At 37.3% G+C, this 112,500-nt stretch overlaps 2 protein-coding genes and 1 long non-coding RNA gene across 12 annotated transcripts; 1 reads left to right on the forward strand and 2 right to left on the reverse strand.

The window, feature by feature from the left end:
* Window positions 1-3,338: 3,338 nt before the first annotated feature.
* LOC106868871 (uncharacterized) lies at window positions 3,339-21,876 on the forward strand. The gene is made up of 3 exons (XR_001409344.3): window positions 3,339-4,909; window positions 19,925-20,075; window positions 21,610-21,876. It is a non-coding gene; the product is annotated as an uncharacterized LOC106868871 (long non-coding RNA).
* On the reverse strand, window positions 9,981-63,403 carry LOC106868872 (uncharacterized). Of its 10 annotated transcripts, XM_089357213.1 has the most exons (9): window positions 62,881-63,009; window positions 39,382-39,507; window positions 33,800-33,976; window positions 23,396-23,463; window positions 21,477-21,582; window positions 19,087-19,281; window positions 17,537-17,738; window positions 15,772-15,914; window positions 9,981-14,400 (listed from the first exon to the last, which is right to left on the reverse strand). In XM_089357213.1, the coding sequence occupies exons 5-9, from the start codon at window positions 21,571-21,573 to the stop codon at window positions 10,517-10,519; spliced, it is 4,521 nt and encodes a 1,506-aa protein (XP_089213339.1). In that variant the 5' UTR covers window positions 21,574-21,582; window positions 23,396-23,463; window positions 33,800-33,976; window positions 39,382-39,507; window positions 62,881-63,009; the 3' UTR covers window positions 9,981-10,516. The 10 variants fall into 10 exon arrangements, with proteins under 10 accessions (XP_089213339.1, XP_052826411.1, XP_052826415.1 ...); XM_052970451.2 differs by lacking the exon at window positions 23,396-23,463 and having other exon boundaries at window positions 15,772-15,917; window positions 62,881-63,403; XM_052970455.2 differs by lacking the exon at window positions 23,396-23,463.
* Window positions 63,404-80,915: 17,512 nt separating this feature from the next.
* LOC106868869 (uncharacterized) lies at window positions 80,916-111,753 on the reverse strand. Its single transcript, XM_014914320.3, has 5 exons — window positions 111,569-111,753; window positions 94,681-94,878; window positions 90,905-91,131; window positions 85,341-89,267; window positions 80,916-81,155 (listed from the first exon to the last, which is right to left on the reverse strand). Exons 1-5 carry the CDS (start codon window positions 111,618-111,620, stop codon window positions 80,934-80,936), a joined length of 4,626 nt encoding a protein of 1,541 aa, XP_014769806.1. The 5' UTR covers window positions 111,621-111,753; the 3' UTR covers window positions 80,916-80,933.
* Window positions 111,754-112,500: the final 747 nt, after the last annotated feature.

Below are 112,500 nucleotides of genomic sequence, written 5' to 3' on the forward strand. Positions count from 1 at the left end.
CCAAACAGTTCTACTAATCTCTCCCCTCTTTCTCTCTCCAATAGCACGCCCTTCTTACCTTCAGAGTTTGCCAAGCGGCACGCTGTGTTCTTGAACATGACACTTTATTTCACGTTGTACCGGTCCACTCAGCCGGAAAAAAATGAGTTGTACTTATAACTCAAAGGTCCAGTCTTGTCACATTCGGTGTGTCACACTGAATCTCTATGAGAACTACGTTAAGGGTATGCGTGTTAGTGGAATGCTCAGCCACGTGCATGTTAATTTCAGGAGCAGGCTGTTCTGTTGATCCGATCAACTGGAACCTTCATCGTAACCGACGGCGTGCCAGCTTCTTCAGACAAGTTATTTCAAATATAGGGTTAGTAAAGATGAAGGTGGGTTTTTACTCGGCTAATCCTATCGCCTGCTGTTCAGGTTAAAAATAAACTTGGCTTCTCATTATTTATTTATAAAATACATTACTGTGGTAGAATACCTGTTATTGCATAGCCCTTGAGCAGTATTGATCGAACAGAAGCAGATCAATGGTCAAAGGAATTATAGCCGTTTTCATTCTTTCTTTTTGTTGTTTGCAGAGAAATCCTTTATCTGTTGGATGAAGGGTCTCTGGTTTCCATGCACACAAAAAAAACCCCGGAAAGATAAGATTTAATGGAGATTTGATCGTTATTTCTAGCAAGGTGAATGACCACGTAAAAGCTTTCACGTTTGTTCATGGTAGGATATTTATAGGGCAAAGTATAGTGGTAGTAGTAGTAGTAGTAGTAGTAATAGTAGTAGTAGTAGTAGTAGTAGTAGTAGTAGTAGTAGTAGTAGTAGTAGTGGCGGTGGTGGCGGCGCCGGTGGTGGCGATAGTCGTAGTTAGTGGTGGTGGCGGAGGCGAGGGCGGCGGTGGTGATAGTAGTAGTAGTAGTTGTTGGCACTCCGTCGCTTACGACGTCCAGGGTTCCAGTCGATCCGATCAACGGAACAGCCTGCTCGTGAAATTAACGTGCAAGTGGCTGAGCACTCCACAGACACGTGTACCCTTAACGTAGTTCCCGGGGGATATTCAGCGTGACAAGGCTGGCCCTTTGAATTACAGGCACAACAGAAGCAGGAAGTAAGAGTGAGAGAAAGTTATGGTGAAAGAGTACAGCAGGGTTCGCCACCATCCTCTGCCGGAGCCTCGTGGAGCTTTAGGTGTTTTCGCTCAATGAACACTCACAACGCCCGGTCTGGGAATCGAAACCGCGATCCTATGATCGCGAGTCCACTGCCCTAACCACTGGGCCATTGCGTCTCCACCAGTAGTAGTAGTAGTAAGCTTAACAGCATCAGCATCAAAATAAATTGTCTTTGTTATAAGCAAGAGAGAAAAAAAATTCAGCAAAGGTTATGAGTTGGTTTCTTCGAAAGGAAAATAGCGCTCAGGAGCGACCGACCTCAAATCACGTTTCAAATCGTCTGCTGTAATTTCTGGAACAACGACAAACTTGTCTTTGTGAAGTGTCAACATTGAAATTGGAAGAGGTCGAGGATGTGAATAAGGACAGATGAAATGAATAAAAATGAATACAAAGAGACATTAGTAGAAGCAGGAAATTTTGTGAAAAACCTTTAATGAGTAATCGTTATATTGACAGGAAGTAAAGATATGTTAAACGAAGCTTTGTAGGTCTGTTATTTCAGAGAGAGAGAGAGAGAGAGAGAGAGAGAGAGAGAGAGAGAGAGGGGGGTGAATAAGAGTGAAGAGGGGGAGAAAGAGAGTGAGAGAGAGAGAAAGTGGGAGAAGAGACTTAGGAGAGTGGGAAGGAGTGAACGACAAAAAGAGAGCTGAAGGGCGTATGCTGGCACCATTGAAAATAGGTCGTTTCAAATGAGTAACATTTAAAAGTATATATGGAAGAGGCTTGAATAGACACACGCACACACACATACACACACACGCAAATATATATGTATGTATGTGTGTGTGTGTGTGTGTGTGTGCTTGTGCATATATATATATATATATATATATATTTATATACAAATACATATATATATATATTTAAGCATATATGTTTTACCTTTTACTTGTTTCAGTCATTGGACTACGGTCATACTGGGGTACCACCTTGAAGGATTTAGTCGTGCAAATCAACCCCTGCACTTATTTTTTGAATGAGTGATACTTACTCTATCGGACTCTTCTGGCGAACCGCTAAGTTATCGACACATAAACAAACCGATATCGTTGGTGAAGTGGTTGTGGGAGACAAACACATAAATAGGGCGGCCCAAAAGTCACTGTGGCGTTGTAATCTTTGATAATTCTTTTATTTTTTTACCTTTTCTTTTTTCTTTTCAGAGATTTTATGGACTAGGTCCCGGAAATTAATTACGGAAAAATATGGCACTGCACAACGCATCCAAGTGGTGAAATCGTTCTATCAAAATTAAGGGTCAATTATTCAATCAAAATTAAGGGTTAATTATTCAAATCCAGAGAGCACCAAAGTGAACAGCATCCATACAGTGTACAGTATGGTGTGCAATTACGGTGGATAACATAATCGGGCCTTATTTCTTTGAGGTCAATGATGGGAATGTGACTGGTGAGCAGTACAGGTCCATGATCGAGAACTTTTTGCGCCCCGCCATTCAAAATAGGCCCGACATGTGGTTCCAGGTAACTGTTCATACTACAAGAGAGACAATACAGTTGCTGAGGCAATATTTTGGAGAAAGAATCATCTACTGCGATGTCACCTGGTCATCGTGTTCCCTAGACTTGACTAGCCCTGACATGTGGGGGTACCTCAAGGGGACGGTTTATGTCAACAAACAGAAACCCTGGATTAATTGAAGCTACAACAGTTTTTCTAGTTTCACAAAAATGGATTTTCGTCACTTTTATAATTGGTTATTTAAATAAAGAAATGAACTAAACATGGTGAATGATAGTTGAATATTAAATATTGATTTTGTAGGCGGGTATTTATAATTAATTTGGAATCGTGTATGGAAAACGTGTATGTAAACAGAATTAAGAGAAGATAAATTTGTATGTAAACTGAGCAGAAAAACAAGCTCAGGACTGTGGGTTTTATTAAAAAGCCGTGCGTGTTAAAGCACATCCTAAACTAAATGAAAATTTAATTTAGAGTTACAGCAATTGTAAATTGTGCATGCACGTTAAATATTGATATTTGTCGTCGGGCGTGGACGCACTTATACATACGTGTGGATACATAATGCTTAAACATATCTTCACAGACATTTATATTTGTGTGTATGTGTGCGTGCGTATGCCTGTACAGGGAACGCGCGCGCGCTCTCATATATATTCACACAAAATTTTTTAAAAAGGTACTGAAACAGTAAAAGAATTCAGGAACAGAACGAAGAACGACAGGACAAGTATCTTGAAAGAGAAAGAATCGTATGGTCAATTCATACAACAAACCGAACAAGCTGGGAGTAGAGAACGCTGGCTGTGACTGATAAATTGGAATCTGAAACGAGAAATTGAATCGCTAATTATAGCCTCTCAGGAACAAACCATTAAAATGAAGTTGATGAAGACAAAAATTGATAAAACTCAGTGAGAGAGAGAGGAAACGCAGAATGTGTGGAAAAGGAGACGAATGTATGAACCACGACTTAAAAGAATGCAGTTAGTACAGAAATTGGCACATCGTGAATACAAAAGGCAACAATACAATGTGGCAAGAATGATCCATTGAGAGCCTTGTGGCAATTATGCCATAGAAAGATCAAAGACGTGATATGACCAAATCCTAAAAGGAGTTACTGACAGTGTGGATTTTAAAATTCTGTGAAATGCAATTATTCAGTTTGACCATCATATTAAACATTGAAAACCTGACATTATTGTAGTGAACGGAAATGTGCCTGATAATTGACAAAGCATGTCCTGGTGACAACAGGTTTGAAGTCAAAGAAGAAGAAAAAGTGAACAACTACGATGAACGCAGGTTATGAGCCATGAAGAGAGTGGACGTGTACCTATAGTAACTGATGCAAATGGAAGTACCAGTACCCAACTACCAACGTGGATCAAAATGACTGGAATAAATGTAAAGATAGAACACCTACAAACATCATCATTGTTTGGAACTGCAAGAGTATTCTGCTGGGTTCTTGATGCATGATCAGCAAACGATTTCCATCATACCCAGCAAAATAAGCTGAGATCCATCATACCCAGCAAAATAAGCTGAGATTTTTTAGGATATAATTATAATAGTTGTTCTGGGAAGAATCGTTAAAGCGTCGGGCAAAGTGCCCAGCGAAATCTCTACAGATACTTCACGTTCTGAATTCAAATCTCCTGAATTCAAATGTCTTTCCTCCCAATCAAGTACTGGGTGCCGATGATATCAATCTTGTCCCCTCAAAACTGCCGTCCAGAATCACTTGAGCGTCGAAAAAAATTCCTTCCGGCATTTGTTCCGGCTATTTACTGGCTGGGTTCAAGCTCCATCTAGGTTAGCTTTCATCCTTTCAAGGCTGATAAAGTTAAGTTCCAGTCAAATAGTAGGATCGATCGATGGTATTAACAGATGCCTTCCTCTCAAAACTGCCGGCCTTGTGCCGAAATCGAAACCATTATGATTGCTGCTGTTGCTTTCGTTAGTTGGAACCTTAGAACAGCGTTAACTTATTAGGGAGATACTATTCTCAGTTGCAACTATTTTATTCCTTAACTGGAATATATGAAAGCAATCCTAACGCAGGAGGTCACAAGAGAAAATCTGACGTCACTATTGTTACTATGTCAAAAACATAAACCATCTTATCCATAAGTTTACTGTTGATGATTTTTATGTTTCAAATACTACGACAAATTTCTAACCTTGAACAAAGTCAACTGATTTTCTTTTTAAGCAACTTTATTGCACGTAAGAACTTATATTTGGTATGTATTAAAAAAATTAACGCCATTTGGATAACATATACACTCATATCATATAATTCATTATATTATGAATGCATGTATGTATGTATGTTATCAATCAGTTTCATTTCTGTATTTCTTGTCCATAGAGAAAGAGCCGGATTCTAACATAAATTCAAGGCTCCTTCATTGGAACTTTTATCAACATCATCTAGGTATTTGTGCATATGTGTGTGTGTGTGTACAGTATTTGGTGTTAGTGTATGCGCAGATTTGTATGTTTGTTTTATGGATGCGTTTTTATGTATATATTTTCATGTCTAGATGCATGCATATGTATTTATGTGCTAAATTTTTGGAAAGTTTTACATATCTTTACAGCTCCATTGATGGCTTGAATCTGTAGTCTTCTAATCAGCCTTTTTCTTTCAGGTCTTGAGAACCCTAATTTTTCCAGGTTTTTGTTGAGGCAGTTCGTATGTATGTATGTATGTATGTATGTATGTATGTATGTGTGTAAGAATATATACTTATTTTACCATACCACTTACTCTTAAAACAAGCTGAGAAAAACCAGTTATTTTCTATTCCAAACATTGCTATTTTGCCGTATCTATTCTTATATTTAATCGAAACTTATCCATACATTTTTCACTTCATTCAAGAATCAAGCGCTCTTAGTTCTTATGCATTCATGCGCGCGCACACACACACACACACACACACACACACACACACACACACACACACACACACACACACACACACACACACACACAGCTGTGCGCGTATGTGGATACTAGGCAGTGGGTGAGAAAAAGGTAGCACAAGCGTTGAATAGATTAGCACCGAAATAATGCTCGTATTGATGAGATTCTCAAATTCCAACATCTTAATCGGGATAAAGTAGTCCAACAGAACAAGTGGTTGCTATAACCAGTGCATGGCTCAAGCAAATCTTAAAGACATGCACAAATAATTGTAGGTAGTAGTAATACATTTGTATGAGGGATTACATGTACTTATTCATATAATTATCTTCATCTTGCTAGGTGAATATGCATTTGTGACATCCATATAAATGAATTCAGCTCCTCTATAACTGGTTGTCCGTCTTTTGTTTCTTATGTATGTATGTATGTATGTATGTATGTATGTATGTATGTATGTATCTATGTAGGCGTGCGTATATGCATGTATGTATATATGTATATATGTATGTATGTATGTATGTATGTATGTATGTATGTATCTATATATCTCTATATTATTTTATACGTACATATTCATATGTACGTATATATGCGCATATATGCGCATATATATGTATACACACATACATGACTGAAGCAAGTAAAATATTATATATATATATATATATATATATATATATATATATATATATATATATAATAATAATAATAATAATAATAATAATAATAATAATAATAATAATAATAAGGAAAGAGAGAGAAAGAGAGAGAAAGAGAGGGATAGAGAGGGATGGAGAGGGAGAGAGAGAAGGGAATGAGAGAGAGAGAGAGAGAGAGGGGGAGAGAGAAAGAGAGAAACATGTGTATGTACCACAATGGCGTGAAATTGTATAAACGTGCCTCATAATCCATATTCTGTGAATATGGAATGCACTGTTACCGGTTCACGTACTAAACAATGATATTATTTACGATAGAAATAGAACACCAGGAACAAGCCAAGACCAGGTTAATTCGTAGAAACATGAGCAGGCTGGAATGTTCAACTAGGTGATGGTGTAGTGAATATCCTTTATCTTTTCTTCATTTCAATTCTTGAGTTGCAGGCATGCTGGGATACTGCCTTGAAAGATTTCTAGTGGAACAAATCGACCGCAGTAGTTATTTTCAGAATCCGGTAGTTAGTTTCTTTTGCTTCCTCTGACGGGAAAATAAATAAACCAACACCAGCTGGTGGGGGACAGACACAAAAACGCGCGGACACATATACATACATACGTACATACATACATACATACATACATACATACATACATACACACATCTATATCTTTTATCTTTTATTTGCAAACCAAATCCGAAAACGCAGGAGTGGCTGTCTGGTAAGTAGCTTGCTTACCGACCGCATGGTTCCGGGTTCATTCCCACTGCGTGGCACCTTGGGCAAGTGTCTTCTACTATAGCCTCGGGCCGACCAATGCCTTGTGAGTGGATTTGGTAGTCGGAAATTGAAGGAAGTCCGTCGTATATATGTATTTATATATATGTATGTGTGTCTATATGTTTGTGTGTCTGTGTTTGTCTCCCGCCATCGCTTGACAACCGATGGTGGTGTGTTTACGTCCCCGTAACTTAGCGGTTTGGCAAAAGAGACCGATCGAATAAGTACTAGGCTTACAAAGAATAAGTCCTGGGGTCGATTTGCTCGACTAAAGGCGGTGCTCCAGCATGGCCACAGTCAAATGATTGAAACAAGTAAAAGAGAGTAAAGAGTATACACACACACACACACACACACACACACACACACACACACACATATATATATATATATATATACTCTTTACTCTCTTTTACTTGTTTCTGCCCAACTCTTCGAAACGCCGGTGTTAAAACGGGGGTAGCTGATGAAGGAAAATGTTCTGTATGTGGCTTGTGTGTTTTCTGTACTCTGGTTATTATTATGTCTTGTCTACGTTTTGTTTGCAATTTCCTGTACCCAGATATGCACCTATATATACAGGTAGACGTAGGTATGCACACACCTGTACGTATATATGCATATACTCATTTATTATTTGTTTATATATATATATATATATATATATATATATATATATATATATATATATATATATATATATATATATATATATATATACTAACTGGTGTACCCAGTAATTCCCAGGTGTAAAAATGTTCTATTGAAACGCCCTTTCAAGCAATTTCGTTATAACTACCACAAAAGTTTAAGTATTAAAATACATACATACATTCTTTGATAATAATAATGAGAATATGTCTAAAATACTAAATACTTAAACTGTTTTTAACATTTTCTTATTATTATCAGAGAATGTAAATACGTATTTTAATACTTTTGTGACAAGTCCTTAACACTACAAAGCTTATACAAAGCTTTACATTTTAAACATATCCTCATTATTATTATCAAAGAATGTATATATATATTTCAATACTTAAACTGTTTATTAAACATTTTCTATTATTATCAAAGAAAATATATATATGTATTTTTATATATGTATTTTAATACTTAAACTGTTTTAAACATTCTCTTGTTATTATCAGAGAATGTATATATGTATTTTAATACTTTTGTGACAACCTGTACTTAACACCACAAAGCTTATATAAAGCTTTATATTTTACTTTTGACAATCTTTTTCTAAAAAAAGTGAAACCGGTAAAGTGAATAAACATCTTAAAAATTGCATTCTCAAACCTTCTTTCATATATATATATATATATATATATATATATATATATATATACTACGATCGATCTAATTCACTCACAAGGTTTTGGTCGGCTCGGGGCTATTGTAGAAAACACGTGCCAAGGTGTCACAGAGTGGGACTGAACTCGGAACCACACTGAGACGTCATATATACATATATATATAGACAATAGGCAAGAGTTAGAGATGCTCAGTATAGAAAACAGATAGTCGTACTCAAACGAATTTGAACTTGGACTCCGAATTCCTTATCCAGGTCTATGTCCTTGGCATCAAGAGTGGCTATAAGAGAAATCCAAGGCGAGCTGATATGGAGGAAGTGATGCAGATAAACACAATTAGGCTTGATACATGCGCGCGCACACACACGCATATGCACACACATATCTACATGTATTCAGAATTATAAACACACACACACGATTATATTTTTATAGACCATAAAAGATACAAAACACTCAACAGCTGTTTCAGGAAGCTCAGATTTACGTAATGATCGCAATGTTAATAATTTGCAGATGGAATGTGCAGAAGGTCTTGGGTATGCAACTATTAAACAATGACATAGAAATATTACAATAAATCCGGTTTCCTTCAAGAGAAATTTGGCAAAAATAGGCTGTGACATTACACGCGCGCGCACATATACACATTACACACACAGAGACACAGACACACACGCATATGTACTCACACATACGCGTATACACACGAACATACATCAAACACACACATATACTAATTAAGGTGATTTACTTCATACTACGGGCACAAGCATGGATATTCAATTCTGAATCATCATGATTAACATCATCATCATCATCATCATCATCATCATCCCTCCCCCATCATCACCACTGCGAAGTGACAGGATAGCTACTGCGCCGGGGAAAATGCTTAGAGGCATTTCTTCCGACTTTACGTCCACTTCGTCTTCTATTCTTTCGAGAACGATGGTACAAGTACTAGTTGGACATTAGGGTGTAAGTAAGTGACTTGTCACCTTCCCCGAAATTACTAGCCTTTTGTCAAAATTTGAAATCAACACTTGGTTACTACAGCCTGTGATGTTGGCTTTGCCGTTCAAATTTTTGGTACCGACAAAATAAAATGCAAGCCAAATATTCTTTTCTACTGTAGGCACGAGGCCCGAAATTTTGTGGGAGAGGACTAGGCGATTAGATCGACCCCAGTACAAAACTGGTACTTAATTTATCGACCCCGAAAGGATAAAATGCAAAGTCAACCTCAGCGGAATTTGAACTCAGAACGTATATAGCCAGAACAAATACCGCAGGTTTTTTTTTTCGGACGCTCTAACGATTCTACTAATACATCAGTTAATAATAACTTCTGACTTGGGTACCAGACTGCTAGCTGCATCGGGAAAGTTGCTGTCGAGTGACTTAAACTACTACAGTATTTGTACCAATTCATAGACACCGTAAGAGTGTCGACAGAAGAATATCTTCAACTGGATTTCGAATCATAACGTATAAGTTATTTGGAACGACTCTCTAACATTTCTGTCTCTCTACCACCCTTCTGCTATTTAACCACCTAGAGTCACTACGAACAACAATATAAAAAAAAGAAGAAGAAGAAGAACAACAACCAATAAATTAACATTTTTTTTAAAAACAGGAAATAACAGGTCAATTATTCATAACGTATGGCAAGACACTTTCATTGAAAATCAGTTTTGAAGCTGACATATTTTCTACTGGATTTTGTATTACGTCATATTTGAGTTAAGTCATACATGAAAGTATTGGACGTCATCTTCTCTTGTCCATCATAATCGCGTTTCCCTTTTCTTTCATTCTCTTTGGGAACTTTACTATTTCTGACCAATACAATGTTTCTAAATTAGTCTATGGATGGATAAGGCAAGGATTTCACAAAATTTATCACCAATGTTTTTATATTTATGAATCAACATATTCTTTTTCATTTTTTTAATGTATTCAATGTTGTTGTGAAAATTACAAATGACCGCATAAGGAAATGTTTTCTCACGTAAAAATACATGTTCAAGTATTTTGGTTCTACTCCGAATATACAAATTCCGTTCTTTTATTTTTCAACTTTTACGATTCCCAGCAAAATGATGATAATATCTTGATATAGTGTCAGTAACTCACTCCTTCTTCCTCAGCCAATATTTTTATCATCACTACTAGACCCTCCATTCTCTACTGCATTATTGACATCATTAACCTCTTTAGTGTTCTGCTTAACTTCCTCCGCGCTGACGTTAGTTTCGCCGTCTCCATTATTTCTCTCTGTAATTATCGGTGGGACAAGGTTAACGTCCTCATCCTTTGTAGTACTGTTCGTATTCTCTGCTGGTTTATCATTATCACTCTTGTGCTCAGTATTACTCTCTGCCCCTCGTTTGTCAACATACGCACCATCACTATCTACATTATGACTGTCTGTAACTTTCATTACACCATTGTTCACATTTTCATCTCCAGGAGTAGTTTTTGTAACCTCTGAAGCAAAAAGGCTAGTGTCACCATCAACAGGATTACTCTCTGTAACTTCTGATGTAGCATTGGTATCCTCTTCATCGACAGTAACTCCGAGTTCAGTCTTGTTGACAGTATTGTCAGTAGTAACACTACCTATAATTCCTACTGAAGCAGTGTTAATGCTATCGTTATCAGCAGCCTTTCCTGTAACATCCGATTCACCATTGCTAACATTATCTTCAGTAGCATTCTTCTCTATGACTGCATCTATGTTAACATCACCAACTAATGTAGTACTTCCTGTAACTTTATTAACATCTCCATCTTCATCAATACTCATGGAAACTTCCCGTGAGACATTATTGCCACCACCATCTCTACTGTCACGCCTTTTTACTGTGTTATCATCAGTATTTGCAGCAGTAGTCTCTGCAGCATTTACAGTACTTCCGTTAGCCTCACCATGTTCGGTTGCACTCTGTGGCGGAGTTGGACTACCGTTACTATACATGCCATCTTTAATCGCACTCTCTGAGTCTGTTCTTGTATTCTGCACATCTCCGTCGTTACTCAGTTTAACTTCTACACTGCCACCAACGTCAGGTTCCGTAGAACCGTCCTCTGCGACATTTACACCATCATTCGTTTCATTATAGTCTCTAGTTAAACTAATAGTTTCTCTACTTCTCTCAATAACATCACCCCCTTTACCATTGCCATCATCAACAGCATCACCATCCCTTCTGTTACCATCACCATCCCTTCTGTTACCATCACCATCCCTTCTGTTACCATCACCATCCCTTCTGTTACCATCACCAGCCCTTCTGTTACCATCACCATCTCCATCTCCATAACCATCCTTATTATCATTATTATCACGCTCTTCTACACAAGAAGAGCTATGTTGGTCTTTAGTTTTGCTATCTGCAGCAACGAAGCCTTCACAGTCAGAGGTCATGTTATCAAGCTCAGTTTTCTTGGTCCCAGTAACGTTTTTCTCGCGAGGGGATGTTTCATTTTCATTTATGTTCTGAATATTGTCTTCTGTATCAGCGATTCTCAAAATGTCATTGCTATTATCAAGCACGTCAGGAGTTCCAGATTTATCTCGAGCAGAATCAGATAAAACTTCGATTCCGCCAACATTCTCGTTCTGAAAGTTCTCATTTTTACTATATGTAACATCATCGTTTTCGGTATTTTCCACAACTGCGTTTAAAATGTTATCACTTTCATCCATTTTGCTATTTTCATCAGATTTTCTGTCGTTATTTTCGACGAAACTCGTCATCGCTGGCAAATTATCTTCAAGTCTGTTTCCATTGATAACAGAACGGTTCAACGTTCCATCTCTATCATCTGTAAAGTTATCAACACTTTCTCCATTAGAAATATTTTTCTGTTCTTTAGACTGGTTATTTTGACCATTATTTGCATTTATTAATGTGTTGTCATCATGGCCAGCCTCAGCTTGTGTGCTATCCACGCTTTCTTTAAAGTTGTTAGGGATATTGACAGCAGAAATATCACTGGTCTCTTTATTGCTGTCAGTAATAAGGTTTTGGGGTGCATTATTTGGTATTTCATTAGAGGAGTCTTCATTATATTCATCATTTCTCGTGTTTCTGGAATCATCATTAAAGTTCTTTTCTTTGTCATTTGTTTCATTTTCTACTCCATCTTCACTGTTAAAGTGAGATGGGACATCATTTCCTTCAAGGGAATCTCGTCTTGCCTTGTTTGAATTCACTTTACTACGGACTAAGCTTACACTGTCAGGTGTGACGTCTCCCAAATCATTGGAGCGTTGAATATCACCTGCTACAGCAGTATTAATATTATCATCTCCAATAACAATCTTAGTGTCTTCAGATATATCAGTGACTAAATCTCTATCAGTTTGGTGGGAAATATTCCCGTCATCAACGACTTTCGTATCGACCCCTTCATCAACTACAGCATTTGTGTAATTATTTATAGTGTCAGTATCGCTGACAGCATTATCATCTGAATGTTTAGATGCATTATTATCAATATTTACATCTCTAGAAACATTTGAATCACTGTCGATAACTTCAGCTGCTGTACATGTCTCTTCTGCATTAGTTATCACATTCTCACTCCTAGAATCCTTTACAATTATCTTATCGGGTAAATTGTCGTCCGAACGTCCATTTTCATTATCAGTTTTTGCAGCATAAGTTACATCAATGTCATCTGTGAGATTTTCAGCTGTGAGTTCCATTTCATTTTTATCAGTATCACCACCTGCATCCTTGGTTTTTGTCTCTTTGTCTCTTTCCTGAACATCATTGATATCTTCCTTTTGGTAAGCAGCAAGGCTATTCACATCATCATCATCATCATCTACGGAAGTGTTATGGAGTGATGGAGAATTATTATCCAAAGTCTCACCGTTTTGTGTATCAGTTTCTGTATACTTCTTAGGAGTATTTCCATCTAATATGGAATCAGATTTCCTCTCTACAGAGTCAGGTTCATTGTCATCTCTTGGCAGAAGTTGTTCCTGTTCCTTCTCTTGATGAATATTGATATTTTCATTGGACTCTCTGGTTTTTAGCTTTGGAGTTTGCTTTAAGTCCACAGTAGATGATTCTGAGACGTCATCTACATTTTCATTAGATTTTTGCGGACTAAATCTATCATTATTGTGCGTAGCATTAACATTGTCTCGAGGTGTTTCAGATTTCATATCTTCGTTGTCAGATGTATGCTTTTCTTCTTCACTCGTTTTAACATTCTCTTGGTCTGTTTTATTTACGTCAGCTGAAGTAGTATCTATATTTGGGTCATTTGTAACCTCTGATTTACTTTCCTCCTTTTTAGTTTTATTTGAAAAATTGTCGGCATTTCCAGTATCATCCTTGCTCTCAGCGTTTCTCTCATTTACAGAAACTTCTTGACTTTGTTTATTTACATTTACATCAACTGGTGAATGTCTTACCGTAGAATCGTTATTTTTCTCTTCATTACTATTGGAATGATTATCAACGGTTTCTTCATTGTTTATATCGTTCTGACCAGTTTGACTATTTTTCATATCTGGATCAACGTCATCGTTTTGTTTAGAATATTCGGGTAACTGGGAATCAACAACAGCCTTGCTACTTTGTCTTAGAACTTCAGAATTTTTATTCGATTTCTTTTTTAATTTTTCCTTCCTTTTAGCCTGTTTGATATTTTCATGTGTGTTTACATCTTTTTTCCCTGCGGTTTTATCTTTCACATTTACTTTCGAATCATCTCTCGATTGATGTTTTTCTTCTTCAACATCTACAGTGACCGTCAAATTTGTAGAATTTGTTTCATCTTTGGCTGTTCGTTTACGACTTTTATTCTTGTAAGTGTTTCGTTCAGAAATCCCACGTGGGAAGTCTGTTCTGTTACTAGTTTTTTCTACAGATTGGTTGGAATTGGAAATATTATCTTCTCCCTTTCCTGTCGTTTGACCCGCCATCTCTTCTTTTTCTGATGCTTGTTCCTTTTCAGTCTGACTTTTCTCTCTGTCAAAGTTTCCGCGACCTTTCCGACGTCTCCCTGAAAAAACAAACCAATAGACTTTCGTCTAATAAATGAACAATCAATTATCACATGAATACACATACATAATTATACATAACTCAAGCGTTCATTTAAATATATAACCATTTATTCGTTTATGCATCTGTCTCATGAATTCCCTCCTCTCTAAATTAATGCACTTTCATAAATTCTCTCATACGCATTCCACACACGGACACTCCACGTACATAAGCACACAAGGTTGTCAGAGGCGTTGGACAACATGCTTTGCGTTATTTCTTTTCACTTTACGTTTTATCGAGGTCAGTTTTGCCTTTCAGCCTTTCTGCATCTATAAAATAAAATACTTGGATTAGTGAAACTGTTAGAATTCCGGACAAATTGCCTTGTGGTATTTGTTCCGACTGTGAGTTCTGATTATTTTGGGTGGTAGACTAAATCCATCACCGACTAGTTGAACATCACCATCTGGTCCTTGAGTGCCTTTCGCGGTTTTCAATCAGCTCCAAGCATTTGAGTCAGGTCTTTGATTTAAGGATGAGTGCGTCTTGCATGTCTCGTGAGTGGAGGCATTGAAAGATAACCAAAGGGATATAGACAGTTTCTCTCGGTAACTAAATTATACATGTATATACACTCTGACGATCAAATTCTGGCGGGAATGCCCATATAAGCATGAGCAGCAATCCAATATAGGCAGAAACCCAAACCGCTCTACATTCGGAGAACAAGGCGGAGATAGCCTGTAAACATTCATAAAGGTAACTATTGCTCCAAACGAGCAATAAGGGTTTGATTCGTAGATACGAGTAAACCTTAACGAAAAAGATTAAATTAGAACGTAGTCTTGTTTTCAATGCAACATCTCAAAAAGAAAAGCAGTTCTCCATATGTTCATATGTGTAAATATACATACATATACACACATATACACACGTGCACACAAACATATATATATATATATATATATATATATATATATATATATATATATATATATATATGATAAAATAAATTATGACCATCACTCGCAAGCGATTACACTTTGTTGGCTCACATCATGACTTCGCTAATTGCTTAAGTGCCTATACAGGGTGTGGTAGCTATTTGAGGATATATGTGTGGTAATTTTATAATACAACTCTAATCTAACAAAAGACCAAATATATTTTAATAAAAAAAACACAAATAAAAAGCTAATTTATGTATGGTATGAAGAAATGCATAAACTAAAATATATTTGGGTCTTTAGAATGATTGAAGCAAATAGAAACCAGATAGACAGACAGAGACACACACACACACACACACTTATATGCATACATTCATTCACATACACATACGCGTGTGCACATTTGTATGGAACAATGTTACGGAAGTTCATACCTGTAGTGCCCTTTTCTGGAGGAGGACAATTTTCAAGTGGCTTAGGTTTCAAAACATTCGTTTCTGAATTCCCTTTTCCTGTATGTTGTTGGTTAATTCGTGGAATCTGTCTCCTGGCATTAGTTCGCACGATACTAGAATTCCTGCTTGAAAAATAAGTGTCAAAATTTTACACATACATACGGAACGTTTGTACGTATGCATATATGTGAACAGATCAGGGTATATGCAAATAACTATGTATATATATATGATTCTGTACGTACACGTATGAGTGCATATGTAGATATATGGTGACAGGAGAACAACTGTTAGTTACGCAGTGGAGTATCCTTTTCTGCCCAAGGTGGCCTTTTACTTCTATGTGGAGAGACATCTATCAATGGGGACACAGAAACCTCTTCTTCATCACAACAACGAGGACTCAATCATAACACTATACATATCATGGCAACGGTTTTGTACTCTCTAGTCATGAAAAATTGTAGTTAATACTGCTGTTTCAAATGGTAGGAATCCAAATCTCTGATTGATCCAATATAATGACCTCCATACATTTAATATTACGGAGACCTAAACCTATACTTCAGTCTGTTTCGTTGCTGATCTTTACAAAGAGATTGGAGTGCTGTTCTGGGGACGTGCTACTGTTGCTACTGTAGCATACATTAAAAAGTATTCTAGAACCCCCCCCCCCCCAAAAAAAAAAAACAGTCTAGCTAATCAGCAAAGGTTCAAATTATTCAAGTAAAACTTTTATAGATACATTTTAAAATGGAAACAAATATGTGTTTATATACAGCATAAATTATCTCGAGGTAAGTGGTTGACAATACATGTAGCTATCAATGAACCATGCTGTTATGAGAAATCCCGATACCAAAAATACTAAATTGATATCTAAAAGTCAACATAAAAATACACAATGATTCTACTAGAAGAATACGTGAGAGACTACTAATTGCATACTATTCTACGGCAGTTTATAAACAAAACTTTTAAACTATGGATAGCGCCGTAGTTATTCTTCAAGGTGAAATCTAATGCAAAAGGATGAGTTAGGGTTAGGGTTAGGTGCAGAGAATGACAATAGTGCAAGGATAGAATTATATAATCTACACTTAAACCACTGAAGTAGTACCTTAAACTTTAGACAAGTACGGCTTGGTACTACGCCCCTCCAATTTACTTTGCTTTTGAAAATCATACATACGTACATACATACATACATACATATATACATACACACATACATAATACATACATACGTACGTACATACATACATACATACGTACATACATACATACATACATACATACATACATACATACATACATACATAAAAGCATGCATGTCTATGAGAGAATGTGGGTGTTTGAGAGGCGATCTGCCAAAAATAGCATCCCAGTCGCTTCACATCAATTCCGACAAAGGATCCTTTATGCAGTCACCAGTCACTCGATCTCTTGTAATTGGCAACTCGAGCTCCCTCAAATCACTCAACTGTTTTGAATAATGAATACGGAAACAAACAAACAAACAAACAGGATAGTCACGACTGGAACACTTTTGGTCAAGGATTTGCTTGGGTTTATTAATAAGCAACAGCCTTGAACAAATTAGATTCTGTTGTGCTAAATGCATTATATCTGTATAAAAGACAATGTAGTCATAGATAGAACACATTTGATCATAGACTTAGTGACCCTAACCTGGGTCAAAGTATAAACGAGAAGAAAACCAAAGACAAATATCGATACGTACTGTGATGAGTTTAACTTAGAATAATTATTATTGTCTGAAGTAGCACCACCTTCTGTATCCGTAGAATGAGATTTCGATTTTCTCTTGAATAAAATATCGAATTTGTCTGGAGTTTTACTCTGTTCGATCATTCTTGAATCTTTATAAAGAGCGGCGGATATAGAACCTGCATAGGCTTGGATAGTGTGTTGAGAATGGAAACCTAGAAGACAGTGGAAAAAATGAGTTTTAATTACTCTTATTCTTTTGGTAACAGACAGAATTCTCCATATCAATACTGTATAAGGGAGTATTGTAATTTGTTTGAGGTATTGTAATGTGTAAATGATATAAATATTAACAAGAAAACCTTTTGAGCTATACAAGTGTAAGCAAAATATGTAAGGCGATATCCATTAGTAAAAACAAAGACAAGATACTGTATTAGTTTACATAGGTTGTTTAATGCTTCAATTATATTTCGGGAAACTTTCCTCTTATCAAATATAAGAAAGAAAGTAATTCGAAAGTTCGGAGAAAAGGTGTTGTTTTCAGTAGGCCATTCTGACGTGTCAATATAGTAAAAAGTTTCAGGTCGAAATATAAATAGTTCATATACAATCATCGTCACTAATTTTGTGTCTCAGGCTATGACAATTGATTTTAAGTTACATAGGTTGCAGTTGTAAAGTAATATTAAATGATAGGAGACATATAGCTTTAAGAAGCAGAAGTATAGCAAAATTGACGTGTTTCAGCTACCTTACTGTTTCAACTTCTCTACTTTGTTGGGGGAATGAGTTCCAATAGGCTAAGTAGAGTCGAAGCTCTAGTAATGGCCTTAACGTCCGACTAAAGGATGAGTGTACTCCACATTTTGCATGATGATGATGATGATGATGATGATGATGATGATGAACATTGTATTGTAAAGCTTCGGCGAACTCACTTTCAAGACAGAAGATTGTAGCCATTACGTAACGTCTTACTGAGTATGGCATAGACATTACGTACTCTAATGTCTACACTCCACTCTACGTACATAACTTTGTTATGCATAAATACATTTTGTTTTATTAGTACAATTTAAAATGGTGATTATTAAATGGGGAATTTTAAAATTAATATTACTGATTTTTATTTTCTATTTCCAGTAAGCTGAAATTCAGGGGAGGGACAAATGTATTTGAGCTTGGCAAATATAGTACTTCGAAACAGACTCTGTTTTTAAATTTCTACCCCAGGTCTTTTAGAGGTGGTGCAATCGTCTTTAATGTTATGATATTTAGAAAACATTTCCGCCGAGGTCGACTTTGCCTTTCATCCTTTCGGGGTCGATTAAATAAGTACCAGTTACGCACTGGGGACGATGTAATCGACTTAATCCCTTTGTCTGCCCTTGTTTGTCCCCTCTATGTTTAGGCCCTTGTGGGCAATAAAGAAATAAATATTTAGAAGAAATTATGAGAAACATCAACTTTTAAATCAACTAAAATAAGAGTTGCAATGAATTCTGTTTGATAGTTTTGCCATGATATTTCCTTACCGTCTTTTTGTCCACAGAGTCTTACCTTTACTGCCTTCACGTAGTAAAATATCCATGTAACGATTACGAATGCATCTCCTCATGTTTTTTACACTGTACGTACGAGCTAGCGTCCACATGTAAGAGTCGGGTAAGCATTTCCACTCATATCGTTCTTGTCCCTTATGTGTAATAGGGGGCAGTATTGGTCGTGGCATCTTTTGTTTAGAAGACGCACTCTCTGAAAAATGAGGGAAAATGTTGCCGTAGAAAGTGTATTGTAAGACAGCAGGGTGAACGTTTTTAACTTTAAAGAATGATGCAGTGAAGGGTGGCATAACGGAGATTGACAGAGTTAAGAATGAACTATTGGGGAGAATGACAGTGAAGAATGACTCAAAAGACGAAGTTCCCAATAAGGAAAGTTTCAGATGAAGAGTGACCCTCTGAAGTTTGCTTCTATGGCATTTCTCAAAGATTGACTCAATAAAGAATGACTTAAGAGAGATCGAATGAAGAATGACCTAATAATAACCCAGTGAGAAAGACACGATGGGAAGTAATCTGTGGGGAATGACAGAATGGGGAATGATTCGATAAAGAATGATCTAATGCACAGCCACGCAATGAGGAATAACACGATAAAAAACCTTACGTTAGAGATTATAACAGCAACAGCAGCAGCAACAACAACAACACCATCAGTAGCGATGACAACGACGACGACGACAACAACAGTAACATCAATCAACATTTTTCTAGAGCAATATTAGAACATTCTCGCTCTGTACCATGTGCAGTATCATCTAAAATTTTAAAACAATAACTTTCTGGATTTCTTTTCCTTCTTTGCTACTTTCACTTTGCGTCCTTATCTTTTATAGGCGTATGTTATGTATAAATGGAGTTAATTCAGACAGAGAAGATGGCAGAAAATAACGGAAGTTTGACACATTACATTGGAATTTCAAATCAGAATTTTCTCGCGGCGTTACTTCACCTGCTTTTGTAATTAAAAAAGTGAAGGAAAGACAGGTGAGTACAAGATATTGTTGTACGTGGAACTAAATACATTACAGCATTTAGTTACACCTTCTACATTCTGTGTTGAAATACTACATGAGTTTAAATGTCAATTTTTCTTTGCGCCCTCTTGGGTCCTAAAATAAGTACTAATTCAACCCCGAAGTTTGTTAAATCGAATAAATCCTACTGTACAGCCTAACATCAATCAATGACTGATAACAATGTAATATACTCACCTTGGTCAACTACAAATTACAATATGAGACAATGGAGGAGCCTTTACGTGATCATTCTGCATGATCGAAATTGTGGCCATATATCCCTCATATCACAATGTCTTAGATTAAGAAAACATATATTGGATGAAATAATCTTAGACACATCCCTGGAACGACTTTTTTTTTATCAAGGTTGAGATGCCTTTGATCTTGGGTCTCCTCGGCCAGTTTTGACCTACAGCTAAACAACAACAGATTAGAATAGCTAAGTTTAATGACAATATAAGCTAATTAGAAATAAATATGCCGTAAGGAAAGGCTGTTAGTACAAATGAGAAAACGTATCGGTGAAGGATCTTTCACAATCATTCGACCTGCTGAAAATGGTAACTAAGTCTCACTCAAAACACATACATTCTTACTGCATGAGAAAAGGAAAGGTACGTTGAAAAATGCGGTTCTAGATGCTATGTATCAAAGCAAAAAGATTGGATGATCATTACTGGAAGACCTTTAGCCATATAACTGTTCAATCAAGGCTGATTTGGATAAACATCAAATTTAACAAAAACAAAACACAAAAAGAACAAAACAATACATAAATCTTAGATTAGATTAATGGGCTATAATCATTCTGTGCCATCATTGTTACATTTATTGACAGAGCTGATCTATAGATATATATGATCGATCAGGAAGTTTCAAACATATTTTACTTGGTCTGGTCGTTATAGTATAGAGCAAAATGTTTCATATTTATGATAACTTCCTATGCTCCAAGTTCAAATTCCGCTGAGGTCAACTTGCTTGTTTGCCCTTTCGGAGTCGATAAAATAAAGTACCAGTCCAGCGGCGATGAACTAATGGAATTATGAGAGTATCGGACGAGGCGCCTTCTGATATTTGTTCTGTTTGTTTGTGATCTCAGTTCTCGAAATGGAAAGATAGACATAATTCCAGGCCTTGTATCTGAGCGTTTCTAGAGGAGTTCACTCAGTTGTTAGCAATCGAGCCTGGTCTCTAGTTTGAGCATATTTACCTCCCTTTCGTCTACCAATCTTGGAAGCCCTGAAAAAATAAACAGTTATAGAAGCGTTATGGGTATTACACTTCTTGATTAAACGGCACAAAAAAAAGAGAAAGAAATACTGTTGATAGTAGAAGATATATTAGGGTCGTTGTTGTTTCTCACCTTGAGGTTTTCTTGTATAAATGTTGTTCGTTGGTATCTGTTGGAATGACTGGAGATGTTGCTTCAATGAAGATTCCTTGCTCGTGGAGTTGGTCATTTTCACTTACTGGCAAATATAAAAAATTTATTTCAGGTTCATCAGGATTATGAAGAAAATGAGAATGGAGGTGAAGACGATGATGTTGCTTATGATGATGTTGATGATGATGATGACGATGATGATGATGACCACGATGACGACGGCGACGGCGACGACGACGACGAAGGCGACGACAGCAATGATGATGATGTTGAAGATGACGACGATGACGTTGGTAATGGTGATAACAATGGTGCAGTGTGTGGTAGTGACAGTACTTATATGATGCTATACGAATTAAAGATCACATAAAATCATGAACTCGCAGTGTTGAAATCATGTCTTCCTCTAAGCTTCGTCCGTGACAGAAGGTCGAAAATCGCAGTCCCTCCTAACACAACCGGAACCGGCGCCTCCAGCAACAATACTACGGTCGCCGCTATGTATAACGATCCCATCGCGGGGTGTCATTTTAATCATTTACACAGGAAAACTTTTAAATGCGCCGTTCACTGTTCGTTTATTTATTAATGTTCTATTATGACGTTCGAAAAGGTTTCGTCGCACTTCTACCACCTAGCCATGGGCATAAAATTCCATTGCAATTCTTTTATCAACGATCCGGGTAGAATCCAGAAGTACGAAGAACAAAAACGTTTTTGACATTTAATAATAGACATTGCTATGTAGAAATACATTGAAGTTGTATATAACAGTAAATGAGTGACTTGAAATGCTTAAAATAACAGTTCGATGATGTAATTGTTTCACAACACACGGTTTCTGAATAAGTCACTTGCAAAATAAGAACAGCTCCTTTCATCCCTCCCCCGTCACCCCCACACATATATGATGGCTTAACTGGCCGAAACTTCGAAGCCACTGTCAATAATATCTTAAGAATAATAAATTTGGACTCAACAAAAATATTGAGTAACCCATAAGATTTGTTTTAATTATAACTGAATGTGAAAAACAACCACGCACGCACACACACACACACACACACACACACACACACACACACATACATACGTGTATACATATGTATGCATATATATACATATATACATATATATGCGCACACACACACACACACACACACACACATACATACACAAACGCATATATACGGTAGAACCTCGCAATACGAGTGCACCATTGTACGAGTAATTTGCTGTACAAGCCGAGGCTCGTGCGAATTTTTGTCTTGAAGTACGAGCGAAAAATCCGTAAGAATTCTATTATTACGCGAATATAAACATGTTTACACGCAGGTGTATAATAAGACAAATAATTAATTATGGGTAAAAAAACGTACTAAAACTTGTGTAAAATTTATATATATAAGAATATATAAGAACTTAAAACATTTATAAGGACTTATGAATCTATATATTAGTGCTAAAATATTATGTATTATATATTCACACTTAAGTTCAAATAAGGTTCAATGAAGATAGAATAGAATACTAAACAAATACGGTAATGAATAAATAGATAAATAAATAGAAATATATATTTAGTATATAGGCGTAGGAGTGGCTGCGTGGTAAGTAGCTTCCTTACCAACCACATGGTTCCGGGTTCAGTCCCAGTGCGTGGCACCTTGGGCAAGTGTCTTCCACTATGGCCTCGGGCTGACCAAAGCCTTGTGAGTGGATTTGGTAGACGGAAACTGAAAGAAGCCTGTCGTATATATGTATATATATATGTATGTGTGTTTGTGTGTCTGTGTTTGTCCCCCCACCGTCGCTTGACAACCGATGCTGGTGTGTTTACGTCCCCGTAACTTAGCGGTTCGGCAAAAAGAGACCGATAGAATAAGTACTAGGCTTACAAAGAATAAGTCCTGGGGTCGATTTTCTCGACTAAAGACGGTACTCCAGCATGGCCGCAGTTAAATAACTGAAACAAGTAAAAAAGAAAAAAAGAGTATACATACATTTTGTAATAAAGAAGAGACTATCACCTCTAAAATTTATATTGTGTGTGTGTGTGTGTGTGTGTGTGTGTGTGTGTGTGTGTGTGTGTGTGTACGTACATAAATGCGAAAACACATACATGTATACGAAAGGCTAACTACTAACTAGAAAAGGCTCTGAATGAAAGGACTCAAAACTAGTTTACCCGTTCTGAATAATGATATGCATAGCATGAAGATAAATGTGATTCGTTACAGATGATCTCATGTTTCGCTCTTCAAACGAGGTTTTCAAACGAATGAAATATTTGGCTTGATTGATGGAGTTTATAGAGATTTATCACAAAACTGATAAAGAAGAGAATTTAACTGTACAAGTTGCATTCAGGCTAATATATATATATACATAAAATTAACGAAGAGGAGATAGGCAGTTTAATGGGAGGAACTTAATTTTTTGTAAAAGACAGAAAACAATGTTATTTGTAAAGAATGCGGGCAGGAAAAATATATAGAAATATTAAAGTTTTAAAGGATGTACTTTTCCTTCATCGAAAAGAATAGTAAAGAAAGAGAGATAGATAAAAGATATAACAAAGACAAAATAGAGATGAGTTAATTCACGTGCGTTTACGTGAAGACCATTTTTTTGGTGGTGAGACGGGAAAGAAAGTGGAGGGTAAAATGTTGACTGTAAGTGCCAGCTGTTATATGCGCATCTATTGCTTTCAAAAGTTTGTGTTTTTAATTTGTGTATGTGTACATATAATTTATCTATCTATTTACCTGTCTATCTCCTCTGTGTTGAGCCCTGTGTGGCTAATAAAGAAACCTATCTATCTATCTATCTATCTATCTATCTATCTATCTATCTATCTATCTATCTATCTACTTATCTACTTATCTATCTATCTATCTATCTATCTATCTATCTATCTATCTACCTATCTATCTATCTATCTATCTATCTATCTATCTATCTATCTATCTATCTATCTATCTATTGTGTGTGTGTGTGCGTGTGCGTGCGTGTTTTTTTGGCGTGTGACAGTGTACTTGTGTCAATAGTGGATACGCATTTGTGTTTGTTGAGGTGTCATGCTTTATGTATAGTGTGTCACAGAAAATAGCAGGGGTCTGCGCGTTTGTGTGTTTGTGTGTTTGTGCGTATGGGTTTGCCGTATGTATTTAACATTTGCGTATTCTTGTGCCAATAACAGATGCGTATGTATGTGTATGTGAATGTTAATTGCGTTACATGGCCGTTGTTTTGTGTGGTCGTGTATGTGAGCGCGTTTTCAGAAGTGTATGTGCTTGTGTCATTGGTAAACCTGTATTTTGTTTTATTGTACTGATGTTTATGTACTGTGTGTGTATTAGAAAAATAACAGGCGAATGCATGTGTATGTTTGTTTATTTGTGTTTATTTTAGACGTGTGTGTAACTGAGGGTGCATGAATGTTGAAATGAAATAGCTTAATGTGTGTATATTTGAAAACATGGCAAAAGAATTGTAAAAGAAGTCAGGAGTTCAAGCCACGTGGTTGTAATGTTCCAAGAAGGAATGTAAGTTCCCGTTCTCTTTGCTCGGGCGCAAATTTGGAGATCCGCAATATAAGACTAAAACAAAGAGGCGTTCTGTGGAATGGTGTGCTAAAATAACGGGCAATAATTAATACATTACCGAATCGGATGTCTCAAAAATGCTTGGTGAATCTGTCGACTAAATTCCTGCAGTTTTTCCTGTGTAGACCTACCACATAACAAGGAATATGTAAGGGGTCTTAAAAGCACAGGTATGAGTAATTATTTAAACCAAATGGTGTAGTATTGTTGGCGAGGAAAGCGTGTGATAACGGGGGCCAGGCGGAGGGAAAGTTGGGTTGGTAGTGCAGTATAGGTAGGTGCTGCAGATTACTACGTCACGCAGTTTGTGGACACGCTTAAAGGAAGAGAGGAATGAATTACAGACGAGTTGCAAAATGATGAAGTCGAACTGGGGGAATCGGAATTGTCGAGCGATGGTGAGGAGAAGAGGTAAGTTGGAAATGGTAAGAGAGGAGTAAGGGACGACCATGAGTCCAACACCCTAACCACTAAGCCACGCATCTCCACCATGGCTTATAAATTACTGAGATTACAGCGACCCCAGCACTTGACCGGTACTTAAATATGTCGTCCTTGAAGGGATGAAGGGCAAAGTTGACTTCGGTGGGATTTGAACTCATAACATAAAGTACTGGAAGAACTGGTTCTAAGCATTTCTCCAATGTGCTAAAGACTCTGATAGCACACTACTTTCTTCAATATCATAAGAGGTTGTGACATTCATGCGTTTCTAAAGATATATAGGTAATATTTCTTAAACTGCAACACAAAGGTTATACTTCCGCTTTAAGACCAAGAAATACTTTGATCCTGATCGCCTACAAAGCCTCTACAAAATTAAATACACATTAGCTTCCTGCAGACATATCTGAGATGGCACTGTTACCCGCAAACCACATCGCAGGGAGAGCTAATTAATGGATTGGCTGACATTCAACCCACTACAACTCTTGGCTCACAGATATCCAGTTTTATCTCCCTGCTTCTGTCGCAAATACAACGATATCTACTCTCTGTAAAAAAATGAACAGCACTTCCATTCAAGCTCACCAAAGTTTCACTCCACAGATTCTACACCCAATTCTCTGAAAAGTGCCGAGCTGGCAGAATCATTAGCATACCGGGCAAAATGCTTTGCTTGCGGCATTTCATTTGTGTTTACGTCCTGAGTTCAAATCCGCCGAGGTCCACTTTGCCTTTCATCATTTCGGGGTCGATAAAAAAAGTACGAGTTGTGCACTGGGGTCGATATAATCGACTTACTACTCTCCCGAACTTGCTGGCCTCGTGCTAATATTTGAAACCAATATTTTCTTAATTTCCTCTTTTCTCCCAAACTGCTATTCTTTTCAACCTTTCAGCAACAATTTCTTTTCTCCAACAGAATTTCAAACTGAACATCAATCATATCAACCTCACCTGCCTGGGAGGTCTTGTAAATATTATGAGCGCCGAGTGTTGTCGTTTGATTAGCATAAGAAAAGAAAAAAATCTTTACCGAAGTAAGTTAATTGATAGATTTAAAACTGTAAAGAAAAGCCAGTTTGCGGTCGAAACCAAGGTAAGAGAATTATCGTACAAACAAGAACAATGGTAACAAAAGACAACACCTAACTGTTTATTATAAAAGGCATGAATAACGTTATTGAAGAAGAGAGGGAGAGAGGGAATGAGACAGAGACAGAGACAGAGAGAGGGAGAGAGAGAATGAGACAGAGAGAGAGAGAGAATGATTGATATAAAGAGACAGAGAACAATTGATATAAGGAGAGATAGAGAGAAAGAGACAAAGAGACAAAGAGAGAGATATAGAGAGACAAAGGGAGACAAAGAGAGATAGAGATAGATGAGTAGAGAGAAGAGAGAGAGAGAGAGAGAGAGAGAGAGAGAGAGAGAAAGACAAAGGCAGAGACGAAGAAAGATAAAAGTAGAGATAAACAGAGAGAAAGAGACTGAGAGAGAGAAGAGAGAGAGACAAAAGCAGAGATGAAGAAAGATAGAAGGAGAGACAAAGAAAGAGAGGGAGAGAGAGATAGAGAGAGAGAGAGAGAGAGAGAGAGAGAGAGAGAGAGAGAAAGAGAGAGAGCTAAGGATGTTGGTAGTTGATACGAACAGACTGAAAGCTAATTCACCTTATTCAAACAGATCTGAAGCCAATGTTTTCACAACGCTCAACTAAGTCCATCATTGTAGTAAGGAGAAAGCCAATTATTACAAAAAACCAAAACATCGTTTCTTCTATTCTGACAAACAAGTAAAAAACAAACAAACACACCAGGGCAAACACACCAGTACGAAACGTGACTGTTTTAAACAACAAATATGATAGGAGTAAATATTTCATCAAGATCTATCTATCTATCTATCTATCTATCTATCTATCTATCTATCTATCTATCTATCTATCCGCCTGTCTGTCTGTCTGTCTGCCTACCTGCCTGCCTGTCTGTCTGTCTGTCTGTCTGTCTATCTGTCTGTCTGTCTGTCTGTCTGTCTTTCTGTCTAGCTGTCCGTCTGTCTATCTATCCGTCTGTCTGTCCGCCTGTTCGTCTATCTATCTATCTATCTATCTATCTATCTATCTATCTATCTATCTATCTATCTATCTATCTATCTATCTGTCTGCCTGCCTGCTTGCCTGCCTGCCTGCCTGTCTGTCTGTCCGCCTGTCTGTCTGCCTGTCTGTCTGCCTGCCTGTCTCTCTGTTTGTCCGTCTTTCTGTCTGTCCGTCTGTCTATTTGTCCGTCTGTCTATCTGTCCGTCTGTCTGTCTATCTGTCCGTCTGTCTGTCTGCCTGTTCGTCCGTCCGTCTGTCCATTTGTTTGTATATCTATCTATCTATCTATCTATCTATCTATCTATCTATCTATCTATCAACCTAGCTAGCTAGTTAGCCATATGTACTCGTATCTGTATTCGTTTGTGCGAATGTATATGTATGTGAATTTTTATGTTTGTGTGTGATTACATACACGTGTGTGTGAATGTATGTGTGTGTGTGTGTGTGTGTGTGTGTGTGTGTGTGTGCGTGCAAACGCTTTTCCTTCTATCGCCCTTCTTGTTTTACACACAGCAGGAAAGTACCACACGAACAAGGTTAATATTTATACGCAGTTTCTGTTTGTATTATTGTAATTAACAGGTCGACTGGAGCTGTCAAATTAAATTCTTTGTGTTCATGCTCACACACTCTTCCATCCATCCATCCATCCATTGGTCCATCCATTAATCCATCCATCTATCGACGTGTTTATGCGCTCCTTGCCATTTTAATTTCCCTGTAGAGGCTGATAAACTTGGTTTGATTGCCTGTGTAATGTCATGAAAGATAAAAACCTTTCTAATGAAAGATTCTTTCGATTTTTCTCTTGTCTAACATTAACATTCTTATGGTAAGGTCGGGGTTAATATAACTAGTATGCCTGCCTGTCCAAGATAATTAATTAAAATCAAACGTGAGATCTTTGATCTTTTACTTGTTTCAATCATTGGACTGTGGCCATGCTGGTGCACAGCTTTGAAGGGTTTTTGTCGAAGAAATCGACCCCTTCCAGAACTTATTTTCTAAATCTGGTACATATTTCTATCGGTCTCTTTTGATGAGCTGCTAAGTCACGAGGACATAAACAAACCAATATCGGTTATCAAGCAGTGGTGGTGGTGGTAAAATACAATATAAACACATAGGTTGTTGGCACTCCGTTGCTTACGACGTCGAGGGTTCCAGTTGATCCGATCAACGGAACAACTTGCTCGTGAAATTAACGTGCAAGTGGTTGAGCACTCCACAGACACGTGTACCCTTAATGTAGTTCTCGGGGATATTCAGCGTGACACAGTGTGACAAGGCTGACCCTTTGAATTACAGGCACGACAGAAACAGGAAGTAAGAGTGAGAGACAGTTGTGGTGAAGGAGTACAACAGGGTTCGCCACCATCCCCTGCCGGAGCCACGTGGAGCTTTAGGTGTTTTCGCTCAATAAACACTCACAACGCCCGGTCTGGGATCCTATGACCGCAAGTCCGCTGCCCTAACCACTGGGCCATTGCGCCTCCGCAAACACATAGGTACATAAACACAAAGGCACACACACACATGCACACACACATGACGGTCTTCTTTTAGTTTCTGTCTTCCAAATCCTCTCACAAGGCTTTGGACGGGCTAGGGCTAAAGTAAAAGACAGTTACCCGAGGTGACACGAAGTAGGAATGAACCCAGAACTATGTGGTTATGAAGCAAACTTCTTACCATACAACCTGCGCATATATGACGAGAAAGTTTCTTTAACTTCATGATTAACTTTAGCCAAAAACGACACCTGACAGGCTTGAAATTTTAATTAAAATGTATTTCAACAAAAATCTAAGTAATGGCGTATGATTGAACTAACTGCATTGTGACATCTCCGCATATATTTTATAGATTTCATCCGATTAACTTTTGTGAACAATTTAAGTCGAGATGCAAGGGGTTAAGAAACCAGCATTGGCAATTGCACATTAAGAAGATTAGTAAACATAAAAAAATTGTGGCTATCGACTTCCTGTTAATTATTTTCTCTTCTTGACATACACACACGCACACATACACATACATACATATACATACACAGTTTTAAATATATATATATATATATATATATATATATATATATATATATATATATATATATATATTCTTTTACTCTTTTACTCTTTTACTTGTTTCAGTCATTTGACTGCGGCCATGCTGGAGCACCGCCTTTAGTCGAGCAAATCGACCCCAGGACTTATTCTTTGTAAGCCTAGTACTTATTCTATCGGTCTCTTTTTGCCGAACCGCTAAGTTACGGGGACGTAAACACACCAGCATCGGTTGTCAAGCGATGGTGAGGGGGACAAACACAGAAACACAAACATACACACACACATACATACATATATATATATATACATATATACGACGGGCTTCTTTCAGTTTCCGTCTACCAAATCCACTCACAAGGCTTTGGTCGGCCCGAGGCTATAGTAGAAGACACTTGCCCAAGCTGCCATGCAGTGGGACTGAACCCAGAACCATGTACTTGGTAGGCAAGCTACTTACCACACAGCCACTCCTATACACAGCCATATAGAATGTAAGGATAAAAATCACGTTAATGATTTTGATCAGGTAGTCAGCATGCTATATATATATATATATATTAGATAATAAAACGAATGGTTTATACCTGGTAACTTACCGGTAAAACACGGTCACTTTCACAGTGCCCGTTATGTATATGGTAAATGAAAGACGAAAGATGGAATATACGAGAATTTTTATTAATCACTACAATTGTTTCGACACATCTAGCATCGATCCCTCACGAGTGGGATACTTGACAGCTAGTTCAGGAGCATCCGACGGTGCAGATGTGTTTCTTCAGGTGATAAATAGGATGGAACAATACACGTGCGCGCGCACACACACACACACACACAAGCACACGCATATATAAACCTGTTTTTCAGAGACTTAGTTAAGAGGGAGTTGACAGCAGCCGATGGTGGTTAGCCCTGGATAGGTTATTAGATTAGAATTGATTCGGTTTAGTAAGAAAATAGTGATAGATATTCTAGAGTAGAAGAAGAGCTAGTTAGTAACGTAAAAGTACTTGGAAAATGCATCGCAACTGACGTGCTAGCAGCAAGATTGGCTCTTGGTGGATTCTTATTTCTTTGTTGCCCACAGGGGCTAAACATAGAGGGGACAAACAAGGACAGACAAAGGGGTTAAGTCGATTACATCGACCCCAGTGCGTAACTGGTACTTAATTTACCGACCCCAAAAGGATAAAAGGCAAAGTCGACCTCGGCGGAATTTGAACTCAGACCGTAACGGCAGACGAAATACCGCTTAGTATTTCGCCCGGCGTGCTAACGATTCTGCCAGGTCCTTGGAGGATTCTTAGATATTAAGTACGAAGGTTGCGTTGCTAAAGCATGAGAGAACGAAAACTGTTCGATGGGCCCGGGTGGCAGGGGCATAACGTGGCAATAAAACCACAATTCAGTCCTTGGTGGATCATGAATGGTACATGCCACTCGATTCCAAGTAGATAACTATGCTTATTAGCGGCGCTTCGCTAAAAAGTGGATGGTGGACTGAAAACGGAGATGGGTTTTACCGCCTACCTCGAAGATTTGTCACAGTCCTTGTCTGGGGATGCAGCGTTCTACAAATGACTGATAACGGCTAACGAAATACAGAGGCGATGGGCAGCCAAATGAGGGAGAATTCACGGGGCTGGATGGTCTGCCCTACAAGTTTATAGTCATATGCCAGAACTTTTCAGGGACCTCTTGATAGATGTCAACTTCAACTTGCAGTGGAATGGAAGAATTCCCAGTCCTGCAAAAATGAGGCATGGTGGTGATGCTGAGAATGGATCCGAACAAGGGGAATGATTTTAACAACTTCAGTCTGATAACTTTGCAGTGTTGAATATTTTGGACAAAGGTTTCAGCTAAGTGGTTAGCGCTTGTCCTCAATACTCTGGTAGGTGAAGCACAGACATGTGCCAAACCAAACATATTTATCCACGACAACCTCACCTCACGTGGTATATTATAAAAGGGCTGTGTAAAGAGCTTGGCATTGGTGAGACCCTAATCAAATTAGATCTGTCGAAAGCTTTCGACAGGGTCGAATGTTATTAATACTTTGCGGGTGTGCTGAAGGCGGCTACACTTAGGCCTATCTTTAGAAGCTGGATCGCTGGAATGTCTAACGACGTTTGTTCTGTGGTCATAGTAAATGGCCACCTGTAGGTCAGTCCGCCAACGGTGCCTCCCCCTCCCATTATGTCTATCATCTATTACTACCTGATCGTCGATCCTTGCCTCATTTCACATCCGAACAGACTGGAGCGTCTGCGATTTTTGTGGAAGAGACGCATTACATTCGTCAGACGCTCCATTTGCCGTCAACATCCGTTGAGTGAAGGACTGGGCACGCCGTAGCTAATGATGCACAGACATGTGCTGAGGCTGCGGTACTTCCAACATTTCCTTGATGGTGAAAGAGTGTGATCGCCATCTGTTAGAGTTCTGGGTGTTGACTAATATCAATTGGATGGTTTTTTTTCCAGAGGACTCTCGACCAAGGACTTATAGATGATTTTCAAAATTCCCGGTCATGTAGTGCTACTGGGGCGGAGAGGGGGCATCGCCAGTTCTAGATAAACTCTAGAGCCACTACGGTACTGGTAGCCGGCCCTGTCCGAGATGCGTGGAGAACGATGAAGCCATTCTGCAGGCACTCGTCCAATGCTCCAGTATTGCCGTTATGAGTTTACGCCGAACAACTACTGTCACGTATAGAACAGATCTCGCTATTAACTGAGTCCATTGTGAAGACTGCTTCACTGCCTACCTTTGACCCGGGAGGGCAGGCTGTCTTTATCTGTTTGGTGGCTATGGCAAAGGGGTTATATTGTGGACGAGATTGAAAGAACTGAAGAAGTAGTTTCTTTTTTGGCCAAGTTCTTATCAACTGCTTCAGGTTTCACTTGAAAAGAAAACTGATGGTGGAAAGAGAAATGCTGCCTTCCAGCAAATTTCATTGAAAGGTGGATGGTAGTGATGGGCATGGTTCGATTGAATGGGCTTGCTCTGAGCATATACTTTTATACTGGAGGAGGATTGAATGGAGATGACGTTTGCCCAAGCCCTCTGCGAGTGAGAGGCAGTAACCGCTTCAAAAGACCAAAGCTTAGAAAAATCGGACATTGGGAGTGTTAAGCTCATGATTGTAAGGATGTGGATTTTATTCAGAATCTACATCTTTACGAACATGAGCATAACACTCCTAATTACTCGACCCTGCACCTTACCGATTGGAGAAGTAGAAAATAGAATTATATTAATATTTAAGCATTTTGGAAAAGACAAAAGCAGATAAATAGTCACTAATGCACATAATTTTTTAATAATAAATCATAGTAGATGCAATCTAGCAATATTTGAGGAAACAATAAAGCAAGAAAAATAATAAATAATTTAATACCTCCTAAAGCCGTAAAGATGCTCGGCATCTATTACAAATGCATTAAGCTACTGAGTTTCGTTTCTTTCGTTTCACAAAAAACTTTTGGAGATCGAATAAGCAAAATTGCTCCTCAGTCGGTAAATTAGCCACTCAGATCGACTCAGTTCAATTCTTTTACAAGAATTGGCCCAACTATCTGGTAAAACACCTCAATGTTAGACACTCCTTACTGTAACATAGACGATAACAATGTGTTTTTTTTCCATCAAACAAGTCGAAATGTTTGCTAGTATAAAATGAATACAGGCAAATGTTTATTTGTATGAGGAAGGTGAAAAAAAAAACTAGCCGTCATTCAGTAGCATTCACCATGCTTTCGCTTTAGGTGCCTCATCTCGGATCTCCTATCCTTAAACAGTAGAACATCGAGGATGTGACAATTGAAGGGGAAGAGGGCTGCACCAACACTGGAGCAGTACTCATTTCAGATGATTAAGACTAAGCAACGTGAAATGAAATATCTTGCTCAAAGACATAACACATCGCTCAGTGCAGGATCATGATCCCAACACAACGTCAATCGCAAGCGTATAGATTACAGTCGATTAGAATTGCATCAAATCCTCTGAGCCATTAAAAATTAATAGTACAATGCAAATGAGAAAATTATTGTGATTATAAATGTTAGCAAAACTCACCTTAAGGTCTATATTTCATTCAATGCGAAGCGGTTACTGTTTGCTTTTCCTTCAAGTAACAACAGACATAATTCTATCGTTGGATTTCGTAAATTGTCGGCTTCCAGCTCGAGGTTCTTTTTCAGTGTTTCACCTAAAGCCTTCCAGATTTCTTGATAATATCACTTCACTTTACAACTTTTTGTTTTTGGTAATTTCAGAACAAAGAAACGAAACGAAAGAATTATTTGAATATGTCAAAGAAATGAACGATAATAGCAAGAACAATATTAGCAACAACGACAGGAAAACGAACTGGATGACAAAAACAAGTTTCAATGGTCAACATATTCCATTTTATTTTATATCGTATTTGGTGAACTATAACACCGTTGTTTGCAGGTTACAAACAAGTGAGACAGGTTCAAAGCATCATTGACGACAAGAGTGACAGGTGAATATCTCTCTCAATGCAGAAAAAAATATTTCAGTGAATTTCGTTTGTAAAGCATCGATTTTGGAGCTATGATCAATAATCTGTTCATACATACATACATACATACATACATGCATATATATATATATATATATATATATATATATATATATATATATATATATATATATATATATATATGTGTGTGTGTGTGTGTGTGTGTGTGTGTGTGTGTGTGTGTGTGTGTGCGCACACATATACAGCAGGCTTACGCACAGTTTCCGTCTCCCAAATTTCACTCCTGAGGTAACGGTCAACACGAGAATAGAGCACGGGTTATTTGCTCAAAATGCTGTGCAGTGAAATGGAACCAGAACCATGTGCACGCAAATGGAACTTCTTATAACAATGTCCCCGAATGTACGATAATTAGCAGCCAAATCATAAAACTGAAGTTTTGACTAATAAATATGTAATATACTAATCAGTAGGAACCGAAGTTGTCAGTAGAACGCTTACAGAATGTGGGATTTTACGTGTTGTGTGGCAGTTCTTGATTATGACACTCGAATAAGTGTTTACTTAGACAAACTGCTCATGAAGGAGCGTTGCATCTCGTAATCGACAGAATGCAAATACTTAATATCGTTACTTATAGCAGTTAATAAGTATAATGAGGAAGTACAATTTCAGATGGATAAAGTACTGGTGACGAATTGTAATTGTATTACTGGTCTAATATATTGTAGCTTATGAGACATTCACTATTAATGATGTATAGATTTTGAGATAGATTCCTATGTTAGAAAACTATAGATGAATAATTTAACTAACGAATGAATGACTGAACAACATAAACGAATAAATAATTGCAACAACTTAATGATTACGATGGCAACCAAGTAAATGATATCAATTTCATACTACCGGGTTGTTTATACATAATCGGAAAATCTTAAATGCCCCAAGTTTTGTTAATATCGTGTTTTGTTGAAATGATCGTTGAGTTAATGGTATTGCGTTTGGTCTCAGTAAACCGCCATAGAAATATAAGGTGATTATAAGTAATCAACATCAGGCTTGACAGCCTTCTCGTTCCATATCAACTCACTATAGCAGCAGAGGCGATTCCGGCGTCAGGTGAAATTAATGGCTACAATTCAGCTATTTCTCAACATCCGGTCATTAAATCGCTCTTATAACGAATTGCCCCAAACCCAGGACATTATTTTTGTCACTAGTGAGTGCAACATTTAAAAATGAGTAAAAGCCTTAGTTTCAACGAGAGTGTACTCAAACTCCATCGATCTTGACAAGTCACTATTATGCCGTTCAGTTATTTGAAATTCTTTAACTCATATTTAAACTAATTCCAAGAGTATCCGCTTATGTTGTCCCGGTAACAGACTCCTCGGTTGTTAACACTTGTGTTGTTGTTCGCTACTGCAGAGTATACTGCAGAATTATATTGCTCCAAACTTGCTTGATTCGAGAATAGTGAACAGTCATTCATGCAAAAAGTTTCTCCCAACAGAATAACGTCTTGACAAAAAATAAGGTATCTTTATTCTATATTCATTCAACGATAAGTAAAACAAAACTAAATACCTTATGTATACGATTGATAAATGTAAATATTTTGAGCACATTTTCATTTAGTTTTCTCCAAAGGAAGCCGATGAAAGCTTTGGATCAGTTTAATATTCACTTGTAAATGTTGAGGATGAGATAGTGGACTGAGCAAGGCATTAAACAACCAGTTGCAGCGCAGTAGTTTAATATTGTCTCTAAGTAGAATACTTAACATTATCAACAATTGCAATTTACGCAGTTGTTGAAAATAATTACCAAATATGGAATTTAAAAAAAATATCTATGCCAGTGAGGAGAATGCGATAGGAAAGAGTCCAGAATATAATGTAAAGGATCAGGAATAAGTTTTGATGCGATGACGTTACGACGAACTTGACTCCTCATCTGCGTGCGGGGCTAGCTTGAAAGAAATTACCTGTGAACAAGAGGAAGTTAGCTATCAACTTCTAACATCGATAACAAATCTGTATTATTGATACACAAACACCCATACCCACACACATTCGTGCGTGCAGACGTACGTACGTACGTACGTATGTATGTATGTATGTATGTATGTATGGTATGTATGTACGTACATTTATATGTATATATGTTCATATATATATATATATATATATATATATATATGTGTATGAATATATATATGCATGTATGTGTATGCATGTGTGAAAGTATGTGTGTGAGTGTGCGTGTGTGTGCGTTTTTAGTGAAGATTAAGGCAAACAAAATTCTGTCGTCAGCGTTAATAATACAAATCTTTTTAGCCGAAGATTTCTTAACAGTTTTCTAATTATATTTACTATATACATATAAATCGCTTAATATGGAACTTCGTACATTGAAACGGGAAAAAAGTCTTAACAAGAGCGATACTAAGAGCAACAATAACATTTACGAAAAGCAATTTCATTAAAACCAACAGAAACTAAAATAGGACAAATTGGTTTGCTTTGTTTGGTAAGATATGATAAGACAATTTTCTTCAGTATACGAATTGTCTTTCCAAAGACAAAAGCAACGAAGGGATTACTGCGCGCAGATTAATCTATTGTTGCTACTGTACGTTAGTCTATTGAAACTTAGAGATATTATTAATCTTGTTAATTATCTATGTGAAATGCCTATAATTTGCTTATCTACTGGGGAGCAATAAGAAATATAATAGCTGATTAGAATACATAGCAACAATAGAAATTGAAAAAGCATCTCCGAAAAACAATACAATATCTAATCTGAGACTTTAGTTTGTTTTGGAATATGGAAATGTGCATTCATAATATACAGGTGATTGTCATTTAAGATATGGCATTGCCACTCAATGTTTACCTCTATCACTCTTGTAAAGAATGCAGACCAAATATCTAAGCTGACTTCTCACTGGTAGGACAGGAATAATCACTCGAAAAGCACCAATACAGGATTCATAATCAATGTCTTGTCTGCCGGTAGTTTTATAAACGATTCTTCAAGATATTATCCAACAAACTAATTACACAAACACAAGCGCGCGCACGCACACACACACACACACACACACACACACACACACACACACACACACACACACACACACACACACACACACACACACACACATACCTCGATTAGAACTTGGAGATTGGTAAGAGGCTTAGCGTCTCAAGTTGAATATTTTCTGAACTTTTTTGATTGATAAGAGGCTCAGCGCCTCAATTTGTAATTATTGTAAGAAGTTCAACACCTCATTTGTGCTTTTTTAAAAAAAGAGAACAATGTTATCGGGAAGTAAAAATCGGTGGGCGTTGGCTGCTTCCCTCACCAACCATCTCTTTTTTCATTCCATCATCATCATTGTGTCTGTGTCCAGCCTGCAGTTGCTTCCATCTATGTAATGTCTTTATTGCAAATTTGATGAAATAAAGAAGCTAGCTTCCCAATGACATGCATTTTTTCATACACACACACACACACACACACACACACACACACACACACACACACACACACACACACACACACACACACACACACACACACACGCACGCACACACACACACACATACACACTGTCTGTCTGTCTGTCTGTCTGTATCTGTCTGTATCTGTCTGTCTGTATCTGTCTGTCTATCTGTCTGTCTGTCTCTCTCTGTCTCTCTCTTTCTCTCTCTTTCTCTCTCTCTCTCTCTCTCTCTCTCTCTCTCTCTCTCTCTCAAAGCAATGCCTACCACATCAATAGCCCCAGTGTCTTCCCTTAAAAAATTCAACAAAAAACAAAAACAAAAAGAACTGCTTAAATAGATGCCATGAGCGATAATAGCAGAGAAACAGCAACTGCTGCATTCTAACTGACTTCAAGTATCCGTCCTCACCGTGGCCACCACAAAAATAGACAGGCGTGCAAGAATAAACTGAGTACTAGCGAAATTGCAATGTGTCCGTATTGTCAAACAGGCATCTTCTACGCACCATCAGTTCATGTTAGACTATTCAAGCTGGTCCTTGGGTGACCGAGACATAGAATAGCTGAGAAGATAGATCTGTGGGTCGCTTTTCATTGTTTAACCGATTGGATCTGTTTGGCCATCTGTGGGATATATAACATCTGTGGGATATATAACATCTGTGGGATATATAACAAAACCAACACCAACAACAATAACAATAACATTAACACCATAGAACTAGTCAAACCTCAGATATTGTACATAACCACGACCCGATACTGTAACATGTAACACAACTCCCGCAACACATTGGAAACACAATCGTTTCTCAATAATATAATTTACATCGCAACAGAAGAAAGACGAATCATCAAAGTGTTACTAGAGGTAGCAATACAAACTCTACAACAAAACAGAACAAACGTAGCATATCATGAAGACCATCAGGCAATGCTGTACACGCCTCAGCAACAAAGTGGTGTAACTGGTTGTGTAGTAGAAAACTTTAAGAAAAAATAGCTAGGAAAATTGACAAACTATATAACAACAAGGCAGACTGAACTAAAGAGAGGAACATAATAGAGAAAAATAACACAAAACAATAACAGTAGGAATACAAATCCACGAAGGCAGAAAGACCTCACAACTGATGAAATCTACTAGTTAGCAACATGGATATTTAATCGAAGTAACGTCTCTGATGTATCAACAAAGAGGAATGAACATGGTCCCTTGACCTGTTTAAAATAGCAGTAACCAATCTCTCTGGAATTACTCCCGGTCGTCTAAAAAACAAAAGAGATCATATTATGTTCTCCTAGCTATGCAGTACCAGAATAAACGGTAGGTTTTTATTTTACAACAGGAACACCTCTTAACATAGATTAAAATTGAACTGGAGGTAAGCAAAAACAATAACAAGCAATGGTTAATTCGATAACACCAAATAAAAATCTGTTCAACGTTTCTGGTTGAAACAATTAACAGTATCCCTGTCTATGTACTTAGGCAAGTGATGGATGATATATATAAATATATATGATATATATAAATATATAAATGAATGATATATAAATTGTAATGTATGATACTTATAAGGAAAATGCATTAATATAATCAGCCACCGATGTTACAGATGAATCACTTACCTGCCTACCTTGTACAAAGTTTTCACGTCATGTTTCAATAAAGGAATATATGAAATTCTTGAAATAACAATGTTCTTCCTAGAGAACATGACTTTCTTTTCAAGTATGGATGTGAAAGTAGTTGTACTAAAAAGAAAAACGAAAAATCATATACTTAATGAATCAATTCTTGATCAATATAACACTGGCATAACATGCGTCAAAATAGAAAAAGCATTTGTTTATATATCGATTATTGTAAAACATTCGATATTGTTCTTCATAGTTTTCTGCTGAAGGCGACCATGTCGTAAGGCAACGGCTAAAATACGAGAAGCTCCCTTGAGATACTTTAAGAGTATGGTTATGTACAGTCATGTTTAACATGTTAGAGTACATTCGAGTATGGAAAGACAATACGCTGCAGAGAAGAAATTCGAGAGAAAAATTCTCAGTATAATTTCATCAATTGATGAAGCATAACGACACAGAAACGTACGTCCTACGGGGTGACGTCATTCATGGCCTCCCGCTGTATTTACACACATTGTCTTAAAGGAGAATTTCTTCTCTCGAGAAAACTTGTATAGCGTATTGTTTTTCCATGTCTGAAAGCACACCAACATGTTAAATAAGACTTTGCATAAGAGTATTTCATTCAACGCTGTTTTGTGCGCCTTTAATTAATTTCTCCCAGCTTGACAAAGCTTTTCACACATCAGCAAATATACCATTTACTCTTCTTATATACGAGCGACCAGCTGTCAGAGATCGTAAACGACGACTCGTTGCTGATAAATCGCAACGACGTAGAAATGCATGTGTGTATGTGTATCTGGTAGAACGTATATGCGTATGTTATGTGCGTGCTTTTATGTGTGTTTTTGCTCTTCGTTGTTTTAGCGTACTGTGATTTAAATTTTGTTAACTTTCTTAATTTTCTTTTCCTTCCTTTACTTGCTGCTCTAGATAAACGGTATTTTATTGTAATTTTTCATATTGACGTTCTCCAGGATATTTTACCACATGCTCAGTGCTTTTTAATCTAGCCATTAGTTGTGTGATCATTGACGATTTGAGAAATCGTTAAACTGTACTTTAGTATTAATTATCCTTCTTGTTTATAAATTCAAACGTACATACGCAAGCTTGCATGCACGCACACGCACACACACACACACGCGAACACATATGTACACATATACGCATACATGCACGCACACATACATGCGCAAACATATACACGTATATACTCGTGTCCAAGCATGTGTGTATATATTATATGTATATGTAATTAAATGTTAGGTACCGATCTGGAGAAGTGCTCAACAAAATGGCGATTGCAGTAATATATTCATTTAGGTCAATGCAAAATCACTGCACTGGTCTAAATAAGCTACACACACACGCATAATTACACATACACACATACATATAACGTAAGTACATATTTACATATCCTTATTTTTGTCTGTGTTTGTATACACACACACACACACACACACACACACACACACACACACATATATATATATATATATATATATATATATATATATATATGTATGTATGTATCACTTTCAGTTTATTTCTCTCTGAGGAAACTCAACGCGTGGAAGCTCCACTCCAGAATAACATTCCACATGACCAACTGACATAAAATATACGTACTTACATACATATATACACAAATACCAACACATCAATATTGGCCGAACATTCCCATCATAACATCTGTCAAGTGTTAAACGTAACAGGCCGTATATTGTATGTACCGTCATAGAGATCATCTGATGTGTATATCTCTTTGAAAATCAAAGAGAACGGGGATAAATATGAACAACTGCTTCGAAATCGCCAGCTTCTATATCCAGATTATAAATTCACATTTATACCAATGATAATTGGTTTTGTGAATAAATGCTCAACTGAGTTAAGGTTTTGTGAGTAAATACCTAAACGACAATCTAGATAAGCTAGAAATCAACCAGTTGACTCGCATATCACAAATACAATCTGTGAGGAGAGCAGTAAAGATATGCAAGACTTTTCTCAGTATGCTAAAAGTTAAAATGTGACATTGCTTTTGTTATCTACTTTCCAGCAATGGAGACTTCTATCTTTGTTAGGAACTAACTTCTTCTTTACGTGAAGGATTTAAATAATGAAAAAACAAAACAGAAGAGAACATACATACATACATGCATACACACACACGCAAACATACATACACACACATATATATCTCTCTATATATATATGTATGCATGTATGTATATGTATGTATGTATGTATGTATGTGTGCATGCACATATATGCAGATAGAAAGAAAGAGTGAGAGAGAAAAATTCTCAGTTATAAAACTATATGTTCATGAGTGAATGTGGGAAATAGATGTTACACATTCCTACGAACACACGTATAAACACTCACTCACTCACTCACTCACTCACTCACTCACTCACTCACTCACCCACTCACCCATTCACTCACTCACCCACTCACTCACACACTCACTCACTCACTCACTCACTCACTCACTCACTCACTCACTCACTCACTCACTCACCCACTCACCCATTCACTCACCCATTCACTCACTCACCCACTCACTCACACACTCACTCACTCACACACTCACTCCCTCACTCACTCACTCACTCACTCACTCACTCACTCATCCACTCACCCACTCACTCACTCACCCATTCACTCACTCACTCACTCACTCACTCACTCACTCACACACTCACTCACTCACTCACTCACTCATCCACTCACCCACTCACTCACTCACCCATTCACTCACTCACTCACTCACTCACTCACTCACTCACACACTCACTCACTCACTCACTCACTCACCCACTCACTCACCCACTCGCTCACACACTCACTCCCTCACTCACTCACTCACCCACTCACTCACTTACCCATTCACTCACTCACCCACTCACTCACTCACTCACTCACTCACTCACTTACTCACTCACTCACTCCCTCCCTCCCTTCCTCCCTCAGTCACTCATTCACTCACTCACTCGGTCACACCCACATCTGCACACACGTGCAAACACACACATAGCATGCAACCAAATTGTTTACTTGTCTGCACTCATCAACGCAGTGATGCGAACAAGGTTGTTTGCATGAAATCGTTAGATATGGTCTTATAATCGTTTGTATCTTCGACACATACAACAGGCTTGACATACTTTTTAACAGAGAATTTATTGATTTTTTTTCTTGCTTTTGTATGATAAATTAAATATAATACATCTATCTGACTGTATACCTAAACAGGCAACTATCTGTGTATGTATCTATGTGTCTCTTCAATTTTTTAACTATTATAAATCTTCCACTCAGGAAGGAACCGGTTTCCAACAAAGATACAAGGCTCTATCTTTCGGATGTTGTTAACACAGACAAATACCCATTTGGAACTTGAGAAGAGTCTTGCATATTTTTACTCTCCCACTTACAGATTGGACTTATAACGTATGAATCAGCCGGTCAATTTCTCTTTCTGAAAATCCCAGTTTATCCAATATTTGCGCCACTAATGAACAACCCAACTTTAGAATTTTTCCCTTCTATAAATTCAGGAATCATGCAACCTATAATCAGCGCATTAGCAAAGAAGCATATTTTATCGCAAAATATAAACCTATTTTGAATGCTTCCACCACAGATGAAACTTACTACAAGAATTTAGAATAATTCCAACTACTACTACTACGACCACAACAGGACACTTTTAGGTCATTTGACCATTAAAGAAGATTCCGCGAACAGTCTACTGTGTCACACCACTCCTGTATTTTATTTTCTTTCTCTTTCTTCCTCTTCTTTCTCTACTTCTACTTCTCTTCCTTCTTCATCTTCTCCCCCTCCTTCTCCATCTTTCTCTTCTTCTTCTTCTTCTTCTTCTTCTTCTTCTTCTTCTTCTTCTTCTTCTTCTTCTTCTTCTTCTTCTTCTTCTTCTTCTTCTTCTTCTTCTTCTTCTTCTTCTTCTTCTTCTTCTTCTTCTTCTTCTCCCTCAGCTGCTCCTGCTTAAACCATCAATTCTCTGTACTCTTAAAACTATTCCTTCAGATTTACTACCTACCTACCTACCTACCTACCTACCTACCTACCTACCTACCGAGCATTCACAAAGGAAGAGAGCGAAAGACAGATAGGCTATTTGGAGACTATGGAAATATTTACCTATTTGAAAACTATGGAAATATTTACAAAATATTTCACTTAATTTTGATTCTGTCGACTACACAGTATAGTAGGGTCAGTTAGGTACCGTGTGTGAGAAAAACAGCACCATGACGCAATTCACCCTGTCAGAAATTTGGAAATGACATGCTGTATTGCTTGGCATTCGCGCCGGAAGCTCCAATACGAGCATCTCAGAATGTCTGGGTGTCAATGTGAAAACAGTGCAATCTGAGGACATGTACCGAGAGTGATAAAAATCAAACATCCAGGCAACATCATAGTGTTTGTAGTGATCACTAGTGATGGCGACATTATGACTCCGTTCATCTTCCCACAGGCCACAGACTCAACACGGAAGCCCACATCAAGGATCTGGAGGAGGTAGTGTTGCCCTGGGTCAAGCAGGTGGCTGTTGGAAGACCCTATGTCTGACAACAGGACTCTACACCATGCCACACAAGCAGAAAAACCCAGTCATGGCTGTCAGACAATTTCTGCGACCACATCATCTCTAGCATCTGGCCACCTAACTCATCAGACTGCAACTCCCTTGATTATTATGTGTGGGGCGCAGTTGAGCGAGAGACCAAAACACTCCTTGTAACACCAAAGATGAACTGAAGGTAAGGATTATGACAGCATCCACCAACTTAAACAAGGAGACCATCCAGAAGAGTTGCAACAGATTCCGAAGTTGTCTGGAGGCCGTGGTTGAAACCAATGACAATTTTATTGAATAAATGTACTCTTTAGTATTTAAAGATGTTTTTATGTAATTTGGATAAATATATCTGTTAAAATAAGATATCAAGTGTTATTTTCACTATTGCGTAATTTGGACGACAGCTTATTCACCGCACTCTGTATGTATATATTATAGAAAGATAGATCTACATACCTATAGCTTGTGCTCGTGCACACACAAAAACACACACATACACACGCACACGTATATATATACATACTCATATACCCCACCCCACGTATATATGAATAATAATCATACAATAATCGTTAACGACAGCTTAGCTTATCTCGGTCAAACACCTCGTCTTCGTATAGAGTTAAGATAAGTTAACCGAGATGGAGTGGACAGCCTCCCCCCCACCAGACAACTGACTACGCCGGAAATCCCAGTTACGGAAAGTAAATGAACTGAAATTGCTAGACCATTATTCATAATCAATAATATTATAAATAATATTAGTAATAATAATTCATTTTATGGGCATAATGCTTGCAAATTTGAGGGTAGAAGCCAATCGATAACATCGTTCTGAGTACTTGACTGGTGCTTTCTTATCGACCCCGAATGGATGAAAGTCAAAGTCAACCTCTGGGTAATTTGAACTCAGAATATAGAGCGGGACAAAATACCGTAAGGCAATTTTTCCGATGTTCTAGCAACTCAACCAGCTCGCCAGCTTAACAACAAAATACAACTATAATAATTCTTTCTGCGATAGGCAGGGGGACAGAAATTTTGGGGCAGGAGCAAGTCGATTACATAGACCCCAATGCTCAACTAGTACTTAGTTCATCAACACCGAAACTGATGAAAGGCAAAGTCGACCTCGGCGGAATTTGAACTCAAAATATAAAGACGGAGAAATGCCGCGAAGCATTTTGTCCGATGCTCTAGCAATTTTACAAGCTCGCCGTCTTAACAAAAACAACATTAATGACTTCTTTGTGGACTACTAAAAGTTTGCATAATGGTTGACGACGGTACAGGACGATACTATAACAATATGGTATGGGGTTACATGAAGGAGTGTAAGCAGTAAAATAGCAAAAACAACGAAACAAAAAAGGTCCCAAAAACCAGTCACCCTGACCATTAGGGAAAATACTCTCTCCTTTTAGAGTAGGTCCGTTCACTTAGACCATCCGTGCCATTCTCATTCACGTTTCAACAAATTTGCCAGAAGAGAGCGCTTCCATTTCTACCTTCATATATATGTATGTATGTATGTATGTATGTATGTATGTATGTATGTATGTATGTATGTATGTATGTATGTGTGTGTATATATATATATATATATATATATATATATATACATGATGGGGTACTGAAAAGTCCCTGACTGGTATCGAGAAAGGTTTGGCTGGAGGCTCAACCTTCCGAGTTGTTTTACAGGGCTTAGAAAAACTAAAGGACCGCTGCAATAAGTGTGTGAATGTGAGAAGGGAATATATTGAATAAAATCATAATTAACTGATCTTCCTGTATTTACGTTTACCCAAATCCAGAAACTTTTCAGCAGCCCTCATATATATGTGTGTGTATGTGTGTGTGTGTGAGTGTGTGTGCATATACATACATACATTCATGCATACATACACACACACATATATATACATAAAGAGAGAGAGAGAGAGAGCGAGAGAGAGAGAGAGACAGAGAGAGAGAGAGAGTTGGAGACAGACAGATAGATAGATAGATAGATAGATAGATAGATAGATAGATAGATGAATTAACTCAAATTGTTGATAGTTTACTCTGAGTTTTGTCTTTATCTTTTCCCGACTCTATCAAAGTTGTGAGCAGTTAAGGATGAAACCCAAAGTAGCTTATCATCTTATATATCAATATATTTAATAACTTAACCTGTTTAGAAAAAAACAAAAGCAAAAACAAAAACAAAAAAAAAACATTAAATATTAATGGGATACAAGATGGTGGGTTAAACCGATGGCAAGAAAAGTCTCTACATGGTGAATCCCTGAAAAAACGAGGGTAAAAGAAAATGAACTGAATGAGGGTAGCACTGGATGAGGAACACAAGGCTCAAAGCTGAGACCGGAATATTCTTGTTTGCTCGAAGCTCAAGGTTTTCTTAGAATACCTACACCGCAAAGCATATACGAAAGCAGAATATTGTAAATAAATATATAGACTATGTGAATGTTGGGTAGTAATTATTCCCAGCGTCCCTGGCTGACCATTCTTATCCAAGAAATGATGCATCTACAGGTGTGGCAGCTTTTTAAAACTATTATTCCCTAAGTATGGAAGAACAGACTGTATCCATAGCTTTTGCTGGTCTCCCAAACCGATGTAATTGAAACTACTGACCATAAACAGCAACAAGTCAACGATTGCATGAATGACATGTGCAAATACGGAACACCAGAGTGTCGACGTTCTGGTGTTGGTGTGTGAGAGAGAGACGAAGTTAGCTCGTTGTTGTTAGTGTGCAGACTGGGTGCCAAAAGGTAGAGAGACGAGTTATTGGGGAGTAATCTGAGAAAAATTGGCTCGAGACCAGCCAGCTTCCGGGGGTAGATGTTATTGTAGTATTGCTTGGATAGGCGCAGGAGTGGTTGTGTGGTAAGTAGCTTGCTTACCAACCACATGGTTCCGGGTTCAGTCCCACTGCGTGGCACCTTGGGCAAGTGTCTTCTACTATAGCCTCGGGCCGACCAAAGCCTTGTGAGTGGATTTGGTAGACGGAAACTGAAGGAAGCCCGTCGTATATATGTATATGCATATATATATATATATATATATATGTGTGTTTGTGTGTCTCTGTTTGTTTCCCCAACATCGCTTGACAACCGATGCTGGTGCATTTACGTCCCCGTAACTTAGTGGTTCGGCAAAAGAGACCGATAGAATAAGTACTAGGCTTACAGAGAATAAGTCCTGGGGTCGATTTGCTCGACTAAAGACGGTGCTCCAGCATGGCCGCAGTCAAATGACTGAAACAAGTAAAGAGTATAGACCGAGAGACAGCACGTCTGAAGCTTAGAAGCTGAATGTATCTATAGCTATACTAACTAGACCAGTGGCCTTTCTCTAGATGCCATTGTACGGTGTCTGTGTGTGTTGGTTCAGCAATGCTCTTGATGTAGGAGTAGCATTTCATTGTGGATCTTATCTGAGTTTCGTAGTGTTTTAGAAATTGTTGGGAACTGAAGCATGCTCTGCCGAAAATAGCAATAAATAACAATAACGATAAGAATAAGAAACAATCTGTAATATGGAAACAATGTTAAAGGATGAATCGATGTATCCTTACACTAAAATTTAGATTATCTCGACATTCCAAAGGCAAATTCCTTTTGATATTTGCTGCTAATTTGTATTTAGAGTAGACTCATTTAGTCTCACCAACTTCATCGATCTCATAAATTTTTTTATCAAATTGACTGTATGACAGTTTCTCCTTCTCCTTCCTCTTTAACTTCCTCTTCGTGAAAGAGTTAATGAGGGTTTGACCTGAGAAACAAAACTCCGGCCACAGACATTTCTCCTTCAGCACAAACAAACGTGCTTTACCATAACAACCGAGTGGAGAAAGACTAATCGCTTGACCGGTCGATCTCTCGTTACAAATTCGCCTGAGAGCCAGATCTGTCTCGCTCGATAATGATAATAATAATAATAATAATAATAATAATAATAATAATAATAATAATAATAATAATAATAATAAGGAAAAAATGCTTTCTAATTGATGTATCAATACCAGCAGATGACAACGTTTCCCTAAAAGAAATAGAGAAACTTTCAAAATATAAAGACCTGGAAATAGAGGTAACTTGAATGTGGAATCTAAAAACAGAAACAATTCCTATCATAGTAGGTGCCTTAGGTATAATAAAAAAATATTCAGACAAATACATAACAAAAACACCAGGACTTACAAATATATATAACATACAGAAAATTGCACTACTGGGCACTGAACACATCCTACGCAAAACACTTTCAATACAGTAACCATAAGAGCATCACAGCAAACCACAGCACATACCCAAGGCGCACAAAGCTGCGCTCGGTAGTGAAGTGAAAGCACGTTACAAAAATAAAACTACTGAATAATAATAATAATAATAGTAATACTGATAGATTGAGAAACGTGATATCTATTGGAAGTTTCCAGATACCCGTGAGTATGAAACAGACTTCTCTCTGTAGCATGTTTCTTGACGCCAGCAACGTTTATTGATGTCAGCAGACAGTAAGATTCCATGCCATACAATAAGTAACTTTTAGGTTCCTGACTTTGCATCGGACGCGATACTGACGCATCGCATATCTCATTAATTATAGTCTGTGTGTAGCAGCGTTCCATCGTCATGTTTTTTTTTATAAGTAAATATAATTCTGGGCTGCGTTTTCACAAATTTGACAGCAATCGATTGTAATTATTATTAATTATATTTATAATTAGTCTTGATCAAGCAGATCTGGCAAAAAGGCATTTCAGTCATAAAAGCTACGCCCTTATTATTATTATTATTATTATTATTATTATTATTATTATTATTATTATTATTATTGAGTGAGAGAGCAGTGAATGCCATCAAGGTGACACTGGGGTAAAATATACGAAGCTCATTATATCCATCATGACTGCCCGTCTGATAAGGGTACACCAGGCACATGCATCACAACCACATGTACGCGACACGGTGATCTCATATCAAGATAAATAGCGCATGACCTCGCAGGTGGGGCCCAGTTGGAATTTTCTTTAGGTCGAGTAGCCCATACCACTCAAAAGGTCCCTGAATAAGGTTTGTTTAAGGATGTTGAGCAAAACACCAATGTTTCCAAAGGTGAATTATTCATACCCTAAAGAATTCCCCTCAACACATGGCTATGATGCTCCCCCACTACTTCTGCTCATGATCAGAGCTGTACATAATTCTCAGCCACCAAGAGACATGCTCAACTGGTTAAGGTCAAACAACTGACAAGCAAATCTGTGGTATTAAGCAGAATATTTGCTGTAGCCCATTTTTTATACCAAGACAAAACAATGTACATGATAACACTTCCAATCAATTAAGATCAGAATCCACGAGAGCCACTGCCTGGTACTGCATCCGGGCATTTTATTATTATTATTATTATTATTATTATTATTATTATTATTATTATTATTATTATTATTATTATTATTAGTATTATTATTATCTAGGTGATGAGCAGGCAGAATCGTTCCATTTCGGGTAAAATGCTTAGTGGCATTTCGTCCGTCTTTACGTTCTGAGTTCAAATTCCGCCGAGGTCGACATTACCTTTCATTCTTTCGAAGTTGATAAAATAAGTTGAGTACTAGGGTCGATATAATCGACTATCTCCTTCCCCAAAATTTCAGGCCTTGTGCCTAAAGTAGAAAGGATTAGTACTATCATCGTCATTTGAGCCGGCACAATCGTTAGCACGCCGGGTAAAATGCTTAGAGGCATTTAGTCTGTCTTTACGCTCTGAGTTCAAATTCCACCGAGGTCGACTTTGCCTTTCATTCTTTCGGGGTCCATGAAATAAGTACCAGTTGAGCACTGGGGTCGATGTACTTGACTAGCCCCTTACTCCAAAATTTCAAGCCTTGTATCTATAGTATTTTATTGTCGCTAAGGCGGCGAGTTGGCAGAATCGTTAGCACACTGGGGAAAATGCTTAACGGCATTTCGTCCGTCTTTATGTTCTGAGCTCAAATTTCGCCGAGGTCAATTTTGCCTTTCACCCTTTTGGGGTCGATAAATTAAGGACCGGTGAAACACTGAGATCGACGTAATCGACTAGACCTTATCACCCCAAATTTCTGGCTTTGACCTATAATAGAAAGGATTATTATTATTATTGTTGTCGTTGATGATGATGATGATGATGATGATGATGTTGTTAATAATAATTATGGATTCTTCTGTCGAAGATGACGTGTGTTCAGCTGTTTGCTGAATGACCTGCGCAAATGATTTGTTTATACAGATACATTAAATGTATGTGCTGTACATTAGATCAAGGCCTCCATGAAACCGACGTCGCCTGGACAGGTGCACGGTGTACCACGTATCTGGTGTCGAAATGATTGCAGAGCAACGTGAGATGGTGTTTTGCTCAATAACACAACGCACCACCCGGCTCAGGAATTGAACCACGAGCTCGCGACGGTGAGCGCAACACCCTAACCACTAGGTCATGATAATAATAATAATGATGATGATGATGATGATGATAATAATGATAATAATAATAATAATAATAATAATAATAATAATAATAATAATAATAATAATCTTTTTTACTATAGGCACAAGGCCTGAAATTTCGAGGGAAGGAAGAAGTCGATTACATCGACCCCAGTGCGTAACTGATACTTATTTCATCGACCCCGAAAGGATGAAAGGCAAAATCGACTTCGGCGGAATTTGAACTAAGAATGTAAAGACGGACGAAACGATGCTAAGCATTTGACCCGACTTGCTAACGGCTCAACGCCTTAATAATAATGCCAGCTCACCGCCTTTAATAATAATAATAATAATAATAATAATAATAATAATAATAATAATAATAATAATAATAATAATAATAATAATAATCAGGAAAGTATTAGATGTTATGTTCAGATCCGGTGCTAGAACATAACAGACCGGACCTAGTGGTGGCGGACAAGGTGCACCACGTATGCTATATAGTTGACGTTGCATGCTCCTTTGATCCACGAATAGTCAAAAAGGAAGGCGTAAAGATAAATACAACGCTCTTAAGTACGAAATAGCCCGGTAATGGAAAATGAAGGTGACGATAGTGACAATTATTGTTGGGTCCTTGGGAACAGTATCAGAGGAATATAAAGGAAATTGAAATAGAGTGCCCAGTAGAACTGTTTCAAAGGGTTTGCCTCCTTGGTACAGCCAGAATAATCAAGAGAGTATTAGATAGCTGAAAAGAACGAATAGCATGGTACAGTAGGCTGCAGGTAGTAAGCCCGCTGCAGGTATTAAGCCGTAAGACTCCAGGAGCTCCAACAAAACTTGTGATAAAGTGAAAATAACAATAATAATAATAATCCTTTTTACTAAAGGCACAAGGCCCGACATTTTTTGGGGCAGGGACTAGTCGATTATATCGACCCCAGTGTTCCACTGGTACCTATTTTATCGACCCCGAAAGCAACGACAATGGTCACAACAATAACAATTTTTAATTGGTACACACTCTATATAAATGTTTCTTCTTTACTTGTAATAAGGACGTATTACTAGAATGTGAAACCTCTTTCGTGAAGATATTTTTTACTGCTGCGGTTTGGTGTTTTAATTTGTTAATGGATTGTAGCAATCGCTCCTGAAACGGCCGTAGACCTGAATTTCTTCTTGCACTTTACGATGGATATTATTCTGGATTTCTGACTTGAATTCCTTTTGGCATTTTACGTTGGACATTATTCTGGATTCCTTATACCTTTATTAGTTTAACTATCTTATTTTTTAAGTTGTTAGTCGGCTTGCTATATATACATTCATATTTTCTTCATGTATATTCTTCATACGCTTTCATACACATCATTCTTTACAGGTTTTTACAGGTTTTTACACGCTTTTATATATGTATATACGTATATTCTTATACGTTCGGGTTTTGTGCACTGAACGCCCTGGTATTTTAATATGCATTTGTTTATGCTCAACAGTGTGAATATATGGGGATGATATAAAGTTGTTTGCCCAATTCTGATGTTTATTTTTTAACCACTGAGTTTGTCTTTTGCCTCAGTTTTTTACTCGAACGCTTCTATTTGCAGCCCCATATGTATTTTATTTTTCGACTCCTATAAGGAGAAACGAAATTTAAAAATTACATATCTTGTTGCTTATATATATATATATATATATATATATATATATATATATATATATATATATATATATATATATATATATATATATACAGGGTGTTTCAAAAAATTTGATATCATAGTCAAAACAAATGAAACAGGTTTAATGTTGAACAACATAAGATTTATTCCTCCAAATTTGAATGAGAAATTCAAAAGTATGTGGATTCCATGAACGATTTCACAAATGTTCAATATGCTCACTGCCTGAGGCATGACAGACGTCAAATCGCTAGTCCAGCTCCTCTCAAACACGCAGCATGTCTTGGGTAACAGTCTCCAATGCAGTAGTGATTCTCTGTTCGAGTTCCTCTAGGTTTGCAGGAAGAGGTGGGACATAGACCAGGTCCTTCACATAGCCTTAGAGAAAAAAAATCGCATGGTGTCAGGTCAGGTGAACGTGGCGGTCATTTCAGCAGCACATTGCTTTCATCACCAGCACGCCCGATCTATCTTCCTCGCAGATTGTCATTGAGATAAGCCCGCACAGTGAGCTTCCAGTCAGTTGGAGCCCCCGTCAAAGAAAAACGAGCCATGAAGATGCTTCTTGGATATGGCACAAAACACATTCACATTTGGTAAGCCCCTCTCGTGCTCAACTGTGGAATGGGGATTTTCTTCGTCCCAAATGCGAATATTAGGCTTATTGACTTTGCCATTCGTATGAAATATGGCCTCATCACTGAAAACAAGACGTTCCTTGAACTTGGCTTCTTCAAGTTTCTCTTGGATATCAACACAGAATTGTTTGCGGTTTCGCCGTTATGGCCTGAACAAGCTGCAGCTTGTAGGGTTTCATTAGCAAGCGTTTCCTCAGGACGCGCAAAACTGTTATTGGAGGAATATAGTTTTCAGACTTGTTCTTCTTATGGACTTCTTGGGGCTTCGCAAAATTTTTGGCGAACCCGATGTTGGTGGTCGTCCAGATCCTTTTGCCCTGCACAGACAACCGCCCTCTTTGAATGTGTTGCGCCATGTCCAAATCTGCAATGGTGTTGGTGACTTTTTAGAGAACTCTCTCACAAATGCACGCTGCACAGTCTTGTTCGACTGTGTTCGAGCATGCTCCAACACACAAAACGCCTTTTCTCTTCCAGTGAATGCCATTTCTATACCTGTAAAGATAAACATATCAAACATTAAACATAAGAGTTTGACCTGTTTCATCACATGCTGTTAAAATTTGACGTCATTTGAGCAAGAACTGGGAAAGTTATTAGATTGCGAAATGATATCAAATTTTTTGAAACACCTTGTGTATATATCGGGCTGGACGTCGTATCTCTTGCTTCCCGACATCTTTTTTTATCTTCTACTATATACTTCTCTTCTATTTATTACATTTCCTTTAGGAATTTCTCCCAGGCGTTATCCATTACAATTCTTCTTGGCCTAACGGCCCTTAATTTTTTGTCTTCGTCGATTGTTTACTTTGTACGTCCACTCTGTTGTTTGTTCGTTCGAAGCCCTAATTCTCGACAAATTTTATATTTTAAAAATTTCTGGATGCTGCTGTCTTACGAAGTTCTCCTGCCATGTCGTTAAAAGCAAGAAATGTGTCAGTAAAACAGCCAACTGATGAGCGAGTTATTTTCTTTTGGTATTTTGTCCAGTACTTATATTTCGTGTGTTTGCGTATTTTTCACCCGTTGGTGATACCCTGTACTTAGTATGTATTACATATATATATATATATATATATATATATATATATATATATATATATATAACACAGAAAGCGATAGTTTTGGGAATACATCTCTTTCAAGAGATCTACCTTTATTCTAACTTATTTTTTTAAAACTTACTTTCCAGATAAATATTGTCAGACATCAGGTTGACTCAGCAAATGAAATGTTATCAGAAATGAATAAGAGACCGTTGATGAAGCTTCAACAAAATTAGTCTAGTCGATCTCTTTCTCCTGGTCAAAGAAAGAAAAACCTGCATCTTAACCACAGCGTCTTTTAAAATTTTTTTTATCACATCTCAAGCCTCCTTGTATGAGCTTTATATACGTACATGGGATTTTCTAATATATGCTAGTGAATTGACATCGGATTGGCAGTATGTATCAGTAGATTGATTTAGAACATAAAGGGCTGTAACAAAACAACTTATTGTACTTATTTACAATCCTTTATGCTCTGAGTTCAAATGTCGCTTTTGCTTTTCCTTTCATGTCACTGTATTTGACAATCCGCTTCTCCCCGTAGTTGTGGCCTTGTATTAATAATCAATATTCTGTCTCAGTACATGTTTTCGTGTATGCGTGTATCCACTATTACCTTGCTTTTATATTGAACGTATTTGTTTAGTTGAGTGTAAGGGTGTAAATGCGTGAGTTGTGATTCTTTTCTACATAAATAAGGGGACGAGCACACCTGTATGATTAACAAGTTTGCTTCAGACTACATGGTTCCGGATTGTGGAATTTACCCTCTAAGGAAAGGTAATTCTCTTAAATGGACCGTAACGTAAGGTAGGTACAACAACATGATAAACAGAATGCGATGAAATGATTACTAGAATCGATATAATTGACTAAAACTTTCGAAGGCGTGCTGAAATAGGGACGTAATCTAATGACTAAAACCAGTAAACGAATTAAACTATAGACAACAGTGTGATTGATATTTAATGTTCTATATTAATCAAGTTTTTTTTCCCCGAACTGGCTACTTGTTTTCAGCTCAACAACTTTGTCTCGGTTATTAATTCCAGTTGGTATCAATCTTCTGTTTGAGGAGAACTCTTATCTTACTCATTTGGCTGTGTCACTTCATAACTAATTCATATGAATAATAGCTTGTTGATTACTGGTAGGAGGTATAGTCTTTTGGAGGCTTCACCTTTCTCGATACTATGTATATATAATTTTGATATATATCTAATACTCCTTTGTTTCTGGAGCGTTGTAGATGAACCATTTAGGTCTCGCGAAAAGGACTCTTAAAGTGACTATTAATTTTGTAGCATTCTTTTGTATATTGCAAAAATCATCTAAATATTCGATCTTTCAAAAGGTTTGGCCTCTAAATTAGGCCACCTTATTCGTCAAACTCTTGACGGGTACGACATTTCTTCCACCACTAAAAAAGAAAATTTCTTTTTATTCAAAGAGTGCATTTTGCCTTTGTGAGCTCTATTGCCATTGAAGTCTTTCTGAAGGATCACACAAACAATGTTTTCTCTTCTCTGTCAATAGTTTCAAGTTAATGCTATTTTAATTCATTAGTTCAGATTACTTGAAGGGACATGTAAGCACATAGATTTTCTATATTGAATGGTAATTGTTACCAATTAAACAAACCACCCTTGCAATATCGTAGTATTCTCATTATTATCCATAGTTTTAAATATTTAAGAGAGATCAGAAACGATTTGTGTATAATTTCACTATAGAAGACATGTTATTTATAAAGACAATTAACAAGGTCGTGTTTAATACATAACGTTATAGGAAGCTATTCCTTACTTCCAATAACGAAAAGTAATTATCGCCAACGCAAAACTTCTGCTTTCTTCAAACAAGGAAGTTATTGCTACAACTGAAATATTTCTTCATGCTTTTGAAGCTTTAAAAAATGATCTGGAATAGTAGCAATTATTAAGGTCCAAATTATAGGTTAAATAGCTTGTGAATCACTGAGGGTGATTCGCGCCAGGACTCTCATCTAGAAGGTAAACTCGTACTAAAATCCTGAAGTCCAGTAGGTTTCTTGTCTCAACCTCGGTTTTACCACTTTTTTATTGCTGATTGTCCTAAAAAGTGAATTCAGTGCTGTGAAACACTTACCACTCAAAAGAAATTCACACACATGAACTTCTTGGACTCTCGGAACATTTGCACGGACTTACTGAGTTTAAGATGTGGTCGTACTAGGTCACGAGTTGAATTCCACCATTCTTACATGTATGTATGCATATATGTATGTATGTATGTATGTATGTATGTATGTATGTATGTATGTATGTATGCATGCATGCATGTATGTATGTATGTATGTATGTATGTGTGGAGGCGCAATGGCCCAGTGGTTAGGGCAGCGGACTCGCGGTCATAGGATCGCGGTTTCGATTCCCAGACCGGGCATTGTGAGTGTTTATTGAGCGAAAACACCTAAAGCTCTACGAGGTTCTGGCAGGGGATGGTGGCGAACCCTGCTGTACTCTTTCACCACAACTTTCTCTCAAATTTTACTTCCTGTTTCTGTTGTGCCTGTAATTCAAAGGGTCAGCCTTGTCACACTGTGTCACGCTGAATATCCCCGAGAACTACGTTAAGGGTACACGTGTCTGTGGAGTGCTCCGCCACTTGCATGTTAATTTCACGAGCAGGCTGTTCGGTTGATCGGATCAACTGGAACCCTCGACGTCGTAAGCGACGGAGTGCCAACAACATGTATGTATGTATGTGTGTGTGTGTGTGTGTGTGTGTTTGTGTGTGTGTGAGTGTGTGTGTGTGTGTGTATGTTTTTATTTTTGACCCCTACCACTGTTTAATAAGATAGACACCGACAGCATAAGGACCAAGTTTTAAAAAAGTACTAGGATCTATTTGTTCAATAGATTGAAACAAATAAACGATAAAGGATATCCGCTAAGAATCGAGTATCGAAGTGTATCTAGGCACAGTAGACTAAACATAATGATCTGAGATAGAGCGAAGAAAATATGTACAATAGTAAATTGTCGTTACCCACATGTTACTATTAAAGGTCAAAGAAAAAGAAAAGAATATTGCTGAACGAATGAGAAATCTGCAAATAAGTAAATATTGTAACTTCAGATATATATAAGTGGCTACTGGTGTACTTGAGTATGTAACTAATCCAGCACCAATGATAAAAGACATTTTCACATTCACCGTTGAGTAGGAAATTACGAACGATTAATGGAACTGTAAAAATTTGCAAATTATTACAAGAATTTAGGTTGTGACATATACATAAACACATATAGACATAAAAACATCTATCTATCTATCTATCTATCTATCTATCTATCTATCTATCTATCTATCTATCTATCTATCTATCTATCTATCACCTACCTAACTATGTCTCTCTGTCTTTCTTCCCCCCCTCTCTCTCTATATATAGATATAAACAGGTAAACACCCTCTATCGTCATGAATGCCCATGGGATTGCGCCTAAGAAGTTCTCCGAGGCACAAGCCCGGGCAAGGTTGTTTAGGGGAGACCAACAGTCGCCCATTGCATACGAGCCTCCCCTAACCACACTACCATAGAGTGTCATCGAGCAACTCCATTTCCTTTTCATAATTTCTGAATTAATGGAAGTTTAGTTCGTTCTATCCCACAGATTTCTGTTTAAAATGTCCGACCACCAGATCTCGAGGATGCAGCACAGACATTTGTTGACGAAGGTCTGCGGCTACGCTTTATGACTTTGGTGACCTCCAATATCATACGTTAATTCATGCATGCATACGTATATACATACATACGTACGTACGTACATAAATGCATACATACATATATTTCTGTATATATAAGTGTCTATAGATAAACATATACACATCTATCTATCTATCTATCTATCTATCTATCTATCTATCTATCTATCTATCTATCTATCTATCTATCTGTCTATCTATCTCTACACACACGCGCATATACATACATACATACATACATACATATATATATATATATATATATATATATATATATATATATATATATATATATATATATATATATATACAATTAAACCTTGGGAGAGGCATTATGCCGGTAATAAACACACGCACTGGTTCAGTCCTTTATTAATTTATATAGTTTTTTGTTAAATTATTTCATTGCATTCTTGCAATCTCTTCAGTAACTTGTCTCTCCACTTCCATTTATATATATATATATACACATACATACATATATATACACATATATATAAATATAAACATATATATGTACACAAACAAACAAATTTATACATACACACATATACACATAGTTATATATATACATATACCTATAAGAACGTACACACACACACAAATATATACAATATACATATACATTTATATATATATTAACATGTATACATGTATGTGCTTGTGCGGAATTTGTGTATATTCGTCTGTTTATACATACATACATACATAAATAAATATATACATACGTACATATATATATATGTGAATACATAGATTGATATTGATATATATACACACACACTACATTCATCTATGTATGTATGGGTGTATAATCATATGTAGGTATATATTTTTGTGTTTGTATGTATTGGTGTGCGCGTGTTGGCAGATACGCACGCCTATTGTTCTGACTATATTTCCAAGCAAGACACTGTTGTCACTTTCTTAGCAACTTATATTGATTTCTAGCATAGTTACAAGGCCATACATCGCAAGAGCATTCATATCCGATTACAATAACCTTTACTTGACTGTGCAATGGAAAAGTTTTAAAACATTAACTCTCTTTGTCTCTCTCTTTCTCTTGTACCCACGCACATATCTTTTATTTTTTATTTGTTACAGTTATTGGACTGCAGCCATGTTGGAGTACTGCCTTGAAGTGTTTAGTCGAACCAATCGATACCAGTACTTTTTTTTAAAAGACTGTACTTACTCTGTTGGTCTTTTTAAAAAAATTGTTGCTAAACTGTTATGTTATGGAGACATAAACAAACCAACACCAGCTGTCAAGCGGTGGAAGGACAGACATAAAACAAAGGTGCACACAAATGCGTATACACATATGAAAAATAAATACGCCCTTTTAAAGCCTAGCCAGGCTCATGGGTCGGGTTTCCCGATTTCAATGGCGTATGTGTTCCCCAGCTGGACGGGACGCCAGTCCATCGCAACGTTACTCATTTTTGCCAGCTGAGTGAACTGGGACAACGTGAAATGAAGTGTTTTGCTCAAGAACACAACGCGTCGCCCGGTCCAGGAATCGAAACCACAATCTTACGATCATGGTGCTGACACCCTAACCACTAGGCCACGCGCCTCCACTATACACATATAGACACATACATATATATACAATCGGCTTCTTCAGTTTTCATACACGAAATTCATTCACAAGGCTTGGTGATGTAGTAGAAGACACTTGGCCAAAGTATCACGAAGTGGGACTGAGCTTGAAATCATGTGGTTGTGCAGGCAATCTTTTTACCACACACACACAGAGATCCATGTCTGAGGCTATATGTTCTGATTTTATATTTCCAATTCTTCTCGAATGGAGAGAGAGCTTGGCCCTAATATGTATGTATACATGTATGTATATATGTATGTATTTATGCATGCATGCATGTATGTATGTATGTATGTATGTATGTATGTATGTATGTATGTATGTATGTCTCTACTATTTTTTAATTATTATAAATCTTCCACTAAGGAGGGAACCGGTTTCCATCAAAGATACAAGGCTCCATCTTTGGGATGTAGTTAACACAGATAAATTCACATTTGGAACTCGAGAAAAGTCTTGCATATTTTTACTGTTCCACTCACAGATTGTACCTGTAATGTACGAATTAGCCGACCGATTTCTCTTTCTGAAAATCCCAGTTTATCCAGATTTTTCTTTAGGCATTTAGTAACAAAACCTCGTCCTCCAATTGTTATTGGTATGAATATGAATGGATATAGAAGCTGGAGGTTTCGAAGCAGTTGTCTATAGATATCCTCTTTTCCTTTGATTTTCAGAGAGATATTTATATCTGTAGAGCAAGTATGTATGTATGTATGTATGTATGTATGTATGTATGTATGTATGTATGTATGTATGTGCAGATTTGTATGTTTTATGTATATATTCTCATGCATATAGTTACATATCTAGACATGCTCATATATATTTAAATGATAAATTTCTGGAAAGTTTTACAGATTTTTACAGTTCCAGTGATGGATTGGATCTGTAGTCTTCGAATGAACTTTCTCCTTTCTGGTTTTGAGAAGCCTAATTTCTCAAGATTGTTATTTGGGCAGTGTATTACATATCCCAGGGCCCCAATAATTACAGGTATAAGCCTGAACTTGTAATCTGGATAGAGTAACTGCAGATTTCTCAATAGTTCAGCATAGGTGTTCTCTTTTTCCCTGATCTCCAGCTTTGTTAACATCTGCTCGTCAGTTAATTTTCACAACTGTGTGAAGTTTCTCTTCTGTATCCCAAATCATTATATGTATGTATGTATGTATGTATGTATGTATGTAACTATGCATGCAGTAATGAGCTGAGTAATCAATATCTTAACAATGATTTCTCTAAGCTACCAACAGTTTAACCACGTGTTCTGTATAAAAAAATAATCCAATACTGTCAATAGAATATCAGTTTAACACGAGCATCTGAAAAAATATAATATAGACATAGGAAAAACATTGGTATCAGTGAAAATTGATGATTGTCTGTGTCAGCGAAAACTAACCAATATCGTTTTAGAAAAGAGTAAGGATTAATTGCCGCGAAAATAGCAAAATACAACGTTTCTTTTCCTATGAATATAAGGAAGCCAGGTAAAAAATGAAAGTTGGAGATCGATTTTGTGCAGAGAGGAATAGCCAAAGACGAGAAGCGATATGATTGGATTAGAAACCGAGGAGGCAATGAACAAAAGAGAAGTCACAAAAAGTTGCAAAGTTGAAGAATCCTTTCTACTGAGGCACAAAGGCTGGATTTTTGGCGAGGGGGACAGTCAATCACATCAATTCCTGTACTCAATTGATACTTAATTTATCGATTCCGAAAGGATGAAAGGCAAAGTCAACCTCGGCGGTATTAGATCTCAGAACGTAGCGGCAAATGAAATGCCGCTAAGCATCTCGCTTGGCGTGCTAACGGTTCTGCCAGCTCGCAAATTTGAAGAATAAAGGTATGTTTATAAATCACCAAACACACGGAAAGAGTTACATTTGAAAGGATGTGTTCGAGTATGGTACGAACTATAAAGGGGTCAGGACGATGGATAATAGCTACAATACAACAAATACGTACATACTGAGCTATTAAGACAGTGCTTCATATTACCCCAGAGAGTCCACATAGGGTTTTTTTTGTGGTGGTGGTGGGGGCTATACGCAAGCAAAATAGTAAATTGGAGATCCACAGTAGTATTTTAAGGGTCCTACTCTTAGTCTTTTACTTGTTTCAGTTATTTGACTGCAGCCATGCTGGAACACTGCCTTTAGTCGAGCAAATCGACCCCAGGACTTACAGACAGACAGACAGACAGACACACACACACACACACACACACACACACACACACACACACACACACACACACACATACATATACATATATATACGATGGGCTTCTTTCAGTTTCCGTCTACCAAATCCACTCACAAGGCTTTGGTCGGCCCAAGGCTATAGTAGAAGACACTTGCCCAAGGTGCCATGCAGAGGGACGGAACCCAGAACCATGTGGTTGGGAAGTAAATTTCTCACCATACAGCCACACCAATCATTACTCCGCTCGCAAGTATGTATGACTTGGTAGCATGTACTGTACTTTCGCTAATTGTTTTATGCGTGTTTTCTAGTCTGCTAGCAATCATAGATACTTGCGAAGCTCTCTTACTCTTCATTTAGGGAGAGTCAAGAATTTGACAGCTGGAGATGCAGGACTGCCCTGGCACTTGACAGGTGATTATACTCAGCCGAATGGTGTGCCTTGCTTTAGTTACACAAAGTTCGCATTAAACTTTCTTTTATTCAGTGTTGATAACATACATAAGCAGTGAACTACCAGTGTTGATTAACTCGTCCGCAGTGTACTATCATCCCAAAGTTGTAACATCGACTCTGTATTATATTTACATAACATTCAACAATTCACACTTCGCTTCATTTAACAATTTTGGGAAAAACCGATATACTAATTAAAACGAATATGTAATTAAACTAGTCGTTTGATCCCAGGTAAACTCTGATCGAGGCGTTGCTACTACAATAGTTTTTACTTATCTTAAAAACCCTTTTGACCCTCCAACTCACCTGAGAACGTTCTGGTTCTATGATACCACCTTCTTGTTTCAAGTAATCTACATTTAAACTTCCACCAAACTTTCGTTTTAATGTATGTTCCATACACTAGTTTAATAATCCTTTGTACTATAGGCACAAGGCCTGACAATTAGGGGAAAGGGGTTAGTCGATTACATCGAACCTAGTCTTCAACCGGAACTTATCAACTCCAAAAGGATAAAAGGCAATGTCGACCTCGGTAGAATTTGAACGCAGAACGTAGAGCCGGAAGAAATGCTGCGAAGTATTTTGTCCAGTGTACGCACGATTCTGTCAGCTCACCCACCTTACTCCAGCTTTATTCTGACAAAGTCAAATTCTTTTTTTTTTTTTTAAATTTCAAAGTTAATTAAAACAAAGGCTGTATATTTTTTAAAAATGCAAGAGGTAACGAAAGAGTGATGAAAGAAAACAAAAAAAACTATAGTCTTCTACAGAAACGATCACGTGTATGTTTTCTTGGTCTGTAATGTTTGAGATATGATACAAAAATATGAGGTGCATAGTACTGAGTTTAGGGCGATAATATCGCAATGTGTTTTCAGAACAACAATATTATGCTTAGAGTGGAAATAGAAATGTGTTTAGAGCGATACTGTGATATCTACGAAAGTACTCACCTTGTTTGTTTTGCTGGCAAGCACTTACACTGATATGAAGTAAACACTGCTACTGCCTAGCAGCTGACATCCGTTGCTTTCTCCATCGTCTCCATTCAACCAGACAAAAGGTGTTGCCACGGACGCCCGGGTAACTATATAACTAAAGCGGTGTCGATACGATACCTGTTCTTACTTGTATTTTTGGCTTCTTGTAATATATGTATATGACGTACGTACGTTTGTATGTGTGTATGTATGTATGTATGTATGTATGTATGTATGTATGTATGTATGTATAATTGAACACACATCCATGTATGTTTATGTGTGTGTGTGTATGTGTGTGTGTGTGTGTGTGTGTGTGTGTGTGTGTGTGTGTGTGTGTGTGTGTGTGTGTGTGTGTGTGTGTGTGAAGCTGCGTGGCCAAGTGGTCAGAGTATTGCACTCAGGATAGCGAGGTCGTAGTTCGATTTCCGAACCAGGCTGTGCGTTGTGTTCTGCAGCAAAACATTTCATTTCACGTCGCTTCGACATCTGACGTGTGGCACACCACCCACCTGTGCAGGCAATGTTGATTTGATGGAGTGAATGTGCTGTGCTAATGAACAGCTCAATCATTAGATCATTATAAACAAATCGTCTGTGCAGAAAGTTGTGAAGGCCTTAACTATCGTGTACGACAGGATAGTCCACTTTAGATATATATGTGTGTGTGTGTGTGTGTGTGTGTGTGTTATTTCTTTACTACCCACAAGGGGCTACACACAGAGGGGACAAACAAGGACAGACAAACGGATTAAGTCGATTATACCGACCCCAGTGCGTAACTGGTACTTATTTAATCGACCCCGAAAGGATGAAAGGCAGAGTCGACCTCAGCGGAATTTGAAATCAGAACGTAGCGGTAGACGAAATACCGCTAAGCATTTCGCCCGGCGTGCTAACGTTTCTGCCAGCTCGCTGTGTGTGTGTGTGTGTGTGTGTGTGTGTGTGTGTGTGTGTGTGTGTGTGTGTGTGTGTGTGTGTGTGTGTGTGTGCGTGTGTGTGTGAAGTGGTTAAGATGTTGCATTTATGATTATAAGTTTGTCGTTATGATTCCTGGGATTGGCAATGCGTTCTGTCCTTGAGCAAAACACTTCCTATCACGTTGCTCCAATCCACTCAGATGACGAAAATGTCTAAACCTGGGGCAGACCGGAATCCCGTCCAGGGTAAGGAGGAATATATATATAGACACTACAGAATCCGGGAAAGCAACCTTATGAGCTAACGGCTAGGGAAGGATCCCTCGTCGTTTTCGCTGGTATGTCTTTAATTAAATAGACAACAAAGGAGGAACGAAACCCACGAGTTTCCCATTGTTATTACAGCCATTTTCTTCTCCTATATAACCTAAACTCCGGTTTACCAACCGAACCACCTGCTAGCGCACAACCTTACTAAAAGACTGTACCTACCCAGCTAATAGCCAGGAGCGACTCTGGTTTTAATTATCCCTTAGAGGTATTAAACCCCTCTAACTGATACCTACACTATATATATATATATATATATATATATATATGCGAGTAAAAATAAATACAAAAAAGGTGGGTTTTTTGTATGATTGTGTATAGAGGAATATATTATTTTGTTTAAAAGAGTTCCAACACTGTCTGTTTTTTATGTTTTATTTATATTCCTGCAGAACCAATGTGGGGTATAGAATATGGAATATACAATATATAATATAATATACAATATATAATATAAAATAAAATAAAATGGATGGCACCATGAAAGAAAGTATTGAATGTAGATGAAATATTGAGTGTTCAATATAAAGGATCAAATATATAAATATAAATATATAAAGGCGACTCGAGTTTCAGGGCTATTTCCCTTCGTCATGGCCGGTGGAAGAGCGTAGGCTCGAAACGTTAAAGACTTTTGCAATTCCCGAGCGTTATACTAATGCATCTATTTGTTTTCTACACCACCTGTCTTCGTCTGTTTTTTTTTTGTGAATTCTGGCTATATATATACACACATCTTTTATTTGTTTTAGCCATTGCAGTGTGGCCATGCTGGGGTTTGAAGGGTTTGCTAAAAAATCCACTCCAGTACTTATTTTTAAATACCCTGATGCATATTCAATCGGATTCTTCGCCGTACCGTTAGGTTATGCGGACGTAAATTAACCAACACCGATTCTCAAGCCGTGGTGGGGAGCAAACACATGCACAAACACACACGCACACACACACACACACATACACACACACACACACACACACACACACACGCACACAGAAGCATATATATATATATATATATATATATATATATATGCACGTCGTTCTCCTTTCTGTTTCCGTCAACCAAATTCACTCACAAGGCCCAGAGCTATAGCAGAAGACACTTGCCCAAGTTGCCACGCAGTGGTACTGAACTTGGGACCATGTGGTTGGAAAGCAAACTTCTCACCACACACACACACACACACACATATATATATATATACTCTTTTACTCTTTTACTTGTTTCAGTCATTTGACTGCAGCCATGCTGGAGCATCGCCTTTAGTCGAGTAAATCGACCCCGGGACTTATTCTTTGTAAGCCTAGTACTTATTCTATCGGTCTCTTTTTGCCGAACCGCTAAATGACGGGGACATAAACACACCAGCATCGGTTGTCAAGCAATGCTCATTATTATACTCATTATTATGATTGACCGTTGACTGAACACTATTCAATTTTTTTTCTCCGTGTTTTTCTCCTTGTCTCCGTATTCTTTCTGTTGAAGAGCGTAGCTCGAAACGTCAAAGACTTTCCGTATTCCCGAGCGTCATACTAATATATACTTTTGTTATTTACACCACCTGTCCTCGTCTGTTGTTATTTTTTGTATAATCTCCCATATATATATATATACATATATACGACGGGCTTCTTTCAGTCCCCGTCTACCAAATCCTCTCACAAGGCTTTGGTCGGCCCGTGGCTAAAGTAGAAGACACTTGCCTAAGGTGCCATGCAGTGGGACTGAACCCGGAACCATGTGGCTGGTAAGCAAGCTACTTACCACACACCCACTCCTGCGCACACACACATATGTAAAAGTATGTATATGTGTGTGTATTCATATTTATAACTTAACCTTATGTACTTTCTAAAATCTCTGATGGAGCCTAGAGAAACACCCAAGTATCTCAATTTCATCTACTAATTACTTCAGTCCACTGGAGGGATAAAGGTAGAATGAGGTATTTTTGCCTCTTGGCTGAAACAGCTGTAAGATATTATCCCAATTTCTATTGCTATGTTATATTTTAATAATTACTGATATTTTATATTTTATATATTATATATGTAAAGCATAATATGTCATACATATTGACATAATATAATGTCAATAATTTGATGAATACCACCTATTGATCCCATCCATTTTTTATTGCTCTCTCTCTCTCCCCCCCCTCTCTCTCTCTATATATATATATATGTATATATATGCGTATATATATGTATATATATATATATATATATATATATATATATATATATATATATATATATATATATGTATATTTGTGTCTATCTATCTATCTATCTATCTATCTATCTATCTATCTATCTATCTATCTATCTATATATATATATATATATATATACACAAACACAGTGAGTAAGAGACTGCATAATAGAGAGAAAATGACACACGCACACGCAGACACATTCATATATATATATATATATATATATATATATATATATATATATATATATATATATATGTATATATATATATATATATATATATATATATATATATATATATATATATATATATATATATATATAGACAAAGAGAGAGAAAGAAAGTGAGAGAGAGAGAGAGAGAGAGAGAGAGATAGAGAGAGAGAGAGAGAGAGAGAGGGAGAGAGAGAGGGAGAGAGAAAACAATCAACCTTCCAACGGCGTTTGAATTATCAGAAATGGAGTAGAGCGTCTGATTAAATGTCTCGAAGTAGTGTCTTCTCTACATTGATCAAATTAGTTTTGCAATGTTATTGTATTAGTGGCTAGGATATCAGGATGCAAAATCGGTTGTTCGTGCCTTATTACTCTTATTTCCAAGCGGACATATTTCAGTGCAGAGAAATATTTGTTCGTTAGCCACGGCTACTGGCTTCAAAGCCCTTTGATTGTATAAATGCTTACAGAGGGCCTTGACGATGCAAGTTCTATGCTGCTACTTTAATGGTTTTTGTACCTAAACGTTCCGTGTCTCTATTCCCGGCAACTTTGAACTGTACGTGGAGATAAAAGAACCGCACCAGTAGTAGCCATTAATAATGAAGTTCCCTAAAACTTTCAATCTCCTGCACTCTCATTCTTCAATGAGCAGTAATATGGCTTCCTTAGAATAAGATCCACTTGACATTTACTCTCCTATGTCACTCACCGGTGGACTCTCGCTTTAGAGAAGTATGAAAAAAAACAAAAAACTTGGAGGGATACATGGGTGGGTAGATAGATAGACAAACAGATACCTTGGTAGATAGCTTGAAATATATATATATATATATATATATATATATATATATATATATATATATATATATATATGAATGTGTATGTATATATATATATATATATATATATATATATGAATGTGTATGTATATATATATATATATATATATATATATATGAATGTGTATGTATATATATATATATGCTTTATTTATTTAAAAGCAGCAGAAATATAACAAAAAAACCGTTACTCTGAGTTTCACGTTCCCGTTCATCGGACAGTTTTGTTAGAAACTGTCCGATGAACGGGAACGTGAAACTCAGAGTAACGGTTTTTTTGTTATATTTCTGCTGCTTTTAAATAAAGCATATTACTCTACCTCTGGTATTTGAGTACTCTTTTTTTCCACCTTGTTGCACATTTCATGTGCTTACTCCGGTATATATATATATATGTATGTATGTATGTATATATATATATATATATATATATATATATACAGAGAGAGAGAGAGAGAGAGAGAGAGAGAGAGAGAGAGAGAGAGAGAGAGAGAAAGATAGAGAGAGAGAGAGAGAGAGAGAGAAAGAGATAGAGAGAGAGAGAGAAAGAGACAGTAGGAAGGAGGGAAAGAAATAGCAAGAGAGACAGTGGGAGGGAGAGGTAGCAAGAGTTAGAAATGCGGGTTCCCAAAAGTGGAACATGTAGTTTTGAGGATTGGTACAGAGTTATCGATTAAGAAAATAATGATTATAATAAATCAATGGAAATAGCCGAAGTGTATTTGTATTCAATATTTGGTGAAAGGGAAAATAAATATTTAAATAAGCACGTATATGGAATGAAAGTCGGGTGAAGTATGGGTATGTATGTATGTATGTATGTATGTATGTATGTATGTATGTATGTATGTATGTACGCATGTACGCATGACTGTATGTACGTATGTAGGAGGTTTAGTTTGGAGGGATATGAACTTATGAAACAACGTCTGCGAATTTGAAGATGTTCGTATTCGTTAAAAACAGATATTATAGAGAACTGAGTAAAGTGGTAACAGAATATTTTTCTAAGTTTCAAAAGGAATTAACTAGTGATAAAAATGATAAAAGTAGAGTATTCGAAGCAGAAAGATTTACTTAAAAATACTCTTACAAAAATTTGTATGATAACAAGTATTAAATAGCTTTTGATTTTTAGTCAACTGTACAATGTACATGTTTACAATAAAATGGGAATAGTCCGGGTGAAACACATACGATTAAACCAAGGGCAATTACTCTTTACTGAATTTTTTTTTTCCTTTTTTATTTTACTCTTTGACTTGTTTCAGTCATTTGACTGCGGCCATACTGGAGCACCGCTTTTAGTCGAGCAAATCGACCCCAGGACTTATTCTTTGGAAGTCTAGTACTTATTCTATCGGTCTCTTTTGCCGAACCGCTAGGTGACGGGGATGTAAACACACCAGCATCGGTTGTCAAGCAATGCTAGGGGGACAAACACACACACACACACACACACACACACACACACACACACACACACACACACACACACACACATATACGGCGGGCTTCTTTCAGTTTCTGTCTACCAAATCCACTCACAAGGTTTTGGTGGGCCCGAGGCTATAGTAGAGGACACTTGCCCAAGATGCCACGCAGTGGGACTGAACCCGGAACCATGTGGTTGGTAAACGAGCTACTTACCACACAGCCACTCGTGCAGCTTTCTTCAAAAATAACTCTGAACAATAATGTGGTGGAATTACTGTATCTAACTACTAGAGATCACAATAAGAAAAGCTACTTTTCATCATTTAATAAAGACGGGAAGCAGTGCCCATAATCTTTACAAAGCCCCTTATATTGGGGGAGTAAAGAAGGTGTCCTCAAGCCGGGAGATTTGGCCCGAATACTTTAAACGTTGTTGAAGCCGCAAGGTGACCTTTAGCGGTAATAGATGGTGATGACAAAATCGGTTAAGCGATTAATGCTACTATCCAAGAAGACCACGACGTCTTCCAGCTCCAAACGCAAGACTCCATCCCGTCTGATGGTCTAATGATCCCGCTAATCCACAGTGCGAGAATGGTGCTTTACCAACTTCGGAAAGATGCAAGAGAAGGTTGACTTCGGAGGAATTTGACCATAGAAAGCAAAAAGGAATTTTGCCATTGACTCTAACAAGACTGTCAATCCATTGCCTACTTTGACTGCTTTCTTAAACACTTATTTTAAAAATCATGTAAGTTATATTGAAATACGTATGTGTACAGATGTGGAGGCGCGTGGCTTAGTGGTTAGGGTATCAGCACCATGATCGTAAGATTGTGGTTTCGATTCCTGGACCGGGCGACGCGTTGTGTTCTTGAGCAAAACACTTCATTTAATGTTGCTCAGTCCACTCAGCTAGCAAAAATGAGTAACACTGCGATGGACTGGTGTCCCGTCCAGCTGGAGAACACATACGCCATTGAAACCGGGAAACCGGGCCTATTAGCCTAGATAGGCTTTAAAAGGGTGCGTTTATTTTTATTTATATGTGTACAGATTAATTTGAAACACTATAAATTTATAAAAATTAATACGATTGCAATTATTACTTCGATTAAAAGCGCTGAGCGGCCTCAAATTAATTTAATTTGATACTTTCATATAATTCGTATAATTTGATACTTTATAATGACTGTAACACATTTAGGTTGTTAGTATTATAATGCTTATACAATTAGGATTTAGAACAAGTGGTGTAATTTAAAGAAAAGTGGGTAAATAAAAATTAAATCTAAGGAAATCTAGTGTAGTGAGAGGTATTACGTACAACATTTCAAATAAGATGAATCATTACAATATATGTTTTGTGTAAAATGTTATGCATAAATGTATAGAAATATAAACACGATTTGGAATTAGATATAATGTGTAAAAATAGTGCCTCTTAATTTTCATAAAAGTAACCAAATAGTTTGTAAGAAGCATAAAAGAGAAAAATAAAAATTGTATAATTTAAATGTACAAAATGTTTTATAAATGATAGTTTGAAATTAATAAAACATGTTACTGAAAGCAAACATAAATGTAATAAGGTTGAATTAAAAAAGAATAGCTTAAAATTATCTCCCTTTTTGAATTACTAATAATTAGCGCTAGTTTATTTTTTGGTTATCATTCTCCAGCGTGTTAAGGTTACCTCTATAATTTCCATAGAAATTATAGCTACCCCTGATTTTATTACGACGTTTCGTATCCGAGACGCTAGATGTAAACAAACAATGAAATCGAGGATGAAAAATGGGTAATGGGTGTATATGCCATATTTCGGAAATTTTTGTTCCTTCATCAGCACCCATCTAACCTATTAATCATCCACAAATCTATTGCTTAAATAGTCACTACATATAGCGGTGTGACGTTATTGAATATACCAAGTTATAACGAAATGCTGTATCCTTACAAGTCATAAATTTCTCTCCAGCAGTTCACCTGACCTCAGTGTCGGTTGATACCTATGAGTGTGCTTGGCTGTTCCAACACCTTAACCTCGCTGTCGCCCGCAGTAATACTGTATGTGTGTTGGTTCCAGTTAACCTTGTGGTGTGTACCCAATCGATGCACTTGGTGTTGAATTGATGTTTTTTCTTTCTTTCTTTCTTCCTCCTTTTCTTCTTTATAATCTTTACCCCTTTTTTCTTTCTTTGCCTAAGCGTTGGGGGTGTTTACGCCCCTGTAACCCAGCAGATCGACAAGCGAGACCGATAGAATAAGTACGAGGCTGAAAAAATATAAATACAGGGGTCAATTCGTTCTACTAATATTCTTCAAGACGGTGTCCCAGCATGGCCGCAGTCTAATGACTGAAATAGGTAAAAGGTAAAAGAGAAGAAAATCCATCTGTCTGTCTGTCTGTCCGTCCGTCCGTCCGTCCGTCCTTGTGTCTGTTCGTCGGCTTGCCTGTGCGTGCGTGGGCATGCACGTGCCCGGATTTTTGTGTGTACCGGTTGCGATGCAATTTCCATGTCCCAAATTCTACAGGTAATGTATTGATTAAAGCGATAGTAGGGCTGGAGACACTTGTCCAAAGTACCAAGATCGAATCTGACGCAGCAATCCTATATAAGAATATATATATATATAGTGGTGTTTGACAGTACGTTTGGCGTCGTATAACAGTATACGGTTGTATATAACAGTATATATGATGTTTTATAACATTATATATAGTCATATATGAAAGGATATATATATATATATATATATATATATATATATATATATATATATATAGTGTAGTATATTGCTACTTAAGTGTGGCTGACCCCTAGGGGTGGATGTTACTGTTGCTTTTAGCCCCAGGAGGAATCTCCTCCAGCTGGCTTATCGACACACTACTGTGTCCTGTTTGCCAAGGGAAGTTATCCCTCTCACCATGATCTGTAGCACGAACGGATCCGGATTTCAGGGTTATTTCCCTTCGTCGGCGTTCGATAGCCACTGACCCTTGGTGAGAGAGACAAAATCCTGGCAATCTTATATCTACTTTTCCAGTGAAATTCTTCACTGATATCGAAAAGGTGAAAACAAGCAATGTTAATTCTCTAAATGAAGTATTAACAGTAACTGCACGATAAAGTGTAGTATATTGCCACTTAAGTGTGGCTGTCTAGTATTATCTCTCTTCGGTATTCCCAATGAGAAAAGCTCAAGATCCAGAAACGAGCATCGGGGAATCCAGTAGATAGAAGCACTGAGCAGATATAGTGCATTTCTCTCATTAACTACAGTGAATTTTCTTTTAGAAGTCAAAATATGTCACAAACATATTTTAACTTATCTGAAGTTCATATATATATGTATACAGTAGTTGGACAAAATAATGGAAACACCTAGCATCAGAGCATCATAATTTTGAAATATATATAAAACAGTCAAAAGCTTGTTTATTTTTATGCTTTTTGATTTATTATTTGTGTTGCTTAATATGTTTTGCTAAAATTGCTGTTTCTTTTCAGATATCAGAAAAAGGTAATTAAAATTCATTAAAATGACAGATCTATCGGACTGTGAAACATGTCAAATTGTTGGTGCTCGTATGGCAGGCGCTAGCATAACGGAAACAGCCGAAATGTTTGGTGTATCAAGAAGTACTGTCTCGAAAGTAATGACAACCTTTGAGAAAGAGGGAAAAACCTCCTCGTCGAAACAAAACTCCGGAAGAAAACCAAAACTTTCAGATAGGGACCGTCCTACTCTTACACGAATTGCTAGAAAGGATCACAAAAGTACATCTCCCAAAATTACTGCAGAGCTTAAAGACTACCTCCCAGTTTCCACAAAAACTGTTCGCGCCGGGAGCTTCACAAAGCCGGATTTCACGGGAGGACTGCAATAAAAAAAACCCCACTACTTTCAAAAACAATCGTTGTAAAGCGTTTAAAGTGGAATAAAAACCTACAGAACTGGTCCCTAGAGCAGTGGAAGAATATTATTTTCTCAGACGAGTCATCCTTTACCTTATTTACAACCAGCGGCCAAGTATACGTGTGGAGACAGCCAAAAGAAGCATTTAATCCAGACCACCTTCTTCCAACTGTTAAACATGGAGGATGATCTGAGACTAGTAAAGTCAGCAAAAACAATACGTAGCTTGTTGCATGGATCTCAACTATGGGATATGAAAGTAGATTTAGAGAAGAGATTGTAGTTTTCCCAGGTTGTCCATACAAGCTTGAAGCCAGATGTCCTGTGGCTTGAAAAGGTCAAGAAAACATTCCCAATTGAACTCACAGTCCCGAGGGAAGAGGGGTGTAATGAAGCCCATGAACGGAAGCGTGCCAGATAAGAGAGCATTCTGAGGATTTCAGGGAGAAGGGATGGCTTTTTCCAGTCAAGGTTGGCTGTAGGGGATTCTCTTGCTTAGTCGGAACGGAGGATGCTTACAACCTTTGGAACGAGAGGTAAGGAGTAAGGAGCGATTGTGCGCAGGATGGGAGAGGCAGCTGAAAGAGCCTCTTGTTGGCATTGGAGCAAGAGAGAAGAGTAAAGCTGGAAGCCAGAAGGAGAAGCGAGGAGCAGTGACTTGGCCATCTCTGCTGACCCACCAACGAGAGGGTGTTACGGTTCAGGGTCGAAACACCCGATGAACGTTGGATACCATCTGATGACATCAGTTCCTCCTAGCCTTATTAAAACACACACACACACACACACACACACACACACACACACACACACACACATACACACACACACACACACACACACACACACACACACACACACACACACACACATGTATTTGTGTATATATGTATTATGTATATATGTATGTATGTACATATATATATATGGGAGAATTTACGAAATATATATATATATATATGTATATATATATATATATATATATATATATATATATATATATATATATATATATATATATATATATATATATATATATATATACACATACATATATACATACATATATACATAAATATATATATATATATATATATATATATATATATATATATATATATATATATATATATATATATATATATATACATATATACATACATATATACATAAATATATATATATATATATATATATATATATATATATATATATATATATATATATATATATATACACATATATGCATTTATATAGAGTGATATATAATCGTGCATATACTCGTATATGATAAGGCATGTAACGGGTACATATCGTGCATCATAGCAGTGCGATGCTTCAACCAAGAGAAATATCTATTAACAAAGATTTGTTATTTTCATTTTTATTTATTTCAAAATTAATACAAATCTACAAAAGTTTAATAGAAGGTATATTAAGTGAATAAATTAAAGTGTTCATTGTATAATAATTAATTGAATTATAATTGAGAGGTTACAACAACTGGATTTGCAGCAAATAGTGGATTTAATCGTCCTATTGTTCTCATACATGTGATTTATTGTGATTTTTGGGTTTGTGTAACTTTGAGTGTGATTGGCTGGATGACGAGTAAAAGGAAATTAATTATGGGTGTGCGATAGATTAAAAGACTCGGGAGTAAATGGGTTAACTTTTGAAAGATAGGTACAGAAATGCAAAGAACAAAATATATTGTCAAAGAACAAGGGGAAGAAATGGGTTTTAGGATATAGGTGTGTATGTGTATACGAATGTATATAAGTATGGAGAAAGAGAAAAGGAAAAGAGAGAGAGAAAGAGGGAGAAGGAGAGAGAGAGAGAGAGAGAGAGAGAGAGAGAGAGAGAGAGAGAGAGAGAGTACTGTTTAAAAAGTGGTTAGATCTCTGGGTTATAGTGCTGAATTTACAAAGCAAAGCATTGGAGATGAGGACGTATTCATCATACCATATGGATAGTTAATAGCAAGACTAGGGAGGATATGTGGCAGATGATAAATGGTAACAGGAAATCGTGAAACTATAGAGTACCGAACGATAAAGAAGAATATATCGGAATAAATATTAGAAATCCGATACATTTGTTGTCTAGTAGCAAGAAGCTATGAAATATAGATGATTTAATGCTGTATATATATATATTTTACTTGCCACGTCTGATAGAAGGGGAAGTGCTCATAGGTCCGCAGGCCCTCATAGACTAATGAGTTCTATGCCATTTATGTTCTTCTTGCGTCAATATAAGTCAACACCTGAAGGAAAGATATGAGCTGAAAGGGAAATTTAGAGAGTCGACGTTCTAGAAAGAAAGGAACGAAGGTCAAACTGGATTGGGCCTGGTGAGGTTGCAATACGGATGATGAGAGGAAGGCACAGTCAGCTCTGAGAACCAGATCCCTTTATGATAATGGTAGAAAAGTTAGACGAGACAACACACCCGTAGGCCAGAGGCTGCAACATGTCTAAAACTTAATGCCAATCACTACGATTCTCTGTCTGAAGCAGCTGCAGCACCACCCCACGTGAGGAATTCGTTATTATAACATTTATATATGTGATATACTTACCAATAACTAATACTCTTTATAGAGAGTAGCCTCCCCAACCCAATGTAGATCTACTTGATCAAATTCATGTAAATTCACACTCTTCAATTTTCTTGGTCCCATACGCATAATAACCCAAAATATTGATTCGAAATAAATACTGTCCCAACATTTCCATCCCAAATTTACAAGTTCCCTCACATGTTTCATACCGTACACCCTGCTGTACAAACTCCCATTGTGGCTATAATAACATTTGCACCATCCAGTATAACTGCCACGAAATAACGTAATTGAAATATCCCAATATCCCAGTCCCCCAATACTCCAATGTGAGCGCACGCGTATACACACACACACACACACAGACACACACACACACACACACACACACACACACACACACACACACACACATATACATACATATATACATACATATATACATACATATATACATAAATATATACATATATATATATATATACTTTATTTAAAAGCAGAAGAAATATAACAAAAGACTGTTACTCGGAGTTTCACATGGTGATAAATTATGGTTAATAATTTTAAGGATATCTCAAAAATAGAAAAAATCCAGAGCTTAGCAAATGCGGGGCTGAGAACAAAGCTATTGAAATTCAAATCCGACTTGCTTTCGGTAAATTTAGACCTTGTTCAAAAGTTAATTTGTGTTGTCTAAGCATTGGTTTATAATACAGTAGATTTTTTTGTCATTAGTATGCAAGTTTTGTATGCGATAGCCGTGATTGTATGACCAGTTTCTTTACATAATAGCCATCAAAAAGTAACGATTATAACCGTACATTCTGTGAGGTGAAAGTAATGTCTGTGGATTTGTTTTAGGAATGCAGCTTTAAAACATCAGGTAATTCTACTCCTGCTTTCCAAAATATAAAGAAATACTGTGAAAACTTGATTCAATGGAGAACTGAGATAAGACTGAATTAGTGTTTGTTATTATTTTCGTTTGTTTGTCATTCACAAAAATATTGCATAACAATATTTCTTAAGTTTTAGTTACATATTTGTTTACTGTATTTGAAATTACGTTAACCCCGCCACCGTCTCAAAACAAGGTATGTTTGTGCAAGTTAATAAGATTGATGGGGCCCTCGATAATTTTACTTGAGATTAACATTGATATTGATCTTATTCAACAATTCCTACTGTTTCTTTTAGTTTTTACATAATTTTTGGCTATCATCACCATCAACTCAGCCATCATCGTTTTCGTTGTCATTGCCCACTGATATATTTGTGTTCAACTTCATTATTTTCGTCATTCATTTTCCCTCTAAAGTGCTAAACTGACCCGCAGAACAATGCACAGGTCAATTAACTATTTTAAAATCTCTTATTTAGAAACCTATTTTTATGAGATATGGTGTTGCATATTTAGATGGACGTAAAAGAGACTAAAGGGGAGATAAGACAGAAGAAATGGAGAATCACTTCTGTCAAAATATTCACAAAACAAGAGGGAAAGCATGTGATTGTCCAGCACACACGCCAGCAGTCTATGGTAGTAACAGCAATCTCACCATCTCCACTACCATCACTAGCAAGATGAAGGCATTTGAGGGAGAAGGTAAGAAGTTTCCCTCTGTCAGGTGGCTTGGCCCAAAAAGGGCGGGCAGTTTACCCTTATCGAGTGGCGATGAAGAAACAAATTGTATGATGGACATATTTAAAGGATTGAAGGCAGCCATTTTCTTCTTGAGTCAAAACTTCATCCGACTTGGAGAAAAGGTAAAGAATGCAGGAGAGTTGTGCTTTCCACTGCACTTGCTGAAAGGTTGGTGAAAGATGTGAGAATGAATGCACATGTGATGAATGTACATGTGAACCGGAAACCCAACTAGGAGAGTATCGTTGTACGTGTTAGCCAAAAAATAGACGTAAATCTATCGCTTTCTTAGACTGGTTATAAGTGGTTGACCACCCTGCCTTCTGTTCTAGAGAACATTATCTTCTTTTTGAATCCTAAATTGTACAATTCTGATCAAGATTAAACATGCCCAGAATTGTTTTTGTAATTTATGCAATAAATCCCCTAGTGGCAATTTAAGAAATTATCATTATTATCATTATTAAGGCTACGAGCTGGCAGAGTCGTTATCACACTGAGCAAAATGCTTAGCGGCATTTCGTCTAGTTTTAAGTTCTGAGTTCAAATTCCACTGAGGTCGACTTTACATTTCATCCTTTCGGGGTCAATAAAATAAGTACCAGCTGAGCACTGAGGTTGATGTAATCGTCTTGTCCCCTCACCCCCAATATTTCGGGTTTTGTATCAATAGTAGAATAGATTAATATTATCATTCTTATACTATTATCGTTAATAATGTTGCTCTGTCTTCCTAATAATGTTATTGATGTTAACTGTGTTGTAGTTGTTGCCAACGTAATTGTTGGCCTTGATTCTATTGATGTCCTTATTATTCGTTCTAATATATATACATACATACATACATATATATATATATATATATATATATATATATATATATATATATATATATATATATATTTATCCACAGTCATTAAATATGTAACTGTTAATTGTAAAATAAGGCGGTAGATGTGGCAGCGAAGGCGGCGGTGGTGGTGGTGGTGGTAGTGGGGATAGTGAGTCCTAGCTATATCTATACGTAATTGTCAATAGTCACAAAACAAACAGGAAGTCTTATACAAAACATCTGGCGTTTCACTGGTACAGAACCAACTGTACATTTATCTGTTCTCATTACGCGCGCGCGTGTGTGTGTGTGTGTGCATTTGTGCTTGCGTGTGTGCATACTTGCTTCTTCTCACATCTCTGTTTGTATTTGTAGTATGATATACATGCATATATATGTAGGGTTATATTTGAACATATACATAAATCTCTCCCGCTCCCCCTCCCCCCTCCCCCTCCCCCGCCCCCTCCCCCTCCCCCTCCCCCTCCCTCCCTCCTCCTCCCTCCCTCCCTCCCTCCCTCCCCCTCCCTCCCTCCCTCCCTCCCTACCTACCCCCCTCTCTCCATAAACATATTTACATATAATAAAATTTTATTTATATATTTACATATATGTATACGTCTGTATGTGCACATATATATGCATGAATGCGTGAACATACATACATACATAAAGTGAGAGGTGGTAGTGCAATGACATGATCTTGTTTTGTAAGCTGACACCGAAAAAGGTATGAATAAAAGGCGAGATACCATTGCTCATGGGTTGCTATAGGAGACAATTATAGTGCATGATGATATCGCATTATCTATACACTGTAGATCTACTGTATATATGTGTAATATACTGGATACCATTAAACAGAGAATAAGTTGGTGGTGTTAAACTGGGTGACAGCTTAGAGCCACTATTATTCCTATTCACTCTATACAGAAACATAACGAGCTATAATATTAAAAGTTATTTGCTATTGTTTACGGAAAGTGACGCTCAAGTTTATTTAACTCTACGTCACTCGCACAAATATACGATTGTAAATATTTCATTGTTTAAACAGTGAATAAAATTTGGTAGAAGGAAACGGTGCGGAAAACTATTGTATGTGTGTGTATCTTTTTGTTTGTGTTTGCCCGTCGTCGCTTGATAAACGGTGTTGGTTTGTTTAGGTCCCCTTATTGAAGCAGTTGAGCAAAAAGAGAACCGATACAATAAGTACTAGGTACCTCAGCATAATCGCATCCTAGTATTTGAAACCAGTTATGTATACGCAAACACACACACACACACACACACACACACACACACACACACACACACACACACACACACACACACACACACACACACACAAAAGAAATAAATAAGATTCAGTTGAATCAGGTACTTAAGCTGAGGCACCAAGTTAGTCCGGTATTGTCCGTAATGCACTAATACATGGATATCCTTATTACTTATGTGCAATATATGTATGTATGTATGTATGTATGTATGTATGTATGTATGTATGTAATGACATTTTGGGTTAAGACAAAAGATTACTTTATGCAAGAAACAAGATATAGTTCACTCATGCATTGATACATATATTTGTCATTAGTGATAAGCGAGCTGCAAACGTAAAATCAACCGACCCAGAACTGTAAGACTCTCAGTCGTTTCTATCTAGAGGTTTTCTAAAATTCCTGATCGCTGCGGTTGGTCTGATTAAACAATAATAATGATTTCTAAGGCATAATATAACACAAAGATTGGAGAGAGGTACATTCGATTATATCGACAGCGATACTTTACCGTTGCTTTACTGCATCGGCCAACAATAAAAAGTAATATTGGTCTCGGCAGGCTTTCGACAGATGGCCTTATCGTATTTTCCGATGCAATTAACAGTATAAGCTAATCTGCAGCCTTGTGTAGCCACGAATTACTATTAAAGAGTCGCCTCCCTTAATAGAATGATTAAAGCAGTATGTATGTATGTATGTATGTATGTATGTATGTATGTATGTATGTGTTTTTTCTGCCTGCCTGTCTGCATGCCTGCCTCTCTGTCTGTCTGCCTGTCTGTCTGTCTGTCTGTCTATCTATCTATCTATCTATCTATCTATCTATCTATCTATCTATCTATCTATCTATCTATCTATCTATCTATCTATCTATCTATCTAGCTAGCTAGCTAACTAGCTATCTCTGGCTGTGTGATAAGAAGCTTGCTTCCCAACCACATGGTTTCAGGTTCAGTCTCACTGTATGGCTCCTTGGGCCAGTGTCTGTTGCAATAGTCCCGGGCTGACCAAAACCCTGTGAGTGGATTTGGTTGAAAGAAACTGAAAGAAGTTCATCTACACACACGCGTGCGCGTGCGCGTTTGTGTGTGTGTGTGTGTGTGTGTGTGTGTGTGTGTATGTGTGTGCGTGTCATTGTCTTTATGTTTGTTCCCCACCACTGCTTGACTACCGGTATTGGCTTATTTACGTCTCCGTAACTTAGCAATTCGGCAAAATAGATCGAAAGAATAAGCATCAGACCTTAAAAGTAAGTACTGGGGTCGATTCTGTTTCACTAAACAATTTGGGGTGATGCCCCCAATATGGCCGCAGTCCACTGATTGAAACAACTAAAAGAAAGAATAAAATATATATCTATCTATCCGTTTTTACATACATATATATATATATACATACACACACACACACACTCACATACACACATATTCCTTATTTGTGATTTAATAATTCACGGAATATTTTTCTCCAGCAAATGCAGTGTTTAGCATCCATTCTCACTTTTCGTCGCTTTCCTATAGTAAATGTGTTTGTGCGTGTATGTGTGTGTTTGTGTGTGTATGTGTGTATGTATGTGTGTGTGTATGTGTGTGTGTGTGTATGTGTGTGTGTATGTGTGTGTGTATGTGTGTGTGTATGTGTGTGAGTGTGTGAGTGTGTAAGCGTGTGATTTTTCCAATGCTTATTGTTTGTGTTCTTTAAATTAACTAATTAATTAACTGATTAATTAATAAAACGTGCAAAAATATTTTTAAGACAATAAAAAATCTGAATAATAAAACCCGAAGTCAGACCATTAACTCTGTTTACTCCTTCAATGGCAAAACTTGGCAGAAAAAAGGACTCTGAAAGATATGACGACCTGCCCATTTAATGTCCAGTGTGTAACAGCCAGTTTTAGTGACGAAATAGCTGATGTCATAGGTACAGTAGTCTGTGTAAATTATAGAGATTTCTTCAACAGAGTTCGCCGGACAAGGACCTTGGATACCTACTGTCAATGGACCAGTACCTTCTACGGTTCGAACCTGAAAACAGTAGAAAATAATGGAAAGAAAATGGAACCTTTACAGTCAAATATACACAAAAATACATCATACACACATGCAATCACACATATACAGATGCAATCACATCTGCGTACATGCATGAGTTTATTAATATTACGTAAAACTTCAAAGGCAGCGAGCCGGCAAAATCGGCAGCACGCCAGAAGAAAAATACACAAAGTAAAATCTCAACAATGGCTGAGAAGCTCAGGACTCAAAGCAGAGACTGAGGGATTATTAATTGCAGCACAAGACCAAAGCCTTCCCACTAGAAATCACCCCCCCCCAACCAACAAAAAAAAAAACAATGAAAGAAATACAAGTAACTGCAGAAAATGTGATGGTGGAGAAGAAACAATAAATCATATTGTCTCTGGTTGCCCAGTCCTGGCTAAGAAGGAATATATCCACAGGCACGACAGAGTTGGGACCTGTATTCGTTGGAAGCTACGCCAACACTGGAATAACAAGAGAAAAAAGATGGTATAGGCACACGCCAGAAAAAGTCACAGAAAACGAGAAAGCAACCATACTCTGGGATATGCCAATACTCACAGATAGAGAAATTAAGACCAATAGGCCGGATATAGTTGTCAGAGATCACCAAGAAAAAAATGATTTCTAATCGATGTATCAATACCAACAGATGACATAGATGAAATAGCGGTAACGCGAATGCGGAGCGGGAAAACAGAAAAAAATCCTATTATAGCAGGCGCATTAGGTATGATGAGAAAACATTCAGACAAATACATAACAAAAACACCAAAACTTACAAGTATACATAACATACAGAAAATAGTACTACTAGGCACTGCACACATCCTACGTAAAATACTTTCAATATACTGAAAATAAGAGCACCACAACAGACCACAGCACATACCCAAGGCACACAGAGCTGCGCTCGGTAGTGCAGTGAAAGCAAGTGATGAAAATAAGACTACTGAATAATAATAATAATAATAATAATAATAATAATAATAATAATAATAATAATAATAACAATAATAGTTGCCCATATCACGAACGAATGCCCCAGACTCGTCAAAACCACTACAAGTTGTGGCGACACGATAAGGTAGCGAATGTGCTACATTGGAAACTGTGTGAAAAGTGGGGACTAAGGAGAGGCACGGCGTGGTATGAGCACAAACCGTAGAAAGTGGCGAAGTCGGAGACTAGCAAAATCCTCTGGGATTTCCCAATCCAAACAGATCAGGTGCTAGAGCGTAACAGACCAGACCTAGTGGTGGCGGACAAGGTGCACCACATATGCTATATAGTTGACGTTGCATGCTCCTTTGATCCACGAATGGTCAAAAGGGAAGGCGAAAAGATAAATAAATAAAACCCTCTTAAGTACGAAATAGCCCGGTTATAGAAAATGAAGAAAGTGAAGATAGCGCTAATTATTGCTGGGAAGAGTATCAGAAGGCACCAAAGGGAATATAGAGGGATTTTGGAATAGAATGCCCAGTAAAACTGTTACAAAAGGTTTGCCTCCTTGGCATGGCCAGAATAACCAGGAAAGTATAAGATAGCTGAAAAGAATGGATAGCATGGTACCGTACGCTGCAAGTAGCAAGCCCGCAAGGCATGCAACACCCCAGGAGCTCTAACAAAACCTGTGACAAAGAGCAAGATCAATGCCTACCTACAAAGAACTACCAGGCCAACATATTAAAGAACGGCAGCTCCCCATTATGTCGTATATGCCAACAACAAAATGAGACCATCGATCATGTTGTCTCCATGTGCAGTCTGCTTGCACCTACAGAGTATCTCAACAGGCATGATAGAGCTGCACAATATATTCACTGGGTAATATGCAAAAACCTGGACTTGCCCCATGATAAAAACTGGTGGGAACACAAACCACCCCCAGTATTTGAAAATGATCACATTGCACTCCTCTGGAACTTCACCATTCAAACTGACAGAAAGATAGACGCAAGGCCAGACATCATACTGAAAGACTTCAGACAAAAATCATGCCTCCTCATTGATATGACTGTCCCAATCGATATAAACGTATCTGTCAAGACCTACCAAAAACTGAGCAAATATAAAGATCTTGAAATAGAAATTAGCAAAATGTGGAATCTGAAGACGAAAACAATATCTATTGTCATAGGTGCCCTGGGAATGACAGCGAAACGGGCTGATTACTACCTAGCTCAGATACCAGGAAACCCCAAAATGGCTGAAGTTCAAAAGATAGTGCTCATGGGAACTGCCCATATCCTACGTAAAATACTGTCTATGTGATCTCAAATTTTAAAGCAAACATAATTTTCTTATGGTTTCTTAAATATTCACTAGAACAAAACTGTACAAATCCAAATATATGGTACCCTAGGCATAACACCTACATGAGCTTCTAACTTGTTGTCTCTTGAGGTCTCTGGGTGAGACTTGGATCCAACTTGTACAAATGCAAAACAAAAGTCAAACATAAAATAATAATAATAATAATAATAATAATAATAATAATCCTTTCTACAATAGGCATAAAGCCTGAAATTTTAGGGGAGGGGGCTAGTCGATTACATCGACCTCAATGTTTTACTGGTACTTATTTCATCGATCCCGATGGACAGCTGACACATTCCCATCATACCCAGCAAAACAAGCTGTGAGTTTTCATCAAATAATAATAATAATAATAATAATAATAATAATAACAACAACAACAACGTCAACAACAACAGTAACAACGACGACGAAGAGGAGTATGGTAATGATGTAGCCGAGAGAAAATATGGAAGTTTGAGGATTTCATACTCAGGTATTTAAATTAAGAAGCGATTGCTATGTTCATAGTACGGCCGATGTGAAGTGAGTTAGTTTAACAGAGAAGCGAAAGCAAGTCACTGGTCCGACTCATTGACTACAAATTAACTGATATAATGCAATTAAAGTCTTATAGAATAGCCGTATGATGAAAGACGTTCCAGCCAAACAATAACATATATTTCTAGAGTATCTATGGTGTGTCCTATACTAAAGATATTTTTTAAGGGCGATTTCAAAAGTATTTCTCGCAGGTCAAATGATCACGTAGATTCTCACAACTGTGTCTTATCTTTACGTCAGTCGAGTGATCAATGTGATATTTTGCTTCTAGTCTTGTAGGATGGTAACTTGCAAGAATCTACGTCATCTTTTAATGTGCCTTGTCTTTTGATGTGCCAGGCGAGTAAATTATCGCACAACTAACCTATCTTACTGGATTAATCCTCTCTCTCACAATTATTAAAATTGTCACACTCGCCAAAATCTATTAACTCAAACTATAGCTTTCAGTTATCATACGGACTGGCAAATATACATGAAGACGATAGTTTATTGAGAAAGATTAATAAGACAAACATGTCCAAGTTATTCACGATACTTACTAAAAGTCAGTGTCACATTCCATTGCATTCCCCCATTTAATTGATTTTTTTAATTAATTTTAATTTCAGAGTTATCTACCTGTCTTTCATTCTCACTATTAATAATTAACCAGATTTCTTTTTCTTTACAATATAAGTCAAATTTGAATAAAGTATAACATTTTTTGTCGCTACATTCAGTTAGATCTGATTCATCAGCAAAATGATGTCCTATTTCTATTTCATCCAGTTATGAGTTGAACACAGATCTGAAAATGTAACGTTTTATCCTAACTATAACTTGATTTGTTCCTCGTTCCCCATCCGAACCAAAAAACTAGCTTTACAAGAAGATTGCTATGATTCTCGTAACATCATTATTCATGCATGATATTGAGATTATATATTAGGGTATGTTGGGAACTGAAAAGTAACATTTTCAGAGGCGCAAGCGACTTAAACAAAGTCAAATCCCTACTGGATACTGAAAGTGCGTCCTAGTTTCGGAACACGAGTAATTCATCTCTCACTCAACGTAATACTGGGCATTAACTATATTGAATAAGCAAGAGTTGGTACGCTTAAACTGGAATGTAAAGTTGTTTTGTTTTGAAACTAAAGAAGATCAAATATAGCTCAAAAGAGGAGTACATTCCTTCTTCAATGCAAACCAATCTATTTCCACTTTAAACTGTTTATTTTACTCATTTAATCATCCTTCCCCAGTCTTCTCATACTCTACTTTTTATTATATTAAATATATATTTTATGCTTGGAAACTTACCTGGAAGAAATTGAGAGTTTTCACGTAACCAATTTCAAGTCCTGGTCCAAGGGCATAGCACACGCTGTCGGGTCTTTCTTCAGTCGCAGCTATTGCTTTATGAAGAGACATAAACAGACATTCCATGCTTGGGGGAAGTAATTCATGAGTCGGCATAGAAATGCTGCTTGGTGGCCAATCACTTGAATGACTTAATTCTGATTCATTGATATACCATTGACGAAGGGAAGTGTCTGACAATGTATAATCTCCTAGAAATGAATCGTTTTGTTCTTGAACACCTCTGTTTGTAGGATAAATATTTCCTGTTTCAATGTTTCCTACCTCAAAACCGTTATGTAACATGTGTGTTTCACTAGTTTTCATCTTGTTAGTATCATAAAACTTTTCACTGCTATTCACACGATTCGCACAACAGTTACAGCCGGGACATTTAGGCAGCTCATCCAGTGCTGGTTCACCAATTGAAGCTAATTCCTCAATGTCTGCCAAAGATGATACATTCGTAGCATCTGATCTCTCAAAGTATTGGAAATACATATTTTGTTCTGCTGGGTTAGACACTGACGTAAATGTCTGGTTACCAAAACTTTCGTTGATATGTAATTCTTCTTCGGTATCAGTTAGTGGTAGTTCGTTGAGACCGTGAGGATAAGATTGGTACTGACGTGCAAAAGATCCCCTATATAAACCTGATGGTTGATTACTTGTATGACAGTCACTGTAATGGTTCTGACATAGTCCAACTTGTGGAATGTCACTCTTCCGTCTTTCTAATGTATTATCCCAATATAATCCTGATTTTTCTGAAATTTCAGACCATCTGTGTCCAGAATGAAGTTTTTCGAAAGGTGTCTGTTCACTCGTTTCAGGGGAGAAATCACTAGAATAAATGTCACTTCTATCATCCCGTTTCCGGTAGTCATAAGGAACAGTTAAATATTTCTGACGAACTGAGTCATCCACTCTGTTATATGTATTGCCATTATTCACAAGGGAGTTTTTGTCTATTTCATTAGGATTTAAAATTGCTTGCAGCAAAGCCCCATTATACAGTTCACTAGAAAGAAATTCCTCCAAATCTCCGAAGATTTCTGGTGTCATATATTTCACTGAATTTTTTTCGAAATTTTCTCGATGCATTTCCATCTCGTTAGGTTTGAACTGTTGAAAGCTGTCATATTCATTTATGTTAAAGTCATGGAGATGTTTAGCAGACGATTTTTCTACGAAGTGTTCTGTGCGTTTAAAATGGTCAGATTCTTTCTTCTGAAAGTCTGAATATTTTGTAAAAGGTGTTGTTGTAACATCACAAACGCTTTTTCTTTTCATAGTTCTCCTTTCATTAAATTCTTGAGTTCTTTGTGGGGAAGGAGATCTAGAATTTATAGCAATACCACTGTCATTGGTTTCTATTGTGAATTGACGCACTGGAACTTTGGCCGATTTTCTTAACCAGTTCTGAACATAGCATTGACTCGTATCTTCTGCTGTTCCTATATTTTCTTTTTCGTTAGGGATTGTATGTTTCTCGAGAATAATAGTGGGGACTTCTTTGTTCGAATTTGCGAGAGCATTGCTATCAACTGTACTATTCAAAGCTTCCTTTTTATCATCGACATTGTAATTATGTAACACTAATAACTTACGTTTCTTCACCGTCAGACTATTTTCACATTTGGAACTGTTTTTATTTTGACACTTGCCGTCATAATTTACTCGTAAATTGTGCTTGTTCCGCGGGTTTTTGAGGAAAATTTTAACCTCCGATTTAAAAATCTTACCTTCATCTCCCTGTCTCTCCGTTGAGGTAGAAGACGAATTAGATTTATTTGACATGTGACTGCAGTAGTGTGGATCAGAAGCAATCCTAGAATGTATTCCACAAGATGGAAGGCATCCAGAACTATTACGAAAACATTTATTTGGATTTTCTCCATTACATTTACTTTCATCATGGTGATAGAATGGACATCCAACACCTGTTTGTTTGCCATTTAATGCATCTATACATTTTTTACATCGACTCTGCTGTTGCCATATAAATGGCGGGCTTCGACAGTCTTCATGAAATGTTTCATGTGGAGACAACGAATTAGGACATTCACAGCTTGTTGAGGTATTTTTCCATCTAGGAACTTCCATGTTTTCTAAAGGAAGCCTCGGAAATGTAGGTGTATGAACGGAAAATGTTTTATTCTTCCTCAGTGATCTAGTCTTACTCTCATTCTGAAGGGAGTCAAAACCAAATGTTTCTTTCTCATCATTGTATAAACTGCAAAACGAGCATTCAAGACTTGAATTAAAGCCATCGTCTTTGATAAGTTTTTCATTCATTTGAATATTTTTGCAAAGTGGAGATATTGGTTGTTGCAATAAATATTTTCTGCTGTGATGCGATTCGTCAGAACTTGGGGAATTTATATTGTCTAACCAATTAAAGACTTCCATGGATCTTTCATTTTTTAAAGATTTCGGTGAAGTATGTTGTAAGCTTGAATTGTAGCTGAAGGATCTACGGTATCGGCCTCTGTCTGCTAAATTTATTTTACAGTGATTGTTTTCCGAAGAACAGTGTTCCTCAATATTTTCTGTTGTACGGAGGTTGCCATCTACATGAGAGAATTTAGAAGATTTTTCTGAATAAGGTGATGACCGTCTTTTCTGAGTGATAACTTTGTTAAAAGCACTGCTCGCAGAACCGATACTAATTTTGCTGACTCTCTCTGCATTCAAACACGATTGCATTCTTTCAGGAAATATCAACCCTTGTGCTGGTTCATCCGAGTCTTTTGACTCATAGTATGTCGAATCGTCTTCACTTTCAGAGGAATCTGTTTCCCTGTCATTACTGAGATATCTTGGAGACGCAGAAGGTGTGTAAAATTCGTTTGGTGAGTCTCCAGGGTTTAGTAAATAATTAGGCTGAATGTTCTCAACCGGTGTTGTACTGGTTGTATCACTTGAGGAGCTACTGTTTGTATATGTTGTGTCAGTTGATGTATTTATGCCAGGCGAACCGTCTACTACTATACTTTCTGATGAAGGATTTGAAGCTACTGATATTGATGCAAGACCACCTTGTGATGTCACTGAATTGGTATCTGCAAAGAGATGTGATGAATCACTGGATACGTCTTTGTCAGTATTGTTAACATCTGTGGAGCTCTTCGAAATATCACATATATCGTTATTTTCTTTGATTTTATTCGGCAATACAGTTCTGCGAATCACTCGTAATTTCTTCACTTTCACTTGCCTATTATTGGCCCAAAGAGCGGGTGTATCAATAGAAAGACTTTTCAGAAGCAATGCTTTTGAATTTGGATTAGATGAAATAGGATGGCTAACTATCACTCGAAACGGACTCCCATCGATATCAGTATCATGACGCTGAACACTTATATAGTGGACACCCGTTTTACGAGGTATATAACTAACCAAAGATGTACCGTTCATCGACAGTTTGTAATCGTAAGGAATTATTTCTAAGCCATTATTATCTATCTCAAATATTCCATCACTGTGATAATCAAGAATGGGATTACTAAATGACAATGTCTTAGTTTCTTGACGATTCAGATCAGTCTGTAGGTCAGTAATGGTTGATCTGAGCAATTTCTGAGGAAAACTATCTGAGGCATTCGGCCCAAGGATATTAATTTTCAAATACGTTGGAAATTTCTGCAGGCTTGAAATAGTAAACTGAGATTTTCTTCCGACCGTTGCATGTTTGTAACCAGAACCACTGATAACTAATGAGCTGCTAGAGAGATCGGTGGGATTTTCCGGGATGTCATTGCAATCATTAAAACTTATCCATTTTTGTTGCTGTGCTGTAAGTTTAATCATGTAAGCTAATCGAAATATTTTGTTCGCAGTGCTGTCATTGTTTGCTATGGCGATTTCTTCCGGTGCAATCAACGACTAAAAAATATAAAGAAATCATCGTTTAAGAGATTTGTGAAAATCATACGTTTATTAGTATATTAAAAACATCTCTATATAATTACATAACAATATCCTAACTGTTACCGCCACACGGGCTTTTTCTGCTAGAATTTATGGTGGCGTAACGATCAATTTTAAGCGCTGATTTCTTGCCCACCTGAGCTCCTTCAGGAATATCACTAAAAATCGATCTACACCCACATCCACCACATCAAAATTATGATATTATCTATGGCATTGCCTGGTCCATAATTGAAAATGGAATACCGTACACAGAAACCAATTACCATGTAATTTATTCTGATGTGAGTCTCTTAGTATGAGAATAAAGACCGTCTCTTTAATCGCTTCTCTAGCGTAATCACATTTTGGTGCCACCAGTAGTTTTCTTATTACCATAAATCACTATGTTCTAACCGAACTAATTATGCCTTCCAATTTTGTTCTAAGACTCTTTCGCTATAATACTTCCTTCATAACGCTCGTATTTCTCTTACCGCTACATTTGGCGACATTTAGGTTTTTCACGTCTTTAGCATACCCACCAGCGTGTCTCTCTCTTCTTTTTCTCATACCAGCGCGCCATCACTTCATCTCCTCCTCCAGTTTTACTGATCAACGCGAAACGCACACTTTAAAATGTCCATAACTATGTCCTATTAGAGTCTTACTCAAGATTTTTATCTTTATTTTTTTATCACTTTCCTACCATTTTTGGTCAGATATGATTTATGATAATGCTAAGCATCTGTTATGTGTCTCTGAAATCGGCTGGCCTAATACATTTCTGTCTCACTGTTAATTTCTTCTTTGTTAGAAACCGGACCTCATTTGATCTAGTTTCCATAACAATTTTCTCTAACTTTATGGCCTGGCTTATTTCTTGCAGCTGTTAACTGACGATTTTGAATTGCTAAAATTACTAATTCTCCATTGAGACCCAATCCTTTCCTCTCCATGTCCTTTTTCTCCTTATCTCCTCATACTTCTTGCTATAACTCCTCTTCAACCATTCTTACATTTCTTCCTATTGAACGTGTGTGTGTGTGTGTGTGTGTGTGTGTGTGTGTGTGTATGTGTGTGTGTGTGTGTGTGTGTGTGTGTGTGTGTGTGTGTATGTGCGTGTGTGTGTATGTGTGTGTGCGTGCGTGTGTGTATAAAAATATTCTGTACTGTGCTATTTGTCAGCGGATACTATGACTGTGCCTTAAGGGTCTCTGAAATTTCGTATTAATCCATACGCTTGAAATACAATTGGACCTTATCAACATAATATGCATGCTTATGGCAGCGGTGACCGATTATCCGAAACAGCTGTAAAAAATTTGTAACATCACTTATTTGTACACGCAGCTTGCCGAGTGAATACGTTCCTTACACCCATTACTATTAGTTTGATTTTTCCGCACACATACATACATACACACACACACACACACACACACACATAGCCCCTGTGTGTAGCCCCTTGTGGGTAGTAAAGAAATAACATACACACACATACATGCATACAAGCATATATATTATATCTTATCATATTATATTATATATGAGTGAGTGCATTCAATTACTAACCAGTTGTCCGATATTGTCCTCAACTCCATATTACTCACCGTAGGTATATTTAAATGGTCGTTTGCCAACTGTAGTCCCAGACGACAGTTATTGACACGGTTGTGAGGCTGTAGGAAGGTAAAGTGTGGACATAAACCCGGGCAGACGGCGTTTAGAAGAGCGCATAGGACAATTCCATCGTTCCAGCTCGTGTGGAAATTGGTCACTTGAAATTGTGGAAGAACATTCGAGATCCAAATCAGTAGATTTACCTTTCGTTGCTTTTCTGCAACATATCGACAATGGTAAAATAATGTGAACACACGGGAAACAATGTACTAACAACAATAGCAACAGAAGCAAAAACTACTACTACTACTACTACTACTACTACTACTACTACTACTACTACTAATAATAATAATAATAATAGTGGGGGAGTATCATAGCCATGTGTTGAGAGAAATTCTTTGGGGTTTGAATAATTCACCTTTGGAAAGATGGGTGTTTTGCACAACATCCTTAAACAAACCTTATTCGGGACCTTTTGAGCGGGATAAGCTACTCGACCTGAAGAAAATTCTAACTGGGCCCCACCTGCAAGGTCATGCGCTGTTTATCTTGATATGAGATCACCATGTCGCGCACATATGGTTGTGATGCATGTACCTAGTGTACCCTTATCAGACGGGTAATCATGATGGGTATAATGGGCTTCGTATATTTTACCCCAGTGTCACTTTGATGGCATGCACTGCTCTCTCACTCAGTAATAATAACAATGATTTCTTTTATTTGCCATCATGGACAGTACAAAGGCAGACATAAAGAGTGGGGGTTTACATATAATGGCATGATGAAATGAAAAGTACACACGGTATATATTAGAAGGGAAGTATACATAGTATACGACACTAGAAGAAGAGGGGAAAAAGTGATAGTGACGGGGTCCCCTGATACAGGAGGACCTCGAGGGATACTCGAGGAACCCTACCATCCAAGATCACCCTGAATACTAAGGACGAGAGCCCTCTCCAACTCCACTCTTACCATTTTCGAAACTTTCACCCACCTTCTTATACATCCACTCGAGGACAGCACCTCCTTCTCCACCCTCACTTTCCGTTTCAAGTGAAACTTGAAAACGTCGATGAGGGTTGTACCAAAGAGGAAAATTTCTGTCCTCATTCCTTTCAGCCTCGTCCACCAGACAACCTCTTTCGCCACAACCACCAGACAAAGGAAAACTGCCTTGCCTGCCCTAGTAAAGGAGGGCGGCGGAGTAATCGTCATTATGGACTCGACTAACAGACAGATCCGTCCCACAGGCCACAGCAGCTGTTCGACATAGCTCCACAAGTCAACAATTCCCGGAACGAGTGCATGCAGAACAGTTTCGTCGTTCTGACAGCACAAACGTGTCTGTAGAGTTTATCTCGAACCGGTAGCGTCCCCACCGCCGGTAGCACTGAGAGGCCAAAGGCATCTGGAAATTATCCATAGTAGTCTCCGATCGGAAAGTCCTCCGGAATAGACTTGCCAGTTGGTCTTCGTCGACACCTAGGGTCTACCCGATGACGTCGTCGCACTTCCCAGCTACTAATCCTCTGTATATAGCTAAAGTGGAACATCCAGCGATCCTATTTCCCGACTTGTAGAGCACAGTGAGTGCCTGATGATATTCTAAGTGCCAGGCGCCCAGTCTTGGCCTATACTTCACCCAGGACTGCAGCTCCGTGAAGGAGATGAGCTGCAGAAAGACGTGTCTCACAAACGGAACCCACACACGTTTACCTTCACGAAATCGTTGAAGGTGGCGCAACCTGAGTGCATGTCTGTGCATTAGCGAACTAGTTAAGCGGCAGTTGACGGGGCTGTCGTCAAAAACCGGTGGTGGATTGCTCTGAAGACAACGATTAGAGAAGAATTGATAGCGTTTAGTAAAGATAACACTTAACTGATTGGAAGTATTATCATGTACATTGTTTTGTCTTGGTATAAAAAGATGGGCTACAGCAAATATTCTACTCAATACCACAGATTTGCTAGTCAGTTATTTGACCTTAACCAGTTGAGCATGTCCCTTGGTGGCTGACGATATGTCCATCTCTGATCATGAGCAGAAGTAGTGGAGGAGCATCATAGCCATGTGTTGAGAGGAATTCTTTGGGGTTTGGAGTAATTCACCTTTGGAAACATGGGTGTTTTGCTCAACATCCTTAAACAAACCTTATTCAGGGACCTTTTGAGCGGTATGGGCTACTCGACCTGAAGAAAATTCTAACTGGGCCCCACCTGCGAAATCATGCGCTGTTTATCTTGATATGAGACCACTATGTTGCGCACATATGGTTGTGATGCACGTGCCTGGTGTACCCTTATCAGACGGGTAGTCATGATGGGTATATTGGGCTTTGTATATTTTACCCCAGTGTCACTTTGATGGCATACCCTGATCTCTCACTCAATAATAATAATATTAATAATAATAATAATAATAATAATAATAATAATAATAATAATAATAATAATAATGATAATAATAATAATAATAATAATAATAATAATGATAATAATAATAATAACAATAATAATAATAATAATAATAATGATGATAATAATAATAATAATAATAATAATAATAATAATAATAATAATGATAATAATAATAATAATAATAATAATAATAATAATAATAATAATAATAATAATAATAATTATAATAAAGTTTTGAGCACAAACCGTAGAGATTGGCGGAGTCGGAAACCTGCAAAATCCTGTAGGATTTTCAAATCCAAACAGGTCAAGTGCTAGAGGATAACAAACCGGACTTAGTGGTGGAAGACAAGGTGTACCAAATGTGTTATATAATTGATGCTGTGTAACCCTTTGAGCCACGAATAGTCAAGAAGGAAGGCAAGAAAACCGACAGTCCTCTTCAGTACGATATATCCCAGCTATGGAAAATGAAGGTGAAGGTAGTGCCAATTATTGTCGGGCCCTTGGGGACAACATCAGAAGGCATTAAGAGGAATATAAAGGGAATCGGAACGAAATAACCCGTAAAGCTGTTAGAAACGGTTTGCCTCCTTGGCACGTCTGAGATAATCAGAAAAGTATTAGATAGTTGGAAAGAACAGATAGCATGTTACTGTAGGCTGCAGGTAGCAAGCTCGCTAGGTATGCAAGACCCCAGAAGTTCCAACAAAAACTGGGTTAAAAAGAACAATAATAATAAAAAGTTTTTGATCTTGGAACAAGGCTAACATTTTAGATTGGTACTTGACTGGTACTTTATTTTATCAACCATGGAGCGATGAAAAGCAGATTCGACTATTATTATTCGACTATTATTATTCAACTCTGGCGTCTTAACGATTCTAATAATGACTTCGAACATCAATAGCATACACTAGTGAACGTTATTGGCACTCTTTATTGACACTGAAGTAATCAAATGTCAAACTGTACCATGCTTCTTAAAATGATTAGCAGTAATCCTCGTTGTTTATATGTGGCATATTTACTAGTAATATACTACGATTAAGTCCAAAACAACGATATTCTTATTCGGACAAAAATATTGAAATTTTATTTCAAATTCACTAGACAGCATGAATTACAAAGTTCGCCGAGAAAAAACCCACGACAAAACAGAGTCAATAATGAACGAAATATAAAGTTGTTAGACCTGCGAAAATTAACAGCTGGGTTTTTCTCCAATCTTTACCAAGAAAACTAAAGAAAATCATTATCAGAAGTTGTTACAGCAGCACTAGCTACAACAGCAACAACTCTGATGACTGAAGATACAAGAACAAAATATATTTCTTACCGGATGATAGAATGTCTTTGAGTAATTGGTGAAAGCTTGGTTGGTAAAGTTGGACACCAAGGCTGTTCTGAGCATTAAGATTTCTATATCTCTTCGTGAATATATAGAAAGGAGTAAAGCTGTGTAACCAGTAAAGTTGATTGTATATCTTGTACAACAAACAGTGAAGCAGTAACAGGATACATACCCGGGCTGTAGCTGCGGAATTCGTAAATATAATATATTTAAGTGAATAGGGTAAAACATGACCGTTGACCAAAATTACAATGTCTAATAGTCAAAAAGAGTCTGAGAATGTTACACCTAGCTAAACATTTACATACATATATACATACATACAACAAGACATGCATGCACGTATCCATCCATCCATCCACCCATCCATCCATACAAGAAAATACCTTAAAGTAAAATGATTAACTAGAAATTTAAATCGAAGTCAATCAGCAGTCTATAGAGTCTATAAAGACATTAGGTGTCAACTATTTATCACAGCAACTCCTTCCCAGAAAGATGCAAAGTCATCCCGAAGGAAAATGTGGAGCGAAGTGAAGAAGTTAAATTAGGTAACAGTCTTTGTATTAAACCAGTCACAAACAGCATCGGCGGCGAGACCCTTGAGTCGGTGATTTAAAAACATCAAGACAAAAAAGCACAAGGAAGGTTTCAGTTGATCCAATCAACTGGAACAGCCTGCTTATGAAAATGACGTTCAAGTGGCTGAGCACTCCACAGACACGCCAATCCATGACGTACTTGTCAGAGAAATTCAGTGTGACACGGAATATAACTTTGAAATGCGGGTACTACTCATTTTTGCCAGTTGAGTGGACCGAAGCAATGTGAAATAAAGTGTCTTGCTGAAGGGCACAACGCAGCGCCAAGAATCTTGCCCACGACCATATGACCGTGAACCGAATACCATAAGCATTAAGCCACACGTCCCCACTATACATATATACATATATATATATATACATATATGTGTATATATATGTATATATATATGTGTGTGTGTATATATATATATATATATATATATATATATATACACACACATACAGAGGGAGAGAGAGAAAGAGAGAGAGAAAGAGAGAGAGAGAGAGAGAGTGAGAGAGAAAGAGAGAGAAAGAGAAAGAGAGATGGACAAATAAGTAGATAGATAGATAGAGAGATTACTATATATATATATATATATATATATATATATATATGCAGGGGTTGGACAAAATAATGGAAACACCTTAAAATTTCAAACAAATTTATTTTAAAAATGGAGTAGGACCGCTTTTGGCAGTTATTACAGCTTGAATTCTGCAAAGTTTGAATTGTTTCCAAATGAATTTTTGCCCATCAGCTAAAACAGTCTCCAGTTCTTGTAGTAATGATGGTGGAAGATATCAACTCCTTACTTGTTTTTCTAAAATGCACCATAAATGTTTAATAATATTGAGATCTGGGGACTGTGGTGGCCAGATAAGATGTTCAACTTCACTAGAATGTTCCTCGTGCCATTCAGTAACAACTTTAGCTGTGTGAATTAATTGGTGCATTATCATCCTGAAAGATTGCGTATCCCTCCGGAAACAGTTCCGCAACCATAGGATGAATTTGATCAGATAAAATGCTTAAATAGTCTTAACTATTAATTCTGCCATGGAGGGGGACCATTGGGCTGGCAGATTTCCAAGATATAGCCCCCAGGTCATCACAGATTCTCCTCCATATTTAACAGTTGGAAGAAGGTAGCCTGGGTCAAATGCTTCTTATGGCTGTCTCCACACGTATACTCGGCCGGTGGTCGGAAATAAGGTAAAGGATGACTCGTTCGAGAAAATAATATTCTTCCACTGCTCTAGGGACCAATTCTGTAGGTTTTTATTCTACTCTAAACCCTTTGCAACGTATGTTCTTGAAAGTAGTTGTTCTGTGATTGCAACCCTTCCTCCCCGTGAAATCCGGCTTTGTGAAGCTCTCGGCGAACAGTTTTTGTGGAAACTCGGAGGTGGTTATTAAGCTCTGCAGTAATTTTGGGAGCAGTACTTTTGCGATCCTTTCTAACAATTCGCGTAAAAGTCCGACGGTCCCTATCTGAAAGGTTTGGTTTTCTTTCGGAGTTTTGTTTTGACGAGGAGGTTTTTCCCTCTTTCTCAAAGAATGTCATTACTTTCGAGACAGTACTTCTTGATACACCAAACATTTCGGCTGTTTCCGTTATGCTAGCGCCTGCCATACGAGCACCAACAATTTGACCTGTTTGAACGTCCGATAAATTAGTCATTTTAATGAATTTTAATTACCTTTTTCTGATGATATCTGAAAAGAAACAGCAATGTTAGCAAAACATATTAAGCAACACTAATAATAAATCAAAAAGCATAAAAATAAACAAGCTTTTGACGGTTTTATAGACATTTATGATGCTATGATGCTAGGTGTTTCCATTATTTTGTCCAACTCCTGTATATATACAAAGAGAGAGAGAGAAGAGAAGAGAAGAGAGAGAGAGAGAGAGAGAGAGAGAGAGAGAGAGAGAGAGAGAGAGAGAGAAATGGATAGATAGATAGATAGATAGATAGATAGATAGATAGATAGACAGATAGCAGGCGTAACTCATTTTCAGCTGATCTTGCCCATGCTCACTAGAAGCTGCCCACTCCGGGAGACAATCCCACAGCATTGTGATCGTAAGTTCAACGGCCTATAACTAAACTAGATGCATACATACATACATGCAGATAGACAGACGGGCGGACAGACAAATTAGTCAAGCTATGCTGGCAAACAATATACAATATTGACACACTCTAAGATAGATGTTTTATAGAAAATTATAAACAAATCTCTTTCAGGCATGTCACGTGTAGTTATTTGTCGGCTGATAGGTTGGTGAATGGAAGCGGATTAACAATATTGCGGCTATACACTTATATAATCTGGATAAGCTCCTTACACAGCCAGATGAATATGATTAATAATGCTTGCATTTACAATACACACAAATATATGCATATGTGTGTGTGTGTGTATGTGTGTGTGTGTGTGTGTGTGTGTATGTCGCCGTGTGTACTGACACGCACATATATCGATACACACACACACACACACACACACACACACACACACACACATGTATGTGTACATAAACACTCGCACGCACATACAGAGAAAGATAGCTAGATAAATAAAGATAGATAGCTAGATAGATAGATAGATATGTGTGGCGTATGTGTGTGTACGCGTGTGTATGTGTGTGTGTGTGTGTGTGTGTGTGTGTGTGTTTGTAGGTATGAGTGTGCACGCAGATTTTCCTTTAAGTATCCAAAAAAAGAAAAAAAAAAAATCCACACCACTCATATTCGCACATTAACATATTTCTCTTAAGCTAATAAGCATATATGAGTATTATTGCAACCACTCGCAAAGAGACGTTCGCATACATAAATACACGTATATAAATATTTATCTACGTACGCATGCATCCATCCATACATGCATACATACATACATGATAGCAATGTCGTCGTGTTCCAAGATCACAAGGAAGAGCGGCACATTCTCAGGGGACAATGCAAGCCGATCCTCGACGCATTTCTTTCTGCCCTCACTCAATAGTTTGAAAGAGGGAACCAGTCTGTGTAATCCGATCCCACTCTTTAGACCTGGAAGGGTAAGACAGCTGCGATGACCAACAAGCTGTAGGTCTTACCTTGGAGTACCTTCTCCAAGGTGAATTGCCTTACAGGATTGGAGAGCTCCTTCTTCTTTAGAAACGGAAGAAGGGTATCATAGAGTGCATCGGATCACCTGAAAGATTTACTGTTTCATTTGCCCTTAGCCTTGTCTTGTCTCAAGGCATTCACAAAGCAGCGAGGCTTTGTGCTTCGCATGTCTTCCATTGTTGGCACTTCGTCGCTTACGACGACGAGGGCTCCAGTTGATCCGATCAACGGAACAGCCTGCTCGTGAAATTAACGTGCAAGTGGCTGAGCACTCCACAGACACGTGTACCCTTAACGTAGTTCTCGGGGATATTCAGCGTGACACAGAGTGACAAGGCTGGCCCTTTGAAGTACAGACACAACAGAAATAGGAAGTAAAAGTGAGAGAAAGTTGTGGTGAAAGAGTACAGCAGGGTTTGCCACCATCCCCTGCCGGAGCCTCGTGGAGCTTTAAGTGTTATCGCTCAATAAACACTCACAACGCTCGGTCTGGGAATCGAAACCGCGATCCTATGACCGCGAGTCCGCTACCCTAACCACTGGGCCATTGCGCCTTCACCAGGTCTTCCATAACATACTAAGAAATCCATATCTGGCACCCTGTCAAATGTAAATACTCCGAGTAAGAGTTGGCCTGGGAGCAATAGTGGCTAAGAGGAAGTTCCATACTCTTCAAAATCCTGGAACTGCAGAAATAGTAACCCACAACAGAATGCATTTTAAATTCATTCCCATTATATACATTCAATCATACATGCATGCATCCATCCATCTATACATACATGATTCCATGTATATATCCATATATGCATGGATACATACATACATACATACGTTATTATCCTAAACAACGACAAAACCTTCCTTTGTGCATAGCATGCGAACTCCTTGTCAAAACTCCTTGCCAGTGTGCACCGTTGATCTCACTAAGAGCGTAGTTTCCTACCAAAACGCACTATCACGTCATAAGTAGACGGAGCTTTTTGCGCTACACACACACACACACACACACACACACATCAGGTTGAGTAAAAAGTAAGCAACGTTTTGACGAATTTGTACCGGATTTTTGCAGAGCTTTGAATTTTTTAAACATTTTTTAGCAATTGTCTGATTATACATAGACTTGCCGTAAAGCATCAATAAATTAACATTGATATTTTTTGCACCGTGGTTACAATCAACTGAAATGGAACTGTCAAGGCGCGATATTTGAGCAATTTTGCTATTCAATTTCAAAAAAGGACGTGAAGCAGTTGAAACTGTTTGCGATATCAACAAAACGTTTGGTGAGGAAATGACCAGTGAGTAGTCAGCTCGACAATGGTTTAAACGATTTCACAGTGGAGACCTGAGCCTTGAAGAGCGTAGTGGACGCCCATCTGTCATCGATGACGGTCAATTAAAGACGGTCATTGAGAAAGATCCACGTAAAACCACCCGAGAACTAACAAAAGAACTTCAAGTTAACCAGAAAACTGCCTGCAACCATTTGCATGCTATCGGAAATTCAAAAGAGCTCGACGATTTAACGAAAATCAGAAAATGCGCAGATATGAAATTGACTCGTCGCTTCTTCTCCGTAACCAGACCGATCTCGACCGTATTGTAACTTGCGATGAAAAGTGGATTCTGTACCATAATAAAAAACGTTTTTTTTTTTTTTTTGAAGCGGTTGGACCAAAATGAAGCACCGAAAACCTTCCCTAAATCCGAGCTCTTCAAATAGAAGGTTATGGTGACTGTTTGGTGGTATGCTGCCGGACTTCTCCACTATAACTTCTTAAAACCAGGAAAAACCATTACTGCAGAAACATATTACCATGAAATTGCTAAAATGGACGAAAAACTGCTACTCCTCGTCCCAGACTGGTCAACAGAAGAAGGCCAATCATTCGTCATTACAATGCCTGACCACACGTTTCACTAATGACGCTCCAGAAGTTGAGGGAACTTGGCCACGAAGTTCTTCCCCACCCAGCTTATTCCTCAGACCTTTCTCCTACCAACTGCCATTTTTTTCAAGCACCTTGATGGTTTCCTGCGAGAGAAGAATTTCAAAAATCAAACCGATGCTGAAGGTGCGTTCAAAGAGTTAATCAGCTCCAGAACTCTTTTATGTTACCGGAATAAACAAACTTGTATCTCGTTGACAAAAATGTGTTGATTGTAATGGTACTTATCTGGATGAATAAAATTTCAGCATTGTTGAGATGTATTGTGATCAATTTCATTTTCCAAAACGTTGCTCACTTTTTTACTCAGCCTGATATATATATATATATATATATATATATATATATATATATATATATTTATATAAGGGCATTACTATACAATAACGCCTCACGCTATGAGGGACTCTAAGGTCAGACTACTATAAAAAGCACATTTTTACCGAATACGAGGAAATGCAACTCTCAAAGCCAACCCCTTAAAATGCATTCGGTAAAAATGTGCTTTTTATAGTAGTCTGACCTTAGAGTCCCTCATAGCGTGAGGCGTTATTGTATAGTAATGCCCTTATATAAATATAAATATATATTTTGGGAATAAATGATGGATTTTTTCCCTTATGAGGTTTTTTTCACGCTAGCTACTTGATAAATTCTTGTAAAAGAATTCGTCCTATTATTGAATTTAAATATATTACCAGAATATATTCAGTGCTGAATTTATTCTGAGTAAGAGGCATATTTACCGAGATGCAATTCGAAATTCCCGCCACTTACCTAGGGAAATAGCGATGAACAGTCGTCTATATGCTATACTGGATACACGGTGTTCGTTTGGTATGTTGATTCTCTGTTTACTTCTATTTTTCTTGACCATATTATACTGACGAGTAGAGGTTGTATAATACAATAACTACGAAATCATGATCTATAATTTAGTCTGTTTTTAAGGGGTTGGCTTTGAGAGTTGGCATTTCCTCGCATTCGGTAAAAATGTGCTTTTTATAGTAGTCTGACCTTAGAGTCCCTCGTGGCGTGAGGCGTTATTGTATAGTAATGCCCTTATATAAATATAAATATATATTTCGGGAATAAATGATGGATTTTTTTCCCTTATGAGGTTTTTTTCACGCTAGCTACTTGATAAATTCTTGTAAAAGAATTCGTCCTATTATTGAATTTAAATTTATATATATATATATATATATATATAGGGAAAATTCACACAAAAAAACAAAAACAAACGACGATGGCAGGTGGTATAGAAAACAAACAGATGTATTAGTATAACGCTCGGGAATTGAAAAAGTCTTTAATGTTTCGAGCCTACGCTCTTCCACAGAAAGGAACACAGAAAGAAACAAGGGGAGAAAAAAATGTGTGCAATGGTTAGCGATCTATCATGATGTATGTATGTATGTATTCTGTGTGTGTGTGTATTGCATGCATACATACATACACACACATACATACATTTGTTTTGGGACAAAATAGAAACATCATGTTAAATTGACGTTTTACACGGGGTTGGTCCATCTTTGGCATGATTCACTCTTGTAATACGTCGAGGAATTGATTCGTACATGTTCTGAACGGTTGTTAGCGGAATGTTTAGTAATTATTCATATAAAATCTGCTTTAGATCTTTCTACGACGATGGCGGAAGGAAGCGGCTCCTCACTCATTGCTGTTCGTCACACCTTTATTCATCACATGTCCGTTGACCATATATCTGTTGACCATATATCTGTTGACCGCATCTTATGCTGGTCGCTTATCACTTTTGTCTACTTTTATAGGTCACTCACCGAATTCAAATTTCCATCCATATTCAACTAATTAATCACGTGTTACATCATGTACCGAATAGTTACCCAGTCACTGCAGTCTTCTCACAGTTAATAGCTTTCTCTCCACCCTCTCTCTCTCTCTCTCTCTCTCTTTTCTTTACCCCCCACCCTTCTCTCTGTCTCACTGCTATCAATCAGTCCATTCAGTATCCTTTGGAAACATGTTATATCTCTCGCTCTCACGAACAGTTCTGCTTGAAACCTCAGACTTTTCATATTGCTTACGGCAAACCAGATTATCCATTCCTGAACACTTTATACTCACTGACTGCCGATGCAAATCATTAATAACTTATTCCAATCTTACTGTTTACTTTAATAACTAGAGCTGTTGTTGTTGCTAATGGTGTTGTTGTTATTGTTATTAATGTTGTTATTATTGTTATATTTCTTGCTGGTGCCATTGCAATGACTATCCAACCCAGATTAATTCTTCTAAATGAGAAGCTTAAGTGAAAGTAATCTTCTAGTTTGTTCCTTTTGTGCTAAGAATGACTCTGCTGTCTTTGAAATCCCATCAACTGGTACAAATTATGAGAGGTAATGTCAAAACGAAAGACAAACAAGGAAATGACATTTTTTGTTAGATAGTTCAATTGTACTGCCTCCAGAATAATATATTTTTCTTTGATAATCTCCTTCCGAAAAATCTTATAATCGTTACAATGAGATTAGACTAATCTGGCTTAATCGTTAGAGTGACGGTCAAAATGCCTTACCGTATTCGTTGTTACTGCTTACGTTCTGAGTTCGAATCCTGCCAAGATCAACATTGACTTTCCTCCTTTTGAGGGTCAATAGTAATAAAGTGTCAATCGAGTACTAGATATCAGTATAACCAACTAACCTCGCCGTATTTCTGATCTTGTGCTTCAATAAAGAAATCATTATAAAGAGTAGTCGACTGAACTGGCAGAATCGTTTGAATGTCGGACAAAATCCCTTGGCGGTATTTGTTCGAGCTCTTTTCTTTATGTCTTCAATTCTCGCAAACGTCACATTCAACCTTTCGGGATCGATAAAATAAAGTACCAGTCAAGTGCTGGGGTCGAAATATCGATTAACGCCTACGCTCAAAATTGCTAGCCCTGTGCCTAAATTATTATTACCATCATCATTATCATTGTCCTTGTTGTTGTTGTTGTTGTTGTTGTTATTATTATTATTATTATTATTATTAAGTGAGAGAGCAGTGCATGCCATCAAAGTGACACTGGATAAAATATACGAAGCCCAATATACCCATCATGACTACCCGTCTGATAAGGATACACCAGGCACATGCATCACAACCATATGTGCGCGACATGGTGATCTCATATCAAGATAAACAGTGCACGACCTTGCAGGTGGGGCCCAGTTAGAATTTTCTTCAGGTCGGGTAGCCCATCCCACAAAGTTATTCTGCAAACTCACATCATCCCGTATTATCTCCACCACCGCTCTGATCATCCACATCATACAAGACGCATTTGCGCAGACGTTGGGGATTATTGGAAACATGCAAATACTTTTGTGCGCCGTTATGTAAAGTGCGGTTATAGTGAATCAAGATTAAAGGAAATAGCAAATGACATAGCTGAAATTAAAAGTGATAATCTCAATAATCTTTCAAATCCCAAGAATCTTTCTTTTCTGATACTTTTCTGCGTCTCTCAATTCCAATATCTTTCAATGCCCTTGTTACCATTTTGGATGTTGTATCAATTGTACCAATTGTCCACAAGAATAAGTGTCAACTTTGTTTCATAATCTCTTCATCTCTCTGGCTAGGTCATGGTATTACTCTTTTTTGCGCTGTCTTACTTCATTCGAGTTAAGGACAATCTTCTTGGGTGGTAAGCCGATGGTCAGTTTTGAATGTGTACAGCAGCGGAGGCGGCGCCTTTTGACCAGTCGTCACTCATGCCATGGAAAGTGTAAGACGATTGGATTTCTTCAGACATCTGGAAGTGTTACGCTATTTAGTGTTATTGGTTGACTGGGGCGGTATTTTAGCGGTATTGTGTGTAACTGGAAAATAAGAGAAGTGGATGTAAATACTTGAGCCATTTCCATTTGAATTTCCCGAATGTTCTAGCGTAAAGAAAAGTGACCGCATCACGTTTTCCAGATAGTATATAGATAATTTATTGGGTCAGTAGACAAGGACAGTGCAGAAAGTTCATAACTTCAAACTGTCGCTACACAGACAACAAATTTGTGATCTACATGATCGTTCTGGCTTGTGCCTGTAGACCGGGGCCAGGCTACTGGAACTTACCGCTTCCGGTGCAGAAAACCTACTGAGTCTGGATTAACGATTTCCTTAAACAGCGGTTGAATGGGGAAGTTATCAGCAACTGATGGTGGAGCACACTGAAAAAGGCTCTTAGAGCAGATGCGTTAAGTTTTAGTAAAGAAATACCAATAGAAAAATAGGTTAGAGAGTGAATTAAAGAAAATTGGAAGACGCAATTAGGAACGTGTCGCGACCGAAATGATGTTGTTGAGAATGACCGTCGACTTAGAGGCAAAAAAATGCCACCAACCGGTTCTGTCAAACTGTACGTTTAGTTACGAAACCGTCTTCCAGGTACACGTCAGGTGTTCCAGTACAGCTAATCTATGGAGTTTTCTCTTGTTGTCAGATAGCTAAACCGAAAGAGGTTGTATTGTGAACGAGGTTGAAAGGATCTAAGACGGACACTTTTCTCTTTGGTCAAGCGCTCCTCAACATTTTCAAGTTTCATCGAGAAAGGAAAGTGAGAATGGAGGGGGAAGGTTTGCCCCAATTAAATTATATGAACTGTGGGTGATGCTAGCAAAGATGGCCAGAGTAAACAGGCCTACTATGTGCATAGACCCGTAGATTAAAGGATGGCGACTGAAAGAGGGCAACTGCTCTCGTGGTCAGGGTGATCCAGATTTCGTGAGGTTTTCTTCGAATGGCCTCCGGTAGCGTCCGACTATTGCGGAACTTTGTTTCAGCTGAACTTTTCTTGTTATTTATTTTCGTTCTTGTTATTTTTTTTAGACCTAAATCCCATCTAACATATTTATCCTTTGTCCTTTGTTCTTTTATTCTGTCTTTGTACTATATCCTGTTTTCTCCGATCCATTCTGGTTTAGAAATAAATTCTCCTCCTCTTCCTCGTCATCATCATCATCATCATCATCATCATCATCATCATCATCATCATCATCATCATCACCATCATCAACAACATCATGAAAATAATGTAACCGCTCAAAGTTTTGACTCAAAACAAAATACTTTAGTTAATTACGGCGAACTCAGTATAGTCCCATGGTGTACCATCACGGTGGAATGCGCATAACTCTATACACCAGATCTCTGGAAATGTCGCGTTTCAGAGTGGACAAGTGTTTTTATCTCACTCTAAGTTGGTTGCTGGGATGTAGATAGTCTAGTCATGCAATTTCGATTGTGGTGTGTAGTGGTGGAAGCGATATTGTCTTGGCAAAAGTAACCCATGTCGACATAATGCTCACTGAAAAGACTGCGGAATTTCTACAGCCTGCAAATGACACCTTGAAATAGACGGAAAGTTCCTAGAAATAATAGTATCTTCTAAAACCAAGAGGTGAAATAATCGCATAATTTTCCGCTTCCTGGTTCTTTTCACCTCCAGAGTGAATGGGAATCTCACTATATATATATATATGTGTGTGTGTGTTTGTCCCCCAAGCATTGCTTGACAACCGGTGCTGGTGTGTTTATGTCTCCGTCACTTAGCGGTTCGGCAAAAGAGACCGATAGAATAAGTACTAGGCTTACAAAGAATAAGTCCCGGGGTCGATTTGCTTCTTTCCTCTCCACGATACCAGACGAACCAATGGCTCGTAATGAGACGCAGTTTAGGGCAGCTGTGTCAAATTCTCTTATACACCAGATGTGCCATCAAAACTCTTGATTGGACCATGTCAGGTGGGGGAGAAGAGCCATGCAAGGAACGTGAAAATCACGGTGGTGCACCAGCATGACCGCAGCCACTTGGCTGAAACATAAATAAATAAATTAAAAAAAAAATATATATATATGCGCACTAATATATTCATGTATGTATGTACGTGTGGTGTATATGTATGTATACGAAGAAAACACACACACACACACACACACACACACACACACACACACACAAATACACACACACATTGAGACCGAAACTGAGATTGAGAAAGAGAGATTTATGCAGACAGAGACACATACACATCAGGCGTCCACTTACATATACGATAGAGAGATAAAGAAAGGAGAGGAATTGGGAAGATGGAAAGATAAAGAATCTTAAAATATGAAGAAAGCAAGAAAGAATGAGTGCTTAAGGACTACAGAGAGAGATAGTGAGAATATGAGAAAGAGATAGATATAGAGAAAGATAGCTGGCTGGCTTATTAGATAGATAGATAGATAGATAGAGAGAGAGAGATAGAGAGAGAATGAAGAAATCTTTAAGCAAATATTTAGTCTTCTGAGGTTCACGGTCTTACTTTCTGATCGATTCTCTTGTTGTAGTCATGGCAACATTAGATGCCACGTAATCATTTCACTGATTTCAATTTGATTAACATTAATTCTGCATGACAGACGTAGGACAACAAAAGCTGTTGTTCCTGTCATCTTTCTGTAACTAACTGCTTGTGCTTATCACCTGTTTTATAACCTACGCACGACCAGATGTTTACTTCTTTATTTCTTTATATACTCTTTTACTCTTTTATTTGTTTCAGTCATTTGACTGCGGCCATGCTGGAGCACCGCCTTTAGTCGAGCAAATCGACCCCGGGACTTATTCTTTGTAAGCTTAGTACTTATTCTATCGGTCTCTTTTGCCGAACCGCTAGGTGACGGAGACATAAACACACCAGCACCGGTTGTCAAGCAATGCTTGGGGGACAAACACACACACACACAAACACACACACATATACATATATATATATATATATACATATATACGACGGGCTTCTTTCAGTTTCCGTCTACCAAATCCACTCACAAGGCTTTGGTCGGCCCGAGGCTATAGTAGAAGACACTTGCCCAAGGTGCCACGCAGTGGGACTGAACCCGGAACCATGTGGTTGATAAGCAAGCTACTTACCACACAGCCACTCCTAGATTTACTAAACTTGCGGCAGACAAATTGATCTTTATCTGTATTCAGGATACTGTCGACTGGGTGGAATATGCTATCAATATTGTTTCTTTTACTTTAGGATTTTTTATCAGTTTAATGTTTCTACAGCCCTCTCTAATTCAATCCAATCCTGTCTTTCCCAACCACAAGCAAAATATAGTAAATGAAATAAATAACAAAAAAAAAAAACATGTAATAAGTTAATTAAGCCATCCTTTAATGTCATGCGATGGTTAGGCCCCAAATACTTATACTATCGCGATACTAATTATTTTTTATAGCAAATATTAGGTAATCAAGAATATTGTTAATGAATAAATAAAAACAGGCTGAAATCACCTTCAGGAAAATACATGTGCAACCCGTTACAAAAATGTAAATGGTCGCGCATGTATTTTCTATTCAAGGTTGTGAATGTGAAATTTAAAAAAAGCTAAAATGTATTTCACGATGACCAGAAATTGTTTACTTAGTTTATTCAAATTTACACATAATCATTTCTATTATAGGCACAAGGCCAGAAATTTGGGGGAGGGGGCTGGTCATATGAAAGGACGAGCCTATATGAGCAGAAGACTATGCATGGATATGTTAGTAGAAAGTTCCGAGATGATAGTAACATCGATTACCAAAGCAGTTTATCGTGGACCAATAGCCGGATTACTACCTCCCACTTTGAAGGGTGTACGTTTGCAATCCAGGAACAGTGTGTCACTGGTGCTTAATTTATCGACCTCGAAAGGATGGAAGGCAAAGTCGGCGGAATTTGAACTCAGAACGCAGTGGCAGATGAAATACGATCAAGTATTTCACCCGGCATGCTAACGATTCTGCCAGCTCACCGCCTTGTTTCAAATTTACTTATAATGAAATAGTTTTTGATGAACTCATGGACAAATGGAGCTTAATATTATTTTTATTCTATTGTCGTATACCAGCGTTCTGTTGTTAATTCCATTCATCATCATTGTTGTCGTTAGATTTAAATATATTTGTGTATCATTGTTCAGTTTTATTTCAAGATTTCTTGCCAATAGAGAAAGATCCGGTTTCTAACATAGATTCAAGGCCCCTTCATTGGAATTTCAACATCAACAACAGGGTATTTTTGTATGTATGTATGTATATGTGCAGATTTGTATGTTTTGCTTTATGCATGCATTCTCATGCATATAGTTGCATATCTAGACATGCTCATATATATTTAAATGATAAACTTCTGGAAAGTTTTATGGATTTTTACAGTTCCAGTGATGGATTGGATCTGTAGTTTTCGAATTAGCTTTCCCCTTTGTGGCTTTCAGAAGCCTAATTTCTCAAGATTGGTATTTAGGCAGTGTGTTACATATCCCAGGGCTACAATAATTACAGGTGTAAATATGAACTTGTAATCTGGATAGAGTAACTGCAGATTTCTTAACAGTTCAGCGTAGGTGTTCTCTTTTTCACTAATCTCCAGCTTCATATTAACATTCTTCTTCTTCTTCTTCTTCTTCTTCTTCTTCTTCTTCTTCTTCTTCTTCTTCTTCTTCTTCTTCTTCTTCTTCTTCTTCTTCTTCTTCTTCTTCTTCTTCTTCTTCTTCTTCTTCTTCTTCTTCTTCTTCTTCTTCTTCTCTCTCTCTCTCTCTCTCTCTCTCTCTCTCTTTCTTCCTCACCCTTGTTCAGTTGTACCAGTAATTCACAAAGTCTAGTCTTGTCACATTATATCACACTCTCACGACATGAAAATATATCAGTTTCTGTAAAATATTCAGATGCTTACACGCTATTGTTACGAGCAGGGAAATTCAATATTCATCGCCGCAACCGACAGAGAACTTTACTCCACGTATTTGTCAATGGCAGGCCTATGAATACAAAATCTTGTCAATCCATCACCCAACATAACTCATATACGCCGATGCAGATACCTCTACATATCTGTGAACTATAAAACCTGTATTTGACTAGCGAATGTATTTATTGAGAATATCATCAGGTTAAACCAGCCCTCAAATTCAGGGATAAAATAAAAAGATATCTGTTGAAAATTCATTGAGTTAAAGAGGAACCAACAGAATTCTACATTGAATTTTGAATGGTTTTTAATCGAGATTCAAAGCCTATCGAATACGCCATATGACTCCCAAACAGCTTATGTTCCTGACACCATCATATTGAGCAATATTATCAGAAGGTGTTGCAATTACGATGATATTTGGCCACCAACTGATGAGAGGTTGAAAATGCCTGTGTCCATTGAATTTATATATATATATATATATATATATGAGTGGGTATGAATGTATGTATATGTATTATATATATTAGACAACCTGATGACGATCAGTAAGCCGAAACTTCGTAGTAATTGCCAACGTTTCCTAGTAGTAATTTATAAATATATATAAATCTATATTTCAGTTAACTTTCATTGTAGCTTTGAGATAGTTTTGATAATTTCGACAGTGTCACTATAGGATTTTCATAGTTTGAACATCGTTTCAACATCATTTTAACAGAATTTCAATATAATTTCAACACAATTTCAATTTCCTTTCGATAAAGTATTAATATATTTCCAACACAGTAATACTATAGAACGAACATAGAAAATACCTCTAAAGTTACCTCTGAGCCACCTGTTCGTGTTAGACCGGGCGACAAATTAAAGCTATCAACTAAGAACAATCCATCCGTCCCATCAATTTTCCAGACAAATCTTGAGTCATCATGGAGCTATCTTGAAATATGTTTGAAACATCTACCACTTGAATGCGAAGAAAATTTTCATTCAAATTTTCATTCAAACCTATAGCTTTAATAGTCCCAACATATATTTAATATAATTTCAACATTGATAGGCCACAGTTTCAAAATAAATTCTATATAGTTCCCACATTGCTACACTGTAGTTTCAGCAGTGCTACAATACAGATTCGACATAATTGCTGTATTATTTCAGAATTGCTACAGTATAGTTTCCGTATTGTTACAACGTAGTTTCTGTATTGTTACAGAATAGTTTAACTTCATTGTTATTTAGTTGTAACATCACTACCATATGATATTAATATAATTGCTGTATACTTTTAACACTGCTTATAGTTTCCACATTGTTACAAGATAATTGCAACATTATTACATTATAATTCCCTACAGTATTTCAACATACTTTAACATAATTGCCATATAGATTCAATATAGTTGCAACATTGTAACAAAATAGTTTCAATGCTGTTACAATATAGCTTCAATATTGTTACAATATAGTTCCAACATTGTTACAATGAAGTTTTAACATAATTGCTATATCGTTTGAACATTGTTACAAAATATTTTCAACGTTCTCAATTCAAACCTTCAGAGTCAGCAAAAGATTTAGCATTTCATTGCAAAAGAAAATACCCAGAAAGACAATCCGTTGAAATTTAAGAATAATATCATTTAAACAGAAAAGAATATGCTGTTTTTGCTAGAATGAAATTCTTAGTTCTTTCTGGCAGAAATTTGTGTAAAATGTATTTATTTCTTACATATGTAAAGAATGAACTTCACTAGAATGGAAACTGATATAAAACAGAAAAAACTTTGTATGTAAATTAATTATCTTTTCAAATATTGTTAAATTTATATTGGCAATATTATTACGGGTACTATTATTGCTAGAAATATTGTCAATATTATGACACGTGATATGTATGTATGTATGTATGTATGTATGTATGTATGCGTGCATGCATGTATGTATATATGTAAATATTTGTGCATGCATACGTATATACATACATACATACATACATACATACGTACATAATTGTTCGCAAAATGTCTCGTAAAATATCTTCTAGACTGCAAAAAGCACGTTTAGATAGCTTCTAAGAGTTAAAGTGTCGTGTCTACCGTATATAGGACGGTCGTGATAATCTACAACAACAGGGAAAAGCTGATAATTTTCAACCGTCAAATTAGAAGTGTTTATTTGTACAAGAAAGAAATGAATAAACTTCCAGCAGTTTGTCGAAACATTGAGCAATTTTAAAATAAGTCGTTTTTAAGAAGTTCAAATGAATAAACGAAAGAGAATTGGTCTTTATTTCAGGGGCAGAAAGAAAATCAGGATAGGCTGCCCTTAAATGTCTTTATGTACAAATATTAAACCTTAGTTGCTCTGAAAATACACCTGAAAGTAAAGATTTGGTATAAATTAGTAAATCAAGAGTGTTTGTTATACTTACATATCACCGAACAAAGTCGACTGCCAGTCGTCCATTTTAACCCTGGCCTCATAGCAATTGTTGTTCTCCTCAATTTATATATAGGACACTTTTACAGTTGTCCTATATTGAATAGTTCTTGTATTTTCCTTGTTGCCGTTGATTTTTTTTTTAATTCCTTTTTAGTTTTGCTTTTTTTTTTTTAGTTTTTAGTGATACATCCGTAATAATTGGCAGAAAATAGTATTGAGATGCAGAAGAAGAATTAAACACTATCAGTGTATATGTAACCCAATATCTATACTCTATTATTTACAGCTTTATTTGCTTCGAGATCCACCATTTCGAAAAAGAATATATATATATATATATATATATATATATAGTATGTGTGTGTGTGTGTGATGTATGTGTGTTTACTATTTATGTCTAAACAGTGAGAGAGAGTGAAAAGAGGGGAGGAGAAGAGAGAGAGAGAGAGAGAAGAGGAGAGCTAAACTACATAATATTGACCGATTTCTTATCATTGTCATTGTTATTATTTCACAGTATTTCCCTCCTTAGTATTTCGCATTTCTATTATTATCGGTTTTATTTCTTCTTTCTGTCTTCGATATTATCATAATTATAATCCATTGAGAATATTACATCCGTGAAATTCATTTATTGTAATAATACTGAGACTCCATCCTTTCAACTTTACAACAACTGTTCGTACAATACATCTGTCTTGTGAACATGCAGGACGTTATGACGATATCCATTATTGGTCTTTCATTAATACATGCTATGATTATATGACAGAAATATCAGTGGTCCAGTGGAAAAGGTATTAGCATTTTTCGTTTGTAAGCATTGTTAGTTCGTGTTTTGGGCGAAGGCATGCGCTGAATCCAGTGGTTCGAGAGCGATTTAAACATATTAATACAGTTCTCAATGTCTGGGATGATAGT

The sequence above is a fragment of the Octopus bimaculoides genome, chromosome 9 (assembly GCF_046866305.1).
Source record: "Octopus bimaculoides isolate indiv1 chromosome 9, ASM4686630v1, whole genome shotgun sequence".
NCBI classification, from domain to species: Eukaryota; Metazoa; Mollusca; class Cephalopoda; order Octopoda; family Octopodidae; genus Octopus; species Octopus bimaculoides.

Coding starts and splice junctions, on each gene's coding strand:
- LOC106868872 (XM_052970451.2), bottom strand. CDS start 21,573: ATGACCAACTCCACGAGCAAGGAATCTTCATTGAAGCAACATCTCCAG. Junction 17,739..19,086: donor ACTACGTGAAGGCAGTAAAG/GTAAGACTCTGT, acceptor ACTGTCTTCTAG/GTTTCCATTCTCAACACACT. Junction 15,918..17,536: donor TCTAAGTTAAACTCATCACA/GTACGTATCGAT, acceptor TTATTTTTCAAG/CAGGAATTCTAGTATCGTGC.
- LOC106868869 (XM_014914320.3), bottom strand. CDS start 111,620: ATGAGGCCAGGGTTAAAATGGACGACTGGCAGTCGACTTTGTTCGGTG. Junction 89,268..90,904: donor ACCATTTAAATATACCTACG/GTGAGTAATATG, acceptor TATATTTTTTAG/TCGTTGATTGCACCGGAAGA. Junction 81,156..85,340: donor AAACTCTCAATTTCTTCCAG/GTAAGTTTCCAA, acceptor TACTGTTTTCAG/GTTCGAACCGTAGAAGGTAC.